This window comes from Pelophylax lessonae (assembly GCF_965119305.1).
Source record: "Pelophylax lessonae genome assembly, chromosome: 1".
NCBI classification, from domain to species: Eukaryota; Metazoa; Chordata; class Amphibia; order Anura; family Ranidae; genus Pelophylax; species Pelophylax lessonae.
The window spans coordinates 169,787,588-169,931,766 of NC_138768.1; the positions used below are offsets into that span (position 1 = coordinate 169,787,588).

The 144,179-nt window shown below is 42.7% G+C and overlaps 1 protein-coding gene across 1 annotated transcript; it reads right to left on the minus strand.

Moving 5' to 3' along the window:
- Nucleotides 1–3,808: 3,808 nt before the first annotated feature.
- Nucleotides 3,809–106,120, minus strand: LOC309557836 (uncharacterized protein). Its single transcript, XM_082260615.1, has 13 exons — nt 106,064–106,120; nt 90,876–93,284; nt 78,928–79,122; nt 51,785–51,952; nt 43,414–43,515; nt 36,213–36,323; nt 33,774–33,887; nt 25,892–26,070; nt 9,631–9,788; nt 8,295–8,337; nt 7,364–7,550; nt 6,561–6,696; nt 3,809–4,658 (listed from the first exon to the last, which is right to left on the minus strand). The coding sequence occupies exons 1-13, from the start codon at nt 106,116–106,118 to the stop codon at nt 4,559–4,561; spliced, it is 3,957 nt and encodes a 1,318-aa protein (XP_082116741.1). The 5' UTR covers nt 106,119–106,120; the 3' UTR covers nt 3,809–4,558.
- Between the last annotated feature and the right edge of the window lie 38,059 nt (nt 106,121–144,179).

Sequence of the window (144,179 nt, forward strand, 5' to 3'; positions counted from 1 at the left end):
CCATAACTTGTTCATGCGGACCATCCAGGCTTCAGGCCGGGCAGGAACTATACCCATAGAGGCTGTGAGTCCAAGTATAACAAAATCTGGGATAGGTGGGTTCAGGCCCGGAGACGTGTGTGTCACCTTGATAAAGCTGATTGTTTGCCTTTTCCATATACTCTGGGTGCTGCAGCTGCCCCTCTTTGCAGGGGCAGCGCTGCACGTTGCGTTACCTGCAGAATGTAATTCATGTCAGATGTGTGTATTTGCTGTACTCCTCCGCGTATTTTCATTGATTATCATGAGCTGTATGACCAAGTGTGTCCCCCTCCTATTTTATTTACATTTCGATGGATTGTGGACTTTTTTGTACTGATTGCTTATTTATTTTACAAATTTCAGTGCAGTGCTATATTTTATTTTTCTCTATAAATCGAGCATGCCCACTTATTTTGGCCCTCAACATGCATTCTTAGACCAAAAAGCATACCTGCCTTTTTTCAATGTGCCACAGGGCAACACGCACGCTTAATTGGCTACTTTTTGGTGTGCTAAGGGATAGGTGTGTTTTTTTTTGGCCGTCTATGCATGCTGACATTGAAACCGCACATTAACATGCATGATAATATAAGTTAACGCACACAACAAGCTTCATGTATAAGTGTGAATGCTGTCACAATTGTGCCAGAGGCTTTTCCCAAAAATACCCACGCTTCTTCCTCCAAAGAGTGCTGGCAATGCCCAATAGATTTCTATGTGTAGCGATCTGCCATCTTCTACTGTCAGCCGCTAGTATTACATTATTAAAATCTGATGTTAAGCCTGCACCTGGGAAGACATCACCTATGACGAAATGCATTGGAATTGGCTGTTACTGAAGACATCATGCTTGCTTAGCCGTCACTCATGGCGTTCCTTTCTCAAGAGCTGACAGTCTGCTGGTTTTTTACTTGTTTGTGCCTGCTTACAACTCTTCAAAGCTGCTGCAGCAGACATCACTTTTCTCAGATGCCGGGGTATTTTGTGCTTTTATGACTATCGTAATTTATGGTCTATGCTATCTGTTAGGAAGTATGCTAAGTGTTGGTGCCTGGTGGTGGATTTCATCAATCAACCTTACTTATACACTTTTTTGCACTCTATGGACACTCTTGTCTATTATTGAAAAGGGCTTTTCATTAAAAAGGACTTTTTTATGTTCCCCAAAAACTGGATTTTGCACTTATTTCACTTTATTACATATTTTCTTGAGAGAGCTCTTTGCTTTTACCCATCATGAGATGTTTCTTGTGTGATACCTTGGTAATGAGACACCTTTTTATAGGCCATCAGTCAAGACTGAACCAGCTGATTAATTTGCACTGACAAGGGGCAAGGATTGCTTTCTAATTACTAATAGATTTCAGCTTTCCAGGCCTTTTTGCACCTCCCTTTCTTCATGTGTTCAATACTTTTCCCTGCATCATTCCATTTTATTACATACAACTTTGTTTCTGAACGTATTTGTTTTGGATTCTTTGTATATATGGATTGCATGGGTTGTTACCGACATATTGTGAAATTTCATGCAAATAGCACCTTTAGATATATATTTACCTAGAAAAATAGTGATGTATTCAATATTTTACAATCATTTTACACTGAAATGTAATACTAGCATAAATAAAACAGGAAAAAATCTGGGCTAGGTTCAATACTTATTTTGCCCGCTGTATGTCACTTCCTAACTTGGGGGTTGTTGGAAAAAGATCCTGGAAGGAGGAAGTGGAGAGAGAGAAGATCTAAGTCACATGACCTGTCCATGCTACAAATACCAGATCCTCATCACCACAGATCTTGTTTTCAGGCCTCCTACACAAAGATGATGATGATGCTGCATTATCCTCAGGAGACCTTGCAATGGAACTTTGCTACAACATTTATCTGGGGGTATCTTTATAAATAACTATATATACAGTACCTGGGTATATGTGAACAATTCAACCATGCTTCCTATCATGCCCTTTGCTGATATTACCTATTTGTACATTGAATGTGTGTACTGTTATGAATGTTTTCCTATATAAAGTTTGTATTATTTCTACATTGTTGGACATCTGTATGCTTATGGTTAATGTTATATGCTGGTTGCAGTAGTTGCTCTGCTTCCAATTACTGGAAATAGATTACTGGTTAATTTCCCAAGAAGGAAATACCCTCTGTTTACAGAGGCCCTATTCTTGATAAAGATATTGCCAACTCAATCCCCACGCTTTCATTTAGCAAAGGTTCTGGTTACTCAGCTTAACATGGTTTACTCAACTTAACATCATCTTTCACACTATACAAAAAATTGGGCTAACTTTACTGTTTTATTTTTTTAATTCATGAAAGTGTTTTTTTTTTTTTTTTTTTCAAAACAAATTGCGTTTGAAAAATTTCTGCGCAAATACCCTGTGACATAAAAAATTGCAATGACTGCCATTTTATTCCCTATGGTCTCTGCTAAAAAAAATAATTAAAAAAAAAAAATATATATATATATGCATATATATATAAAATATAATGTTTGGGGGTTCTGAGTTATTTTCTAGCAAAAATGTATGTTTTATACATGTCAGAGAGGAATGCCGGAATTCGCCCAGTATGGAAGCGGTTAAATAAACAATATTGAGATATGATATCTCCAATGGTTTTGCTTTTTCTCTGAATTGGATCCAGCGATGTGGTCTCCATACCTCCAGGTGCTACAATATTACTCAGAAGCCTTGTAGACCTGCCTAGATGTAAACCCAGTGGGTCGACACTTGCAGGTAAGTGCACACTCTGGTGCAGCTTGCACGGGGATTTGCAGTGATATATTTTTGCATGTGCACCTTAAGGCCCCTTTCACACTATCCGTCCGTTGGACGGATTCCCTTTTTCTCAGTGGGGGATCGAGCCGCTAATCCCCCGCTGAGCAGCAGGATGACAGCTCTGTCTTTGCGCTGTGTGCGGAGACACAGCTGTCAGTTCCCCATGCATCTCTATTGGGGAAATCAGATGGGAACGGACCGTCGGTCCGTTCTCATGCGATCCCATCCGATCCGATCCGCTGGACAGATGGAAAATAGGGTTTCCATCCATCCAGATTTGACGGATCGGATCGGATGTCAGCGAACATGTCTCCGCTGACATCCGATCCCCCATAGAGATGCATGGGGGGACCGTTCAGATCCACCAAAAAAACGGACAGGCGGATCTGAACGGTCCGCCTGTGTGAAAGGGGCCTTATATGGAATTTCCTTGGATCTTATAAATAGATCTTATGAATAGACTTTTTCTTCCTTTTTGCTGATGGTTTTCATTGTACTTTATTAAGTCGCCTATTTAAGAACAACCACTTTTTTATGCACTAGAAAGCACTTTATGTTTGCATACAGTGCACAATTGGATTACATTTTTTGCCTTTATTGTATATGTACACGTTCATGCACTATTAGCACTTTTAAAATATAGATATACTTATGGTACAGGCAATAGGGTAGCGCAGCTTACATACTAAGTTCCTGCTGTCATGGTTTACACATGCCATTTAGATGCAGCAACCCAGTTTTTTCTTTTTTTTCTTTTTCTTGTAATTACATTTTTTTGGTTTTGACACTTGAATGAATATTTAAATTTTGGATATAAATGATACTCACACTAGAGTTGCTAATACATTGAAGGGAGTATGCACTGGGATTGTACAGAAAACCAAAAATAAGGAAAGAAATTTGTGCCTGTATCAACCCGTTAAACATTTTATACCAAACAAACATTATATATATTTATTAGTGGTATTTTTGTGCGCATGGTTCAGATTTTCCTTTCAAAAATAATTTTGCTAATCACAATTTGCATACAGACTTGCTATATTACATAGCTACAACATAATATTACAGAAACTCCAGTCCTATACATATGCAGAAAAAATAAAAATACATATGCAGAGAAATAGAAACAATAGCATGTAGCCACTGTGTGAGTGGCAGAGGGGCAGACATAGAGCATGGCTCCCACTAACTCGCAATTCCCATAAAGCAAGGCATGTATTGGCAATTAAAAATATTGGGCGTCTGGGCTAAACCATCAAGTAAGATATAAAATAGCAGCTTTCTCTGTCCCAAAAACAGAAATAAAATCAATAATATGTTATATGCAATATGCTATTAACTAGATGTCTTATTTAACTTAGAATTCTCTTTTGAATAAAAATAATTAAACATCTCTGTGACTTAGTGTATGCAATTTACTAAAACACGCTTGAACAGAAAAGTCTTATGTTTTATTTGGACTAAAGGTCACTTTACAGAGATGCTTTGAGACATACAAACTTTGGTCTATGATGCATAGGAGAATTCTTCCTCTAGTCCTGAATTCCTTTGGTTCCTCTTGTGGATACACCTCATCATACCAGTGTGATGACTGCAGTTGCATGTATGTTCCTCCCGAGCTATTAATGATGTAAGGTTGTTGGTACAGAAATAATTCACATTCAGGATGTTTTTCTGTGATGAAGCTTTAGAGTTGCTGTAATTTCTAAGAACCTGTTACCATACATAGCAACTTAGATCGATCACATCCTGGTCTCCTCTAGAGGCCTGCTCATAAAATCCTGGATAGCTTGATGAAGGGGTAGCCATTTGTTTATTGATGTCTTCAGAGCTGTGATCCATCTGTTGAAATAATACATGTCAATTTTCAATTCCAACAACTGTGTTATTTAAAGTTTAGCTGTATATATTATAAAAAAATAATCTGGCAATGTTGTCAGTGTCACATGGGTGACCTCCGTTCTGTCTCAGCAGGGCATCCCGGTTTGATATCCTGCTGTGTTGGATCAGAACGGAAATTAATATTACATTGTGACATGCATGAGTGTTCCAAATTTTCCTCCATCTCGTGATGGAGGACAAAAAGACTCTTGAAATTCCTATGCAAAAAGAGAGGGTTGGGACTTTAAATGAGAGTCATGAAGGGCCAACAGGGAAGGTAAAATACATTTATTGGTACATATCAAATGAATGACAAACATGATAAATAAATATTTATTGCACAAATAATAACAAGCTGGTAAGACATCTCCTAATTCATGAACTTGACAGACAACAGAACTGATTCCAGAAAATCATACAATATTTCGATATGTTCACATCATGTAAGGTTCAGATTCCAAGTAATTGAGTATTTGGGTGTGTAATAAGCATCATAGCCTCAACGCGTTTCGTGGACGCACATTGCCACTTCATCAGGAGTAGATGTTTATAAAAAAATCTAGAAAAAATATATGAATAAGGAAAAAGACCATGTTGATGAATGCCAATTTTGAATGAGGGGAAGAGAGGGGGAACAGGGGAAAGAGACCCCCATTGCTCCCCAACACTTACATGACAGCTCTGAATAGATGGCACTGAAGCTGTATAGGCTCTGAATGTCCCCCACGGGAGCTGAGGGCGCACTGGCAGGCGGATAGAAGGAACACGTCGCCAATGTGGTGAGTATGGGCTGGGACATGTGAGGTGACAGACCATGAGTAAATGAACGTATACAATATCTGTAGAAAAGGGATATAATATATATATATATATATATATATATATATATATATATATATATATATGAGTAAATTTGTAAAAATATGAATCATTGTATACAAATTGGAGTATCATGGTACTCCTAAGCGGAGTGTGATAAAAGATGAAGAGTGGGTGGGGGTGGGAGACATTCAGAGCCTATACAGCTTCAGTGCATTCATCAACTTGGTCTTTTTCCTTATTCATATATTTTTTCTAGATTTTTTTCTAAACATCTACTCCTGATGAAGTGGCAATGTGCGTCCACGAAACGCGTTGAGGCTATGATGTTTATTACTCACCCAAATACTCAATTACTTGGAATCTGAACCTTACATGATGTGAACATATCGAAATATTGTATAATTTTCTGGAATCAGTTCTGTTGTCTGTCAAGTTCATGAATTAGGAGATGTCTTACCAGCTTGTTATTATTTGTGCAATACATATTTATTTATCATGTTTGTCATTCATTTGATATGAACCAATATATGTATTTTACCTTCCCTGTCGGCCCTTCATGACTCTCATTTAAAGTCCCAACCCTCTCTTTTTTGCATATTGATTAGGGATGGAGGGGCACGCAAATCCCACCGTGCTCCTCATATAAAGTCCCAACCCCCCTCTTGTTGAAATTCCTATGGGTAGCTAGGTGTTGAAAGAAATGTAAACAAATGTGTCCATCTATATTTGCCCACATGCTGCCAGGTCAGTAAAAGCAGACTTGGACACAATCTTATTGCGTTTTCTTATGAAACGGACCCATATGTGGGCAAATAAAGGGACACACATGCCTGCTTATTTCTGGCCACCCACAGCGATACTTTGCAGTCCATTTTTGATTTGTCAAGCAAAGACTGCCAGAATGCCCATGTGAAGAGAGCTAAGAAAAAACTGTTACACACAGGCCTCAGATGCCGGCATCCAGTGCATTGGCAGTGTTTAGCCGGACTTCTTTGGATATGAAATCTGCTCAGCTCTACACATAACGGAAACAATCCCTACCGCTTGTTTTCAGCTGCACTTCCTGCACTCAGGTAGAAAGTTTTAAATTCTTCAGATGGGGGTCTGAGCTCAATTATGCAACGTCTTGAGTTGTGTGTCTGTTCAAAAACAGTGTATCCTTGTAGGTAGATGCCACCTGAAATTAGCAAAAGAGCTCATTAGTTTAGATGAATAACAGCTAGAAAATGCCATGCTTCTCCTACAGTGATAGAGTCTAACACTAGTTCAGATGGGTCAAATCTGAACTAGTAAGGCTAACATCTGGTTTTGTGCTGATCAGGATTGTCTTGAAACACAGTCATAAGGCATTATGGATGATTTACTAAAGAAGTTGAGTATCTTGACACAATAAATGGTTTGAGTTTTCACTTCAAATATCAATCATCATCCTGTATACTTAACATAAATGTGTGGATATTCTCAACTCCTTTTTTTAAATCAGCTTGACTGCGTCAACCTGAACTTCCAGAGAACATTCAAAAACTTTCAACCATCTTCTGAAAAAACACTTTTAAGGACAATCTTGAACAAGACCTAAAGCAAGTATAGCAATAAGCAATTCTCTTCTTTCTCTGACCTTCTGTATGCTTCTTTTAGTTTGTGACTCAAAAATGTTGAAATCAGACACAGAGAGACAACTAGCCTTTTTGGAGAAAGGTGAGCCATTGGAGCCTTCACATATCCGTCACGACAGGTGTAATTCACCTTTTCATGGTCTGCTAAATTGGTTCAAACTTCTGGAACCCAAGAATAACTTTTTTTTTCTTCCTAAATATTTAATCATTGAGGAATTTAAAACTCACCAAGAGAACTGTTTGAACGGATACTTGCATAGAAGTACAAGCAGCCATCTTTTAATATGCAGTAGTGCTGGACCCACACATCCTTATTTCTGTCCAACTGGTGAAGGAGACCCAAGCATTCTGGGTTTTTGATTGCTAATGGAGGAAGACTGATATTGTGCATGGTCACATCCACCCACACATGGTTCTATATGGAAACAAAAAGTGTTGTGAATTTGCATTATTTGATGCAAAGTGCACATTAATATTGTAATTAAAGGACACAGTACTTTTAGTTAAATTACTTCCCCACTGTGCCCAAACCAAAAAAAATATATACAGTATATTTTGGCTATAGCTGGTCTAATGAGGAAAGAGAGAAATACTGCAATAATAACTGCTATAATCTGCACACTACACTTTCTCTTTAAAGTCTTATGTCCTGTATATCATCAAGTGGAACTTTAACTCATTGGCTCACAAACTCCCAATTCTTCTACAGATCTCTCCATAGCATTTGGCTGTAGAAGAACATGACTTTAATAATGATCTATTGCTGGGGATGGGCAGAGGGAGCCACAGCAAGCAGCTCCAGCTTTCTTGCTTTCTATGTTGTGTTATGTACAGACACAAAACAAAGAACAGAGCAGATTATTCTTAATTACCAAATGGGTATGCGCCCTTATATAATTAAAAGCAGAATCTGCTCAGTTCCTCAGTTTACAAAAGTGGTGCAGGCTTTATGCCTGCACCACTCCTTGGCAATACCTTCCAATATGCAAGACTGGAACACTACCAAAATGAACAAATGCTCTACAACTCAAGAGGATTTAGGAGGATAAAGGTCTGGGGCTCAAGTGGGTATTAAACAATGTATTGTTATACGACTCTACTCAGTAACAGTCCTGTAAATAAACTAAAAACAATTGAAAAATACTACAAACCCTTTTACCTGGTTTAGAGGATGAATGGCTTTATCCATTGCCTCCAGCCACCTAAAATACAGGATAAATACCTGAGTACAGGAAAACATTTATTTCAGAAAATACATGTACATATCTCATACCAAAGTTTAGTGTTTAAATAATCTATGGAGGACACCTTTAATTATGTGTAATATTTATGTCCTGTGTTTAAAAGTATTATACATTTTTCTAAAGACATAAGGGCTGCACATAATCTTATATATATATATATATATATATATATATATATATATATATATATATATATATATATATATATATATAATTTGCTGTTGTACTGGAGCAGTAAAAGTAATGATACTGTAGGAACTCTGAGGGCCTGTTCACATGAAGCTGGTGTCACATGCTTTGGTCCACTGCAGTGCCATTTGTTGTCAATGACACTCCAATGCACCTCCAAAATGCAAGTGTGTTACAACGCACTTCAGAGCCATGCAACACACAGGCAAATAGACTGTGCACTTTGCAATTGCAGTTCCTCCAGAACTTAGTAAATGAGGAATTTCGCTGCTGGCTCCCGCAATCCAATCATGTGTAAGCAAAAATGCTGTTTTTTTTTTTTTTTGTTTTTATTTTACTTTCCTTTCACATGTTTGGATATTCTTTGTAAAGTATGTCTTTACCTCATTTACTAATCTCTGGAGAAACTGCACTTGTAGAGTGCACATTCTGTTTTCCTTTAGTAAATCTACCCCACAGTGTCCTGTGCATTACACTGTGACACAATGCAAACAGCACCTATTTTGTCATGCACTGAAGAGTGTTGCAGACATTTTATGTTGAACGGCTGCTAAACACAGCCCACTGTAACATACATGAAATCACAAAACACATATGATTCATTGCACTGTGCTGTGAATAGGCCCTAAGTAGTTTATACACCAACAGATGTGTGTACAAATACATACATATTAGATTAGTAATAGTTTTTTTTATTATTTTGATTTCATTTAGTAATTTTAGGTGCTATATATCATCTGTTGTGATGTTTAGTATAAAAATGTAGAAATGTAACATAAAATCCACCCCACTGCATCTTTAGGATAAGGACACTATTCTGGCCTTGAACAAACCATGCAGAACTAAGATGGATTAGCCTGGATCTGTGGTCTGCACGTATGTGAGGAAACTGAAGAACGGGGGCTGGATTATGGGATATGTAAAACCGCAATTAGTGTTTAAGTCATGTTGCATATCATAGAATGTACCACTTTGTGAAAATGGTAATATTCAGTGAATGAATAGAAATCAGGCATTGTTACTTGACTTTCATCATTGCTGCTCACCAAGGCAACACATTACCTTTTCATCTCTTGGTTAGATGTTGCACAGAAGTAGAATATGCGGCTTCCAGACTGTGGTACACATCTAAATACGAATGGTTTCCCCAGTGTTGTATCCACACCAATTTCAGAGCCTTCCAGTTTTGTCACCTCTAGTGGCCGACACTTTCCTTCATCCTGCAAAGAGAACCCAGATAAATATGAAGCTTGTAGAAAAACCATCAATTCTATTCTAAATTGCTTACTTTTTTTTGTGCATACAGGTGACACCAATATGATATGATAGATGATTATGATAGACAGATTATATAGATGGATAGATAGATAAACCATAAGGAAACGTTTTCAAATGTTGCTGTTTTCACTGGGAATATTGATAAGGCCTGCCATGTTTTGCGACCTAGATAAGGGGGTTATTTCCTCAGCTGGCTCCGGCATTATCTAAGAGAGTGTATGTATCTGAGAGTATGTTGTTTGAGATATGTTGGGATGCCTGAACTCAGTATAAATTCAATAACCACAACAGCGAGGCCCAAAACTGCACAGTTCATGGCCGTTGAGTGGTGCTTTAAAAACATGTCATGTAAAACAGGTCATGTAGCGCCAGTCTACAGCGCTGACATAAGAGGAGCGGCTGCATGAAACTGGCGTTCAGTTTTCACTGTCTTTGCTGCCATTCCTCCTCGAGCAGACAGAGGGACAAGCACAGCTGTGAAGATGAGACTGTTATTACAGTGCTTTGTGTAGCCTGTTTAAGCCTTCCCACCACAAACCCAAATAGAATGAGGACTGCTTGGATGTCTGTGAATGTTGGGAGGAATTGAGAATTGTGGGAGAGATAGTTCTATACAGTACAAGCCTACTTTGTGGACTGGGTGAAGGAAATAAATGTTCCAGGTTCACTGGAGCTCTGTGGGTAGATAAAAAGAAAGATTTGTTCCTGGGCTCAGTGGGATGTAATGGATATATTCTGAGAGGCAAATGGATCTCAGGCTGCTTACCACCATATATAGGTCAGAGAGGTGTAGCAGCAGGCATTTCCTGGTACCGGAGAACACTGCTGACACTGACTGAGAACACTGTCTGAATAAGGGGAGATTGCAGCTGTGGATGCTGATTTTGTTGTGTAGCCACCCTGTATGTTAGTGAGTGTTTAAATGTATCTTTCCTGGGTAAGGTTCCTAACCTTGGACAATTGCTAGCTGCTGATTTGTTTTCTCCCTTATATTTCAGAGTTACTGGGGCACCCTACTGTCACCACTAGGTGTCACTTACACCTAGGGCTATTGGTATAGGGCTCAGCAAGTCTTTTGCTATTCAGCCTTTATGTCTGTTCTGGCTACCACTAGTAGACTTCCTACAGTGGTGCATGCTGGGGGAGGTTAAAAAAAGCTCCGGGAGTGGCTTGGTGAGCTCTTTCTCCCACAGGCCTTAGCCTGGGGAGGACGTGTTCAGAGTTTGTGCTTTGTAGGCCTGAGCCCTATGGGCCCAACACAGGTTTAGCTGAGCAGCCCTGCATTGCCAAGGAGGGTATGTATTGGTAGAAGAGAGCCTGATGGATGAAGCTCAGAGAATCCTGGCCCTGTCATGAGGTAATGGAATCTGTAAGGCTGGTTGCAACTGGAGACTTAAACCTAACCCTCTCTCCCCTTGTGAGCCGTAGCAATAAAACTTCAAAAATCCTAAAGTGACTGGCGCCCTTCCTTGTCATGTAAAGCTTTCTGACCATGGATCCACCACGAGGTAATGCTAGCCTTCTCCTTGCTAGAGGTTAGTCCTCTCCCTCTCCAAATGGAGTAGGTGTGCTACAGGTGTGCTGCTAATGGGTAATGGAAAAAGATCAGCTATCAGCTGCCATTACACAGGAGTCACAGGAGAGGTCACTAACCAATCCCACTGTGCCCTGATAAAGAGAAACAGTGCTGCTTTTACCAGTGTTTGGAGGAACTTTATCCTGACTGCTCCAACATCATATTTGGGCCCCAACATGCTGGCCAGTATGGAACCATGTTTAATATAGATCGACGGACTATTATTGTGGTACCAGCCCCTAGTATAGGGTTTAGGGGCTACTCTTTGTTCCACTTGTTTGTTACCAACTGCATATTTCGTTTTCCATTGTTTTACATATTTGTTGTGCAATTTTGCTTTTTCTATTTTTTTACAGTGTTGGGGTGCTGTGTAAATTTGCAATACTTATTTCCTCTTCAGCCCAGGTGTGTCGCAGTGCTACTTTTAGAGTTGTGGGAACTGAGAACAGGGGACCTAAGAAAACAGTTCCTTCAGGGGTAAGGGCTAAAAACAATTGCTTTGTTGGACTTGTAACAGCTTGTCATATAAACAAGTGTGACCTGAATAGTTTTTTTTGCCAGGGCTGCTTCCTGTCTAGCACTGGTGACCTAGGCATGTTGTTTCTGTACTTGCAGAGGATTCTGACACCCTTTATTAAAGGAAGTTATCATTAACCTTAGCACAAACAATAGTAAGATTGTACCGATGCAAATGAGTAAAAAACTCATAACCCTTCCACAAATTGTTACTGACATTTTTATTCCATCTAATTTAGAGCTTCTTTACCCCACAGTTGCTTCTCTTTTGTGCATTCACAGATTTTCTGTGTGTTTTCTGTAAAGACATTTAAAAATGAATATTTATTTATGGGACCTGCATGTTTTTTGGCTAATCACTTGCTACAGTCAGTATGTTTCTTAATATTTGTACTCAGTGGCGGCTGGTGCTCAAAATTTGGGGGGGGGGGCGCAAACAGAAAAATGTAATAGGCATTGCTTTGTGGCAAAAAACGCTGTAAAAAATTGTGTGACTTTGAGGTTGCAAAAGTGTGAAAGGGGCCTTCAGTAATTAACCACTTGCCTTCTGTGCACTTAAACACCCTTCCCATCCAGGCCAATTTTCAGCTTTCAGCGCTCTCACACTTTGAATGACAATTGCGCGGTCATGCTACACTGTACCCATATGAAATTTTTATCATTTTTTTCACACAAACAGAGCTTTCTTTTGGTGGTATTTAATCATCTCTGGGTTTTTTATTTTTTACAAAAAAAAAGAAAAAAGACAGAAAATTTTGAAAAAAAAAAAAAGTTTTTCTTATTTTCTGCGAGTAAATTTTGAAAATAAATTTTTCTCCCTCACTGATGTGCGCTGATGAGGCGGCACTGATGGGCACTGATAGGCTGCACTTATGGGCACTGATAGGCTGCACTTATGGGCACTGATGAGGTGGCACTTATGGGCACTGATGAGGTGGCACTTATGGGCACTGATGAGGAGGTACTAATATGTCGCACTGATGAGCACTGATAGGTGGCATTGATAGGCGGCACTGATAGGCGGCACTGATAGGCGGTACTGATAGGCGGCACTGCTGGGCACTGAGAGGTGGCACTGCTGGGTACTGAGAGGTGGCACTGCTGGGCACTGAGAGGTGGCACTGACGGGCGGCACTGATGGGCACTGATAGGCGGCACTGATGGACACTGATAGGTGGCACTGATGGACACTGACGGGTGGCACTGATGAGCACTGATGGGCGGAACTGATGAGCACTGATGGGCAGCACCATCAGTGCCCACACTCAGTGCCCATAGTGCTGCCAGTCAGTGCTCATCAGTGCCTAGATGAGCAGGCACTAATGGGCACTGACTGGCAGCACTATGGGCACTAATGGCGGGCACTGTGGGCACTGATGGGGGGGCAATGTGTGTGGTTTTTTTACCTTCAGTAATCAGGGCACTGGTGATCAGTGCCCTGATTACATGTCTCTGTGTCCCCAGCGGCTGTCGGCTCCCCCTCCTTCCTCACACTGCAGTGTCTGTGTGAGGAAGGAGCGCCGGCGATGAGAGATGATCTCATATGTTTACATATGAGATCATCTCTCATTGGACGGCTTGATCACGTGGTGAATGGCCGCTGTGATTGGCCATTCACCACGATCTGTGATTCATTCACCACGATCTGTGATCTGGGACACAGATTCTCCCCGATGCACGCTCGCAGGAGCGCGCGGGGGGGCGTGTCACTGGAGGCTGTTTAAAAACGGCCTCCCGAAAATTCGAGTCTGCGCTGCAGCCGTATATAGGCTGTAGCGCGGATGGGAGGGGGTTAAGGTATAGTGTGCCCCCTTTCAATGCAGAGAGACCAGCGTGCCCCCTTTCAATGCAGAGAGACCAGCGTGCCCCCTTTCAATGCAGAGAAACCAGCGTGCCCCCTTTCAATGCAGTGTCCAGCGTACATGCCCCCTTCAATGCAGTGACCAGCGTACATGCCCCCTTCAATGCAGTGACCAGCGTACATGCCCCCTTCAATGCAGAGACCAGCGTACATGCCCCCTTCAATGCATAGACCAGCGTACATGCCCCCTTCAATGCAGAGACCAGCATACATGCCCCCTTCAATGCAGGGACCAGCGTACATGCCCCCTTCAATGCAGAGACCAGCGTGCATGCCCCCTTCAATGCAGAGACCAGCGTACATGCCCCCTTCAATGCAGTGACCAGCATACATGTCCCCTTCAATGCAGTGACCAGCGCACATGCCCCCTTCAATGCAGTGACCAGCGCACATGCCCCCTTCAATGCAGTGACCAAGGTACATGCCCCCTTCAATGCAGTGACCAGCGTACATGCCCCCTTCAATGCAGTGACCAGCGTACATGCCCCCTTCAATGCAGTGACCAGCGTACATGCCCGCTTCAATGCAGTGACCAGCGTACATGCCCCCTTTTCAATGCAGTGACCAGCGTACATGCCCACTTCAATGCAGTGACCAGCGTACATGCCCCCTTCAATGCAGTGACCAGTGTACATGCCCCCTTTTCAATGCAGGGACCAGCGTACATGCCCCCTTCAATGCAGTGACCAGCGCGCATGCCCCCTTCAATGCAGTGACCAGCGCGCATGCCCTCTTCAATGCAGTGACCAGCGTACATGCCCCCTTCAATGCAGTGACCAGCGTACATGCCCCCTTCAATGCAGTGACCAGCGTACATGCCCCCTTCAATGCAGTGACCAGCGTACATGCCCCCTTCAATGCAGTGACCAGCGTACATGACCCCTTCAATGCAGTGACCAGCGTACATGCCCCCTTCAATGCAGTGACCAGCGTACATGCCCCCTTCAATGCAGTGACCAGCGTACATGCCCCCTTTTCAATGCAGTGACCAGCGTGCATGCCCCCTTCAATGCAGTGACCAGCGTGCATGCCCCCTTCAATGCAGTGACCAGCGCACACGCCCCCTTCAATGTAGTAACCAGCGTACATGCCCCCTTCAATGCAGTGACCAGCATACATGCCCCTTCAATGCAGTGACCAGCATACATGCCCTCTTTTCAATGCAGTTACCAGCGTGCGTGCCCCCTTCAATGCAGTGACCAGCATACTTGCCCCCTTCAATGCAGTGACCAGCGTACATGCCCCCTTCAATGCAGTGACCAGCGTACATGCCCCCTTCAATGCAGTGACCAGTGTACGTGCCCCCTTCAATGCAGTGACCAGCGTGCGTGCCCCCTTCAATGCAGTGTGGCCCAGAGACCAGTGCACTTACCGGGATCAGCAGCAGCGGCGGCGGCGCGGCTTCTTCTTAGTCCCCCGCTGCGTCTCCTTGAGTCCTCCCGCTCCCGCCTCCTCCTCAGCCAATGGCATGGGGTTTGCCTTGCAGGCCAATCAGGAATCAGGTATTAGACTCGCTCCCTGATTGGCCAGGAGTAGGATCCGTGTGACAATAGCAAATTTTCATTCGCTTTTGCCACACAATGGGTGGAGTCGGGGCGCACTGCTCTGCGCCCCGGGACCACCCATTACATCACCCTATTAGAGCCTCTGGCTCTAATCAGGTGATGCAAAAAAAAAAAAGCCCCATTGAACTCCATGCGTCCGGCGCCCCTGCATGCAGATTAGGGGGCCAGATGCATGGATAGGGGGGGCGGCGCCCCTGCGCCCCCAACACACCCGCCGCCACTGTTTGTACTCCTGTGTGCATTTCATTTATCCAGTTATGTCATGGGAAAATTGATCTCGCTCAAAGGGAATGTTAAGTCTATTAAATATTTTTTATTACTATATATAAATGCTGGATGGCTAAGCTTGCGTATTGCTTACTCCAAGTCTATAAGTTGACTAACTCAGTGAAATCATTGGTAAACATTGTTAAAGCGGACGTATACCCAATATGTTTCTAGCACCCTCCTAGATAGGTGCTAGGCAAGAAGAATAGTTTGCTCTGCCTGCTTAACAGGGGAGCAGCAGATAAAACATAGTCTGCTCTCTCTGCTTATCAGGGGAGCCTGATCGATAGTTCGGCCTGCTCATTGTGCTCAGTGTGTATTCATCTGGTCTGAGGGAGTGTCCCCACTGTATCCAATAGGGGGGGCTGTTGGACAGTGGAGGAAACCTGGCCAATGATACACAGGCTTTTGTAACTGTCCCAGTGGGTTGGTACACAGAGAGGTGCATCATGGGATAGGGTATAAAATCCGAGAGCACATGAGGCAGGGGGTCTTTGGGCAGGAAGCCAAGTCCCAGAAGTAGAGTACGGCTGTTTCTCCTTCTGCAGCTGGGAAAGGTGGTCACAGGCAGTCGGTCTGGTGACTCTGAAAGTGTTGCTGAATGCAGAGGTCCAGTGGATGCTGACAATTGGAGTTTGGAGGCAAAGGGGACTCTGGAAAAACAGTGTCCATGAGTACAGAGGAACTTGCCCAGGGGTCTGTCAGGAAGGGGACCACTCCAGAAGCTAGGGTCAGGCCTTAGCACACTGGTGTTGAGAGGAAAGGGGGTTCCAGTTACAGAACCCTGAAGAGAATCACTAAAACAGGAACCTTTAAAACTATCTTCCCTTCATTGGCAAGGTGAAGCAGCGACCTTGTCGCACACTACAGCTAGTTGTCCTCAAGATTGTGCATAGTTCTTAGATGGAGTATCCCACTCATCCCTTCTCCTATCCCAGTTCTCAATAAAAACAAAAAAACCAACATCCCCTGGATTTATTATTGACTGAGCCAAGGACTTTCATGGCTGTTTGTCTGCTATCAGTTGCTAAGGGTAACCCAGGGGAATCCAGAAAGCGTAATTCTCAGCAATGGTCTAGGGGGCAGTGCTACATGTTTTTTTTTACTAATTTTAGGGAAATTTAATTTTATGCCCCCACTGGGGCAATCCAACCTTTCCACTTGCCATGGTGAGCATAGCCAGCAGGACAGAAAACGAGGAGCTATCCAAAATGTTAAAGTTGTCTCTAGAACAGGAGGTAAGTGAAACCAACAGATGGGGGTACCTGTTCCAGTGGCAACTGTCCAAGAGAAAGAAATCTCCACAACAACACTAAATTAAAAGAGGTTTACCTTTCCTCTACTTTATTCATTCAAAATTCAAAAAAAACAGTTTTGACTATACAAACACTCACTTAAGCTGGGTACACATCCACTGAATGTCGGGGAGACATTTTCTGTTTAAAAAAAAAAAAACAGCCGTCATTCGGCCTGTGTGTATGTCGGTCTGTCCAGCAGAAGCCGGCAATGCATGCTGGAAAACCAGCAGCCGATCGACTCCTGATCAGCACTCTCAGCCAATGGCAGAGAGCAGATATTGGAGTTTTCTGGCGGGGGGGGGGGGCCATCTCCTTGTCAGAACACAATCGCTCAGTAGGGGAGATCGCTATACTATCTTTGCATAGTTAGTATAGCGGTTTCAACTGGAGCTGACAGTTTTTTTTCGTTTAACCCGCTGGGTTGAATGGAAAAAAACTAATAGTGTGTACCAGGCTTTGGCTGAGTCATTGTAGTAGGCAATCTATCTAATTTTTAGTGGCATATCTTTCTATTTTTAATACAATAACAAAAGTATAGGGAAGAAAGCATGCAAAAGTGTAAAGCTTGAATTAACCTAACTCAGCAAAATGGATTAAAAATGTAATTCAGAATTTCAAAATCAAACGAAAACATGCTTTTTAAAAAGTGTAACCCTTTAGGTAGGCTAAATATCTTGTCTCTAGAACTTTGGACATTACTGAATATGGATATTTGCAAACCTATTATATTTGTATTTAACCGTAACCTCTAAATAGCAGACAATAGGAAGGGACAAAACAAATGCATATTTGTGAATATCATCAGCAAATCCTCTCAATTTACGAGCTCTGTTATCCCTATAATGTCTTACTATGATGCAGCTTTACTACAGGTTTGCATTCATAAAATGTTCCAAATTACTGAAGATTACTTCCTGAAGAAATTGTTTTGTTTTGAAACTAGGAGTATTTAATTTGAGCACGTGCTGCTGTAGCCGTCCTGCTGCTGTAGAGATTAGGACTTGTTTCAGTAATGGCTGTTGTTTGAAAACGAAGGCATGTGGCTTGTACACAACCAGCGGTTTAAATATAAGCCTATTGCTTCACTAAGCTGTTTACATAAAAAGCTAAGGCTTATGCCCCAGAACTTGAAAACAAGAGCAGGACTAGATATTATACATTTACATTAGAAAAAAAAAAGATTAATGGTTTGTGCATCCAGCTGTTTTAAAAGTTGACAATAAATTGAACCCGTGCTTTGCCTAGAACAGGTTCTCTTTAAAGCTGGCCACTGCTGCAGGTCATACTTATGTTCCTTAATTCTTCAAGCTCCAAATTGAGCAGAAGGGATCATTATTCTGTTGTTTTAGCTTTGTTAATGGAGCCTTGTGTCTGATTTTTTATAAATCAATTGAATAAATATTTCTGTTTCTAAAAAGATGTGACAGTATAAGCCTTAAAAGTTATGGTGATTTGGGGCTAACAGAAGCAAAAAGCCCCTCAATGTAAGCAGTGCCTAGCACAGTAAAACCTTAGAACAGAAAAATTCATATTTTTCCATCACATATTCCAAAAGTAGGAGCATTATTTTTCATTGGGGACAGCAGGCAGAGCCATGCAAACCATTTCTTTATGTCCCATCAGCCAGATGCACATTCAGAACCACTGGTGTCGTGCAAATATAACCTAATGTTATAGAACCATTTATTCCAAACTACATACAGCTGTTTCAGGGCAAATTCACACATAATGCGGTGACAGGAGTTTTACTGCATTGTAAAATGCCTGTCACAGCAAGGACACACAGGAAACAATTGTGAGTAAGGCTTGAGACCGAATGAGACACTATAACCATACATGTTGTGGTGAGAAAGGACCAAAGAAATTAAAAAGCCGTCCAACCGAATAAATGTGTAACTGTCAGGAGAGTGTAAATGCTCCTGTTCTTTGACAGCTGTTGGTCTCATTCCAGCATCTTGGTTTTGGCTATGGTGCATTACTGTCTGTCTGTCCACCTGCAAGGTGATTGATGTGGCCAGTCTCTGGGTGGAGACCAAACCTGATTTAAGCCAGCCAAACGTGATTTAAGCCAGCCAAACCTGCAGTCTCATTCTTGTGATAGCGCTGGTTATATGTCCTCAAGCTGCCTGTTTGTCTGTCCTGCTCTGCTGTTTGGGTTCCCTTGTTAATGACCTCTGATCAGATATCGGATTACTCTCTGAATTTTGCCTGCCTTTTGACTACTTTTTGACCCTGACTATTTTGAACCTTGCCTGCCTTATACCTGGACTGTCATTTAAACCACTGTGTGGTGGACAGGCATTACATCATTGTGTATAAATCCTGGGGGCAACCGAGTACCTGTAGGCCTGCTTGCCTAATGGGAAAGGGAGCTGCTATAGGTGAAGAACACAGAAGCTAGCTATTGTAGCTATAGTGTCTGACCACCTGCATAAGGGGTAAGCATGACAGTAACACAGTAAAGCCTTCTTAAGGCCCGTACACAGAAAAAGAAAATCGGAAAGTAACATTTAGTGAGATTAACGATCGGCCGTTTATCTGATTGTTAGTTTTTGTGCTTTTGACAGCCGATTTTGACTTTTTGGACGACAAAACTTGAAGGTGCAGGCTATAAAATTGTTATCGTAAGTGAACACAGCGTCCAATTTTCGTTGAATTAGTACAGTTTTCATCCGAAAAAAAAAATCGCAAGAGCAAGACTACGCATGCTCTGAAACAAAAGAATACATTACAAAACAATTCAACACATTACATTACTTCTGAAGTTGTATTCTGTCGTGCAAAATTTTCGTACTTTCGACATGATACTAGCATGCAACAAAAAACGAACGATTATTCATCCGATAATCTCATTGTGTGTACCAGGCTTGAGAATAGAATGTATTCAAGCAGGGGCGTAACTACAGGGGTTGCAGGGGTTGCAATCGCTACCGGGCCCCATGCTCCAGGGGGCCCGGTAGCAAACCAGTGGGTGAACTTAAAGGATCGCAAAGGTCACACTTGCGACCGGGCCCTGGCTTTGCACCACTGTGGGGAGGCCCCAAGATTGCAGGAAGGGGGCCCACTGCAGAACTTGTGAAAGGATCCTGCTGCGGGACCGTAATAAAAGGCCATGCAACGAGTGTAAAGAGCCCCAGGATTAGTGGGAAGAGCCCTGGGCTTGAAGGGAAGGGCCCCGGCCAGGGGTCTGGGGGGCCCTTCATGGTTTCTTGCATCAGGGCCCTGAAGGTTCTAGTTACGCCTCTGTATTCAAGTGTCTTATTTCATCTGATATCCCAAAGAAAATAGCAATATTGCTAATTTCATTGCAAGATGTACATAAACTTCTTTCCACCAATTCTTGTCCAATTAAATATTTTACATGAATGCATTCAGTGCTGGCCTGTTATATAAAGAAGTGCAAAAATTACAGATGACTTACAGTGAGTGTTGTTACTAGGCACAAGCAAATTGATTAGCACTCAAGTCAGAACTCACAATGAACATAGCCACAAAATAGTAATGTGCTCCACCAGTGTGCTCAATTTTTCTGCAAGCTGAAAAAGTGGTTTGAAGAACCACTTAATTATTCAAATATTTTTTCTATTCACTTCCGAAATAGGAAGCCCTTGGGTGACTAAATACACCAGAAAATTGAATACATTCCTAGTGGAGAGAATAGCGGGGGTTGGCTATATTAATATCAAAAGGATTTCCCATTATTCATTCATGATTAGTAGTTGTAGAGAACAACCAGTCAGATATCTCTAAGATATTCACACTGCCTTTAAAATCATATCTCATTTGCTAGTAATAATACATTGGGGTTTATTTACTAAAACTGGAGAGTGCAAAATCAGATGCAGCTCTGCATGATAGCCAATCAGCTTCTAACTTCAACTTGTTCAATTATGCTTTGATTAAAAAAACTGGAAGCTGATTGGTTTCTATACAGAGGTGCACCAGATTTGCGCTTTCCAGTTTTAGTAAATCAACCTCATTATCTTGTGGTACACATACAAGTGGCACATAAAATGACAACTTTTATATTCTTTTGAAGCCCTCCTTGCACTCCCCTCTCTAACTAACTGCTGGTATGAAAAAATAAATGAAACCTTTCCAAATGCCAATTTTACTTAACGTGGAACTTTAAGTCCTGATGGATCACGTCATGCTGACCCCTTTTGCAGCTATAGCTATGTAAAACCTTACTTGGAAAAGAAAAAAACTTGACACTATAGCACTAGGAACCTCCAACGAAGCTGGACACAGTATTTTTAAAATATAATGACCACTGTGCAACCAGGACTGGATGATTTAAGTGTTGCAGCCCTCTTAAGATCAGGGAATCTTGTAACTGTGCAAACAGCAAAAAGCAAAAGGGAGAAAATGCCTAGTGCATTATCTACAGAACTTTATTAAAGGGTAAGAGATATAAATTATACTCACAAACCCAGTAAGAGTGATAGCGTATCATAAAATCCAGAGACCAGAAGCCAGCCCTCAAACCCCATAGGTCGAAATGGATGATGCTACTAGCTGACTGGCTTCGGGGACAAACCCCCTTCCGTACAGCAAAACCTTTTTTTTGTTTTGCTCTGAGGAAGGGGGTTTGTTCCCCGAAAACGCATCATCTGATAACATCAACCATTTCGACCTATGGCGTTCGAGGGGTGGCTTCTGGTTTCTGGATTTATGATATGCTATCACTCCTATTGGGTTTGTGAGTATAATTTGTATCTTCTACAATTTATTAAAGTGCTATAGATAATGCACTAGGTTTTTGCACCCTTTTGTTTTCTATTGTTTGCATAAAAAAAAAAATGTCTGCTCTGTTTAAAATCCAGTAAGGCAATGTCTCAACGCGTACAAAAAAGGAATTCTGTGAATGTGATGGAAACAAGGTTGCCTCCAGAACATTCACAGGGCAAGGGTGATCAGATATAGGCGCCAAAAAGGACACTAGTGGTGACTGAGTAGTGGTGAAAATTAAACAATAAGTTTATTAAGGCACTTATGCCTGGTGAATGAACAAAGAACAGGACTGGACACAAATACAATTTAAAACATTAAAATCATGTACATACAATCGATTGCATCACCACAGACCTGAATACAAAAATTGTTTCAATATTGGAGTGGTTCAAATAGGGACCAGGGATAATGTATCCAACCGGGAAGTGAGGATATATATGATCTACAGGGTAGCTGACATCAGTCACAGGTATGCCTGTGTAGCGGAAAAAGGGTCGTTAGAAAACACCCATAGCTCAAGCCTGTAGAAAGATAAAGGGTTCCAGTTACTCAAAATCCGGTGTCAGATGGAGAATTTAAGGATAATGATGTAAATGTGGCTATTGTGAAGATAGTCCAAAATAGATAAAATAGGCTCCAAAAGACAGTATAAGCCCTGAAAAAAAGAAGAACCAGACAAAGTGCAGGTATAATTTCCTCCTTGAAGATGTCATGGGCACTGTGTATGGAGTTAAGTCCATTCAGGGATTGCTCATCATGACCGAATGGAGGTGGGGGAAGAGAGCAGGAAGGTCCTCCGTGCTCAACGTGCTCTGCACAAACTCAGTTGTCCTTTATTCTGGACACTGTGCTGATAATCAGTGAGTCACTAGAGGCAGATTTGGTGACAGCCTAAAGATTTACTGCTGCTGATGGGGGAGGAAGCAACAGGAATAACACGGACTGTGCTGAGGAAGGACAGATTAGGGAGAGAGAAAAGAAAAGCAGGAAAGGTGACAGGGCAAACTCTGCTGCCAGGGAGACACAAAGGAGTTAAACTTAAAAGGATAGTGCTATATCTTATCCTAATGATATTCCCTCCTTTCTCTCGCAGCAGCGCTATGATCTTTAGCACTGTGATGCTTCTGTCAGCCTTTCTCTCTAGCTGAGCCAAGACATACAATCAAATGTTAATCACGTGTTAATTACAGAACGTGACATATAGTTTTTGAGATTAAGGAGAGAGGGAGAGTTTTCAGTACAGATGTGACTGCTCTGGGCTTCAACAAAATGGCGGCCTTCAGCAAGAAGAAACAGGAGCAACGCTGGAGGCAATTTACAGTACACACTAATTTTGGTAGCATAATTAATAATGTGGAATGTATGTTCCTTTGTTAAAGAACATTAATTGTTAATAAACTGTTATGGATAAAGTTCTGCTTTAACTGAAGCCATGGTCACATAATGATACGTCTCTTTTCTTCTATTTTCCTCCTAGGGTCCTTATTCAGGTGTCCACATCATTGCCTGCTTGATGTGGACGCATCCTATTGGTGGAGGCTGCAGTTCCAGTTGCTGGGTCCTCTCTCATAGACTCCAGAGGCAGAAGAACTCAAAGAGGGTCGAGGAAACGGGTGCCTAAAAAGCCAACAAGCAGGGAAAAATGTCTGGTCCCCAGGGCAGGAATTATCTTTGCTCATAAAGGAAATTGTGCCTTGAAATCATTATACTGCAGAATGGATTAGGAAGAGGTATTTCGATTCAAGACCGGGGAGTAAGTTCATTAATGCACAATGCACTATTTATATATATATATTTTTTCCTGGAGACGGACTTCAACAAAAACAGTGTGCCAAGATGTTTGGTACAACAATTACTACAATGCAACATGATGCTCAATTACTACAATAGAACATGATGTTTTGTTTGGAGGAATATTATGTGCAGTTAACATTATGACTTCCAAGTAACACATGCCACCATGTGGACATGCTCTGCAATGAATAACCCCACAGTTTTTTTAAAAAAAGAGTACACATTCAAAAATAGAAGAATGTATCATAAGCAGATGTGTTTACTTTACATCAAATTGTTCAGCAATGTCAGAGTAGGTTGCTAAAAAAAATACTGTTTTAGGCAACACATCAAATGGTTTGGATCGAGTTATTTATTTAAAAAAGTTCAGTAACTTCTCCAGTAACTTCTCTGAACTTCAATGATTTCAAGCAAAATGAAAGCTTGAAAACTAGTGTAGCACCCTCCTAGTCAGGTGCTAGATAGAATATACAGTTTGGCATTTCCTGCTTAACAGGAAAGCAGCAGGAAAACTATAATTGCTTCATCTGCTAATCAGAGGAGCAGCTTGATCTTTAGTTAGGTCTGCTCAGTGTGCTCAGTGTGTATTCATCTGGTCTGAGGGAGTGTCCCCACTGTGTCAAATAGGGAGGCCTGTTGGACGGTGGGGGAAACCTGGCCAATGATACACAGGCTTTTGTAACTGTCCCAGTGGGTTTGCACTTGGAGAGTTGTGTCATGGGATTGTAAATAAAAGCTGAGAGGCAGAGTGTCTTTTGGCTGGAGCATCAGTTCCAGGAGGTGGTGACAGCTGTCTCTCCTTCTGTCAGTGTGAAGGGGGGGGTCCAGGCAGTGGGCCTAGGGACCGGCGGTTGAGCTGGGCTGCAGGGGATCATGAGAGTGCTGACCGAGTGGAGCTGCTGGGCAGAGATCTTCAGGAAAAACAGTGTCGTGAGTACTCAAGATCTGCCCAGGGGTCTGCCTAGGAGAGGGGACCACTCCAGAAGGTCAAGGGGGATCCAGGAGCCAGCTAACCAGGAGTGTACAGTAAAGGGGGTGCTAGTTTTCAAGCCCTGAAGAATAGGGAGTAAAAGGGGGTGCCAGGAAGGGCTCTGAAGTGTTCAGCAATACAGTTTATGTCAGGCTACAGCTTGCCTCAGGAGACAGATTACCTCAGGAAGCTTAGCATCCTATTTCACATTCAAAAGGCAAAGTAAAGTTAGCGGCCTAGCCATGACCAGCTCAAGTCAGCGTTAACCGCAGCTTTGGCCAGCGTTAACCAGTGTCAAACAGTGATTTTCAGAGTCTCTGCCAAATTGTGCATAGTTCAGTTGCAGGAGTATCCCACTCATCCCTTCTCCCATCCAAGTTCCTAAATAAATTAAAAAAACAAAGATACTAGACTGGTTTTTGTCTCAGTGCTCACACATGGAGAAATGGGTTTAAAGGTACTTTTTCTTGTTAGTGGTGACCCGGGGGGGGGGGGGGGGTCACATCCAGCAAAATGGCTGGGAATTGTGTTACACTAGGATTGTACAAGTTTGATGTTGGTCTAAAGGCTAATGCTAAGAGGTAGAGTTGCCATCATTCTACCACAGTAATTTTGAGGCGCACAGCTGGATTATCATATACAAACAACACCAAGCAGCACACCGTAACATAATAAGCTCCTGCTCTAATGAGCTTTGGGTTTGTGGCAATGATTTAGTTTGACAGCATTTAGGCCCGATTCACACTAGATGCAGTGCGAATTCACTGAAAATTTGCACTGCATCAAAATCACAAATTGTTCATGCAAACTGATTGCGAAGTGTATGTTAAGTTAACGACACCCCGCAATCAGTGTGAACAGCCATGCAATCTGATTCTGGTGCAAACAAAAAAAGGGTCCTGCACGAGTTTGGTCCGAATGTGATGCAAATTCAGCCATACAGTCTGTATGGCTGAATTCACATCCCACAGACATCGCATGTGATCTTCACAGCAATGCAGTGCGAATCACATGCGATGTCTGCCATTGCACTAGAGTAAACCGGCCCTTACAGACACATCTGAGATCATTCTGAATAAATTAAAAGTTGCATTTTACCTTCACCTGACCCCCTTTCTGACCTGCTTCAAGCAAGGTTTGCATTCCCATTGACTTGTATGGGAATGCAAAACCAATATGTTGTAAACTAAAGCTCGTCTTTCTGACCTGCAAGGGTTCGACAAAGGGCCACCAGAGTCAACCTACTATAATCATAATAAAGGTATAGAACAAACTTATTGGTTCTTATTGCTTAAGTTAAGCTTGACGTGTGTTTATTATTTTAACACACCCACACTGGAATTTTAATGTTGGGTGTAACTTTGATTTGATCATAATATAGTTACAAATACTACTGCAATAAAAGCTTTATTAACATTACAGCTGTATCATCAGAAATATGAATTTACACATTTGCTAATTTACCTTTTTTTGCTTGTAGTAGTGAAGAGTCCCATCATGTTTGAGCACAAACCATCTTTTCCTCCATCCTTTTAGTAATCCTGAATGTGTACGCTTATGAAGATAGCCACGACATGTCGGCCGTGGGGTATTGGGGAAGCGGCTGATGTCTGATCCAACAACCAGAGTCAACACATCTGGACCTGAAGTATAATAATTAGTAAAAATGCTTTACATCAGTTTTTTTCCTGTTTGGCACTATAATGATCTCTTCATTACATATTACTACACCTTTATAATAGTAGAATGTAGAGCACATGTGTCAAACACAAGACCTGGGGTACAAATTTGGCCTGCCAGGCCATTTCATGTGGCCCTCACACCTCTCCTGCAGCTGTAGCACCCCTCTCGTCTCCACTCCTCCCCGTCTCAACAGTTGGCAGCAGAGAGGAGGACTAAACTCCTCCTACAGATCCTGTGCCTGTCTATGCAGCCACAGCATCCCCTCATCTCTGCTTTCCCTGGTCTTAGCATTTAGCAGATTCTGGCAACTGATAACAGCCCTCCCCTGGTCCTCCTCAAGGCCATGCGCTTACTGCTTCCCAGCTCTGCCCTCAGCACAAGGTAAGGGGGGATGCACTGTGATTTAAGGGAGGGTGGGGGACTCTTGACTTCTGATGGTAAGGGGGCTCTTGACATCTAATGTAAGGAGGGTGGGTGCTCTGGACATCTGCTTATAATTATTATGAGAATAATACAATTCTATGCCAGTTAAAAAGGATTGTCTCACACCGCTGGTATCATCCACATTAAACATAATTGGAGACTGCTCAGGCAGTACACTGAGGCAGTACCATTTTCTGTCTGAGCAGTCTCCAATAAAGTTTAAATGATACCAGCAGAGTGCGACCCTCCATTTCAGACTCGCATCATCTGCTACAGTGTAAGTGGGCTCCATGTTGGTCCACACCTGCCCCTTCAAAGCTTAAGTCTTAAGTTAACCAGTCCTTTGAGGGCAACCATAATGCTGCTGTGGCCCCCAATTAAATTGAGTTTGACACCCCTGATGTAGAGCATATTGTGTGTTGATGACTTTGAGGCTTAGTTCAGCTGAACGCCTAAATATCGGTAACATTTTAAAGGTTTTCTAAAATGTAGTTTTAATAAAATGTTTAAAAATATATTTTATTTGAAAGATTCAAATAAAATGAAAGGTTAGAAGAACTTAGCTTTTGTAGTTTCAAACACAGTCACCCAGGCACATTGGCATACACCATTTTCAAGAGAACATCCTGATGTTTGCTGTTCTATTGCATGTTAGCATGTTGCAGGATGGTTCTTATTTACCTGATGTAGAAAAGCAAGCTGTCATGCACATAGAGTATGTGGGTTAACGCAGGGCCGGACTGGCCTACCGGGATACCGGGAAATTTCCCGGTAGGCTGCCGACCCTGGGGCCGCTTTGAGATGTGGCTGCACTCAGCCACAACACAGGAAAATAGCGGCCCGCTGGGTCAGAAGCGGCATATGATGACATGACGTCATATCCGGCGGCTGCGCGGCGACAGTTCTACTGACTGGCTGCAAGTGCACAGCATGGCGGTGGCATCTATTCCCTCCTAACACAGACACTGGCATCGCTGAGCTGCCCTGGGGGGGAAGTCAGCATTGTATTGGGGGAGGGGGATCAGCATTGTATTGGAGGGAGGAGGGATGAGCATTGTATTAGGGCCCCTAATACAATGCTGCTTCCCCCCCAATACAATGCTAATCTCCTCTCCCCCAATACAATTCTGATCTCCCCCCTCCCCCTAATATAATGCTTTCCCCCGGCTCCCTCCCTCTAATACAATGCTGACCCCCCTCCCCCTAATTAAAAAAAAAAGGGGGGGATCAGCATCGTATTAGTGGGAGGGGGCCAGGGGGGAACAGCATTGTATGAGGGGGTCAGCATTGTATTAGGGGAAGGGGCCGGGGGGGATCAGCATTGTATTAGGGAGAGGGGGCCGGGGGGCAGCATTTTATTAGGGAGTGGGGAGGGATCAGCATTCTTTTGGGGGGGATTGTATTGGGGGTCAGCATTGTATTGGGGGTCAGCATTGTATTAGGGGGAGGGGGCCGGGGGGATTAGCATTGTATTAGGGGGAGGGGGCCGGGGGACATTATTAGGTATTACTGATCCCCCCCCAAATACAATGTCGATCCCCCCTACCCCTAATACAATGCTGACCCCCCTGCCCCTAATACAATGCTGTCCCCCCCGGACCCCTCCCCCTAATACAATGTTGACCCCCCTCCCCCTAATTTAAAAAGAGGGGGGATCATCATTGTTTTAGGGGGAGGGGGCCGGGGGTAACAGCATTGTATTAGGGGGAGGGAGAGGGGGCCGGGGTGATCAGCATTGTATTAGAGGGAGGGGGGAGATCAGCATTGTATTAGGGGGCCAGGGGGGGGGCGATTAGCAGTGTATTAGGGGGTGGGAAGGGGTCAGCAGTGTATTAGGGGGTCAGCAGTGTATTGGGAGGGGGGGTCAGCAGTGTATTAGGGAAAGGGGGTTAGCAGTGTAATACGGGAAGGGGGAAGGTCAGCAGTGTATTAGAGAGGTCAGCAGTGTATTAGGGGGAGGGGGTCAGCAGTGTATTAGAAGGGGGAGGAGGTCAGCAGTGTTAATACTGCTAATTTGTAGTGTATTGGGTTAAGGGGGGATCAGCAGTGTATTAGGGGAAGGGGGTGGGTTAGCAGTGTATTAGATAGGGGAAGGGGGGCAAGATGTATATTAGATAGGGGGAGGGGGGGCAGACATGTATTAGATAGGGGGATGGGAGTCAGCAGTGTATTAGATAGTGGGGAGGGGGGCCAGCAGTGTATTAGATAGTGGGGGGGCAGCAGTATATTCGATAGTGGGGGGTCTGCAGTGTATTAGATAGTATGGGGGGGTCAGCAGCGTATAAGATAGTGGGGAGGGGGGCCAGCAGTGTGTTAGATAGCAGACAGCGGGGGGGGGGGGGGGGGGTGAGCAGTGTATTTGATAGTGGGGGGGGGGGTCAGCAGTGTATTAGATAGTGGGGAGGGGGGTCAGCAGTGTATTAGAAAGCGGGGAGGGGGATCTGCAGTGTATTAGAGGGGAGGGAGGTCAGCAGTGTATTAAATAGCGGGGAGGGGGGGGGCAGCAATGTATTAGATAGTGGGAAGGGGGGGTGAGCAGTGTATTAGTGGGGAGGGGGGTCAGCGGTGTATTAGATAACAGGGAGGGGGGTCAACAGTGTATTAGTGTATTACATAGCGGGGAGGGGGGCCAGTTGGGCTGTTCCTAGAGCCTGTGGCCTCCCAGCTGGGCTTTCCCTGAAGCCTGCGCCGCTCTTCCAGCCCCCCCCCCCCCGACAAGGAGTAAGAGAAGGAATAAAAAGAGAATACATGGAAGAGAGAGGAAAAGTGGGGGATGAACAAAGAAAAGGGGAGAGAAAGAATAAGAGAAAGAAGCCAGATAGAGAGAGAGAGAGATGGAGAAAAATAAGAAATTAGGATAGAGAGAGATAAAAGGGAAAGAAAGGAGAACAAAGCGAAGGAGTGGTAAATCCTAAAATGTTCCATAAGGGGTTTTAATTCTGTATGAGTGGTAGGAACTCAGAGAGCGCTAAATGTCCACTGGTTCGGGGCGCAAATTACTTGCCTTGCCTTGGGTGCTGACAACCCACGCTACGCCACTGGGGCTGCTATGAAATTAATTCCAGGGCCCTGGGTTAGCCCCGGTATTGACCTGTACTGCATACAACATGCAAGAACCATGGAAGTGGTGGGAAATGTTTTGCACATTAGGGCTATAAAATATTTAATATTTCTTATGGTTTGGGTATTTCCTTAGTAACTGAATTCTTAGAAGTAACCTAATTAATATATAAATACCTACCTACAGAGCTGTGAGTTGCAAATGTAGGATAAGCAGGTTTACATATCCAGAAAGGGATCGTAAATTGGAACTTTGTCTAAAAAACTCTTGCAGAAAGGCTTTTTTATTGGAGAACCATTATACCATGAATATGGTAATACGCTAAAGAAGCGTCTTATCTGCCGGTTTACAAACTTCCATCGAATGTTCACTGACTTTCACATTCCTTGGTGCTGGGATGAATTAACTCCTGTGCACCTGGGTGAGAGTTACTTCATCCAAGTGGGCCAAAAAAGATGGCCAAAGATGCCAAACTTAGCAGAAATGGACAGCTTATGGATGTCATATCGCTAGAGGGAATGTGAATATATTGAAATTTAGTTCCACTTTAACAAAAACAATTGTTAGTCTGTGATTTGCTCCATGGCAGATATGGAAATAAAAAAAATTACAATTTTACAAATTGACTGGAAGCTTGCTTTACAAGTACAGTATTTGCAAAAAAATGTTTTTACCAGTACAGTAATCATAGTCATAATTACTGTATATTTGGAAAATGTGTGAAGGTTTAGCTTTACAGAGAGAAAAACAACAACACACAAAAACCAAAAAAAAAAAAAAAACTCAAACCAATATTTTTGGCATCCCATTACCCAAACAGATGTGTCAGAAGTGACGCAGCACATGGATAAATTATTATTTACTATTAAGTGGTATTTTCAGTAAACCTACTAAAAGAAAGGCATCCACTTTGTATTTCAGCTAACATGTATACTAATATTTTAGGAGCTTTAACTACATATTATTCCAACCTACACTAACATTTTTTTAACTCTTAAACTAAAATCTTCAAAGCATTTTAGGGCTCTTTGCTGCCAAGTCTCACCAATATGGACAGGACTGGGTAAAATTAATTTTAAAGTGACACAAGGAAATATTAGTATTTCAAGACTTCACAACATCTCTGTCACATGTTTACAGCTGATCTCCGTGTTTTATTTAACTTTAGGTAGTTAATTTGGACCAAGCTGGTCCAAACAAACTATTAACTTCACTAATAGTTGCAGCGGCTGTTTGTGCTGTATAAACTGTATGGGGCCTCAGCTACATACAGTATAGAGCGCAGTGTTGCTGGAGCAGGACGAGAACTTCCTGACTCCCGAAAACAAAGTCGAGGTGGGCTGAACATTCTTTTTCGAGGGAAAAAATTGTTCTTAGTAGCAATGTTCTACTACTAAAAGAAAATGATGGTTGGGGTCCTTTTTTTTTTTTTTTTGGGACCAGCGTAGCAGTGATCTGTGTAGTCTTGCAAATTTGGAAGGAGGACATAAAAGATTATGATAGTGCCCACTTGTGAATTTTGTAGGGAATGAAATTCTGCCAGGTCGGAAGGCAGGAAAGATGTCTTGTTGCCTTGTGATGGCTTCTAGTATTGTGGAAAAGTGGCAACGAGGTCCCCTCTTGTGAAATAAAAGTCCATCTTTTTATATACTGTATATCATAGGAGCTATAGGGCATTGCTTTATGGAAGGGTTCGGTTTCATTCTCTTAGAAAAGGGAAAGAGAAACCTAAAGTTTTAAATCAGTACTGAATCCACGTGACAAGTCTTACATCACCATCTCTCTCCAGATTCTCTCTCTTTTTTTATTAGCAAATCAAGCACAGTGTCTAGCACTGGTACTCTCCTTCACAGCAAAATTCCAGATATCCCATTATTCTCTCAAAATTCCCCTCCTCCAAGTGTGAATAATGCATAGGTAATCTCATATTGAATGTAAAACAGCAACTTCTTTGTGTTGTGTAAAAAAAAGAATGATGATTAGCAGCTACTGTAGATCATTCTTAGAATAGAAGGTATTTGCATGTCCCACTTCCATCACAAACCCAAAAATATAAGGGTTTATTCATCATTGACAGTGAATGGAGCAATGCAAATCATTATATTCTGACCCTGGGCCAGCAACACCGGTTTACAGCACAGATACAGCTTATAAAGTAATTTCTTCCAAACAGCATACAGCTGTTTCAGGCTTATGGGCCATCATCAGCGCATTGTATGGAAGACATGTGGGGTAGGGCTTGCAGCCTATGAGAAAGTATTACCAGCACATTAAATTAAAAAAAAAAAAGCCCTCCCCTTTTTGGTTACTTTTAAATCCCCCTCACCCTAATCTGTGTGGGTATAGTTACCTAAAGTGATTGTAAACCTTTGAAATGGAAAATTAACAAAGCATATACTTCTATAGTGTGTACTAGCCTTGATCTAAAGTACCTACTCTGATTTCTGTCTGTTGTGTCATTCCACTGGTATCTGCATGAGTCACTTCTGAAAGCATATGTCGACACCAGTTAATCCTAGGAGATGGCCCTGCTCCCATCCAGCACTCAGCTCTGCTGTTCATATTCCCCTATGAGACTGTGTAGGTGGTGGTGTGTCCTTTCTCGGCAGCTGCAGATAAACCTGTACAACTTATGTAGTCTCTGTGTATCACCTGAGGCTAGACACTTAACTGGGTATATGTGAGGGTTTACAACCACTTTAAATAAGGATAATTCAGACTCTTCTGTTTCCCTGTGGATGAACCACTGAGATCACTGACCTTATCGTGTAATCAATAAGCAGTGTTCCTAGTTACAGTATATCAAGAAGAGTGAGCGCTAAGGGTTCAAGAGCTGTGTATGTTTAGTATTCTTAGCTAACTGATGATCAGCATTTTAGGAGCAGAAATTACTCCATATGTTACCGGCCAATGGGTGCTGTTACATGTCTAGCTCAAGCAACTATATTTCATATGGTGGGATAAAACACCTGACAGTTTACTTTGACTGTCAATGATTCTACAGCCCATTATCTCCATCCTGGATAATACTTTCAGTGCAGCCATTAAAAAGCCAAATATTGTGTCATACTTAACCCTCTAGATCACATGTGTCAAAAAGAAGGCCCGTGGGCCAAATCCGGCCCGTCAGGCCATTTCATGGGGCCCTCAAACCTCTCCTGCAGCTGCGGCAACCCCCTCGTCCCCACTTCCCCCTGTCTCAGCAGTTGGCAGAGGGGAGAAGGACAGAACTAATAATAAGAATAATAAAATAAGCTTAAGCCTTAAGTTAACCCGCCCTTTTAGGGCAACCATAATGCTGCTGTGGCCCACAATGAAATTGAGTTTGACACCCCTGCTCTGGATACCCTGTGCTGTTAAAGGAGAATTCCAGAAGAGGTAGGATAACATAATTGTAATGGTCATGGTTGGGGACCGGAGACAGGAAATGAAGCATTGAGAATATTTCTCACAGCTGAAACAGAAGAATAGTGTGTCCATGCCATTGCTCAAAACTGACAGGTTGGTTTTGGGTGGTCTGGGACTTACATAGTATAAATATGTAAAATAGATTTTTGCTCTCAAGGGCATGCAGTGCTGAATGCAATACAACTTCAGTTATTAGGCTCCAACATGACATACATTTTTTCAGCTTGTTTACATGACATAAAAAATAGCAGGGTATTTTTAACTCAGCTTCTGGCCATTTAAGTTTTACACAATGGCATACTTCTTATATGTATGTGTTGCCTATTTGCAATGGTTACATTCAAGCAAAAAATGTGCTTATCATCCAATGTCACTTTAAAACGGATATACTTTTTTAACTTTAAACTGCTACAGCTAAACCACAAATATTTTTCTAAAATACATGAAGCATTGGGATCGTCTTTTCACCCTGCATTTGTTAATTAACCTATTGAGTTAAATAGACCTTATTTTCTGTAATTTAACATCCAACATTGAGCACTGCATCCCCTCCTACTTAGGCAAAAATACATTAATGTATTTTTGCTGTATGCAACTCTACTAAATATCTACTGCATACATTTGTGGGATGCCATGTTTTGGTATTTATACACTAAGCTAGATCGGATCAGAGGAATATAGGATGTACTCTAGGTAGCTTTGAAAAGCTGACACTTGGAGGAGAGGAGTTTGGATTGTGAGAATACAAACCAAGGAACTCACAGGTCTTACCATGATTAATGTCGAAAGTAAAGAACTGATGTATGTTTCCTATTTTTGGACCATACAGGGGGGAAACTCTTTTTGTAAGCTCAGCCAGCACAGTTCTGTAGCTGCAGCTTTTGTCTGATGAAAAAAATGAATGTATTAATGACATTGCTAGCCTAAATATTTTTTTCTGATAACGCCTGTGCTGTAAATGAACAATATGGACATGGGTCAGCAAACTTAAAACTTTCATAGGCTAACCTCTAATTCTTCTATGTAGCAAAATGATGGATTGCCCCCCCCCCCCCCCCCCCGGCTAATGCTGGTTCCCCAATGAGAACCCATCATGGTGTTTATATAAGAATCAACAAGTCACAATATTCTAAATTTTTTTGGAAATGGCACCAATGAGACCTTACATCAGCCTTTCTCAACTTTTTCAACACAGAGGAACCCTTGAAATAAATGTTCTGGTCTCGGGGAACCCCTGTTATAAATCTACAACTCATGACACATTAGTGTGACAGTCAGTGGGAAGAATGCTCCTTATTCTTGTCATCATTGGAAAGAATTTCCCCCCTTACAGATAGCTAAAAGGAACAATGGTGTCATTGGAAACTTATCTGAGAGGCAGAAATTGCCCATTGCTCAAGGAACCCCTAGTAACCTCAGGAGGAACCCTAAGGTTTCACGGAACCCTGGTTGAGAAACCCTGCCTTAGACTGTAACTCCAGCATTTGGCAATACCAGGTAGCTAGTAGTAGGGTAAAGCCCTCACTGATACTAAATGTGGGTGGGTCACAATCGTAAACATTTATCTCAAGCACAATTTTAACCCTCGTTAACAGTAAGCGGTTTTTCTAAGGATAATCTGAAAATGACCTTAACATACAGTATATTGGATGTCCAGAGAAGACAGTTGAGAAATGTACTGATTAAAAATAAATGTGTTACCAAGTTAAGAAATTGCAGATAAAAGCACAGAAAAATAAAGTATTTTAAAAGCTCACTTGCATTGTCTTTTCTTGCCACAAATTATTTTTTATTTACTTGTAATGTTTCTTTGATCTTTTTTGCTAGAGTATTTGACTACTTTAACACAGTCAATTCCCTGGCACAAGCCCATTCCCTCTTTGCATGAAATAGAAATAGCTCTTTCCTCTCCTGGGAGTGTTTAACTGATGTCTGTGCTGATCCAGCATCCTCCCCTCACCTCCCTACATAAACCCCAGGGCTTTTGGATGTTGTCTACACCAAGGAGGCTATTCCAGTTAATAGCATGCATAAGACACGCTAAATACTCATCATAATTTATAATGTTATGGGAAGATTTTTGGTGAAATGAATGTTCTGGTAACAGGGTCTGTTTAAGTAGATTCAGATGACATTTAGTTTTCAGTTTACAATAGTAAGTCATGGAAAGTAGTCTCAGTAGTAGTTTTGCCATAATATGGCTATGACTGGCTGTAAATGGGCAGATCAGCTATGAGATAGTCACATCCTCAAAGAGTTTAAATAAACATCAATTGCATTAGTAATGTCTGAATGTTGGTGTTAGACAAGAGTTATGCTATTTGGGCCAGCTTTTGTGTAAACTCTGGAGGAAGGAGGTAGGCATAGTGGACAGTGCCTGGGGCAAGATTTGTGTGAAACAATATTGATCAGGAAAGAATTTCTATTGGACCTGATCACTTAGTCTTCCAAAAACAGGTATTTAAGAATGTCAGGGGTAGTCAAATTGATGTTGGATTCTTAACTGATCGTATTAAAAATGGTTGAGGTGAGGTACTATCCTCCACTGGCTTATTTAGAATGGGTAATCATTAGGACTTACCCACTGATCTGTGTGGTTAAGATAAATCAATGATGCCTCTGTTCACTATACAAATTTTAATGAATGCAGGTTAGTTTCCTATTTTGTAAGAAAAAAAAAAAATTCCCCAGCTCTTGATTGGGTGTTTGAAAGTCAATTTGCCTCAAACATTATTAAAACCTTTTCCATCCCAGGATACAATATTCAAAAACACAAACAGCTATTTTTGTAAGAAAACAATAAAAAATGTAGGAATAAGGGATAATTAATGAAACACTGAACAGTAAAAAGTGAAAAATTAGGGACTTATGTATACAACAAGGTAACAAAAAGAAAGTTCTTGTAATTTGTGCAATACAAAGTCGAAAGTAAAACTAGGACTACAATTTTGACATTAGTACACTGTTTGCGCATCAGTCCCAATTACAAGAAATAATACAAAAACAGGACATCTTAAAATTATGTCACATTTTAGTCCATATCTAAGAACTAATTTATTTATTACATAGCTACCTACAATAACCGAGACAACTAGGCAAAACTAATTAATTGTAATGTGCCAGCTATACTTTTTTAGACATATAGTATATGTAGTATATACCATAGGTACTATGCACAGTGTAGCTCATTACGTTAAGATGGGTTCTTACCTTGTCTAGCTAAGCATGCAGCTTCTGAATGGGGTATACTGGTGACATCAGTTCCATTAACAGCCGTTACTATGTCTCCCACCTGAAGTCCTGCTTCTTCAGCTGCTCCATCTGTTAACATAACATGTACATGATGCATTTAAAGTGGCGTGGAATCTAAAAACCTTACGAAGTTGGACTGTATAAAGAAATAACAGTCTGACTATTGAGAATTGCATATTTTCTCACTAAAATATTTGAGAAATTACAAAAACAAAATTTCTAAAGGAATAGTTACTTTGATTTTAAAATAAACAAATGTGTTTCCATAAGTGTAGCTTGTGAAATATGTTGATTTGCAATTATTGGGGATGATAGACTATTCATGTTGCAAGGGAAATTGCAATTAGAGAATTTTCCCCTAAGCTTCGTGACAGCGATGAAATTTCAGCTTGCGGAAAATATTCAATCATATGCAAGAAAAAATAAATAAAAACACATTTTTGATTGCACTTGATTGGATGATGGAAGTTATCATAGCCTCAACAAATTCAGTAAGGTCTGGGGAAAATCCCAGCATAGTGCAACTTACCTTGCAAAGTGAACGGTCTATTTGCCTTTATTAAGTCAATACCATTGTGTCTACTTAAACAGAAAAGCAGAATAATTTGCTGTGAACTTTGGAAGTATAACTTTCTCCTTCAGTGGAGATACCTGCTCAATTTACTTATAGACGGACATTGATTACAGGACCCAACTATATTCCACAGCACATCCTGTACACTACTTGAGAATTTATGTGTTTTGTTTATAGGCAATCAGTGGCCAGATAATACCTGTGCACTATTTGCAGCTACATTGGCTGCATAACATAACATAACTATAGAAAATGGAATAAATTATGTGTTGATAGACTCTAGGAGAGAACTCCACCAGATTGAACAAGACTACACTCACTATTCACAACCTCTAGCATGGACCACATATTTGTCCCTTCCCACATTTTGCTTCAGCTTGACTCCTGCGACATAGCAGCAACCCCATGGTCAGATCACAACGCCATTATATTAACTTATTGCAAAAACACATGATGGTGGATAGTTGCTGAATGATTTTGAAGTCTTTAGGTGGTCCACAAAAATACAATTTCACTAACTGAATTATATACCTTAAGTTTGACCCCAGACATTACTCCAAAAAACCCTAGAATGCACATAAGTTAATGCTCGGAGGCAGTCTAATACAATTTATTCTCAGTTTAAAAAAACAAGGAACTTCTAAGCTTAAACAACTTAAAAAGTAGTTCTTGACAGTTACTGCCCAATATAAATAAAATCCCCCTTTAGATCTTAGAAAAGGACAGTCTGCTATTCAAGCAGGAGGAAAAACAAATGTGATGGACTAAGAATACATTTACATACATTGCAACCAACCTAGTATCCTTCTAGCTAATAGATTACACAGACCAGATCCACTCCAGAAACCTTTACACTTATGGCACTTTTCCACTGCAAGTACCGGCTAGTACCGGCTCGGCTCTACTCGGCCCTGCTTGGCCTGGTTTGCTTTTCCACTGCTGGTACCGCATGGTATAGGGTCGGAACGGTTCGGTACGGTACGGTATAGGTTTGCTTTTCCACTAAAGCAGTACTAAAGTTAAGTGGGTGGGATAACAACGGGGTGGGTGGGATTCTCTGACCAATCAGTGGCTAGTAGTGACTGCATGCAAAGGATTGTGGGATATGGTACCAGTTTGGTACCTGTTGGAACCACAATCGAGTAGGTACTGTTTTTTCAGGGCCGTACCGTACCGTACCGTTCGGTTCCATGCAGTGGAAAAGCAAACCTATACCGTACCGTACCGAACCATTCCGACCCTATACCATGCGGTACCAGCAGTGGAAAAGCACAAAAGGGTGCCGAACCGGTACGGTTCCATGCAGTGGAAAAGCGCCATTAAAGACAAATAATTCAGAATTCATCAGTAACAGTGTTAATATACTATGACTGTACCATAAACATTTAAACAAAGAATATCCAAGCCCATCTATTTTCAACAAATCAGCTGCTGAAGTGTTCCTTTCTGAATTATTTTTCCTATTTCTGAGGATCTCCTGCAAGTGCTAGAGACCTTAATCTATCTTATAGAAGTCTTGTCAATGACCAAATTGCTTAAAATTAAAAAAAGCTACCAGGTCCGGATGGCTTTAGTGCACTTTATTATAAAAGTGGGGGACTCTCCCTGTTGTCAGAATACAAAGACACAGACAACAACATGATTGATCATAGATTTACATCAGGGGAAGTTATTTACATTGTATATATGTATATATATATATATATATATATATATATATATATATACAGTATATATATATTTAAATAAGGGACTTTTTTCTGTGTTGGTGTGTTTTAATTACATTTTACTTTTTTTTTTAATGAGTAAAAACAGCTTAAAATGCACCTCTATGTTTGATATAAAGAGGGCTTCCAGACTCCTAAAAGTCTGCCCCTAGAAACCCCCACACTCTATTTGAATAACTGGATGTTGGCAAGAGGCCCTTGTCCCTCAATAATGGGACAAGGGGACATGCATAGGGAAGGCAACATTGAGACAGGGTGCCTTTCAGGTACCCCCCCACTATTTAAAGAACGCTTTCATGCGAGCCAAATTAAATTGCTCAATGGAGCAGGCTTTTCAGACAGAGAGCACCTTGCTAATGGAACGGTTTTCACATAGGGGTTAACAAATGCATGACCTTAAAAGATCATATCATAAGGTAAAGGAAAGTCTATTGGTTGACAAATGGAAGAAAAGGGACACACAGGCAGGTCTTCAAATCCTTGGTTCATATTTTAATCAGTCAGGTCAGATCTTCAATGTCATAAAACGAACGATATTGGAATATCTTACATGACGACAAACACCTGCATGGTTTCTTCCCCCAGAATCCATTGATCCCATATAGGAGTGGGAAAAATCTAAGAGATAGGCAAGTACATAGCCATCTTGACAGGATTCCAGTACAACCATCCACTTCCACTTGGCTACCGCGACAACCTATTGAATGCTTTAAATGAGGCCATTGTAAAGCATGCACATACATCCCGACAACAAATGAATTGGTAAACCCAAAGAATGACATAATGATGCAATTGAAATCTTTTTTTTAATTGCAGCGAAAAAGGAGTGATCTATGCAGCTAAGTGTCCGTGCCCTAAGTTATATGTGGGCAACACCAGTGACCAGTTTCGGTGACAGGTTTTGGTGCACATTGGGGATATAACACTAAAAAAAAATAGAACTTTGGCCAGACATATGCAACAGGTGCATAGTAAGGAACCATACCAACTGAGGTTCTGGGCCATTGAACAACCAAAACTGGGTGCAAGAAAGGGAAACCTGAAAAAATATTTATTAAAAACAGGCAAGGTGGATTTTTTGGCTAAACTTGCGTGCGCCATCAGGCTTGAATGAGGGATTCACCTATTATCCTTTCGTCAAGAAATAATTTGATCTTGCAGGGTAGATCTTCCATTTTAAATGGAATATAAGACCACAAAAATGTTCTAGACTGTAAAAAATGATTATAGAATGTAAAGAAGGTTTCTTCAGAGATATATATAGGAACATACATTTGTCCTCATTAAATTGCCTCAATTACATTTATCCTTCTTATATGTACATTTAAAGATGTCTCTTGGGGATTTGGGTGCCTTTTTGACATTTCCTGGGCCACAGGGCAGTATTCCAACATGATAACGGCACCAAACACACCTTCAAGAGGACCACTGCCTTGCTAAAGAAGCTGAGGGTAAAGGTGATGGACTTGCCAAGCATGTCTCCAGACCTAAACCCTATTGAGCATCTGTGGGGCATCCTCAAACGGAAGGTGGAGGAGCACAAGGTCTCTAACATCCACCAGCTCCGTGATGTTGTCATGGAGGAGTGGAAGAGGACTCCAGTGGCAACCTGTGAGTCTCTGGTGAACTCCATGCCCAAGAGGGTTAAGGCAGTACTGGAAAATAATTGTGGCCACACAAATATTGATACTTAGGGCCCAATTTGGAAATTTGCACATAGGGGTGTACTCACTTTTGTTGCCAGTGGTTTAGACATTAATGGCTGTGTGTTGAGTTATTTAGAGGGGACAGAAAATTTACACTGTTATACAAGCTGTACACTCACTACTTTACATTGTAGCAAAGTGTCATTTCTTCAGTGTTGTTAAATGAAAAGATATAATAAAATATTTAAAACAATTTGAGGGGTGTACTCACTTTTGTGAGATACTGCATGAGCTCTAGTGGATAGCTTTGCTAGGAGAGAAGATACTCAGGACCTTCTCAGACTTGAGTCAGAGAGACAGAACTTTAAAGTTTTTAATGCAATCTTATAGGAAGGCTTGATGAGCAAGAGGAGCCAGCAAAATGAGTGGTGTGCAGCTATCTACAGACCATATTTTTGAGATAGGCTTTATAAGAGATTTTATTAGAGAGTGCTTTGTTATGATGCAGGCTTGAATAGCTTTTTCAGCCTTTAGGTTGATTCAGACTAGGCAGTTGAATATTTGTTAGTCCAACTGCCAGACAGCCACCAAGCTCTATGAACAGTGTATATAAATATATTAGCTCCAGTGGATAGCTTTGCTATAGGAGAAGATACTTAGGATCCTTTCAGATATGAGTCAGAGAGATAGAGCCCTATAACTTCTAATGCTACTTATTAGTAAGAGGAGCAAGCAAAATTAGTGGTGTGTGGCTACCTAGATTTCTACAAACCATTTTGTTCAGACAGGAATTCAATGAGATTCCATGAGAGAGAGCCTTGAGTGTGTCCTGATTAGACTAGATGTGTGAGCTAGTTGGGACCTTTCATATGTAGGACTACAGATGACAGGTGAGAGGGCCTGGAAGTGTCAGAGGTAAAAGGTTTTGCCCCTCTGATCTTGTCTAGGAGCGCTCCTACAGAATATCCCTTATGTCCAGTGGCCTAGTTGTCTCCTCTTTCCTCATTATTGTTTCTTTTGCGTTGATCACTTATTATTGTGTGCACTAATCACCAGTATATTATTGACCAACCAATAACCTCACCCTCCCTTTTTGTACATATATACAGTCCAGACAATGTTTTATAGGAAATTATTCAAAGTTACATTTTAATACCTATGGCTTATGGTGCGTAGGGAATGCACTGTTCCTTCAGTGTAGATTCAACACAGGTTCCTTGCAAGGTAAGAGATGCTTTGCCCTTCTTGTAAGGTACCCCTCAATGTTGAAAGGCATGTGACCTGGTATGGCATAGGACCACACACTGTTTGCCCTTCCTTTCCTGTTATATAACAGCACATGCAGCTTTAAGACATGCCTCAAACATGTTATTTAAAGGGTTGAATTGTCCTTAAGCTGCAAACAAAGACCCTCTTCCCAAAGGATGGTATTTATTTATTTTTTTTACATTGGTACATGTTCCCCATGGCAGCACCCTGCTACACGTGCCCTTTTTTTAACAATAGCTTGCCTATTGGCTTGAAAAGAGCCGGGAAAGAAAATATTATTTGGCTCTCAAAGACTTCAATGGGGTTTGGCACTAGGTTTGGGGGTGCAGACTTTCCACTGGGTTTGCTAAACCTGGCTCGAACCAAACACACACAGTTTTGCTCGTCGGTAGTTATTACAGCTGTAGGCCAACTCGGCACAGGTAAGAAACTTTCAGGGTGTCACACTAGCAGCTTGCGTGTTTTTCTAGTTCTGCAGTAAAATAAGAAAAATGTGCTAACTGTTTTTTTTTTTTTTTTTTATTTAAATAGTACCTAACTGTAAACACTATTCTGATTTCTGATGTATATTATAAGAAGGAAATAACTTAAATGTGTGTATTTTGACAACTTTGATCATTTGTAAGGAGATGAAATAGTCCATCATTATCTTTAAAAAAATCAACTTCCAGGAAAATGGTCAATAAGGTTTTAATTTACTGGCTGCACATGTTGGCTGCAGATCTATCCAGTTACTGACCACAGCACCTGGGGAGCCCAAAAACATACTACAATACTTTACCTTTAAGGTAAAAAGATATAAAATAAGCCTGCCACTACATGCCATAACATGCCTGCTCTTACCTCTGCCTTGCTCCCTGCCAACAGAGCCACCAAATTTCCAACTAACTTGGGCCTTGTACAGAGCTAGTACAGAGCTGTTTGTTCTCCCTGCCCAATATATACAGACATTGAGTTACCAATTGTACATTCAAGCAGGCAAGAGATATAGTATGTACACACATGTACAGAAATATGCAGAAATATCAGGTATTGTTGGGTTTCCTCACTATAAATCCTGGTAGTACCCTCCAACACCTCACAACTGGCTAGTGATTCTGCCTCTGACCATGAATCCAGAGGCACATGAGGCAGTAAAAAACTGCAACCTCCTAGTTAGTTTGTATTTGCACATTAGTGTGCCCTGATTTCTAGGGTTGCTGAGGCGATCTAAAAAGGAATAGTACATGTACTATTGGGTGCTTGCTTGCATTAACATGCTGCTCAGTATACACAGTAAGCGGTAAGTGCAGAGTCATTTAAAATTACAGACTGGTTTATCTTTATCATTTATTTTTGGGCTTTGTGTCTTGTTTTATTGTTTTTTTTTATTTTATAGAATATTAAAACTAACGGAATTGTGTAATTGCTATTTTCAGATGTATTTATCATGGCAATATAAGGTATGTAACCTAAGCTAAATAGCCTCCCTCACACCTTTATGTATAGTTTTATAGAATGCCATAACAAGTTTACAACATTTCAGTGATTATCATTAGGATAGCTTATGTGGATTTGTGTATAGCTATTGCTCTAATGAGTTTAAAATAATCATGCAGCTCTTGTCAAGCCTGTAAAATTCCCAGAAAACATATATGCATGCATTTATTTATTGAACAATGATTCCAGCAAATACAAATTTTACTAAATTTTACAATTTCTTTTTTTTTTTAAAGCAGATCATTCTTTGAAAGCAATTTTTAATTCATGAAACATTCTGACCCTTCAGATCACAAATATTTAAAGTTTTTAGAAAGGATTATTTTCTTGAAGAATATGATTGAAATCCATTTGGATAAAATGTAAAAGAACAGCTAAATGCTAAGATATTTTTCATAACACCAGGAACAGGCCTGTTTTCTCACAATTCACTGTTCCAGGCTTTCAATAAATAATTCACTTACTTGTATCGACTTCAGTAACCAGAATTGGTTTTGAAAACTGGATCCGGAATCCCCATGGGTAGTCTCCCGTACCTTTTGTAATTCTGACTGTACGTTCTCGAACTGTTCAAAAGGGAATGTTTATTCAGAATTTATTACCTCTGCTACTACATCTGAGAATGAAAGGCAATTTAAATTCTAAGAGCATTTAACTTATACGGGTTAATATCAGAAATCTGAGTAGGCTTGATTTACAATAATTAAACAGAACGTACAGTATGTAGGTTTATTCAATAAGGTAAGGCAAACAGAAAGACAACAAGCAATATGCATTTACATACTATATGTTACAGTCAACTATAACAGCTAACTTGCACATTATAACCAATCAGAAATGTTCTCTTCTCTGATTTGGGTGTTATTTGTAACTGTGTTGTTAACATCATATTTGCTATTTCAGCTGCCTTATTTAATAAGCATGATATATTGGAAAATGGCAAAGTAAAAGTGGAGCTTTCTCTGCTCTCACCTCCCTTATATGCATATCTTTCAATAGGAATTGGGGAAATTTGCTCAGCAGTGATGTAGGTTATTGCTGCAGGATTATGTGTTATGCCCAGAGACTACAGTAGGCAAGGCCTGAATCTTCTTTAAACTGTTAGTATTGTTCTCTGCTGCTAGTCACATACATTGCAATAGTTTTATCTATCTTGAAAGATCAGCACAGTTTTGCATTTTACATGACACTAAATTCACCATCATGACAGAGGAGTAGCCATATTAATTCAACATTTCTGGATATGATGTCTGGAAGCAAAAAAAAAAAAAAAAACTGGTGCTACAGTGTTATCAGGTGAAGAGGATGACTTTGAACCTGTATGACACCTTTTTTTTTTAATTCCTTTATTCCTTGGGGGGATGAAACTGTGCATAGGTGCTATTAGTACCCAGCACCCGGGCTTCATTCCCTGGGTCACCTGCTGGTGCTCTGGGTCTAGTAACACTTTGCCATGCAGGCAGCATTGAGTTAAGTGTTATCCCCCCTGGGGGTGCCTGCCTAAGTCTAGTGCAACCCTCACCAGGGGTTAGTGGTGCCAGACCTGTGCAGCTTCTCTCTCAGGTAAGTAACTACTGATTTCACTGAGCTACCACTGACCTCTAAGTTTTAAGAGAGAACTCAATTAACAACAAACATTTGGGCTGAATCTACTTTTTTTTGAGTTTCATCATAAAATGATAAAGCAAAAATAGTAAATTCATTTGATTCTGGATACAGAAAAGAAGAAAAGGGGGAGGGAATTAAAAACAATAAATGGAGATTTCCAACAAAATCCAAACATGTGCATAGGTAGTGGAACATTAGGGGCCCTACACAAAGGGCCCAATATTAAATCTACATTTAGAGATAATAGAAATAAAATGTAAGACAATTGAGAGAGGAAAGAAAGAAAGAAAAGGCATAGTAGGGTAACCTTATGTATCTAGATAAGTTAGTATGGTGTAAATCACAGGTACTATCTGTATCTAGATTGTTGGTCTAAGGCAGGGGTCCTTAAACTACGGCCCTCCAGCTGTTGTGGAACTACACATCCCATGAGGCATTGTAAAACTCTGACATTCACAGCCATGACTAGGCATGATGGGAACTGTAGTTCCTGAACAACTGGAGGGCCATAGTTTGAAGACCCCTGGTCTAAGGCAAAAGGGCAGTAAGGGATCCTGTTGAGCAGCAATAGTGATGTACATGGAGAACATATTTATTCAGGTCATAAAATGCTTATGAAAGTTATCCATAATAGAATAATGTATCCATATGTACCATAATTTTGTGTACTTTTCCCAGGTGTTGTTTTCTCTGGCTTGTTTCTCCTCCATTAGCATATAATTATTCATAGGGTCAACCCACATAGTGCAGGGGGGAGAGACAGAAGATTTCCAAAATCAGGGGAGTAGCTGTCTGGCCGCTGATAAAAAAAAAATGGAGAAGGCTAGACTTTTGTGATTTAATGGACCCCGGGAGAATAGACAGAAGTGCTATCTTATGTGAGGGAGAGAGTGATTCATCATGTACCTCATTATATATGTGGACGATATGCTTCCAAAAAGGCCGGATGCGGTCACACTTCCACCATATATGCATGTAGGTGCCTCTTGCCCTGTGGCAGCACCAACATGAATCCGATGAGTTAGGAAATATCCGATTTAGTGCAAATGGGTTTCAGTACCATCTAGATAATACTTTGACATTTTTCTCCTGGGTATAAGAGGATACCGAGGATTTATGTGTAAACGTGAACACTGTATGCCATTCCTCAGGGGATATCTCCATCTCCAGTTCCCTTTCCCACACCTTGGTATATATAGGCAATGAGCCATGAGTGTGAGACATGATCTCTTTATAGACTGTGCATAAAGTATGGCGAGGAACCCTTGGAAGTATACACAGTCTCTCTAACGAGGTCAAGGACCTATGTGTTTGTCCTGAAGCATGTAAAGTGGTTCAGTATTTTGTCAGACTCATATTGGTGAGCCAGTCGATGGGAACTAATTGTAAGGACGTATGTGACTGAAATAGGCCAGAGGTAGGGTGCACAAATTTTCCTGCAGTAGCCTGCGAAGTCCTCTCATTTGAGGCATAGATTGGAGTATGTTTACTATCTGGTAACACTAGGTTCTTAAAAAGAGGGGTTAAGGGGCTGGACTCCGTGGACAGAAAAAAAAGAGTCTCGGCGTTGGTGATATACCCATAGAGCCACATGGGTCAACGGTGATAGCGAGGACATAGATCTGTAGGAGGCAGGATGTCCCCATCAGAGGGCTTGTAGATATACTGGGGACATATCCTGTTCTATTGCTATGTATTCGAAGGCTTTCACCATAATTGGGGCTAGTAAGGGTGCAAATGTTTAAGAAAAGTGGGGGTTAAACCATCAGGGCCATGGCTCTTCCTGTTTTGAAGACCCTTGATTGTCTGTAAGAACTCAACTTCTTTGAGTGGGGATTCTAAGTCCTCCACTTCACTTTCAGGTATGGTAGGTAGGGCTTTTTCTTGAATATACTGTAGGTAGGGAGGTCTATTACCTCTCGATTGGGTGTGTTGATAGAGTTCGAGGGGAACGGAAGGTTATAAAGTGTAGAATCAAAAAGGCTAAACTCCAAGACTATCTCCAAACTCTTATGTATTTTGTGGTTAGAAGATGTGTTAAGATATGACATCTTCTGTCTCAGATGTAGGATCCGTGAAGGGTGTCCACCACATTTGTTGGCCTGCATGTAATGTATATGTCTCATTCTATCTCTCGCAATAAGGGACCGATCAGCAAATAGACGAAGCAGGTTGCGACATGCGTTCGAGAGGCGTGTAAATACTGTGGAATCTAGTGTTCATTTGTGGGTGGCTTCTAAAGATGAAACAAGAGTGAGCAGATTGTGGATATCTGTTGTGCGTTTTCGCTTCAATCTAGAACCGTGCTGCATGAACACTCTGTCGATAACCCACTGTGTCATGGGATGTGTCTGGTCACCTATGTGATTGTGGACAAAGTCCCTAATGGTCTGAGAGACAGAGCTTCTGCAAGCTACATCAAACAAAAGAATATCATTTAGCCTCCATGCCCGTTCTTTAGAAGTTCTAGGAAAACGATTGAGCGATAAGTGTACTGGTGCGTAATCGGACCATAACCGTAAGTTGTCAGATCAGAGTCCAAGAGGGATTGAGATATGAATATGTAGTCGATCCTGCTATATGAGTTATGGGCTGCAGAGAAAAAGGTGTAGTGTCGTTCTGTAGGGTGAAGCACTCGCCATATGTCTACCAAGTTTAAATGTGTGAGAAGGGAACCTATTTTAGTTAGAGTGGATGGAGTGAGGGATGACTTACCCGCTGAGGAATCCATTCTGGGGATTAATGGCACATTGAGATTGCCCCCTAAAGATAAAGTTTGTGGTATCGAAGGACGTGCCACAGATGAGAGGAAATGCAGTTGTTCCTAGTTGGGAGAGCAAACGTTAGTCACAGTAATGATTGTGTGCATATATTTTAGCTTTACAAATATGTAACGACCTGAAGGGTCAATAAAAGATTCAAGCACTTTGGGGGGTGAAGGAGCAGTGAAAGGCAATTGACACTCCTTTGGATCTGGCTCTCAGATTGGTGCCATAAAACCATTTGTTAAAATATTTGTGGGGTATAAATGGGACAGTGTCTGAGCGGAAATGCGTTTCCTGCAATAATAAGATCTGAGTCTTAGACTTATGAAAGTGGTATAAAGTTTGTCTCCTTTTGTCAGCAGTGTTAAACCACCTATAATTTAGGGAGGCTATTCTCAATTCTAAGTAGGACGCCATACTGAATGGGGCAGAGATATGCAAGCCAGAGCAATCATTGTTACACTGTGAAGAGGTATAAGTTGAGCAGAGAAGAAGGGCCATAGAAGGAAAGAGAAAGTGAAAAGAAACAAAGAAAAGAAAAAAGATGAGGGAGTACATAGACATGTGGGTAAATACAAATGATCTGTAACCAGGGCCAGACCTGGAGAACGTATGACTAGGATAGAAATACTAGGTCGGGCACAAAAAGGGTGCAGGTCAGTGACAATATAACATAGTCGTTGGTATCGCCCAGCAGAATTAAAAAACGAACAAAAACATAAAAAAACATAAAATATAAAAATTGAGAGCAACCATTCCCATTATTGCCTTGGATAGGGGATTTAGGAAGCTCATCTAGCAAAACTATGTTAAACATAACCCAGAGCCATTAATACCTCTGTATAACCTAAGGTGGAAAACATGGAAGGCACACAGAGCCCCGACCCCAATTGTCAGGAAAAGAAAAAAGGAAAACCCTCCTTTGGGAAAAAGAAAAAAACATAATGATAACATATCGGACAGTCACAGGAGAGGCACCTGCGGACCAAGACGATCAAACGTCTGATCCACTGGCACCCCCCCGGCGGACAGCCAAGAGAAGACCTAAATGACCACTGAACAGTAGACAGCATTATAACAATGGTAACTTAGTGAGCGTAGCACCACACTGGCACAGGAAGACGACAGGCATCAAAAGGAACCAATGGTCCTAAGGAACAGTGGAATGAGTTCTCAGCCTGCCGGGAATTTGGAAACATTAGAACGTGGACGTATCTCTTTGGAGAGTTTCTTCCAGCCAGTAGTTAGAGGAAGACCGAGTGTTGCAGATTTGCAATCGCCAATCTGGGATGGCGATTTGAGGGAGTTCAAAAGTCCCTAAAAAGTTAGCCAGGTCACCAAGGGTATGAAAGGTTGCAGATTTGCCATCATGGGATGCAGAGAGCTGAAATGGAAAGCCCCAGTGGTATTTGACTAGTTTGGTTTGCAATGCCTCTGTCACAGGTCTGAGAGCTCTAGGCATCACCAAGGTTTGCTTGGAGAGATCAGATAGCAACATAACTGGTATATCATTAAACAAGATAGCGTCCTGTGAGCGAGCAGCCTGCATGATATAAGATTTCATTTTTCTGTTGCAGCGACTTCTGTTTTCTCGATCATCCAGGTTGTAATATAAATGCTGTATTTGTATTGTGTGGTCTTGCAGAATTGCCTCATGATCATAAGGCTTTGCAATAGACTCTTCCAGTACTTGCTCTACCTCCTCAACTCTGTGGCCCAAGTCTTTACGGAGGTCTGAAAGCTCCTGCTTATATGTATGTTTTAGCCTGGTAACATAGGCCTCTATGTCATGGCATGTAGGTAAGGCCTTGATGTAATATTCCATGTCCCAGCTTCCCCTGGGAGCCTTGGGATCTCAGTGAGGGGGCTCTGGGATTGGGTAGACCTGTGGTCTGAGTCCCGTGAGGACCGGGAGCGTTGTCTTGTGCTCACCTGTGCGGGGTCTGGAGATCCTGTGGAATGGGTCGGTGCCATCTTGGAAGTTGGGGAGCTTCTCATGTTCGGGCCCGAACGGGCGAAAAAACTTCAGATTTCTCCCTCTTTGTGGTTGCTGGGAGCACGGCGACCCTCACTGCAGCTGCAGCCATCCATCTGTGTTGGTGTGGCGGCATTAGTGTGGTGGTAAAGCCGGTGGTTGTCACTGACAGAGTGGCAGCTACAGAGAACAGGATCCTATTGCGCCATGCCCAACAACAAACATTTAAAGGGAGCAGTCACTACTGACCACCAAGGTTTCGGTGGCATTTAAAGGCTAACCACTAACATTTAGGGGAACATTTATCACTGACCACTAAGGTTTGAGGAGACATTCATCACTGACTATCAATGTTTAAGGGAGAACTTACCACTTACAGGTTCTATTTAATAATCCTCGTTTAAGCATTTCCCACTGTGTGGCCTGACCTGGCCTAGCCCATTATAGGCTGTTTGCTGCAAAATGAATCTACTCATTTGGTTAATTAACTCACCAAAGTTTAATAGGCTGTTCACTATGCAAGTGAAGTTGCACTTTGCTTTTGGATTATGCCCAAAGCTTAGTGAATGTGGTGAAAATATACTTTGTAAAAACAACCCAATCATATGTAAGAAAACCAAAAAAGGCAAAATTTTTGCTTGAACATTATTGGAAGTCAGCAGAGCTTCACCTCTTTCACTAAGCTCTGGGAAAATTCCCATGCAAAGTGCAGCCTAACTTGCAAAGTGAACAGTCTGTTTGACATTAGTAAATCAACCATACTTTGTCAAAGTGCCACTGCAATACCTCTAAAGCTTTTTATGTGAGACCCAATTTCAATACCATGGGTGAACTGAGGCAGTGTTCTATGCAAAATAGATAATACAGATGTATGACAACAATATACAGTTCTGCTATCAGGGCTGTATTCACTTGTATCTGGTTTACTGCAGTATCAAAAAGAACTGTCAAGATGCATTGTATGTTCAGGTCTAATTTTTTTGTAAACATCTGATCGGTAACTAACATGGACAGAGGGAGGTAAAATAGTTCCCCCTCAGTAACCATCAGAATGCACTGCAGCTAGGATAGAACTGGAACATGAGTCACAGCAAAAAAACACAAGATGACATCCTCCTGGGGAGAAGTCAAATTGACCACGAACAGTCAATAACTTTGCAAGTTATAGATGCTGGACTGCACTATACATATTGGCTATGGCTTTATATAAGTATGATAGACAGGAGTTTGCTTGGTCTATGTGACCAACATAAAAAAAAAAAATCCAGAAGATGAAATGGTTGGAAATAAGTCCTGAGTGCAAAAACAACTACTCACTCAATTTTTATTTTTTTAAATAGCCAGGATTTTAACAAGGAAAACCCAAGAGACAGTTACAGTGAAGAAAGGACTTTTTTTTTGTAAAGGCAAAAATGTATAAAAAAGTTAAATAGAGTAGGGGAATGTTAGACCCTCTATCTGGTTTTATTGCAGTGTGTGTGACTGTTGGGGAGATGTAACCCTCTATTTGTCCTAGTGTTCACTGTCAGTAAGACAGTAAGACCCCATTCACACTACTGCGACTTGTCAGGCGACTAGTCAGCCTGACAAGTCGCGGTCCATGCAGTGCTACGGGAACCGTTCTAATAGGAGCGACTCAAGTCGCTCCGACTTAGAAAAAGATTCCTGTACTACTTCGGGGTGACATCGGAGCGACTTGCATAGACATTCATTATATGAAGTCCGTGCAAGTCGCGCCGAAGTCGCGGTGCACGCGACTTCACAGGTCGCCCCCGAAGTCGTGCCGCGTTAGTGTGAACCAGCACTTAATGAGGGGAAATGCAAAAAGTTTGAGTTTTTATTAAAACAAGAGGTGAGGGAAAATCGTCCAATGGGGGACACCTGTTCCTGTGACAACTCTCTAAGATGGGAATTCTGTTTAATATTTGGAAAAATCTCAACAGATTTGAAACTATTTTCAAAAATCGACCCAGCAGGACAGAGAACGCAAAAAAATAACCTGATAGGGGTTGTAACCCTTCCCTACTATATCCAAAAACAAAAGAAAAATGTTTTGTCTTGACATAAACTTTAGTTGAGAGGAAATTTAAAACTTAATGGGAGGACATGAGGATTTAAAATGTTGTTCTAGTTGTGGTGGGTTCCCTTGATCTATCAATTTATTTTTGACACTGAAAGCTTGTTGAAAATGATTGAAAACTGCCAAGGGCCAGCATAAGAGATTGAAAGTTCACCCAGTAAATCAGCATGCACAGGATAGTAATCTTCAATCGTGGCCTTTAAGATTTAAGTCTTGTCCGAAAAAGACCATTAGTAACAGAAGAGCGGTTTGTTACTTATAACACTGCATCTGTCAGCTTCCTAGTTAGTTGGAATTAGTGTTGAGATTGTGTTATGTACACTGTGGTGGAGAGTTCACACAGTACATGTTGGATGGGTCTGACTCATTGGAAGTATCAGAAAGAATGGTTATATTAACCCACTTACTTGCTACAGATCGGGGCCTTTTGCTGAGACATCTTGGGCTATTATCTGGACTGCAGTCATCACCTCTAAATATCCACGACGCTGAATGAAAGCTTTCAGTATATAATCCTTTATCCTTGCTGTCAGTTCGTGATGCTAGATCTACTGAACGTGTTTCTTCTGAGTTTCCTGAAAAATATGTTCACAGAGCAGGAGGAATTTTAGTATTCATAAATAACAGAGGTGGATATTAATAATTACTATTTTACCAGCTACTATAGCAATGGCAGTGCTAGTCACATTAATAAAAATGTCTCTGTGCATATTTTACATTCTTAAAGTAAACCTATCATGAGAGGGGGGATCAGAAAAACCAAGGTGTATCTGGAAGATGCAAAGAAATTGTGATATGCCAATCAAATCTGTTCAAGTGCAAGAGACAGTATGGCAGCACTATATATATATATATATATACAGTGGGTACGGAAAGTATTCAGACCCCCTTAAATTTTTCACTCTTTGTTATATTGCAGCCATTTGCTAAAATCATTTAAGTTCATTCTTCTTCCTCATGAATGTACACATAGCACCCCATACTGACAGAAAAACACAGAATTGTTGACATTGTTGCAGATTTATTAAAAAAGAAAAACTGAAATATCACATGGTCCTAAGTATTCAGACCCTTTGCTCAGTATTTAGTAGAAGCCCCCTTTTGATCTAATACAGCCAGGAGTCTTTTTGGGAAAGATGCAACAAGTCTTTCACACCTGGATTTGGGGATCCTCTGCCATTCCTCCTTGCAGATCCTCTCCAGTTCTGTCAGGTTGGATGGTAAACGTTGGTGGACAGCCATTTTTAGGTCTCTCCAGAGATGCTCAATTGGGTTTAAGTCAGGGCTCTGGCTGGGACATTCAAGAACAGTCACGGAGTTGTTGTGAAGCCACTCCTTAGTTGATTTAGCTGTGTGCTTAGGGTCATTGTCTTGTTGGAAGGTAAACCTTCGGCCCAGTCTGAGGTCCAGAGCACTCTGGAGAAGGTTTTTGTCCAGGATATCCCTGTACTTGGCCGCATTCATCTTTCCCTCAATTGCAGCCAGTCGTCCTGTCCCTGCAGCTGAAAAACACCACACAGCATGATGCTGCCACCACCATGCTTCACTGTTGGGACTGTATTGGAAAGGTGATGAGCAGTGCCTGGTTTTCTCCACACATACCGCTTAGAATTAAGGCCAAAAAGTTCTATTTTGGTCTCATCAGACCAGAGAATCTTATTTCTCACCATCTTGGAGTCCTTCAGGTGTTTTTTTAGCAAACTCCATGCGGGCTTTCATGTGTCTTACACTGAGGAGAGGCTTCCGTCGGGCCACTCTGCCATAAAGCACCAACTGGTGGAGGGCTGCAGTGATGGTTGACTTTCTACAACTTTCTCCCATCTCCTGACTGCATCTCTGGAGCTCAGCCACAGTGATCTTTGGGTTCTACTTTACCTCTCTCACCAAGGCTCTTCTCCCCCGATAGCTCAGTTTGGCAGGACGGCCAGCTCTAGGAAGGGTTCTGGTCGTCCCAAACGTCTTCCATTTGAGGATTATGGAGGCCACTGTGCTCTTAGGAACCTTAAGTGCAGCAGAAATCTTTTTGTAACCTTGGCCAGATCTGTGCCTTGCCACAATTCTGTCTCTGAGCTCTTCAGGCAGTTCCTTTGACCTCATGATTCTCATTTGCTCTGACATGCATTGTGATCTGGAAGGTCTTATATAGACAGGTGTGTGGCTTTCCTAATCAAGTCCAATCAGTATAATCAAACACAGCTGGACTCAAATGAAGGTGTAGAACCATCTCAAGGATGATCAGAAAAAATGGAAAGCACCTGAGTTAAATATATGAGTGTCACAGCAAAGGGTCTGAATACTTAGGACCATGTGATATTTCAGTTTTTCTTTTTTAATAAATCTGCAACAATGTCAACAATTCTGTGTTTTTCTGTCAGTATGGGGTGCTATGTGTACATTCATGAGGAAGAAGAATGAACTTAAATGATTTTAGCAAATGGCTGCAATATAACAAAGAGTGAAAAATTTAAGGGGGTCTGAATACTTTCCGTACCCACTGTATATATATATAATATACAAAATAATTGTTTAACAGAGCACATAAATCAGCTTTATGAAGCACCTAAAAATCGAGTTTACAACACAATGCTTATAAGCAGATGGTTACATAAGCAGCAAAGATGTGTGAAACAGCCAAGACATTCATTATAATAAGTGTCTCATCTATGCATGCGAAGCAGTAATTTTCAGCAATTAGTTACTGCAAAATAGAAGTAGGCCTGTGCTATTTATATGTAACCAATGTGTGGTAAAATTAATCTGGATGAATTAGCCAAATCCAAGCAATGGAGTAAACATAAAAGTCTGGAAAGTAAAAGCCTAGTTTAGTTATTACAGTAGCATGTATCATATACATGTATGTCAAAAGCAGGGGTCTGGACACCATCCCTCATTCTGGCTGGAGTGCTCTCCAACACGTGCGGCTGAAAATGTGACTGAGCAGTAAGTGATTATTTTACTACTTTAATACTGGGCACTTTCTCCCCATTCCTGCCCAGGCCAATTTTTAACTTGCAGTGCTGTACCCAAATTATTTTTTTATCATTTTCTTCACACAAATAGAGCTTTATTTTGGTGGTATTTAATCACTGCTGGGTTTTTTATTTTTTTAAAAATGAAAAAAGACCAAAAATTTAAAAAAAAAAATTTTTTCTTCGTTTCTGTCTCAAATGTTTTAAATAAGTAATTTTTCTCCTACTCTAATGTGCGCTGATGAGGCTGCACTAATGGGCACTGATAGGTGGCACTGATGAGGCGGCACTAAAGGGCACTGATGAGGAGGCACTAATATGCAGCACTGATGGGCACTGATAAGTGCCACTGATATGCAGCACTGATGAACACTGATAGGTGGCACTGATGGGCACTGATAGGCGGCACTTATGGACAATGATAGGTGGCACTGATGGGCACTGCAAGGCAGCACTGATTGGCATAACTTATGGGCACTGATCGGTGGCACTTATAGGCAATGCTATGTGGCACTGATGGGCGCAGAGTGGCATCACTGAGTGGGTACTGTTGGAGTGGCATTGTAATCAGGGCACTGATGATCAGTGCCCTGATTACCTTTACAAGTCTTCCCTGAGGAGATGCTGCTTATCAGCTCTCCTTACCTCACATTCTGTCAGTGTGAGAGAGGAAAAGCCGATAAACAGCACTTCCTTGTTCACATGTGATCGGCTGTGATTGGACACAACCAACCACATGTTTGCCAAGATCGGGGTCGCACCATGTCCCAGGAACACTGCACACCTGTAATCACTGTGCTGCGCGCCCTCGGGGGCGCGTGATCGCGACTAAACTGGGTGCCGTCATATGACATTGTCCCAGAACGAGAGCTGCACTGCTTCGCTGTCATTTGACGGTGGGCGGGCGGGAAGTAGTTAAGACTGAATGTTGTTCAGTTGAAAAGCATGTTATATTAAAAGTCCATTTCCTGGCAAAAAAAATAAAAATATTCTTCCCTGCCTAGCTAATCTGTGTTTATTAAAAAATAAATGCTTTTAAACCTCCAAACTATTCACCTGCATCCACAAGCATGTGAAACTCCACAGCACCTCTTCCGGAGGTGATGTTTGTTGGCTGTTCCTTGCTGCTGGTCTTGTTGCCACCCATTTGTGCTGTAACAACACTTCCCATTCAGTACTAAAGAACCTAGTGGGAGCCCCTGGAGTGGACACTTTCACCAGCCAATGGACAGTGTCCAAGTCATCAGAAAGCTATATGAGCTCTGCAAGATAGACCCTCCCATACTGCAGATCAAAAAAAAGGAAGAATCACACCTATCCCGTGACCAGAGCTTTTTTGCTTTTTTTAACCAAAAATTGTGATTAGCTGGAAAGGATTGGAGTATGAGGGAATAACTGCCCAGAGTGGAGCTATAAAGAACATAGCAGTGTCGCCTCCCTGTCCCCAACCTGCTAACTGAACAGTGGAAGACCATTAGCACACTGTTGAAGTTATTAATTCAGCGAAAGCTGCTGAATATTTAAATTTAATAAGACACGTGTGATATAAGACTATAATGTTGTAAAGCAAATTAAGACAATGCAGAAATTATTTTCACTCTACATTCTTGCTGCTATTGCTGAATAAGTAGCAATTATTCTAAATCCGTATAAAAGCTTCCCAGAGTCAGAGCTCTTGTGCTCTGTACATGGATCCGGCTGACAAAAATTCAACATGGCTATGCCAGGACTGAATTTTTTATGACATTGTAACAATAACCTGAAAACAGATATAATGAAGGGATGTTTTGTTACTGGACTGCTGTACATGAAAGGAATTTTTTCTTGGTGGCTGGTTCCTTTACAGTTTATTAATTTGCTTTGGATTACTGTGCGCTTTTACTGTTAGCATTGCTTTAATAAAAAAATACAAGCAGGCCGGCAATACCAAGACAGTGAAAATCTACAACGATGCCCTCATTGGCAGAATGGCAGCACATAGAACGTCTCTTACCCATTAACACGGACAACCTAGATAAATTCTACAACATATGCATCACTTGGATCATCTATATGGAATCCCCCCAAGTCAGAGACATCGTTCCCCTTCCCTCCTGAAACATCTTTCTAGGCCCTTGACAGAATTGTTGATATAGACTTGGTTTATTCTGCTATGTTACAACCATATTTTCTCTATAAGAGATGCAGTCAAGCAGGACATGATCCTCCCAAGGTTCTCCCCCTTCCTCTCCCCATTTCTTCAAAACACCTTCCCTTCTGCCATCCCTTCCTACAATGAGTCCTCTCCCATTTCTTTACACCTCTTTCACCCCACCTACACTAGTTCAAGTTTTAAATATACAGTAGGTACATTTTACATGGGGTTTAGGACAATTATTAAGGGTATTTAGATCATAAATTAAACTTATTGTATTATCTTTTGTTGATGTAATGATATTTCTCCGGTCTTTGATTTTCATCTTAAACTATATCATTTAAAAATTGCTGTTAAATTATACTGTTTGCAAGCATTCTGTACCCAACATGTTGTTGAGCAATACTTCAATAAAAAAACTATTTGAAAGAATGAAAAGAAAGGGGTGCTTCTATAGCCCCCATTTCTTTATGGGACGGCGGCAAGGGGAAGAGAAATGTGGAAATGTTATGGAGTGTTAATTTCAGTCAGTATAGGCCTAGTCAGCTGGCCTGTCATGTATTTGAGCTGGGACAGCTGAACTTTTGGGGTGGTAGCTAGGCAGATTTGAAAGTCTAGTGTCTGTTCCCGCTTTTTTATCAGCTGTAACTGGGCAGTTTTGCGCGTGGAGCTTCGCTCCCGCTCAAATATCCTGCCGTTTTTCTCAAAATCTGGTTCTGTCCAGCTCTAGAGGGGCTTATTTAAACAAGTGGCCACGGGGCTCCGGGTCACTTTTCACCCCAAGAGCTTGAAATTCGTTCCCCCACCCTCCCATCCCCTTTTCTTTGGTCGTCGCGGCCAGTTATTAGTTGTTGGCTCATACTGTCGCCTTAGCATGGTGCTTCGGTGGACTTTCTTTTTTATTCAGTGTATTTTTAATAAAGTGAAGTTGGGTAATGTTTTGGAAGTTTAATTTATATTTGTCAACCTGAGCCGTAGTGGCTAGGTTGTGTTTATGTGATGAAGTTTTTATGTGTAAATAAAGTCGAAAGTATTTTTTTTGTAATGTTTTAAAGCCAATAATTAAAGCAGCTGCGGCCTTTTTATGTCCAAGCTATGTCTGTGGTCTATTTATTTATTTAGATAAGGCTTTAGTTTAAGGGTATTTCAATTAATTTAATCTTTTACAAATCTTTACATCCTGCCTGCCATTCCCATAAATAAACACAAAAATTACTGTATGTTCCCTGCTTTTAAATTGCAACTATCCTTGCAAAGTGTACAGTCCATTGTGTCTTTGTAAATCAACCCTATAGTGGCCAAAAAGTGGAACATCGTACATTGGGTGACCAAACAAGAGACACAAAAAGAATCAGAGAGTTCTGTGTGGGAACCCAGTAGATTGAGATTCCCAGAAGTGTTGGCTTAGGCCCCTTTCACACTTATGTGACGCGATTTTACCGTGATTTTGACGCGACTTTGCCACGATTTTGAAAGCTATGGCTATGGCTCAAAACGCAATCAAATCGTGGCAAAGTAGTGCAGGAACTACTTTGAAGTCGGTGCGACTTCAAAACGCACTGATATGAATGGGGCTCACTGAAAATAATTGAAAACGACTTGTCATGCGATCTTGCGGTCCAAAATGGCGGGACAAGTCACACTAGTGTGAAAGGGGCCTTATAAGTACAAGGAAGAGGACCATTTCACAGCAGCAGTATGGTGTTCATCTGTGCAGGTGGCTAAATTCTATTTATTTTTTTGTTTGTTTTTTTACAGGTATGGTTGAGCCTTTTTTGATATGTGACAAAAAAATGGTCAATTCAAACTGAGTACATAAATGTACAATCAGGGTTTGCTTTCAGTGAAATTCTTATGTCAAAACAATCAGTAGATCCAGAGACATATGAAGTTTACTGTGTGGCATAACTGTGTTGAGGCTATTTTCATAGTCTTAACAAGCTGTAAATAAGCTTTGAAACAAGTCTTCTCTGCCCTCTGTCTTCTCTGCACTGTGGAGGAATCAATCCACAAAGATCACAGCTGACGTTCTGTTGATTCAACTTGTTGATTCTCTCAGCAGCTCAGCTACCCCAGTTTCTTCCTCCCAGCACCGATAGGCTTTCAGCCTTCTAATGTCCAATGTATGCACAGAACAGAAAGTGCCTGCAGCTACAGAGGTCGGTAAAAGCTTGTTTCCAATCTCACTTACTGCTTGAAAAGAAATACTTCAATACCATATCTCACAAAAGTGAGTACACCCCTCACATTTTTGTAAATATTTTATTATATCTTTTCATGTGACAACACTGAAGAAATGTCACTTTGCTACAATGTAAAGTAGTGAGTGTACAGCTTGTATAACAGTGTCAATTTGCTGTCCCCCTTCAAAACAACTCAACACACAGCCATAAATGTCCACATCGCTGGCAACAAAAGTGAGTAGACCCCTAAGTGGAAATGTCGAAATTGGCCCCAAAGCGTCAATATTTTGGCCAGTGTGAGTGGCCACAATTATTTTCCAGCACTGCCTTAACCCTCTTGGGCATGGAGTTCACCAGAGCTTCACAGGTTGGCATTTGAGTCCCCTTCCACTCCTCCATGGCAACATCAGATTTGGTGGATATTAGAGACCTTGCGCTCCTCTACCTTCTATTTGAGGATGCCCCACAGATGCTCAATAGGGTATAGGTCTAGAGACATGCTTGGCCAGTTCATCACCTTTAACCTCAGCTTCTTTAGCAAGGCAATGGTCGCCTTGGAGGTGTGTTTGGGGTCGTTATCATGTTTGAATACTGACCTGCGGTCCAGTCTCCGAAGGGAGGGGATCATGCTCTGCTTCAGTACGTCACAGTACATGTTGGCATTCATGGTTCCCTCAATGAACGGTAACTTCCCAGTGCCGGCAGCACTCATGCAGCCCCAGGCCATGACACTCTCACCACTATGCTTGACTGTAGGCAAGACACACTTGTCTTTGTACTCCTCACCTGGCTGCCGCCACACACGCTTGACACCATCTGAACCAAATAAGTTTATCTTGGTCTCATCAGACCACAGGACATGGTTCAGACCAATTTGATGCAGTGTGCGGCGTATGGTCTGAACATTGACAGGCTGATACCCCCCCACCCCTTCAACCTCTGCAGCAATGCTGGCTGCACTCATGCATCTATTTCCCGAAGACATCTGGATGTGACGCTGAGCACATGCACTCAACTTCTTTGGTCGACCATGGCAAGGCCTGTTCTGAGTGGAACCTGAACTGTTAAACTGATATATGGTCCTGGCTACTGTGCTGCAGCGCAGTTTCAGGGTCTTGGCACACTTCTTATAGCCTAGGCCATCTTTATGTAGAGCAACAATTCTTTTTTTCAGATCCTCAGACAGAGGTGTACCTAGGGTCTCCAGCGCTCTTGGCGAGAAGCTGTATCGGCGCCCCCCCCATAATTAAAGAGTTAGATATTCTGTTGTTTATCTTTTTACATCAATTTCTATTAATTTTAATCGTCTGCGTATCCATTAAAGATAATGTTTAGGTTATACAGTACTTTTTTAATTGTTTTGACTCAGAAACAGATATTGCATATAAGCATAGTAGTCAGATGAGATTTAGGCTAAACATGTGGTATCACATTCAGAAGAAATATAAAACCCTAATCTGATATAGCTAATTTCACATTTTTAAAGGTGCTATGCTATAATAAAAGATAAGAATCTGTATTCAAATTATATGAAAACAATATTATTAATTAATTTATATATATATATATATGATATATACGCACAGGATATGGCATCCTCTATTATTATACTGCACTATATATATATATATATATATATATATATATATATATATATATACTTAGATAGTGTGTGTGTGTATGTATATATATATATGTATGTGTGTATATAAAATACATACGCACAGGATATGGCATCCTCTATTATTATACTGTACTATATATATATATATATATATATATATATATATATATATATATATATATATATATATACATATACTGTGTATGTATATATATATATATATATATACATATATACTTTATATATATAATATATATGCACAGGATATGGCATCCTCTATTATTATACTGCACTATATATATATATATATACATATATACGCACACACACACATACACACAGGATGTGGCCTCCTCTATAATATATATATATATATATATATATATATATATATATATATATATATAGTGCAGTATAATAATAGAGGATGCCATATCCTGTGCGTATATATATATATATATATATATATATATATATATATATATATACAGTATATATGTATATATATATAAATAGTGCAGTATAGAGGAAGCCATATCCTGTGTTTATATATTATATATATATACAGTATACATTAAATTTTGTAATATTTCTTCTTTTTTAAGTTCAAGTATAGTACAAGTCAAGTCAGTATAGTATAGTACCTGGGACTCTGGGAGCCTAAGCTTCCGTCACTCACTGTCACTGAGTCACTGGCACTCTGAGTGTGTGCAGAATTCTTTATTCACCCCCGGCAGCCTGCTGAGCCTTAGCCTGGAGCTGCCTTGCCTAGGAGCCTGCTGATGACGAGATCGGCATCGGATCATCATGTGGGCGGAGCGGAGCCCTGTGATGCGGGATGCCGCCGGCCCGCCCATCACACATCCGACACACACAGTCACAGTGTACACACACAGGAGCTCCGGGGGAGCGGCTTCCGGGATTGGAGCGGGGGGGGGGGGGGGGGCGAACGCAGGTCCCGGGGGGCGCAGGCTGAACAGAGGACCGGCAGGAGCGGTAAGTCACTGCTTTTGCACTACACTGCCACTGTTTTTCCGCCCCCCCTCGGCCTGCGCCCCTGGCGGGCGCCGTTCTGGCCTACCCCACGGTACGCCCCTGTCCTCAGAAAGTTCTTTGCCATGAGGTGCCATGTTGAACTTCCAGTGACCAGTATGAGAGAGTGATAGCACCAAATTTAACACACCTGCTCCCCATTCACACCTGAGACCTTGAAACACTAATGAGTCACATGACACCGGGGAGGGAAAATGGCTAATTGGGCCCAATTTGGACATGTTCACTTAGGGGTGTACTCACTTTTGTTGCCAGCAGTTTAGATATTAATGTTGAGTTATTTTAAGGGGACAGCAAATTCACACTGTTATACAAGCTGTACACTCACTACTTTACATTGTAGCAAAGTGTCATTTCTTCAGTGTTGTCACATGAAAAGATAAAATATTTACAAAAATGTGAGGCGTGTACTCACTTTTGTGAGATACTGTATAAAGTGCTGCCCCTGGTTTACTATTATATAACATGTTTAACTTTACCTGTCAGTCAAGTTTAGCTTTGCCCAACTCCTGAATTGGTACCTCACTGGCAGTATGTTACCAACTCCTACCTGTTTTTGACCTTGAACTTGATCCTGACCCTGCACACCTATTTGTCTGGCTGCTGTTTAACATAGCTTGTGACCTGACTTCATACTACCACTGGAAGGGCTGGGGCTGTGTATCCAAGCTTTAGTTAAATACTCCAGCTTCCTGCCACCTGCGCCCTTCCACTACCCTAGCAATCATTGTCTCCACTACCAGGGGTGCTTGAACGGGAATTGCGCAAGAGACCACCCTTATCATCTCGGGCTCCACAGTCAGGTATGGGACACCAGCTTTTAGAGGAAAGGTTGAGATTTGCCTTTGAGTTTTCCCTAAAGGCAATCTATGATTATGTTTAGCTAAATCAGGTCTAAAAGCTCTTAAAAAAAATACCAGGAGGTAGACTTTTTTCAGCAAAAACATGCAACATTTCTTTTAACAAAAAAAAAAAAAAAGGTTTCTGTCTCTGTATGCCATGTAATGTACAGCATTCTGAAAATAGAACCAATTGCCAAAGACAATGTAACTTCTGCCCACGTGTGCATATGCTGTGAATACATGCAGATTATGGCAAAAGCTCATCCACACCAATAAGTTTAATTTCCCTTTAATTATTTTCTAAGTCTTTCTACCCAGTTTAGTGACAGGTTCGCTTTAAAGCAGATTTAAAGTCATCCTGGCAGTAGAAGCTTAATCTAAAAGATTCTAAGCCGGACCTGTAAGAACAATCCTAAATTTGGATGCCTAAATTAAATTTTCCTTAGGCATACAGTATTTTAGTGACATGTGCCTGTTTGACGTAGTTTAGCTTAAGCTTCAACTGCATACTTAAGCCAAGGGTGTGTAGTTCACATCTACATAGTAGGATTAAAGAACTAATGTCACTTTACTGGAAGATTAGAAAGCATTATTACTGTGCACATGAGAAGCACAAATAGAATTAAAAACTCCTCTTATGTTTGAAAATGCAGAAAATACTTTGCACTGGTCAACAAATATATTTTTCTAATAGCATATATTGTAGGTGTTTGCTTAATTTCTATGAGAATGCCATAAAAGCTGTAAAACTGTTAGAAGTTTTTGGGAAAACAACACATTCTCAAACATTCATGCTGGACTTTCACCTCCTGTAGCTGGTGGCCCTTCAAACTACCTCTGTATTATTTTAAATGGAGGCCTCTATCTTCACTATTTTAGCCACCATCCTCTGTTTGAGACTACGATCCCTCCTCCCACACACACTATTGCTTGGATGGAGATCCACAAATGCACGTGACAAGAGACGACAGTCTCCAGCTGTACACCTAAAAAAGCTTGTTTGATATGACTGCATTAGATATTTTTTTAATTATGATAAAATATCTTTATTGTACAAATAAACATTTGATATGGGTTGCTTCTATGACAGCTTGTTTGCATATCATTCTGGGCTTTCCAACAGGAAATCCCAGCATTGTCTTCAAACTTGTTGACTGCGTCTATCTATCTGAAAATGTACAGACGGTCCCCGGGTTACAAACATCCGACTTACAAACATCCGACTTACAAATGGAGGGAGACAACAGGAAGTGAGGAGGAATCTAGCCCTAGGAAGGGAAATTCACTCCTGTAAGAGCTTTATCGCCAATCCTTGTTTCCACAACACATTTTCAAAATCCAGTTGTCATAGGGACAGAAAGTGAGGTGGAATCTTCTGAACAGGGGTACAGACAGCAAAAGAAATGGTATGCTATCCCTATGCTATCCAAAAAAACGTAAAAATTATTCTTTTGGCTGGGTCTACACTTAAAAAACTGTACCTGTTCCGACTTACAAACAAATTAGACTTAATAACAAACCTACAGTCCCTATCTTGTTTGTATCCCGGGACCCCCTGTACTGTATATGGGTCTCTATGAGTTAACTAAAAAAGGAAATATGTTTCTCCCTCTGACTTTTTAAAACCGAATTACTGTCTTGAATTACTGTGTTCCTGGAGTTAGAACTCTTGATAATAAATTAATACATTTTTGAGTGTGCTAAAGAGGGAGGGGGGGGGGGGGGCAATTGTGTTTAAAAAGCTAATTGGTAGATGTTGAGAGTGGATATGGAAAAAGACAATAGGTACATGTGAAAAAGATAACTTTACATTTCAGAAAGTTGGTGGCAAAAAAAAAAAAATATATATATAAAAAAAAAAAAATAAAGAAATAAAAAGATTCAAGTGTCCTAGAATGTTACCATTCTGTTGCAATAATAGAGTTGGGAAGTGCTCTAATTCCAGACACAGGATGTATTCATGGCATGGGTAATGCCCCATACACACGTGCAGATTATCTGCAGACTTTTGTCTGCAGACTTACCTTTTCTATGTAGTGCAAGGGCCTGTCGGATTGCATAAAAATTGAAAGTGTTTAGGTTTGACCTCATATTATATGGTTTTGGTAAGTCTGCAGACAAAAGTCTGCAGATAATCTGCACGTGTGTATGGGGCATAAGATGGTCTTCTGATGCAATGCATTGTAGGGATAGAACACCTAGTCTTGTGTTGATCTGTAGTGAGTGTGGAAGTTTCTGCTGAAAGTGTACCCTGATATTAGCCCACAACATTTTATTGGCAGACTAAATGACCTGTGCTTAGGAATTTCTATATTTTGTCTGGTCTGACTGACTTCATTAAAGTGATTGTACAGTATTGTTCTTAAAATAACAAACATGTTATACCTACCTGCTTTGTGCAGTTGGTTTTGCACAGAGCAGCCTGGATCCTCCTCTTTATGGGTCCCTCTTTGCAGCTCCTGGCCCCTCCCTCCTGTTGAGTGCCCCCATAGCAAGCACCATGCTATAGGGGGCACCCAAGCCAAGTCACAGCTCCCTGTGTCCATTCAGACACGGAACCCTGACCCGGCCCCACCCCCCTCTCTCTCCTGAAGGGCTGACTGCCTTTGAATGAGAGAAGTGGGAGCCAATCATGCCGTGCTGCTGTTTCAGCCAATCGGGAGGGGAGTCCAGGGCAGCTAAGACACTCCTGCAACATCGCTTGATAGAGAAAAGCTTAGGCATGTATTCTTGGGGCTGAGGGGGGCTGCTGCACACCAGTGGCGTACCAATAGGGGGGGCGGGGGGGCGGTCCGCCCCGGGTGCCACACATTAGGGGGGTGTCAGGGAAGATCAGGGTGACACCGGGGCCGGCCGCCAGACTGCTTCCACCGCGGAGGAGGAGGAACTGTTTAAAGCAGAGAGGATGTGAGAGAGACTCACTGTCACTCCCGAGCCCTGAATACACAGCGATCGGCGTTGCCGCAGTTTACTGTGCTGGTTAATGAGAAGGTGATTGGTTGCTAGGACCGCCTATTAACCAATCACCTCACCTGCTCATTAACCAGCATAGTAACTTCTGCAGTTCCCGCCGAGGCGCCGATCGCTGTGTATTCAGGGCTCGGAGTGACAGTGAGTCTCTCACATCCTCTCTGCTTTAAACAGTTCCTCCTCCTCCGCTCTCCTCCTAAAAAGGTAGGGGGGGGCCTTGTATTGTAAAGGGGTTATTTTGAGGGGGGGTGGCTTTGTATTGTAAAGGGATTATTTTGAGGGGGTGACTTTGTATTGTAAAGGGGTTATTTTGAGGGGGGGGGGGTGACTTTGTATTGTAAAGGGGTTTTTTGGAGGGGGGTGACTTTGTATTGTAAAGGGGTTATTTTGAGGGGGGGTGACTTTGTATTGTAAAGGGGTTCTTTGGAGGGGGGGGGGTGACTTTGTATTGTAAAGGGGTTCTTTGGAGGGGGGGCTTTGTATTGTAAAGGGGTTCTTCTGGGGAGGGTGGCTTTGTATTGTAAAGGGGTTCTTTTTTTGGGGGGGTGGCTTTGTATTGTATAGGGGTTCTATGGGGGGATTTATTGTAGAGGGGTTCTATTGGTGGGGGCTTTGTATTGTAAACGGGTTATATTGGGGGGCTGTGTAATTTAAAGGGTTGTATGGGGGATGGGGCTGTGTAATGTAAAGGGTTCCAATGGGGGCTGTGTAATGTAAAGGGGTCCAGGGGTTCGGGGGCTGTGTAATGTAAAGGGGTCCAGGGGTACGGGGGCTGTGTAATGTAAAGGGGTCCAGGGGTAAGGGGGCTGTGTAATGTAAAGGGGTCCAGGGGTACGGGGGCTGTGTAATGTAAAGGGGTCCAGGGGTACAGGGGCTGTGTAATGTAAAGGGGTCCAGGGGTATGGGGGCTGTGTAATGTAAAAGGTGGTCTCCATACATTTTACACGTGACACGTCAATGTTCGTCGTCTGGGGGGGGGGGTGCCAGATATAGGATCCGCCCCGGGTGCCAAACAAATGCTCTAGGTACGCCCCTGCTGCACACAGAAGGTTTTTTTTTTTTAACTTAATGCTTAGAATGCATTAAGATTAAAAAACCTTCTGCCTTTACAATCCCTTTAAGTCTCACTTTTTTGGGCTTTATATCTGCTTTAACACCCCAAACACTAACACATGTTATCCAAGGGCAAATAACCGTAAGAGTAAATTTGAATAATTAAAAAAATAAATAAATATATATATATACAACTGTATATGTGGAGAAAAAATTGTGCACACTGACCCATCTTTTCAGATTGTCACGCAAATGTTGTAGGAGAGGTTTGACTATGTTCTCAGTGTACAGTTGAGTTGTAAAATTCTTTGCTAAGAAATAAAAATGTATACGTTGTATCTGAATCGCATCTGTAAAAAATGTAGGCAAGTCACAGTTATTGAAATACTAAGTGTCACATTTGTAGATAAATAGAGGGTAAAATGGCAGCAAATTGGAATACTTTTCCTTAAGTATCTAATGAGTTACTACCCGTGTTGCCACCAGTAACCTTGGCACTATTCAAAGCCATCTGAAGCAACCAATTAGTGGGAGACCAACTAATTAGGCTTCAGAATGTAGACACCTTTATTAACTATCCTAATAATTTAACAGCAGGTGGTTTGATTGAAATATCTTACTTCTCCCTGAAGCAAGGTTGTTTCGGAGATAGTAAAAGGGTGAACTGTGGGTGCTATACTAAGCAGTTTTATTAAATATTAATTTTTTTAAAAAGTAAATCGATAAACCCGAATTTATTTTAAATTATGTGCAAGTGTGAACATTTTTTTTATAGTGTTTTGTAAATGTAAAAGTAATGTTATTTTTCTGACTGTCTGTTTCCTATGTCCTAAAATGTAACTATAGGCAAAACTTTTTTTTTTTAGTTTTGGATAGAGGGATTGGAACACCTGTCAGTTTTTATTGCTGTCTGTGCCCCTGTTAGAAAGATTCGCCCCCTTTATTTCTCTTGTTTGCTGTTATCATCGAAAGGGATCGTATAAGAAAATTCTAAATTTTGGGTTGACATAAAAACATTAATAGAGGGGAAATCCTTCAATTGGGGCACAAGCTCTAAAGACCCTGGTGCCACCCCAGGATATTCCCTCACTTTGGAGGGATTTCCTCTCACTTCCTGGTTTGCTTATGGAACATGAAGTAAAGGGAAATCTCCCCAATGGGACACAGATGGCAAAAACCTGACAGAGGTCATAACCATCCCTATCTAAAATGAAAAAAAGATTTGCCCTTAGTTACACTTTAAAGAATATGTTACCCACATTTCATATTCCTGATATGCGTCTGTTGTACTATGTACTTGCGTTAAAAAGTATCCTCTTATCCTTGTATTACTTCCTTTGTGAGAAAAGTTGGTTTTCCTGGCAGTCCCTCTGCTTTCGTATTTCAAATTGATCACATTAGGCAGAGAATCACATCCATTCCAGCGTGATCTGTTTTCTAGCTGTGCTGGGAGCGCAGCCTGCCTTTCTTCCAATGGCCAAGACATGTGCTGATATTGCCCCCCTGTCATTCACTGGGTAGATCAGTGTGCTGCTGTTTCTCCACCCCCACATCTCTAAACTCAGCAGAAAACAGAGATTATGTGTTCATTAAAAATATATTTACATATATTTTATTTTTTTACAAGAAAAAAAATCTAAATCAAATCAAATTTTGGTTTGACACCAATTCTCACATTTGCACACTTTGTACACTTTCACAAAGTCAGGGATTTTGTAAGATTAGAGTAAGGTGTATGATTAAGCAATTATAGCAATTAAGTGCTAAAGATCATCAATTTCATATGTAGGTTAAAACACAGCCATTACTGTAACAGAAACAGCGGTGTAGGAGGCTTAAAACTTGACAAGGAATGGCCAAACTCTGCTAATAACGTTAGGCTGTGGAAGGTAGTTTCATGTCACATGTCATACATGGCAAGATTGAGCACAGCAACAAGACACAAGGTAGTTATACTGCTTCAGCAATGTCTCTTTCAGACAAAGATTTCAAATGAGACTAGGATTTTAAGATGTGCTGTTCAAGTTCTTTTTAAGAAGCACAAAGAAGCGGGCAACGTTGAGGATGGTAGACATAGTGGTTGGCCATAGAAACTTAATGCAGCAGATGAAAGACACATAATGCGCACTTTCCTTCGATGTTGGAAGATGTTCAGCAGTGCCATCAGCACAGAACAGTGGGACCCAGGTACATCCATCTACTTTCTAGGGAAATTTGGTCAGAAGTGGTCTTCGTGGAAGAATTGCAGTCAAAAAGCCACATCTCCAATGTAGAAACAAGGGTAAGCAACTCAACTATACACAAAAACATAGCAACTGGCATGCGGAAAAGGGGCAGCAGGTGCTCTGGACTGACGAGTCAAAATCTAAAATATATGGCTGTAGCAGGAAGCAGTTTGCCTGCCAAAGGGCTGGGGGGCAGTACAATAATGAGTGTCTGCAGGCAACAATGAAGCATTGTGGAGGTCCCTTGAAAGTTTGGCTGTATTTGTACTGAGCTGCAGCTGTGAAGTACTTGACTAGCCCCATGTTAAGGCGTCTTGCCCTTTATCTGCATACAAGCATTCACAGTTTGCTGAGGTGGGAAAGCCTGGTGTGCTGGGGAATGAGTAGGGGATCATCTTGAGATATGGTAGGCACAGTGTACTCACATTGGTTGAGAGATACACCTGCCGGAGCTAAGAGCTAAAGGTCTACCGAGACATCTATGGTAAGCATCTTTAACACCTGTCACTGCAGCAGTTAGAAGAGTTAGAAATATGGGGCATTGGGACCCAACATTTCCCTTTGACACCTCCGTAGCCAGAAAGACAGAAACGCTTGACACGCTGCCTGTGGTCTATCCTCACCCACCAAGGGCATACAAGAGTTTCCTGACCGGTGAAGTTGCCGGCTCGGATGTTGCTTGGGAAAGTAAATCTGGCCACCCCAGACTCACCATCAGATTTGGTGGGGGGGCGAAGAAAAATATCCCTGTTGAGGAGTCCTACCAGAAGAACACTCCACTTTCACCTGAATAGAAGGGAAGAGCCAAGACTCAGCTCCTGAGATAGCAAGCTGCATTCTCTAAGTGTGAGTTTGATGGGATGTGCAAAAAGCGCTCAACACCGGATTTGCCTTCAAGAAGATAAGCCATTTATGGCTGGCAGAACTGAAGAGAGCAGGTATTATCCGAGAGTCCAGGAGTCCATATGCTTCCCCGATAGTGGTGGTGCGGAAGAAGAATGGTTCCCTGAGGTTAGGCATTGACTATCGGACGCTGAACCAAAGGACCATCCCTGACCAATATACCACCCAAGGATAGAAGATGCCCTGAAGACTGGGAGAAGACAACTTTCATTAACCAAGTAGGGTTCTTTGAGTTTGACTGGATGCCTCAAGGCCCGTTTGGCGCTCCAGCCACAGTTCCAGAGGCTGATGGAGAAGACAATGGGTGACATGCACATGATTGAGGTGGTGTTGTACCTAGACAATATCATTGTCTTAAAAAAGACCCTAGAAGAACATGAAGAGTGTCTCAAGAAGGTCCTGAAGAGATGAGGGGTTGAAGCTGTCCCTGGAGAAATTGCAGTTTTACCAACCTTCGGTTAACTACCTTTGCCATATCGTGTCTGCTGAAGGAGTTCCCACCGACCCCAAGAAGCTGGAAGCCATCACTTCCTGTCCGAGGCCTACCAATGTGACCGAGCTTGGGTCATTTTTGGGATTCTGCTCCTACTACAGGAGATTAGTCAAGGGATTCACTAGAACAGCTCGCACACTTAATGAGCTATTCAAGAGCGAAGATGAAGATGATGACCCAGTCCTAACCAACTCTGTCACGCCATCCGGAGGGCCTAGGAGTTGAGTCAAGAGCAGTGGACTGACCAGAGGCCTTTCGGCAGCTGAAGTGGAGCCTACCAGTTGCCCCGGTCCTGGCCTATGCAGATCCAACCAGGCCATATGAACTGCACGTTAATGCCAGCTGAGATGGGTTAGGCAGGGGGCTATATCAAGAACATGATGGGCACCTGCGGCCTGTTGCCTATTTGAGCCGAAGCCTGGCCCCCACCGAAAAGTACTATCCCACGCACAAACTAGAGTTTCTGGCTCTGGTGTGGGCAATGGTGGATACATTGAGGGATTACCTTACAGTTCAGGCTTCATGATCAAAACTGATAACAATCCATTTACATACATCCTCACCAAAGGGTCACAAGTGGTTGGCTGCCCTATCGGGGCTCACCTTCAGACTTAAGTACCATCCGGGGTCGGGAACAAAAATGCGAATGCTCTGTCAAGAAGACCCCATGGTTCAGCCACCTAGGGCCCAAGAAGATATTCACTTTAGTGAGGGACTGGTTCTACTGGGCCCTGCATGGTGGCTGAAGTTGAGGGCTACTGCCATTCCTGCATGAGGTGCATACAGAGGAAGACTTTGCTCCACCAAGCTGGCTCAATGGGCCATCTTCAGAGTTAAGAACCTTTGGAGCTAGTGTGCATTGACTTTCTGGGCTTGGAGCCTGACTTGAGTGGACAGGGAAATATCCTGGTGGTAACTGACCACTTTACTAGTTATGCCCAGGCATTTCCCATAGAAGACCAGCAAGTATCCACTGTGGTCAAGATCTTAGTGGAAATGTTCTTCGTACATTATGGTCTGCCTCAGCATATCCACTCCGATCAAGGGGGAGACTTTGAAAGTACCCTTATCAAGAGGCTTCTGGGCATTTAAGGCTCTAAAAAGTCCAGAACTACTCCTGATCACTCTCAGAGGCACCCTTAGCCAGAGAGGTTCAGTTGTACTCTTTTAGATATGCTTGGAACTCTCACCTCTGAGGAAAAACAACACTGGAGTAAGCATATCGTGCTTATTGTGCATGCCTACAACAGCACTGCAAACAATGCCAATGGCTACTTTCCTTAACGGCTGTTCAGACGGGAGGCTTGACTCCCAGTTGACTTGGCTTATGAGAATTTCCATGACCATACCTCAACAGCGTCTTACAGAGGATTTGTGGATTGCCTGAGGAGAAATCTGAAGACAGCATAAGAGAAGGCTCAGGCTGTCTCAGATGCCCGAGGGCAGCGGAACAAGAAAAACTTCGACCTCAGAGTGTGAATACATGATCTGCAGCCTGGTGACAGAGTGCTTCTGAGGAACTTGGGTGTCCCTGGAAATCACAAGTTGTCTGATCGCTGGAATTTGCAGCCCTATATTATCTGTAAGCAGCTGCTAGGGCTGCCAGTGTATCAGATCTGACCAGAGGGAAGCACAGGTTTACTAAAGACCTGGCACCGCAATCACCTGCTACCCCTGTCAGAAGCAGTTTGTGTGCCGCAACAGCCAGACTCACAGCCTACCCAAACAACATCATGAAGATCCTATCCAGTGACTAGGTCCCAATCTGTACCCCTAAACACAGATGAGGAAGACAGTGAGGATGAAGAGATGGGCATAGACTGGCTGTGGTGATCTCAAATGTCGAAGACTGCCACCACTTCTTCTCCTCCTAAGCAGACAGACACTGGAATCCTCAGGCCGGAGACTCCAGAGTTTGTACCTCAAAGCCCATCTCTGGAAGACCCTTAAGCTTTTCTGATGGCAGGATATTTCACTCCTCCATACAGGAAGAAGAACCAGTTGTGGAAGAGGAAGAATCAGCTGTACAGGAAGAAGTTGCTGAACATGCAGAAGAGGCAGGTGAGCCTACAACGCCTGAGCCCAGAGAAGAGTTACAGTATTCGCCCACCCAAGAGACTGACTTATGATGCTTTGGGTGAAAGTTCTGAAGAAGTCATTCTCTCCTCTCGAAGAACTCTTGACATGCCCAACCTTCCCACTACACATTTGGTGGAGGGAGACACCAACTCACCCCCTGGCACATCTAGGTGGGCCATCCCAATATTGGTAGCTTGTGGACAGAACAACCTCCCTCCTGATGGCAATTGGTGGGAGATTCCTCTGTCAACTCTGTGTCATGATATGAGTTGTTCAAGCCTAAGTTCTAGTTAAAAAAAGGTTCCTGGTTTTACACATATATAAATGTCATGCTGTGCATTAACCTGTTTTTCTCCCTCTGTATTTCGAAAGCACGTAACAGGGCATTGACTTTTTTTTACCTCCTTTGGGGGACCAAAGGTTCTTTGGGGAGGGGAGTGTGTAGCGGGTGTCAACTCCCCCCCTTGCACACCCCACACTGCCACCAGACACAGAGCCTGTCACAGCTACGGGGGATTTCTCCCCTCCCTTTTCTCCCCGTATTGCTAACTGGAGGCGAGCAGCGCTCATATGCACACTGTCATCCTCTCTGGTCCTTCCCCTGCTTCCCCACTGGCAGGGGAAGAGGACAAATGACTGGACAGGATTGCTGCAGCAAAGCATCTTGGGACATGTAGCCCTGGCCACCAGCAGACCCATAATGTTTCTTTTTGGGCAAACTACAGCCCCTAGCATGCCAGAAGCGAAAAAGCGCAAGTGAGAACACCAGGAGGCTGCCAGGGAAGTGGGGGAAGTGGGAGAGACCATGAGGCAATGGAGAAGATCAGACATAAGGGAGGAGTCTGCTGCTTCACTGTCAGCATGACCTCTTCACCGCCAATAGTTCCAAGGTCGGACGTAGCCCCATCGCCTCAGGTACCCCATTGGTTGTGTGGGTGCTTGGACAGACGTCTCTGGGGGCTCCAGTCGCCAGGTAGCCAGTTGGGTAACCTGCAAGAGCTTGTTCCAGGACATCTCCCCGTTGGGCCTTCAGTCGCAGGATTGGTGAGTGGGCACTAGCCCATCTTCTCATAATAAAGCACACTGTATGCAGACAGTTATCTTGTCACTTTAACTAAGCTTGGGAGAGACCTTGTGCTACACTTACACTTTGCTGAGCAGCGATAGGGTACCTCCTACTTGCCAGAACTCCACAAACATACTTCACATCACCCTGCTGGACAAGACACCTTAAACACACTTTGTTCCACCCTGCTATTCAGACTACCTAAAGTGCACCACCAAAGAGCTAGCTTAAGATACTGGACATATCTACTGTGCAGACTTCCACGTCTCTTCTTTATTTAGCAAAAACTCAGTGTCACACTTATATTTACTAAGGAGGAACTCTAACTTCTATTTTAAAGCTGATATTTTTTTTTGCACATAGTACCATGCTTATACAGTCAGGGCCAGTGATTTCAGGATTTTGGGGGGACAGACTGGCCTGCAACATGTCACCTCTGTTCCCCCTTTATGCCTAAGCACATAGGTCTCACTTGAGCCATATGAGTTGGTTGAACTGTGCTATTTATACCTGTATGTGTCTTTGAGATATGCTGTTTTATAGCTTTACTAGTCTTTACTACTCGGTTAAATTATTACTGCTGCTTTATGACAAAATCCTCATAGTTAAAATACTTTCTGGTTTACTACCGTTGTATCTATCTACTATTATGTCTGCAGTAATATTGTTTACTAGGGGTGCCAGAGGGGTTGAGAATGTTCTTGGGGTTGAGAAGCAGAACAAAGAACCTAATATACTTAAGCGGCTCCTTCGGGGATGGCACTACATTTATAAAAGAAAATAATTAAATGCGTGTTTAGTCTAGTATAAGTACCGAACTCTGGCCTGATATATGTCAGTAGTAATCCTCCACACAGAAACTCTTTGGGAGACTGGCAGAGGGAGTTTTTAAGACTCTTTTGCTTTCCACAGTACTGTCAGTCAAACATAGGAACAAGCTTAAAGGAAGGGAATACACATGAAAGATGTGATCAGTATGTTACTGCTTCTTTATCGCCCAGTGATAGGCTCTGGTGGGCTCCGGTTTAAACTAACTGTATTAATTCTTTCATCTGCAGGAGGTTCAGGATCTACTTGTACAGCTTAACAACAGTCAGTCTTGACCGCAATGGATGGAGTGCCTGACCCATTGATAAAAGAGTCCAAATAAATGTATTGGTTTACACTAAAAAGAAAAACAGGCAACCTGTTTGGGGGGGTCAGAAATCAAGTTCTTATCTTGATTGCTCACGCAGATGCTGCTGTCTAATGACTCTCCTAGTACAGCAATTAGAAATGGAAATCTGGACCATGCCCATCTCTGGGTTGCCACCATTGTCGCCAACCCAAATGTACCCTGGTACCATATAGGTACCACTTCCTATCCTGTACTTTATAACTGCTGTTAACACTATAAGAAAAAATGCGCATATATGATATGCTCGTATATTATTAATGTATTATTTTCTGCAAAAGTATGATTTTTATATACAAAGAAGATTTTGACTTGATGCAAATGTTCAGTCACTCCATGCTATGCTAAACCTCCAGTCTCGATTGCACCCGGCACGGTAAGCCCCGTTGTTTGGGGCAAAGTTGGAGCCTAAGGACGGTGTCAGCACCTCCTGCTATCCATTACCATCTGGGATAGCAAGGACTCCCTAGGATCGTGTCGGCGGCCTACGTGACACGACCGGACGCCCAAAAGGGATGCACATCTGCCTCTGCGCGTGCGCACCTCGGACAGCCTACGTCACGGGTTGGTCACGCGGCGTCACACAGCGCCATTGTGCGCATGCGCGACGCACATAAAAAGACCAGGGGAACACTCTCAGCCTTCAGTCCAGCTCCACCAGAGGGAGAGGACAGAACTGAGAGAGACGCTGCCGCAGCCCATCTGGATGTTACCTTCGGACATTTGATTTCCTGCAAACAGTGAGTTCTACAAGAGACTTCATTACAAGTCTCCACATGGATCCTTAAAATATGGATCTAAAACCCTAATGGACACCTTTTTGCCTTAGAAATGTCCTAACATTTTACATAGTAAAACACATTTTTTCACCACCTGCCAACCTGTCTTCTACCTATCAGACATCCACAATACAAAATTTATGATCTTTTCAGACTCCCAGCCCGCAAACCCTCTCCGGGATTCAAAATCTGCGGGAACGCACTTCTTGGACTATACCATCACAGTTAAATGCTAACTGTTTGGCAAAAGTAAATATATATCATATATATTCTTTAAAGTGAATGACTGGCTTCTCTGTGTCAATATGGTAACTAACATATGATGTATGTCTGATAGCCTTGAAAACCATATATCTTTTTCCTCCTATTAGGAGGTCTGAGAATAAACCTGTATTACATCATCTACATGGGAAGCAGCGAAAGTTCCTGTTGCAATCTAGAACACTGGAAAAGGCATACGTATATGCATGGAACAGACTTAAAATAAGATGTATGTAACACATCAATACTTATATATTATATTTAAATTAATATTGAGTCTACGCATTAATACTATTCTCATTATTGTCATTCATAGAATTGGTGACTAATCCTTGAGAAAGGCCATACCTGGCCGAAACGCATAGGATAACCTTACAGACATTTTTCTGAACATAGTTCCAACTCCACGGAACAACAGAGAAAAAAAAGTCTGACCAAAGTCACTTTTCTTCACCTGTCACAAACTTCTATACATTTTTTCACCTCTCACACAATGGGTCTTCACCTATTTCACTGAAATCTTCATATAATGGGTTGCTACCCATGTTACTTGTAATTTTGTACTATATTGTAAATAGTTAATAAAGTGTTTATTTTACCATAAGAATTGATTTACTCTTGCCCATAAAGTCCCAACCATTGGGTTTGAGGCACCCAACAAACCCTAACCTTGTACAGCTTAACAATAGTCAGTCTTGACCACAATGGATGGAGTGCCTGACCCATTGATAAAAGAGTCCAAATAAATGTATTGGTTTACACTAAAAAGAAAAACAGGCAACCTGTTTGGGGGGGGGGGTCAGAAATCAAGTTCTTATCTTAATTGCTCACGTAGATGCTGCTGGCTAATGACTCTCCTAGTACAGCAATTAGCTTCACTACATACTATAGATTAATAGGAAAGTCCTATTTTGAGTCCTTTGAAGGTTCCCTTTTTTAAGTGGAGCCCTAAAAAAGGGGTTTTCTTCTGGACCCAAAACACATTGGCTGTTTTTAGTGTAAACCAATAAATTAATTTGGATTCTTAGAATTTGGTCTGGTGCTGCTTCCATTGGTGCAGGTTTTTTTCTGGTAGCCTACTGGATACCCACTTGAGTTTAACCCTGTATATTGTGAGTGGCCTAACCTGGACCAATGAGCTCTGCAAATGTTATTGTTTTCTCATTATCTTGTAGGATCTCACATCAAAGTCCCAGCACCTCTTAGATGCTTTTTTTCATTGGAGTCCTAATCACAAGACTGGCTAAAAAAGAGCAAATGTATGTACTGTACTTCAACTGTGTATTTAGTTGTTGCTTGGAGTTCTTTTTAAATTATTCAGAGTCCATTAGACTATTGTGTTATGGTAATGCACATTAAAATGTGCATTACTGCAAAGCATAGTAACAAATAAGTTGAACACTGCAACACAAGGATGTGAACAAGATTGTACAAGATGTTAAAATATGCGTTTATATGTGTTGGCAGCCCACTCTGAATAATTGGACTGCCTTAAAGCAGACCTTCACCCATTAAAATAACCTGTTTTGTGCTCCTGTTTCCTTTATTTAAAAAGGGCTTTTATCTTTTTTGTGCTGCAGCCCGGCACTTCCTTCTATCTTGCTTAAGTGAGAATGACATAGGGACCCCTCTGCTCCCTCCTGGTATGTCCGTGTCACAAGATCCAATAGATAAATCCAACAAAGAGCCGGCGGCTCTCTGCTTCTTCTTAAAAGATCCTTTATTAATGCACAACAGTAGAAACAATGTCAATGTCCATTGATGCTAACGCCTTTTTGGCCACAGCCTTCCTCATAGTATGCATGCTATGAGTAAGGCTGAGGCTGAAACGTGTTAGAATCAATGGATATTGTATCTGCTGTTGTCCATTAATAAAGGATCGTTTAAGAAGAAGCACCGAGTCGCTGGCTCTTTGTTGGATTTACCTATTTTGGACTAGTTGGCCTGAGCTCCGGCATTCTGTCTTAACATCATTCACATAGCAGTAGAGCTTGGGTGAGTTATGTATATATTCACACGACTTAATAGTCAGTTTTACTGATGGGCATGTAGCCGGTATCGGACTACTACAATATATATACATTTATATGTCTAACATTGCTGTTGGAGTTGTCTGTGTACCTCTTTAAGATTGCTTTCAGCGGAGATCGGCCTCTCACAGGAAGAACTGGATTGTGGGAGATATAGTTCTGAATCAAGAGCAGACTGTTATCTGGATTGCTGAGGGAACTATTCTCTTAGGGAGCGCACTCTTGCTTCTGGGACCAGTGAGCGCGGATCAGCCTCTGGTGTAAGTACAGGACTGGTGGTGGCTGAGGCCTAGTACACGAGGCCTGACCCACATGCGGAGCTCGCCCTTAGGATGCTGATAGCAACGCTGTGTATGCTGTCACAGTATAGCTGAAGAGGAAGTGAGAGAAGGCGAGACGGACAGCCTGAGGAAGCAGAGTATCGCTCACTCCCAGACGCCAGAGCGTGGGAGAGCTCATCGCCTGTCTTATAAGACCCTCACGAAAGGACATCCGAGAGACAGAGGGTGCCCGTGTGGAATCCTGATCGCAAGTATAACCTTTCTCATCAACACACTGACCGCAGACACTATTGCACACATTACATCCATTGGGATTACAAATTATCACTTTGGACAGTATTAAGAGCTCCAACTGCCGGTGAAGATTAGCAAGGCCTTTCTAGGAGAGGGGTGGTGACACCTGCTACATCTTAAAGGGGACACACTTAAATTGTTTACAGCATTGCTAGTTAGAACATTAATAACACTAGGATAGCTCTACGTTTTCCTTTAAGTTGAAAATCAAAGTATTATTATAAAGGTCATCAGTCACTATTGCAAATCTTAGAGTATAGTTCTACCACTGTTCTTTGATATTGTACTTCTTTATTTGTTATTCCTTTACATCAGTCTTGCTGAACCCTGTTGGTTTAGGTGGGATTTGGCTGACTGACAGAGTTATACCTGTTTATCCTTTAAGTAAACAGAAAAACCTTATTTACCTTGTGTCAGTGTCCTTAAAGGTATACAAATAATGTCGGAACCTAGAGTGTCAGGTGGGTTGGACGGTTCACAGGGTCACAAGACTGCTGAGGAACACCCATCAACCTCAAGGGGGCATTGCTACTGGCACATGCCTGCCACACCATTCTGCACATGTGCAGACATGATGCTGCTCTCTGCCAGGCAACTGGCAGAGATTTATATCATGCCTATGAACGTGCCAGAGTTCCAGAGCATGCGCAAGCATAGCACAGATATCTACAAGGTGCAAGAAAGCAGAAGCCAGTGCCATGTGCAAGCCCAGGGTTCCCACATGCTTGCGCTGCAAGTCTCTGCTAAGTCTTTGGTACCTGCAGCACTCCTGCATATGCGCAGGATATTTGAACATGGCAACATGGAAAAGAAGCACAGGGACAAAAGCATTGCAGAAGTGAAGTTCATTTTTAACGTAATGTACATTAATGTGCAAAACACCACACATTAGCATTGGTGCAGTAGGCACTGCACAGCATCAGGGCAGCCTAGTTGTGTATGTTGAAAGTTGGGTGCTAAGCCTTGCCTTCCATCCTCCTTTTATTATTTTAATCCACTCCCCTTCACAGATGCATATTAGCAGAAAGCTCCAGAGTTAGGTTGTAGAAAAGTGTAATGTTCCTTTTTTTGTATTTGCTACTATATAACACATGCACCTCAAGGCAGTCTTAAGCGATATATTAAATATTGACTAACCAGACTCCTCAGTAATGTTGCTGGTTACTGAACTGCCTCCAGCTGAATTGTAGTTCCTTGTCTCTTTAAACTGCTTCCTTTTCTTAGCCCAGCGGTCTGAAACTTCTTCTTGAGGACTTTCACAGCTTTGCGATTCCTTTAGCACTGAATCCTTAGGTAGCTTCAGGTGTTTGCTGAATATGTCTGATTTTGAATCTGATTAGGAAAAAAACAAAATACTATTAACTTGATTTTTCACTTCCTCTTGCTTCTCACATGCAGAGTGAAATACTTTAAATGTGGAAATGTACACCTCTGAGAAATAACTCAAAGTAGGTTAATTACATCTTAGCCCGGTAACATCTAGTAATATCAGACTAAGCTTAGTCTTAAAGGAAAAGTGGACGTCTGAGTATTCTGGTATATTGAGGCTATAACTTTTTGGTAAACAGTTTTATCTGTTCGGAAGATATATAGACAAGATGAAGTTGTGAAACTGTGATTTATATCAAGCTGGAATAAATGTTCCTTAACTCAGTCCTCTATATGGCCAATGTTTGATGAGTGATGTATTTTCATATCATGTTATACATGTGAAAATTATATGTGATTAGAGATGGGAAAGCCAGGGAAAAAAAGGGAAAAATACAGTTTTTTTTTAATTATTTTATTTTAAAGTTGTTTAATTTTTATTTTCAGAAAATTTGAAAAAAAAAAAGTAGAAGCATGGAATATGTTATTTTATAATGATAAATAATATAATGTATCTATGACTTGGTACTCAAACTTGCAAACAAGCAAACCCTGGAGTACAATTCAAGTAACACTGTATTTCTCAGTGCAGTTCTCACAGGATAAATATGCATTTCTGCCACTAGAGGGCACTACAGGGGATAGTTTCTGACCTCTCATGCCTTAATTGACAGGTAGGATGGTAATTTTGTCTGACAAATTAGTTTATCTTTTTTAACCTTTAAATGATTCTCCAACTTCACAGCATAATCTTTACCTACAGTATAGTCTGCTCAGTAAATAGTTTTATTCTTTTTCTCCTCTGAAGTAAAATGGTGAGAACAAAAATACAGAGTTTGGAAACATTCCACAGATTCTCCTACTGAGACTAAAGCTACAATTCTGAAATATTATTTTCCAAATGCTACAAGGATGACAAAACACATCATGGCATGCCAGAGGTACCCTAAAGACATACAAAATAATTTACAGAATTAAATATGAGGACCATAATGAAAGTGCAAGTAACTTTTCCCTCTTTCTGCTGCTTGTGGACCATCACAGAGTGTTTCTTCACAAGCAGAATCAAGTAAGGAAGTGTTACAAACCGCTGCCTCACAAAAATACACAATTCCTTAATTTATAGATAAAATGACACCTGGAAAATCAGGATAAAATTGATGAAACACTTGCAAGAGCAATATATGCTTCTGAATCAGCATTGTCAATAACTAAAAATGCATTTTTGCAGGAAAATTCTAAATCATTATGAGGGAAAGGTGGTCGGTTACCTGATCTCCTGTATAGCAGAAATGTTCTTAACATACACAGTCCTTGTTATTCCATTTATACTACAAAATACAATTTTAAAAATCAAGTGTAGCGCGGCCCCCCCCCCAACCTCCAGAGGCCTGGTGGTGGCCCTCAGAGTCAGGGAGAGCTGACATTCCTCCTCAGACAACCCCCAGTCTATGGCCCCACCACTGCCTCTCCCCTCTGGCTCACCTGAAGATCTTCCTGCACTGGCTCCTTCAAGTTGCAGTTGACAGGGTGTTTGGGTACAGCCAGCCTTCCATGAACATCTTCTGGCTCCTACTGGACAGCACTGACAGGTACCAGTTCTTTGGCTGGGCTACAGGCTGAGGAGGACTTCCAGCCTTTATTATATGTGTTGCCTGTCTTCACTGGGGAGTCTCCATGCGTAGACTGAACCCCACCTTCAGTGGTTGCTCTCTGGCCCATTCCAGCCCTCTGGGACTTCTGTGGCTGTTTGGTACAGAAACTGCAGGTCTACACCGTATGCGAGCAGCTCCTGCTCACTCTGAGTCAGTCTTGTAAGTGGCTCGTTGCAGTGCCCACACCTGATCCAGGCACTGACCCGAGTGGTGGGTCTCCTGCAGGCAGGACACAGTAGACACAGCCTCTCTGTCCCCTCAGTCAATCCAAGGGCAAATCCCCCTCCATGCTCCAGCCACACCATAGCATCACCTCCTGAAACTCAGGCAACCAAGTCGGCACAAGGTACACTTGTGCACCATCTGCTATTTTGCTCCTCTTTCTTCTTACATGCAGGATACCCTGGGTCTCCTCCAGGGTGTGGTTCCGCCCCCAAGCTTACAGACTGGCCGACGCCAACAGTTCTGATAAGCAGGCTTGTTCCCACATGAACTGAAGTTCGCAGGCACAGAACGTATACTGACACGTGCAGAACTTGATGGAACATACCACTCAGCACCTATCGTGCCCTAGCAACTGAAGGCAGACAAAAGTTCACTGTAGCTGCCACGAGCAACAGCAAAGTATAACACAGATCACACTGTTTAGCAGGTTCAGGACAGTCTTTAACTAGCCACAGGTGGACAACTGATAGACACCCTCCTGCAGGACCTCACCAACTCCCTCCAGTTTCCACGGGTAACAGCATATATTACCGGGCAGATTTTACTGTTCTCAGCAGGCCCTTGTAACACACAGTCACTTTTCCCAGCTTTATGCAGTCCACTGGGCACTTTGTAATCCTCTGCCCCGATTGTCCACTGTGTTTGCTATGGGTGACTGCACATAATACAGTTCTCACAGATCAAAGTAGGTCTTGACAAAGACACAAGTAGCCAGCTCAGCCGCAGTTGGGGGCAAGTGGGCATGCAGTGTAGTACCCACTTGACAGAAACTCCCACTGGTTGCTATGGACAATGTCACTGGGTTCACACAACAACAGTCACAGTTTGGCAATGCATATCCTTCTTGTTTCACCCCATTTGTTGTCTCAGCAGCAAAGCACAGTCCTCTGGCACGATGAACTTCCGCTTCTAGGGGCTACGACCATGCAGGTTACATAGGAAATATCCCAGATGAACCCCCAAATGTAGCACATCCCATGCAGAAGCTGCAGATCCCTCCACTCCTGCACAGCCAGGCACACCAAATCTTCACAGGACTCAAAGTCAGAAAACAGTCCGTAGCTTTGTTTTTGTTGTTTTATTAGGGGGGTTAACAACTTGGATGAACATTTATGAAATCCCCACTTGATGGTAACAACAACTTCAGGGACAACTTTCTATATACAGACTCCTCTTCAGCTTTCCTCCTGCACACACTTCTGCTGATCCACTCCTGTTGGAACTGACAGACTCCTTGTCAGTTCAGTAACAGCTTCTTACAGACAAGAACTCAAAGCTCCTTGAAATAGCACATGTGGAGTGAAACAATGTTTAACCTTTCCTTCTGCTTCCTCTGTGGCCACTGATACCAGCACCACTTCTTCAGGCAATGCCAGCCCACCTGGGTGCAGCTGCCTCTTCCATCAACCATCCTGGCTGTCTCTCTCTACACCAGTCCGCCTGACTGACTCTTCACCAGCCCAGATGGCTGTCTCTCTGGAGATCTCTCAGGGAAAAGGTAGAAGGCTTAAGCCCACCACTGTCCCAAGGCAGGACAAATCCCCCCTAACTAGAGGGCACCCCTCAGGGCTACTGCCAGCCTCCTCCCCACTGCATCTCACACCCGACTGCCCCTGCTGATATGGCCCATGTCTATTTATGAGGGTATCTCAGTCCCCTGCCAGCCCACTACTGGGGATTGGCTGAGGCCTCATAAACATGCATGGCAGCTACTCCTAACCCCTGCCCTCTAATTCTTGAAGGTTCTCCAACCTTCCAAACATCAGGGGGAGGCACCAGAGAGCTAGCTGCCAAGATGAGTCATCCAGCCCTGAACTACAAAAATCCTGATCCAAATATAGACCTACAGCAAGAGTCAGGATATGGTTTGCATACCCTACTTATATCACACACTAGATGGGCTAAGTATACACTTGTAACGCTCCTGCGTTTCATGTATGGTGTGGATTTTCAGCTGCAGAAATATTCCACTTCAGTAGTCATGTAAGAGAGATGCTGAGATACCATTCCCAACCTCAATGACTCATCATGTGTGGAAGGTCTTAATTCAGCTAGTAAATACACACACTCAACAAGCTGGTTCCTAGAGTGACTTTATGTATGTAGTAACACAGTGATGAAGATTTAAGAGACAGGTTGAGTGGAGGTGGTAGGTGACAGACACTTGAAGGTAAGACAGTAGCAGATGGATGCAGGTAGGTTTAGCAATCATGTATGGTAGCAGATGACAGAGTAGCAGGTGGACATACAAGAGTGATCAACCCAGTGCAGGAATAAGTAGCAGCAGTCTTAAGAGCTAGCAATCTAGATATGCAGATGTGATAAATAGTCTTTACTATGCAGAGCTAGATAGTGTAAGCTTAGTATAAGTTTATAGAGGGTTCCCCTGCGGGGTACTTAGCACTAATAGCAATACAGCCGAAGGTTGGTTCAGGAGGAGCGGATGAAGCACGAAAGCTTCAAGCCAAGTTAGCATCCAGGTAAGGGTGTTTGAACGAACACATGTGAGTGAGAACCGGCGCTTTAAATAGCCATCTAGTCCGGCGCTGAGTGGTGACAGCTTCAGTCTTAAAGGTGTATGCGCACCTTTCCAAAAGAGAATGGTGGGGCGCATACACTTGTGAAAAGAGTAATTTAGGGTACCAAAGGTACCAGAACATTACAATACCCCCCCCCCCTTAAGGCCGGCTCCTGAAGGCCTCTGGAGCTGGTTTGTCTGGGTATCTCACATGAAAATTGCGGATTAATCTAGGGGCATGTATTTCAGAGGTGTTTAGCCAGGTGTCGTCTTGGGGCCCATAGTTCTTCCATCTAACCAAGTACTGAAGTCTTCTTCTGTAGATACGAGAATCCAGAATCTCTTTTATCTCGTATTCTTCTCCACCTTCAACTTGTACAGGAGGCGGAGGTGGAATATTAGGCCTTATTCCGTGGTCCGGAACATGGGGCTTCAGTAGCGACATGGAAAATGGGATGGATTTTTAGGTCTATTGGCAATGTAAGCTGTACTGCAGCTTTTCCAATAAGTTTTTTGATTGGGAAAGGTCCCAGGAACAGAGGTCCAAGCTTTTTGCTAGGGATCTTCAGTCTTAAATTTTTTGTTGAGAGCCAAACGAGGTCCCCAATAGTGTACTGTGGAGAAGGTCTTCTGCGAAGATCATAGTACTTCTTTTGTTGACTGTGAGCGTGTGCAATGGTAGTATTTAATAAACCCAGAGAATCCTTTATTTGGGTAAGATAGTCTGAGGCTACTGGGTTGTTTGAAGGAAGGATGCGTGGTGGAAGAATAGAGGGATGAAACCCATAGTTCAAGTAGAACGGACTCTGCTTGGTTGTACTGTGGGTTGCGTTGTTGTAGGCAAATTCTGCCAGAGGGAGAAGATCCACCCAATCATCCTGTTGGTAAGAAGTGTAACAACGTAAATACTGCTCGATGCATTGGTTGACTCTTTCAGTCTGTCCGTTGGTCTGCGGATGGTAAGGAGAAGTAAGCTTCCGCTCGATCCGTAGTATGTGACATAGTTCTTGCCAGAACTTAGAAATAAATTGGGATCCACGGTCAGACAGAAGAGTTTTTGGGATACCATGTAATCTAAAGACATGTTTCATCAGGAGTTCTGCCGTTTGTTTGGACGAAGGTAGTCTGCGAATAGCAATGAAATGTGCCATCTTTGTCAGATGGTCCACTGACACCAAGATGGTATTAAATCCTTTGGAAAGAGGCAATTCTACGATGAAGTCCAAGGACAAAACTTCCCATGGAGTTTGGGGTATTGGTAGACTGCATAGTAGACCGGATGGTCTCGTAGTGTCAATTTTGGACCTGGCACAGACATTGCATGAAGAGACGAATTTTTGTATAGATGTTTTCATGTCAGGCCACCAGAATTGCCGGGAAATCAAATTAAGAGTCTTTGTCATTCCCATATGTCCTGCCATAGGCACATCATGAGATAATTCCAAGATCTTGGTGCGTAGGGTAGGTGGTATGTAAAGTTTGTCGTTGTAGTAGAGGAAGCCTTCTGCATCAGTATTTAGTTGTGGTGGGGGTGAATCCAAACTTATACCATGCAAAACCTCTTCCTTCAGGGAACGGACAACTCCAATAATGCGTTTGTGAGGTATTATAGGAACGGAAGGGATTTCAAAGTAGTTTTCTTCAGTTAGTCGTGATAGTGCATCCGCCTTTTTGTTCTTATCTGCAGGTGTGTAAGTCACTAGGAAGTTAAACCTTAGAAAGAATAGTGACCATCGTACCTGTCGGTGCGAGAGAGTTTTGCTAGTCTGAAGATATTGGAGGTTTTTATGGTCCGTGTATATAATTATTGGTAATTGGGTGCCTTCGAGTAAATGTCGCCAATTCTCCAGAGCCAATTTTATAGCAAGCAGTTCCTTTTCACCCACGGGGTAATTTATCTCGGGACTGCTTAGGGATTTAGAAAAAAAGGCGACTGGATGAAGTGGTGAAGTATGGGTTGGTCGTTGGGAGAGTATTGCTCCTACTGCCATGTTTGACGCATCTACCTCCAGAATGTATTGGAGGGATGGGTCTGGATGGCGTAATATGGGAGCGGAAGTAAACCTTGTCCTTAACAAGTGAAAAGCTTTATTGGCTTCTTCTGACCATTTGAATGGTTTTTTTATGCTAGTGAGCTGTGTGAGGGGTCTCACAATAGCAGAAAAGTTTTTAATGAACTTCCTGTAGAAATTTAAAAATCCCAGGAATCGCTGTAGCGCCTTGCGTGTGGTTGGTGTAGGCCAATCCTGAATGCAGGATATTTTACTCATGTCCATCTCGATTCCTGTTTTGGATATGATGTAGCCTAGAAAGAGTACCTCGTCTTTATGAAACAAGCATTTCTTCAGTTTCACATAAAGGTTATGTGCAAGCAATCTCGATAGTACAAGTCTTACATGTCTTATGTGTTCAGACAGGGATCGTGAATATATAAGTATATCGTCCAGATATACCACAACACAGACATCTAGTAAGTCTTTAAAAATATCGTTTATAAATCGTTGGAAAACTGCAGGGGCGTTGCATAGCCCGAATGGCATCACAAGATATTCGAACAATCCGTATCTGGTTCTGAATGCAGTCTTCCACTCGTCTCCATCACGGATTCGAATGAGATTGTATGCTCCTTTCAGGTCCAATTTTGAAAAATAGGTAGCTCCACGCACCTGCTCAATGAGCTCAGGGATAAGCGGTAGAGGATAGCGATCTTTTATTGTGATAGCATTCAATTTCCTGTAGTCGAGGATAGGTCTGAGACTTGAGTCCTTATTGCGAACAAAAAAGAGTCCTGCTGCTGTGGAAGAAGTGGAAGGTCTAATAAAACCTTTTTCCAAATTCTCATCCAAATAAGTTTTGAGATGGGAAAGTTCATCCTGTGAAAGAGGATAAACATGACCGAACGGCAATTTGCTATTTGGGAGTAGATCAATGCTACAATCATAGTCTTGATGAGGAGGTAATGCTTGAGCATTTTTCTCAAGAAAAACCTCAGAAAGATCCTGATAACATAGTGGTGCAATCTCATCTGTCACCATAGACAGAATCTTCCCGGAAGACGGGAGGTTACACGTATCCTCGCAATAGCAAGAGAGGAAGGCCAAGGACCGTTCCTTCCAATCTATGGTTGGTTGGTGTGTGTGTAACCAGGGAAGTCCCAACACAATGGGAAAGTGGGGTGAAGGTATTAAATCGAAGGTAGTAGTCTCCCTATGAGACTCGTTAATAGTGACTAGAAGTGCTTGTGTCTGATCGGTGATTGGACCAGAGGATAACGGAACACCGGTAATAAGACTTACTGAGACAGGTTTAAGTTTAGAAATAATAGGAATTTTATTTGAAGCAGCAAAACCTATATCAATATAATTTCCACAAGATCCTGTGTCAATCAGGGCCTTAGTAGTAATCCTGTTCTGGTCCCACTGTAATGTCAAACAAACAAAAATGTAAGGGTTAGTGAATGAAGTTGTCAATCCCCCTAGGAGGACATGTGAACACTCACCCTTCTTTTTGTTGACTAGGGGACAGACATTTATCTTGTGATCGGGTGATGCACAGTACAAGCAGAGATTTTCATATCGTCTTTTGGCTTTTTCCATAGTTGATAGCGGTGGGCGTATGGTTCCTACCTCCATAGGAACGGGGTTAACGGCCGGAATCCGAGAGGAAACGGATAATGGCATTCCCATTTTCTCAGCCTTTCTTTCTCGTAGTCTTCTATCTATGGTAATACTGAGTTGTATTAATGTATCCAGGGTTTTTGGTAGATCCGCTCGGGCGAGCTCGTCCTTAACGGCTTCTGATAGGCCAAGCCTAAATTGGGTTTTCAGAGATGCATCATTCCATTCTGAATCAAGGGTCCATCTCTTGAATTCCGCGACAAAGTCTTCTACAGGCCTCCTTCCTTGTTTCAAGGATCTTAATTGAAGATCGGCAGTACTCTGCCTATTGGGGTCATCATATAGGCTAGTGAGTTCTGCTAGGAACAAGGCATAGGAGTTGAGAAGCTGGTCGTTTTTCTCAAAAAGAGAGTCTGCCCAGGTTCGAGGATCGCCTGTTAGGTAAGAAATAATAGTACAAACCTTAATGTGATCAGTAAGGTAGGTACGAGGTTTTAGCAAAAAAAGTAACTCACATGCGTTTTTAAATTCGCGAAATTTTTTGCGATCGCCTGTAAATACCAAAGGGGGATTTATCTTGGGTTCAGGGGACTGAGCAGAGGTAAGTTGTGTCAGTCTAATTACCTGCTGCGACAGAGCCTGATTGTCTTCTTTTAATTCAGCAAGTGCGTGTATTAACGCAGTTACTTGCTGTTTTAATTGTGTCACCTGAGTGGTTATTTCTGCTGAATCCATTTGTAGGTTCGTTCAATCTGTAACGCTCCTGCATTTCATGTATGGTGTGGATTTTCAGCTGCAGAAATATTCCACTTCAGTAGTCATGTAAGAGAGATGCTGAGATACCATTCCCAACCTCAATGACTCATCATGTGTGGAAGGTCTTAATTCAGCTAGTAAATACACACACTCAGCAAGCTGGTTCCTAGAGTGACTTTATGTATGTAGTAACACAGTGATGAAGATTTAAGAGACAGGTTGAGTGGAGGTGGTAGGTGACAGACACTTGAAGGTAAGACAGTAGCAGATGGATGCAGGTAGGTTTAGCAATCATGTATGGTAGCAGATGACAGAGTAGCAGGTGGACATACAAGAGTGATCAACCCAGTGCAGGAATAAGTAGCAGCAGTCTTAAGAGCTAGCAATCTAGATATGCAGATGTGATAAATAGTCTTTACTATGCAGAGCTAGATAGTGTAAGCTTAGTATAAGTTTATAGAGGGTTCCCCTGCGGGGTACTTAGCACTAATAGCAATACAGCCGAAGGTTGGTTCAGGAGGAGCGGATGATCCGGAAGCGGGATGCAGGGATCAGCGCAGCGAGGTTCCGTCAGCGAGGTATGCTTGCAAGCACGAAAGCTTCAAGCCAAGTTAGCATCCAGGTAAGGGTGTTTGAACGAACACATGTGAGTGAGAACCGGCGCTTTAAATAGCCATCTAGTCCGGCGCTGAGTGATGACAGCTTCAGTCTTAAAGGTGTATGCGCACCTTTCCAAAAGAGAATGGTGGGGCGCATACACTTGTGAAAAGAGTAATTTAGGGTACCAAAGGTACCGGAACATTACAACACTGCATTTAACATTCCCAGTGTAACAAAATTACTTTCAATTTGTAAAACTACTCTACTATTCTACTGTATTTTTGTTTTTTTAATTTTCTCTAAATTTCCATTTTTTTCTGGAAAAAAACAGGGGGAAAATGTAATTTTTATTATGGCTTCAACATTTCTGTAAATTTTACATCTCTATATGTGATAGAATAAACAGTACAGAAAAACACACCTTTTCTATGCAGCTTATATATCTAATAAGCGGAGAGGAAGAAGTGGAGTGTAAAGTTGATGTCAGAAAGGCAATATCACAGGAAGAGTATTTTTATTGAGAAAAACTCTACATTTTTATTCCATTCTAAATGTCAAGAGTGAATCTGTAAATGGCAAAGCAGAGCGTAATGCATGCCACAAATGCCACATTTTTTGTGTTTTTAATAGTGCTTATGTAAGAGTGAGAAAGAAATTCTTATTCAAGGCTATTCTGAACTGATGTCAATAGACATAAGAATGGTGATCAGAATTCCCGACTACCAAATAATCATTCTGCAAACGATCAATACATTTTAGTATTATAAACTGTGTATAGTTATGTAATTGGGAAGAAGGTCTAGAGTTCTCCTTGTGGAGCATTCCTTTAGCGTCTATTCACATATTTGAAGTGTGTTGCTTTTTTTTCACACATTACTGTGAGTTGCATTAGGGCAGCTACATTGCCTCAGGGCATTGGAGTGACATTTAAAATGAATGTCATAGGAACACGTAGTTCGCTTTAATGGACTGCACCACAAAGGTGTATATGGACCCTAAGCAAGCATTTGCCTTGAAAACTAAAGTGGGCCTTGGGGGCTAGCACAGTGTATATGCAATGTATATTCAGGAGGCAATTAAGGCCAGGTTACAAGTTTGCGGTACTGTAATGTGTACTATTACCATACCGTATATTACCATACATTATCACGTACCTGGAGGTGAGCCTGAACGGTGAGGAAGGCCTCTCTTACGCCTCTGACTCGGAACCCCTGATAGTGCAGACAGGAGGCGCCGAGTATAGAGTAGCACGAGTGCCTGATGTAGCTGGAAGCAGGCTGATGTCCACAGTCAGGGATAGCCGGGTAGGTCCAAGCAGGTATGCAGGCAACTAGTGCTGGTGGCAGGAGCGTAGTGAGACAAGCCGGGTCAAAAACCAAACGGTCATACAGGAGACAGAAGGAGCAGACTGGAGCGGAGGTCAAGGGACAAGCCGAGGTCGGTGCAGGCGGATAGCAGAGGGTAGTCAGGACAAGCCGGGTCTGGTACTGGTAAACAGGATACAGGTTAGCAGGTTCAGGTCAACAAGGCTGAAGACAAAGCAGCACTGGAGCTGAGCAAGGGCTGGGTTTAAATAGTCCATTTGTCGCCAGCATCTGTCACGTTGTGTGTTTGCGTGCCCGCGTGCTTGCGTGCGCGCGTTCGCGCATTTGCCAAGTCCCGGCGGGATTGAACAGAAACAGAACTCTGAACAGCAAACCTCTTCTTACATACATGCAGTAATGCTGTGCCATTGACAGGCAACCTAATGCAATGAGGCAAAGCAGACCTTTATGTTAAGACCTATGACAGATTTGTTCAACTGTAAGCCTAGTAGCAGTTTGTGCATTTTCTAGCTACCGAATGCCTGTGCCTCAGAGAACAGTTTCTGTTAGAGACTCAGATGCTGCTTCCGTAATAGCTCATCCACCTCTATCTTCAGTTTTTGGTAGTATGTAGTCTCTACGTGAATTAATTTCTTGTGTTTGACTTTCTGCAGGAAAAGGGGAAGAGATGCTACATTTTGTGTGTGGCATTTCCACTTGAGGGCTATTTGACCGCTAGAAACTATACAGGCTGGTAACGACTGCACCAATGCTATCTGGTTACATTTATATATTGACAAGATAATCCTGCCACTGGACTTAGCTCAACATGAGAATACCAATATCAGCTCCTCTCCCAACACTGGGTAGCCAGGATGTCCTGCGGTCATAACAAACTCCCCCTATACATACAATTTATCCCCCTTTTGCCATTATAGTTAGAAAAACTAGCCAACAGTCCTCTCATGTCTATGTACATCTCTGGAAAATCTAATTTGTGTTGGTTACAAAAGTAAAGAAATAAAATGCCTATGAAAATTACCTCTTTTGATCATTTTCAGAGTTGACATTTCTGTTTTTTCTAAAGGATCATCAGCTTTTTCTTCAATTTTGGCATTATTGTCTTCAGAATCAGATTTTGGCAAGCAAGGAATGTGACATGTTATTGACTCAAATGAAGTTCCTGGGATAGCACTGTCAGAACTGTTTCTTGGTGATGTGTTGTTGCTTTCCTCAGGTTCAGGACACAAGTTCCTATCAATTTCATTTACACATGTATCCTCTGATACATTGCTTTGGTTTTCCATCAATAGGAAAGCTTCAAATGTCTCAGAAGTTTGTGAAGAAATATCCTTACATGTCAATGGTGTCTTGTCCTCAAAGGAACTATGAACTTTATTTTCTCCATCTGGTTCTTCAACATCTGATACAGGTGTCAATACTGAGTCCCTATGAACCATATAATACTTAAAGTCTTTTAGAGATTCTTTTTGAACCCTAGAGGTTGTTGCATCATTGTCACCTTGAATTAGAACCCTTTGGTCTAAGTCTCCAGTCACAAGTGTTATGACAGATCCTCTTCTCTTTTTGAATGTACTTTCTGCATCTGGACCCTGGTTTAATTCTTTTGCTTGTTGATCTAATTGGGGAAGACATTCAGCAGGTATACGACTATTACTGTTTTTACCTAGAATGTAGTCCCTTGAAGTACTTCGGGATGGCGGAGTAACTTGAATTAAAACATTTTTGGTTTGTAAATCAGACAGATCATGAACCTCCATAAGATTGTCGCTATCTAACATGTCTTCATCAAATCCACTCTCAGTAAGCTCTATGTGTTCATCAACATTTTTTATTAGATCCTCTAGGTCTTCCTCATCCACCTGATTGTTGTCAGCTTCTACATGCTGAAAAGAATACAAGGAACACCCATCTGAGTTCTCAGTTGTATCTGGAATATCTGTTTGGCTGCTGTTAACATCTCGTTGTGCAAAATAGGAGATCTTATTTTCAAAGGGGATTAGGTTACTGTCTAACTGATCTTTTTGACCATCAACACAGTCTTTAAATGGTAAAGGCATTACAGACTGCACAAGCTCTTCTTTACTAATATGTTTTTGACTTTCACGCTCTACTGATTGTGGCATTCTCAAAGCTGAATGTTTTTCTGTGTCATAAAAAGGGTATCTTAGGCGACTGAAATTTACGAATGGATCATAGTACATTTCTGGCAGTGTTCTCCGTCTCATTACTTTGGTTTCGACAGGACAATTGCTCATTCTCCATTGACAGAAGTTGGATGGATTCAACTTTAGCTCTTTGTTGGAGAAAAATGGAATGTAACTGCAATTAGTTTTATTTGGCCTAACTGGTTCCTTAGAGCATTTCTTCCAGTTTCTCAAGTATTGCAAAGGGTGATTTTCACCTGGCTTAGCTACACTTTCTCCTCCACAAACCTCATTCTTTAACTGCCCTGGCTCAGCTTCCAACTCAGAACAAGATGACGATATTGGAGAATAAGGTTTTTTAATGAAATCTTTGAGAAGTAAGGCCTCATCTTCTGCATTCATGTTTGGGAAAACTTCCTCTTCATCAGCAAACTCTGCAGGAGGTGGAACATGAACACACCATTCAGAGCATCTATAATTTGTGCAAAATCCTTTCCTTTCATTGACACTAAAATCTGAAACAGGGTATGAACTACATGAGCCTATGGTTGACCTGTAATCTGTGGTTTGCGTAAAGTCACTTCCAAATACATCTTCTGTTTGCTTTTTTGCTTTATCAGATTCTATGTGAACCATTAGACTCTGGCGGACAGCTTTATAGCGGACTTCAATACCTTCCCCAATTATTTCTAATTTTATCAAAGGCTTATCACATGTCTGTTCTGTCGGTGATGAAATATTGGCATCTTTTCCATAATCAGCATCAAAATCCCATATGTGATCAGCATGGAGTTGGCTCTGTTGATGTTGCCTATCATGATAACTTCGGCTTTTCTTAAGACATTTTCCATCGGTTATAACCACGTGAGTCCTGCTATTTGGTGCTAGTAGTTTGTTTATTTCTACATTCAAGTGAACACCTTTTGAAGTCACTTGTGCTGTAAATTCTCCACCTTCGGTGTCCGCTTGTTCCCCAGGATCACAGTGGAATTCATTTCTCTCACGTTGTGATAATGTAGAGTTATCTTCCAATATAACTTTAACAAAGTTCTCTGATTTATCTAAGGGTTTTTCTGTAGGACTTGATGGTGTTTTAGTGTATTCTGAGTTGTACTTAACATCCCGATCGTTCCCTTCATAGATCTGTGGATGTGTTTCATTAAGTGAGGTACATGAATTTGAATAATCATTTAATTGGTCCAATTTTCCATCTTTAGGAGCCATATCTGTTTTCTGATCAGATGATTTTCTTTCGCAATGGCAAACAAATGAAAACTGTTCATCTATGAAACAAAATTAAATAAGACCTTATTTATTGAGAAAACACAGATTAGGTTTATGCCTATTTACATGTACTACAATATTAAGTAATATTAAAGATATTTATAAAATGTACTCATAATGCAATTAAAATTTATAAATCTTCTTGCACGTATGTATTACATCAGCAGCAAGAGGTACATACTCTCACTACAGACAGATCGTCAAAAAGACAAGGAGAATGGACAAAAAGTGATTTGTTTTGTTAATCTTAACCTATGATTAACTTCCTCACTTAACATTAACCAAGGGGGTATATGTCAACATTACAAAATCACATGATCATTGCAAATAAAATATAGCTCTTATTAAACATGCATACTATGCATACTATACATAACTATTGCTTCTGACCTATATTTGAGCTAAAGCCTAAGCAGCCTAAATCACATAGACTCTGGCAGGGGCAATGTGGGAATTAAAAATGACATAGTGCGTATTGCTTTTAATCAATCAAAAACATATACAACCTATATAAATATACAAATTTTTTAATACTAAAGTATATTTAAAAAAGGTTAGTTATGGGGCGGCATCTCCTCCATGCGCACTGACAGGGACCGGATCCGGATCACTGAGGTATGGCTCCGAGGGGGATCTGTCCCCAGACCATAACCCTGACCCCTCTGTCAGTCCTTCCTTGACTGCTCCTGAGCCCTCGGATGAGCATCTGCTGGACAGTCTATCTCAACCATTTTCCCCGTGTCTTGCAGGGCTTTCAACATCTGCTCCCATTCAATCAGCCCAATCTTCTCCCCCTTGGGAATCCTCATCTCCTGACTAGGACCCCGATCCAATCCCTTCCCCTACGCTCTCACACATTGAGGGGATAGTCCCCATCAGTCACCCCACGCCAGGAGAGTTCCCCCTGCACCTTGCACCTAGCAGGCTACCATGGGTCGGATTCTCATTCCAGTTGCCCACCTGGTTAATCCAAAAAAACAGACAGACAGACATAGCAAATTAAGGCACCCTGCCAGCTTCCTCAGGGTCACCAGGCCTCCTATGCCTTCCACCTGTCTACAGCAGCAGGTGCCCAGGTAGAAACCATGATAGACTCTGACAATGATCATGAAGCCTATACTACTTGGCAAGATTATGCACGCCGTATGCCTACAAAGCAAGATTTCTGATTACCTATCCAGGAGGTACGTGAGACATGTAGATCTGAAATCAATATGCTTCGCTCTGATCCTCGTCAACTGTGTACCAGAGTCACAACTCTAGAGAAAGATGTCCATGACACTAAGCAAGAACTCTCATAAATTCACAATCACCTTGCCTCGCAGGCCTCTACTCTCCGTGACTTTCAGTGTCATCTTGAGGACCTGGACAACAGAGGCATGCACAACAATATCAGGGTCCTGGGCTATTTTCAATAATGTATTGCATTGCCCGACTCACCGGAAAGTCAAATTGGACAGTGCCCACTGTGCTGTTTGTCCTTGTGGCCCAGCATCTAGACCACAGGATGTGATCTGCAGGGTCGATAACTACGCTTTCAAAGAAGAGATCATGCAAAAGGCATGGTTTATGCTCTCTAAAGAATTTGATGGTGCCTCCTTACAGCTCTTTCCTGACCTGTCATGGATCATGCTCCAGCAATGCCGCTCTCTACAGCCACTTCTCACTACGCTACGGGACCATGACTTCCGATACCATTGGTGATTTCCTTTTAGTCTGACAGCTAAAAGAGATGGAAGATCTGTTACATTATGATATCCGGTCCGGAGGACCTCCAGTCCTTCTGCAGAGATCTGGACATTCCTGTTCCAGCCACCCCAGGCCGGGAACCTCTCCCGGTCCCTACTCTGCGCGCGGAGCCCTGGATTTAAGTCATTGGGAGGAAGCGCCCATCTGCTGATGGTTGATGGTGACTGGTGCCATTTTTTTCTACCCAACGTTTACCATCTGATCCTATTTCCTGAACTCTCTCAGGAACATTGTCTCAGGCTCTCACCATCCAAGGGCTATATCTTTAGTTATAGCCTCATAAACTTTCCAGATGTCTCTACTATATGAAAATTATCCATTTGATAATGATGTGTTTTTTTTTTTTTTGATTAATGCTTGTTGCTACTTTCCAATTCCACTAACCTCCCCCCCTGATGTTGTTTGGATACCAGTGGCGGGGGCGTACTTGTGTTCTAGCCCCCTGGATTATGAGCTTCCCCTATTTCATTTTCAGTTGAGCAATGTGTTATGTTTTTATTGGGCTACAGCTAGTTGAAAATTGCAGGTTTATTATTAGCTACTCTAATAGGCAGGCCTTGAAGTGGTATTAGCGCACCCACCCTTGGTCTAACTGCCCTCTTTTTATGAGGTTCTCCAAAGGGTTTTCTTTTATTTTTTGTCCTCCCCCTTGACTGAAGGGATTTCTCTTTTTTTTTCTTTTTGTTTTCTCATACCCCAGTTGGGAGGGACCACCCAACCCGCCATTTTATTCAAGCAGGTTATATTGTGAAATGTTGAATGTCTTTGGTACTTTTTTGTTGTCGCTGGTTACGATTTTTTTTCTCTTTCTTCTCCTCCTTTACTCTGGCTTTTCTCCTTCCCTTCCTTTTTCCCTCACATGCCACCTGGACACCCACCACCCTCTGAGTTCTCCGCCTACCTAAATGACTCTGGTTAACCGGCTCAGGGCCTATCTTGGGACTTCCACTGACCACCCCCGGCATATCTGCACTACTTCTGGACTGTTAGGTATGCTACTGTATTTTCTCTTTCTGTGTCCACCGTGATTGCGATACTGTCCTTAAATGTGAAAGGTCTCAATTCTAATGTTAAGCGTAGCCTGGCCCTTCACGACTTCTCCTCATCAATATTTGGTGGTTGGGGGATACTTATTTTTCTCCACTAGCCCAGTTAAACACACTTTGGGTCGTGGACGACCCTCTCTGGCCCTAGACAGACAATCTACTCGTTTATGCCAACTGACCAAACGGTATGCTCTATTTGATGCATGGAGCACCACCTATCCATCAGCTAAGCAATTCACATTCTACTCCCACCCCGATAAATCTCATTCACAAATAGACTATTTCTTTGTAAATGCTCCCACTCTTAGAGCCTGCAACAGCTCTGATGTTCAAGCGATACCCTGGTCTGATCTTACCCCGATCACGCTCTCTCTAGAGCTTGTCACTGGCGCTTAAATAAGTTTCTGCTTAAACATACTCCTTCCAGAGTGGAGTTGGAGAACACTTGAAATTATACTTTGTGGAAAACAGTTTCCCAGACATTTACCACGCCTCCTTATTAGAGGGTCATAAAGCGACCTTTCCTGGTCAATGTATATTACTGTCTACCGCCCTAAAGCGAAATGCTGGAGTGACTCCTCAGCTGCTGGATGCTAAACTCCAACAGTTGAAAGCACGACTGCTGTCACCCCCCTCGTTATCCATCCCAGTGGTGTATTTTGGTTTTGTGCTGCCCTAGGCAAGACTAAAATTGCCCCCCCCTCCCCCTCCTATTTAAAATTTGCCCCACCCCTTCCTGAGTGATGCACCTACCTCCTGCCTGTCCTCATCTTTTGGGCCCTCGGTCAGCCTGTTGATGTCCCAGCTGGGAGCAGAGAGGAGGTTTGAGAAGGAGTGCAGGCTCTGGGAGGCACCAGGGATGCTGCACTCGCTGCTGCTTAGGACAGGATGGCGCCGTGGCAGTTGAGGTCTTCTCCCTCGCAGGCTCTCAATTCTAGCCAGCTTCCAGGGTCGGCCGGCTGCCCGGTGGCTGTGTGAAGACGTCGCAGCTCAGCAGCAGCAGCTGCTGTCGGCGGTGGATTGGTGAATTTTGCTTTATTGCCCTGCACCCCACTGTCACGGGACCAGCAGGACTCTTTGGGCCCCACAAGCACTAGGTGTGGAGGAGGAGGAAGTTAAATCCTCCTCCACTTTGAATCATGCCCAGGGCCAGGGTGTCACGGCCGTGACGTCACTGGTTGGCTCTAGCAAATAGTGGCCAATAGACTCTCAGGTGGAGGTGGGGGCAGCTATTTTGCTGCCCCCCTGCAAAGTGCCGCCCTAGGCCTGGGCCTAGTTGGCCTAGGCCAAAATACAGCACTGATCCATCCTCAGGGATATAATCAGCACCAGAATGGTTCTACGGGATATTGACCTTGGGAAAGTTGAGAAAGCCCTTCTTCGACTCCGACAAACCTATTATGATAAAGCCAACAAACCACACACATTAGTGGCCAGGCAACTCAGCGAGCGTACGCCACTACCTCACCCACTTTTCTTAACCTCCCTGGTGGTATGATTCTTTCCGATTTTAGGTGCTGAAAGCGTAACCATTATTTTGCATGTAATTCTTAAGAACGAGCAGCCAAAACCAACTATTTACACATGATTTTTTTTTTACTGTGCGTCCTTCTTTATAGCATCTCGGGTATGATAAAGTTTGAAACACAAAATATATATATCTATGTGTGTGTGTGTGTATATATATATATATATATATATATGTATATATATACGTGTATATCTATATATATATATATATATATATATGTATATATATATATACAGTGGGGATCGAAAGTTTGGGCACCCCAGGTAAAAATTTGTATTAATGTGCATAAAGAAGCTAAGGAAAGATGGAAAAATCTCCGAAAGGCATCAAATTACAGATTAGACATTCTTATAATATGTCAACAAAAGTTAGATTTTATTTCCATCATTTACACTTTCAAAATAACAGGAAAACAAAAAAATGGCGTCTGCAAAAGTTTGGGCACCCTGCAGAGTTAATATCTTTTACTGCCCCCTTTGGCAAGTATCACAAAGCTTGTAAACGCTTTTTGTAGCCAGCCAAGAGTTTTTCAATTCTTGTTTGAGGTATTTTTGCCCATTCTTCCTTACAAAAGTCTTCCAGTTCTTTGAGATTTCTGGGCTGTCTGTCACGCACTGCTCTTTTAAGGTCTATCCATAGATTTTAAATTATGTTAAGGTCAGGAGATTGTGAAGGCCATGGCAAAACCTTCAGTTTACGCCTCTTGATGTAATCCCCCGTGGATTTCGAGGTGTATTTAGGATCATTATCCATTTGTAGAAGCCATCCTCTCTTTAACTTCAGCTTTTTCACAGATGGCATCAAGTTACCATCCAAAATTTGCTGAAACTTTATTGAATCCATTTTTCCTTCTACTCGTGAGATGTTCCCTGTGCCACTGGCTGCAATACAACCCCAAAGCATGATTTATCCACCCCCATGCTTAACAGTTGGACAGAGGTTCTTTTTATTAAATTCTGTGCCCCTTCTTCTCCAAACGTACCTTTGCTCATTCCGGCCAAAAAGTTAAATTATAACCTCATGGGTCCACAGAACTTGTTTCCAAAATGCATCAGGCTTGTCTATATGTTCATTTGCAAAGTTCAAACGCTGATTTTTGTGGTGATGTAGAAGAGGTTTTCTTCTGATGACTCTTCCATGAAGATCATATTTGTACAAGTATCTCTTTATAGTGGAATAATGTACCACAACTCCAGTGTCTGCCAGATCTTTCTGGAGGGATCGTGCAGTCAAACGTGGGTTTTGAATTGTTTTTCTCACAATCCTGCAAGCTGTCCTGTCTGATTTTTTTCTTGGTCTTTCAGATCTTGCTTTAACTTCCACTGTTCCTGATGACTGCCATTTCTTAATTATATTCCGAACAGAGGATATTGACATCTAAAAATGCTTTGCTATCTTCTTATAGCCTTCTCCAGTCTGGGCATTTAAAACCTTTGAGATTGACATCACCTGGTCTTGCCAGACGATGATTGAGAACAATCCATGACACTGGCAGGTCTCAGCCTTGCAAAGGGGGCAGTGCATGCTATAAATTCTGCAGGGTGCCCAAACTTTTGCAGATGCCATTTTTTTGTTTTCTGTAATTTTGAAAGTGTCAATGATGGAATTAAAATCTAACTTTTGTTGACATACTATAAGAATATAGAAAAAAGATAACACTATACTAGTGTATCTCCCCGCGCCTCGGAAAAGGTTTTGTTTAAATATAAGATAAAAATATAAAAATGTGTGTAATTAGTGAGATATAAATATACAAATATATATTGTGTGGCAGCAGCTGTAGATTTAAAATGGATGATAGAAAAATAGCCTAGGCTATATACAGCGCTTGCCGCAGAAAAATAATTAACTTAATGTATGTGAACAATGTTGAAAACTTATCTTTACAGTATAAGTGAAAACACAAATCAATTAAACACATGAAAATTCATAAAAAGTTCCAAGGAATTGATAAATAGATAAGTAAGTCTTTTCCAGTGGTGATCAATATATGTGAATAAAATAAATGTAAAATTCAATAAATAAAGTCTTTTCAAGTGGTGATCAGGTGCAAAGTGCTTCGTGCTCAAAAAATAAAAGTTTGTGACTTTCGTGACGTGGATTCCTCTTTTCCTGTGGCTTGTGGTAGAAATAAATGACTTACCAGACTTACCCTACCTTTTGAAAACGTCACAGGAAGTGACTAAACGCGTCAAGGTTGTGGAACGTACGTCAGCACGCTACGCACCACGTGGAACGCAAGCCGGAACACCCCGCTCGCCACTCTGCTAGGAGGTGTTTGTAAGCGGTTTCTTTACCTGCAAACTTGGAGTTTGAGTCTTTCTTCGCTCCGATTTTTATGAATATGTGATGAATAAACTTTTAAAACGATAATACACTATCTGGAGCCTTTCTTTTAACCCCATATTCTGAGGATCGAGATCGGGTAAGGAGGAACCTAACCTGTATCCCACCATATTATAAGAATGTCTAATATGTAATTTGATGCCTTTTGGAGATTTTTCTATCTTTCCTTGGCTTCTTTATGCACATTAATACAAATTTTTAACTGGGGTGCCCAAACTTTTGATTCCCACTGTATATATACTGCAGAGATCCATGTTTATTCATTCAGAGAGGAGAAATGTGCAGGCAAGAAGTGGTGTGAGTGTGTCTGTCTATATATATATATATATATATATATATATATATATATGTATATATGTGTGTGTGTGTCTGTATAAACAGTATCTCACAAAAGTGAGTAAACCCCTCACATTTTTGTAAATATTTTATTTATATTTTCATGTGACATCACCGAAGAAATTACACTTTGCTACAATGTAAAGTAGTAAGTGTAAAGCTTGTATAACAGTGTAAATTTGCTGTCCCCTCAAAATAACTCAAAACACAGCCATTAATGTCTAAAAACCGCTGGCAGCAAAAGTGAGTACACCACCAAGTGAAAATGTCCAAATTGGGCCTAAAGTGTCAATATTTTGAGTGGCCACCAATATTTTCCAGCACTGCCTTAACCCTCTTGGGCATAGAGTTCACCAGAGCTTCACCGGTTCCACTAGCTTCCACTAGAGTCCTCTTCCACTCCTCCATGATGACATCACGGAGCTGGTGGATGTTAGAGACCTTGCGCTCCTCCACCTTCCATTTGAGGATGCCCTACAGATGCTCAATAGGGTTTAGGATTGGAAACATGCTTGGCCAGTCCCTCACCTTTAGCCTTAGCTTCTTTATCAAGACAGTGGTTGTCTTGGAGGTGTCTTGGAGTCATTATTTTGGAATACTGCTCTGCGACCCAGTCTCCGCAGGGAGGGATCATGCTCTGCTTCATGGTTCCCTCAATGAACTGTAGCTCCCCAGTGCTGGCAGCACTCATACAGCCTCAGACCATGACGCTCCCACCACCATGCTTGACTGTAGACAAGACACACTTGTCTTTGTACTCCTTACCTGGTTGCCGCCACACACGCTTGACACCATCTGAACCAAATAAGTTTATCTTGGTCTGATCAGACCACAGGACATGGTTCCAGTAATTCATGTCCTTAGGCTGCTTGTCTTCAGCAAACTGTTTGCGGGCTTTCTTGTGCATCCTCTTTAGAAGAGGCTTCCTTCTGGCACAACAGTCATGCAGACCAATTTGATGCAGTGTGTGGTGTATGGTCTGATCACTGACAGGCTGACCCCCCACCCCTTAAATCTCTGCAGCAATGCTGGCAGCCCTCATACATCAATTTCCCAAAGACAACCTTTGGATATGACACTGAGCACGTGCACTCAACTCCTTTGGTCAACTATGGCAAGGCCTGTTCTGAGTGAAACCCCTCCTGTTAAGCCGCTGCATGCTCTTGGTCACTGTGCTGCAGCTCAGTTATAGCTTTAGCCTAGGCCATCTTTATGTAGAGCAACAATTCATTTTTCAGATCCTCAGAGAGTTCTTTGCCATGAGGTGCCATGTTGAACTTCCAGTGACCAGTATGAGAAAGTGAGAGCAATAACACCAAATTTATCACACCTGCTCTTCATTCACCTTAGACTCTGTAACACTAATGAGTCACGTGACACCGGGAAGGGAAAATGGCTAATTGGGCCCAGTTTGGACATTTTCACTTAGGGGTGTATTTACTTTTGTTGCCAGGGGTTTAGACATTAATGGCTGTGTGTTGAGTGTTTTTGAGGGGACAGCAAATTTACACTGTTATACAAGCTGTACACTCACTACTTTACATTGTAGCAAAGTGTCATTTCTTCAGTGTTGTCACATGAAAAGATATAATAAAATGTTTACAAAAATGTGAGGGGTGTACTCACTTTTGTGAGATACTGTATGTGTATGTGTGTGTGCCTCTGTATAAATCCAGAGGGTGAACAGGCAGCAGCTTTAGCTGCCCACAGTTAAAATGGTTGCAGCCAGACTCAAAGAGGAAGTAAACTCAGCTATGAAAATCAAACTTTTACAATGTATTAAACGTACATGCAATATAATTACATTACACATTAAATATTCACATCATAACCCTCTAGAAATACCTTTATTTTAAAGTTTATCTTTTTCCTCTTTCCTGGTCTCGGCCGCGCCATATCTACTCCTGTTTTATGCTCCCTCTGCTGCCGTCATTTCCGCCCTTACTGTAGTTGTAATGCAGTCTCTCTGTGTAAGACGTGCTCTCAGTCTCTCACTCTCTACTGCGCATGTGCACCAGGGACAGCCGTTGGGACTGGGGGCGGGTTGGGGGCGGGCACTGACCTGTGTAGGCTAGGGGAGCTCCTCGGTGTCGGAGGCCGGGTATTGGGGGGTCACCCCCGATAATGGTGCGGTGTGACGGCCGTTGTACTGCCGATAGCTTCAGTAACCACTGTTCCGAGTTCCGTATGTGCTGGGGAGGCGGGAGGCGGAGTTCCGATCACTTGCCTTAGATTTAAAAATTGCGCCACCCGGCGCCAACATATCACTGCGCATGTGCCGCTGCTCGGTAAAAGCCGTACACGTTTCCGGACATAGCCGAACGTATTCGAGCTTTCCCGAGTGGCGGCGCATACGCAAAGACGTGTTGGCGCCGGGTGGCGCCATTTTTAAATCCAAGGCAAGCGATCGGAACTCCGCCTCCCGCCTCCCCAGCACATACGAATTTAGAACAGTGGCTGAAACTATCGGCAGTACAATGGCCCTCACACCGCACCATTATCGGGGGTGACCCCCCAATACCGGGACCCGGCCTCCGACACTGAGGAGCTCCCCCATCCTCCCCAGCACACATCAGGAACAGGTAAGTGAGACTCCACTACCGCACTGCCTGCCATTATGCGGGGCTGCAGGCATACTACAAGAGATGCAGTGCTGCAGGCATGGTACTCCTGTACCATGCCCGCAGCACCGCATCTCCTGCAGTATGCCTGCATTCCCCTGCACCATGCGCGCAGCCCCGCATTCCCCTGCACCATGCGCGCAGCCCCGCATTCCCCTGCACCATGCGTGCATTCCCCTGCACCATGCGCACATTCCCCTGCACCATGCGCGCAGCCCCCTGCACCATGCGCGCAGCCCTCTGCACCATGCGTGCAGCCCCGCATTCCCCTGCACCATGCCCGCATTCCCCTGCACCATGCGTGCAGCCCCCTGCACCATGCGCGCAGCCCCGCATTCCCCCCTGCACCATGCGCGCAGCCCGTATTCCCCCTGCACCATGCGCGCAGCCCCGTATTCCCCCTGCACCATGCGCGCAGCCCCGCATTCCCCCCTGCACCATGCGCGCAGCCCCGCATTCCCCTGCACCATGCGTGCAGCCCCGCATTCCCCTGCACCATGCGTGCAGCCCCGCATTCCCCTGCACCATGCACGCAGCCCCTCATTCCCCTGCACAATGCGCGCACCCCCTCATTCCACTGCACCATGCGCGCAGCCCTCATTCTCCTGCACCATGCGTGCAGCCCCTCATTCTCCTGAACCATGCGCGCAGCCCAGCAGCATTCTCCTGCACCATGCCCGCAGCATTCTCCTGCACCATGCCCGCAGCATTCTCCAGCACCATGCCCGCAGCATTATCCTGCACCATGCCCGCAGCATTCTCCTGCACCATGCGTGCAGCATTCTCCTGCACCATGCCCGCAGCATTCTCCTGCACCATGCGCGCAGCCCCGCAGCATTCTCCTGCACCATGCGCACAGCCCCGCAGCATTCTCCTGCACCATGCCCGCAGCATTCTCCTGCACCATGCCCGCAGCCCCGCAGCATTCTCCTGCACCATGCCCGCAGCATTCTCCTGCACCATGCGCGCAGCCCCGCAGCATTCTCCTGCACCATGCGCGCAGCCCCGCAGCATTCCCCTGCACCATTCGCGCAGCCCCGCAGCATTCCCCTGCACCATGCGCGCAGCCCCGCAGCATTCCCCTGCACCATGCGCGCAGCCCCGCATTCTCCTGTATGCGCTCGCACACAAGAACCGCTCCGTCAGCTCTGCACGTGTCTCTTGCTAGGGCAACAGGGACGCTATGTGCAGAGCTGGCTATGTCATGCGGCTCTCGCGTTGTTAGAAAAAAAAAAGAGATAAGCGAGAGCCGCTCAGTCAGCCATATGTTCTAGCGCCCATTAATTTAACGGGCTTAATGTCTAGTATAAAATAATATGCAAAGTGGTTGGAGGGAAGCTCCAGAATGGCAAATATGTTTTTTTTTTGCAAATTATGTGAGCAGACTGCAGTTCCTCTTTAAATATAAAAGATAACTGTATATTGGACACCAGATTTAGATTTCATATAAAAAAAAAAAAAAAAAACAGAACAGAACTGTTCCACAAGACATTTTATATACAAAGTAGTTACAATGTAACATTCAATTCTGATTTGTTCTCATTTTGGAATTTAACTACTAAGTCTGAAGACCTCGGCGCGACTTGCAGGGACTTCATATAATTTAAGTCAATGCAAGTCGCCTCCAGGTCGCCCCAAAGTAGTACAGGACCCTTTTTCTAAGTCGGAGCGACTTGTGTCGCTCCTATTAGAACGGGTCCTGTACTATTCAATGGCGAGCGACCGACTGAGACTTGTCAGGTGACCAAGTCGCCTGACAAGTCGCGCTAGTGTGAATGGACCCTTAGTGTTTGAAAGCAAACAACTACAATTTGTAGTAAAAAAATAGGACTACATCCTCACCCTGCGCCTAAAGGATTCTAATTTTGCAATAATAAAGTGATTTGGGCCACATTCCCCTTGCTTAGAATATATTTAAAGCTAAAACATTTAAACTGATTTTAGATTGAGTAGGGAAAAGTGAACACCGCTGTCAGTTTTTCTTTTTTTTCCACTTGTCGACGCCAAGACAAATTAAAAAGTGAATATTGGGGGAGGTGAAATAGATAATAAAAATAAAGCTGGTCAGGGATTAACTCCTTGCCATCCTATTTAAAAAAATAAATAAAAATAAAGGTTTTGGTTTTAGATACACTTCAAAAATGAGTCATTAGTCTGACTGGCTGTGTATGTTAAACTCTAAAGTAGTCTGATGTATTAACTCGTGTTCCGCACGTTTGCCAATACGCGACTGAACAGAAGGACAGCTCACATATCCACTTTACAGGAATAACAAAACTAGACCTGGCACCTGGTATGCAAAATATACACAAAAACCTTTGCCCCCAAGAAGGATAACAAAAAAGATAAAAAAAAAAAAAAAAAAAAAAAAAACATGAATATATAAATGAAAAAAAAAAGGAAACAATAAAATTGCAACGGTGTGTATCACAGCTGCCCCAACTATGTGTTTGTATACACTGCCACCTAGTGTAACCAATTAAAGTGAAAAAAATAAAATAAACAGCAATATGAATAAAATGTTTTGTGCGACCTTCCCCAAATATCTGTGGTAACACATACTTCAACAAACAACCATACTCATTTTCATCTATATGCATTCAATCAATAAAACATGGACACTAGAAGTACGTGGTTTTTTTTTTTTTTTAAGTTTGTATTTCCGCAGATATTTAGGGAACGTCACACAGAACATTTTTTCATAGCGCTGTTCGTTTTTTCCACTTTACCCGCTTTGCAAACAAAGATGGAGGGGCTGTACACTGATTATCTCACTCAATTCATGTTTTATTGTACCTGCCTGGCTAGATGACAGTCCCAGTCTGTGGCCAAACCCCTCTAATGTTTTTCACTCCAATGGGTTTAAATATGGCTCTTCTTTTTTTTTTTCCTTTATTTGCTGGGCAGTATGGTGCCAGGATGAGCCCCTGGAGGCCAGAGGAGGGGCAGCATGGGCACCTGGTTTCTTACTCAGACTTATACCCATCAATAAAACAGATGTTATATCAGAAAAAGCAGATGTAGAGTAGGGAAATGTAAATACAAAGGAATAACTTAGTTTTGGCATTTGATATTCTTTTACCCTACCAGGATATACAGTACAGCACATACAGTACTTCAATGTAGTTATGCATTTTGCTATTACTTACAGTCTTCACTGTCTGAACCTTTTCTGTTCTTGTTTTTCCTTTTTTTTCGGCTCATCCTGTCTTTGCGAAAAGTTGCACCTGCGTGACAAATAAAGGCTTTAGGATAACAAGTAAGAAAACAAAAAGGAGCACAGAAACGATGAAGGAGAGAAAAATGGAATTCCTATATCCTCTATGGTCTCAAATGGTCTAATGTATACAAGCTGGGGTTCAAAGATCTGGTGAATTTCCATTCTCAGTGCATCCCCTCCTCTTTCACGTATAGTAGTCAATATACTCATAGATCTCAACATCTTACAAAAATAATTATGTCATGATAATGAAGGAAGGGCATTCTGTTTTCCACTTTTTGTTTGTCCTCTTGAGAGAAACCATACCTTTCCCTTTTTATATTTCTTTATTTATGTACAAATGGTATGAAAAGCGAGGTCTAATATGTTGCATATCTAATTATAATTGAAATCATGATGTAACTTTGTGCTCATTGCCCACTACCCAGCTCATTATATTTCTCTTTTATCATGACAGGCAGCATATGTAGTAAACACAATGGGGTTGATTATCTAAAGACATACAGTATCTCACAAAAGTGAGTACACTCCTCACATTTTTGTTAATAGTTTATTATGTCACACACAGCACAGCTCATACAGAAGGACTGAATGTGGTCTGAGACCTGGATGGAGGGAATGGACACCCCCCCCCCCCTGCACAGCTGAGGCTGTCAATCACCTGTTGTGTGCTGGAGCTCTCTTCCCCTGTCCTCCTTGGTTATTTGGACTTGTCAGAAATTACTCAAGCAAATTGGAGAAGAACGGAGCAGCAGACAGAATTTACACTAGGGGCTTTTGATTAAGGGAAGTACATACTGTAGAAGGATATGCTTTGTTCATTTTCCATGCCATGTGTAAAGACATTGATCCCATTAAATCCCTTTAATGAGCTCTTTCTTCTTGCTGTAGGTCAATTTCTAATTATTTAAATTGCTAAAGAAAATTGGAATTATTATGCATTTATACAATATCAAAGTATTGGGGATTTGATAGTTAACAAATGGAATTTTGGACCCTCAGAAAAAACATTCTTCACTCAAGACACCCCCAATTTTTTTGTACTATGAGGCAAAAATGGGGATATTGAGAGCATTTAGGTGGGTTCAATGCTGTGAAGTGCGTCTCCTGTATGCATAGAATATCTGCTTGTTTGTTAACAGCGTCTTTCCAAAGAGTGCCACAAAGTCACGCCAGGTGATAAAGAAGTGCACGGTGCACCAACAAATGGTTTGCTGATGAAATAAAAATAAAAAGAATAATAAGACAACAAAAAAGGGGATCTTCCAGCGGCCCATTGTACAGGTGAATCCTATACGCATCTCTAAGGGGTTAAGATCAATAGTCCAGCCGGACGGGATCTGTCAATTTAGGAGGGGAAAAGCAACTCAAGGGAGTACGGTCAGGTAGGGGCCCAGAGAGCTCGGTGTAATAATTCCAAGGTGGAAGAACCACAGCGTAGTGTGGTAGGAGGGTCAGCGACCCGAATTTCCCGCTGGAGGGGTTGGTCCGCGATGTCTTCATCATCCTCTGGGGGGAGTAGTCCCCATTTTCTCATTAAGAGGAGGCCATCATCCAGGTCAGAAATCCAAAAGGTTCTGTTGTTCCAATCAATTTCAAGTTTAGTCGGGAACTTCCACCTGTACTTGATGTTATTGTTGCGCAGGATTTTTGTGATGGTGTTAAGATTTTTCCTGGCAGCTACAGTGGCTTGAGAAAGATCTGTGTAGAGTGAGATACCTGCATATGCTTCAGGCAAGGAGGCAAGTTGTCTTGCATATTGCATTAAGCGATCTTTCACACGAAAGAAATGTATTTTTGCAATGACGTCTCTAGGTACTCTCTCAGGCAAAAAGGACGGCTTAGGGAGCCTATGAACCCTGTCAATTTTCAAATCCTGACCTTGCACATCAGGGAGGAGTTCAGCTATCTAAAATCTATCCCTCCTCCAGTGCGTTGTGTTGGAGACGGTGCAATAAGGTAGGAACACTGTATCATATCCTTTGGGATTGCACCTTTGTTCAACCCTTTTGGAAGGAAGTGGAGGTTTTGCTTGGAGTTTTTCTGGGCACGACCTTCTCTATCTGGCCGGCTTTGGCACTTTTGAACTTGGGAATAGATCTGATCCCTCCGAAGTACCAGACTATAGTACTCCACATCTTGTTTGCTACTAGATTGACCATCACTCGCCATTGGAAATCACCTGAGTCACCAAAAATTCAGGAACTTACTTCACGGGTAAACACACAAAGACATTTTGAGAAGTTAATAGCTGTTAAAGATCATAGAATGCCTACCTTTAGCAAACAATGGATTCCCTGGTTAAAGCATCCTAATGCCGCTCCTGGTCTCAAGCCCAATTAGCCTGCTTTGATTTACTACCAAAGAGTATTCCCTTTACTTTACCTTTCATGTATTCTCTGTTAGTGTCACAAATAACACCTTGTAGAACTATGTACATGTCAGTCTAATATATGGTGGTCCGCGGATGTTTAACTGTCGGAGGGTCTACCCCCCCCCCCAACTGGACACAGTGTGTACCCATTTGGGGTGCTCAGGGGGGTTGGGGGTGGCCCTATTCGAGAATGGCCATCAGCGACCTCATCTTATAAGTATTAATGCTATTTGTATATTTGGATTGCTTAATGCTGTAATGGCTTATCTACATGGGCATGAAGTTAGATTACATAACTGCACCTATGTGCTACTGGCCATAATAGCAAAGTTTTATGAGTTTGCTTTCCTCAGTTATTATTATGATTTATTTTCCCTGTTTGTTACTATTTGAAATAATCTTAATAAAAACGATTTAACAAGACAAAAAAATGGGGATATTGAATTCATACAATTGGCCTGTACTCTGTCTGCTAGATACAAATTTAAAGTGGTTCTAAACGCTAGACATTTCTACTTTAATGTATTCCCTGCATTAAGGTGAACATTTTCCACTAGTTGTATTGCCTCCACATTTACCATTATGCTTACTTAAGTCCTATCTGATTCCAGCACTTGGCCCATCTGCAATGCTGCTGGTCTCTCTCTCTCTCCCACCAGACTCAGAGACAGCAGTGGGAGCCATTGGCCCCTGCTGCTGTCAATCAAATTCTGTCAGGAGGGAGAGGGGGGCACACAGCACAGCTCAGCAGTGAGTCCGCAGGTGTGCCTCCTTGAGAAGTGGCTTCTTATGATAGCACATAGAGAAGAGAAGGAGCCAAGAGCACCGGCGGGAGCAGGTTCTGGGTTGCTCTGTGTAGGTTTTCATGGAAATTATCCAGAACCACGTTTGCAGTCAAATTTGAGAAAAAAAAAAACCCCCTATATATAAGAAAATATTTATTACCTTTTAGATGTTTCTTGGGAGAAGGCCTCATGGCTGACTTCAAGCATTTCTGAACAATGTCAGAATCAGTCTGTCCCAATAGAAAGGCTTAGGGCAGGCTGAGTCTCCTCTCATTAGCACACAATACAAGAAGCCCAGCCTCTAAATGTTTACCCTCTGTTAGTACAGACTAGAGATCGACCGATTATTGGCAAAGCCGATATATCGAGGGCCGATATGCACTTTCTCCGATATATCGGAATCGGCCCCGGCGGTTACCAATATTGCAGATATTGCCGTGACGTCATCGCGTATGTTGCGACACGCTCCTCTGCGCACTCTGGGACAGCTTCTGCCTCTTAGGCCACCTCCCTCAGCTTCGTCTAGACTGTGGAGTCGACTTGGGATGCATGCATGCACAACACCAGTGTGTTTGTTTAACAGCTGCCACGGACACCAGCCACTGGAGTCTCTGTAGTACTGTAGTCAGGGCTGCTGCCAGAAATCCCGGGGCCCCGTACAGACTACCTGGCAGGGCCCCCCCAAGAAAATATTAAAGATATATTTAGTTAAAATTACAACAAAATCACTATTAGCAGACACAAATATAACATAACTCGCATAATTCCTGCTAAATCTAAAAAAAAAAAAACTATGTTTAATAAAAAAGATGAGATGAGAAAAATATACAGGCTGGGCAAGTTGGAGCTCAGTGATCAGAGAGACAGAGAGAGAGAGAGAAACAAAGTTACAATTTACAAATAAACTCCTGAGCAGAGATAAGTGCTGGGAGAGGGGCCCCCACATGGGAGGGGGATTAGTGAGGGACAACTGTCTCTTTCTCAACAGATACAAGCTGATAGCAGGGAGAGGGACAGATCAGATTCAGGTGCTGGAGGAAGATTTCTGTATTTGTTGTCCATCACTAATCCCCCTCTCTGTGTGGGCCCCCCTGTGTGCTCGGGCCCCCTACAAGAGGGCTGGTGGTCCCCCCTATCAGCGACCCTGACTGTAGTACTGTACTGGAGTCGGCACAGTGAGTGTCAGACAGTGATTCAATTGCTCATTCAGTGACAGTCACACAGTGCACACAGTTTAACATAGCCACCGCAGCCACATACAGGCCTGTACCAGCCAGCCAGCCACAGGCCCTGCCTGACTGTACCAGCTAGCCAGCCACAGGCCCTGGTCCTGTACCAGCTAGCCACCCACCACACAGGGTGCCAGCCAGCCACCCACTACAGGGTGCCAGCCAGCCACCCACATGACCACAGGGTGCCAGCCAACCATCCACTACACCGCAGGGTGCCAGCCAGCCAGCCACCCACCACAGGGTGCCAGCCAGCCACCCACTACAGGCCAGGATGCCAGCCAGCCACCAAAGGGTGCCAGCCAGCAACCCACCACAGGGTGCCAGCCAGTAACCCAGCACAGGGTGCCAGCCAGCCAGCCACCAAAGGATGCCAGCCACCGACCACAGCGTGCCAACCAGCCAAACAGGGTGCCAGCCAGCCAGCTACCAAAGGGTGCCAGCCACCCACCACAGGGTGCCAGCCAGCCACAAAAGGTTGGCAGCCATACAGCACAGAGTAAATAGTGGTATGGTAATCCCGCGCAAATAGAAAAAAATGCTAAAGGAAAGATAAAAATATATAATCCTGAAGTCTGCAGCCTCCCTAAAATACTTCTCACCCAGGTGTGAAGTATGAAACTGAAATAATAATGGTAAAGGGTATGGGCGCTACTTCTAATATGTGTTGACATATTTGACACTGGTATGCGATGATATATCTGTTATAGATAAATATATAGTGCTAATGGTGTGACATATGGTAAACACATACCAACACACTTATGCATACACGGCATACAATATATTATAGCTGTAAAGTGCTCTCGTGCTCAGTGTCACAATGATATGATAAATAAATAAAGTGATATCAAAACCTGTGAAATGGTGAATTCCTTCTTTGGTACAAGAATATAATAAATAAATAAAGTGCTGCAGTGTCAAACCTGTGACAACGTGAATTCCTACTATACTGTAGTATAATAAATACAAAGGTATAATAAATAAATAAAGTGCTGCAATGTTATATGTGAAAAATAGTGATAGATATTTTAGTAAATAAATGAATAAATAAATAAGTTCTCCAGATCAAATATAAATCCAAAGTCCCAATATTATGTGCTGAGATGGGCTTTCAGCCACATCACTCTTTGAAGGTGCTGTAGTGCCAGACAATCCAAAAATAAATCTAAGTGCTAACAGTTCGTGGTCATTTTTGGTGCTTGTGGTATTACCAAGTATATAAGAAGCCTAAAAGAAGGTAGGTGAGATGGTGGTTCTGTGCTTATCTCTTACTTGGCTGTGCTCTGTGCGGTGATGCAGTGCCCCTATAAGAATTGCACTCACCGCAATGCTTTCCCCTGTGAAGGGGTAGCAAGCTCTGCACAGCAGTATAGGTAATCCAGGAGATCCTGCGGTTATCCCTCTACAGACTCCAGCCGGTCTATGGTTCTGGTGCTGGTCCTGGTGTATATGGATATCTCCACGCTAACACTCAAACCCTTCCCGATGTTTCTAAATTATGGGCTGATATTCATCTTTACAACTCTGCCCTCTTGCAAGTCTGATTCTGATGTGAAATATATCAACACATATTAGAAGTAGCGCCCATACCCTTTACCATTATTATTACACACCACAGGGTGCCAGCCAGCCAGCCACCCACCACAGGGTGCCAGCCAGCCACCAAAGGGTACCAGCCAGCCACCAAAGGTTGCCAGCCAGCCACCCACCACAGGGTGCCAGCCAGCCACCCACCCACCACAGGGTGCTAGCCAGCCAGCCACCAAAGGGTGCCAGCCAGCCACCCACCCACCAACCACAGGGTGACAGCCAGCCAGCCACCAAAGTGTGCCAGCCAGCCACCCACCCACCCACCCAGCACAGGGTGCCAGACAGCCACCCGCATCAGGGTGCCAGCCAGCCAGCCCCCCACCACAGGGTGCCAGCCACAGCCAGCCAGCCACCCACCCACCAAGCCTAATATTTAATTTCAGTAGTAGTGTCTTTCAAATGTCAATGGAGATGGATGAAGATCGAAAAATTAAAAGTGTGGTGTGGGACTATTTCTCATCTCCATCTCCAGGAAAATCAGCAGCACTGTGCAACACGTGCAAAAACAATGTAAGCATGGGATCAATAACTGCATAAACAATAAATACGTCAAATCTTTGGGCCCATCTAAGAATTCATCATGTTGAACTGTTTCATGCAAGACAGAAAAAACAAAATTAATCACAAGGTAAAACATCACTATCCCAGGCAACAATATCCAATATTTTTCAGAAAAAAAAAAAAAAACAGGTGGCTAAAATCAGGTGGAAGATCCCAACTGCTGGACAGAGTAATCACAGAGATGATGGTCACTGATAACCAGCCATTTACAATGGTGTCTGACTCTGGATTAAGGTGGTTGATGTCCATAGTTGAGCCAAGGTACACACTGAAGAGTGACAAGTTTTATCGAACCGAAATGCTGGAAAAGATTCTCAAAAGGTCATTGAGAAAGTAAAGGCTATGCTGAAACCAGAGAATGCTGGCAACTCACTCTCATTCACAACTGACTGCAGGTCAGGACAAACAGAATCACTAATGAGTCTTACATGCCACTCCATTGAAAGCGGATGGACAAGAAGGCATGTGGTGTTGAATAAAAAAGTGATACAAGGATCCCACACTGGGGAGTACATAAAATAAATGTTTCTAGGCATGCTAGAAGAATAGGGAATCACCAAAGACCGAGTGATGCTTGTGCTTTGAGACAGCGGAGCGAACAAGGTGAAAGGAATGAGACTTGCTGAAGCACACACCCTCTAACTTGTGGTAAATGATGGTCTGTCAAACCAGAAATCTTTGCTTGACATAATTAGCATGCTGAAGAAGTGTAATGAATCCTTGCCAAGCAGCAACTGAGGTGCATTCAGGAAGACCTCGGTCTACCCAAAAACAACTTGATACAGGCTGTTCCAACATGATGGAAATCAACGCTACACATGCTGCAAAGGATGCTGGAGCCGAAGCGAGCTCTTACCATATATTACAGTGAATATGGACTTGGAGGATATTCTTGTCCTACTGCTGATCAGTGGAACATTGTAGCCAATGTCATTGAGACCCTCCTCCCCATAGAGGAAGTGACACTAGAGGTGAGTCATTACGACTCATCTGTGTCAACTGTCATCCCATGTGTGAGAGTGCTGAAGATGCTTCTTCAATGGGAAGGACCCAACACACGTGGCACAAAAACATGTAGATAGCCCATGAGGGACAGCCTCGCCAAATGTTTTGAGAAGCATGAAGAGAATAAAAATGTTGTGCTTGCATGTCTTTTGGATCCTCGATACAAGAACCATTCTTTCTCTTCTGATGATGTATCGGCCAAGGCAAAACAATGGCTGACAGAAGATATTCAACAGGAGGTGTAGGAGGTTCCTGCCAAAAAGAAAAGTCAAGAAGAGCAGGTTTCTAATGTGGAAGAGCAGGATGCTAAAGGAGAAAAATGTCCAAAAAGACAACGGACAGAAGAAGAGAAACTTCATTGTGGTAAAATAGATGACATGTTCAGTGTTATGTTGGGGTCTCATGCAGGGGATTCTTCTCAATCTGCAATAATGAGCCTGGATGATGAACCTCATCTCTATTTGAAGGAACGAGTAATTGACAGAAAAAGTAGTGATCTTCTTCAGTGGTGGAAAGAAAATGAGGCATGCTACAAATGACTAGCTTCTCATGCTAGATGATACCTTTCTGCTCCTCCTTCCTCAGTGCCAAGTGAGCGTGTTTTTAGTGAAGTGGCAGCAATTTATGAAAAGAAAAGAAGCAATTTAACTGGTGAACATGCTGAAATGTTATGCTTTCTGCACTATAATATTGTTCTACTTAACTGGGAGTATTGAAGTGTAGTAGTAGTGTCTGTCCAGTCCACTGAGTCCACTCCAATCCACTGTCTAGCTTTTATCTAGCTTTTTTTCTAGCAGTTTTGCACTGACTGTGCTGCACTGCAGTCAGTGCAAAAGTGCTAGAAAAAAGCTAGAGAGTGGATTGGAGTAAGTGGACTACTGCTGCAGTAGTGCGCTACTCACTGCTGCAATAATTTTTTATTTTTTTTGAAAATCTTTTTTATTGGTATATTGAATAAACAAGAACAATAAAACAACAACAACAAAGGTGGTGCAGTAGACTCAGTGTACAGAGGCACATGTAAAACAATCGAAATGCTGTTGCCCACAGGGCAAATGATAGAGCGGAAATAAGCACATTAGACCTAAACGCAATGGATAGGATTAACAGTACATACACAATAATGCCAGCAAATCCCAGGTGACCGGGATGACAGACTGGGGGCCACCAAACCACGACAATCATGCAAGCAAGGCAGCCGAAGAGCCTCGTCCAAACACAGTCATGCTTTTTAGGGCAGCCTCTGTGAAACTAGGTATCTCGATATATGGGTATGACCGAGTCCACCAGGTCCCTCCACTGCAGAAGCGTGGGGGGAGCCCGCTGGCGCCAGTGAAGGGCAATATTCTTTCTGGCATAAAACAACAGGAGGCCCAGGAGGGTACGGTCTGCCACCCTGGGCACCAGCTCATCCAGTAGCCCCAAGAGGCCAAACCTGGGAGAGAGGTCCATGGTGATTTGTAGTAGAGTGGAGGACACCTCAAATACCTGGGACCAGTAAGCGGCAAGCTCCGGGCACGTCCAAAAAATGTGGAAAAAATCACCCAGAGCCCGTCCACAGCGCCAGCACTCCGGAGATTGAGTAGGATAAATTTTATGCAATCGGTGAGGGGTGAGATACGCCCTATGAACAATCTTATATTGAATCAAGCGATCCCTCATGGAGACCAATATTTTAAAAGGCGAATCCCAGATGTGCAGCCAGGCCGAGTCCAGATCCGGAACATCCTGGGCCCAACGAGAGTGTAGGCCAGAGAGCTCCGGGGAGGAGACCCGGAGGAGATGGCTGTGCAGCACCTAGACCACCCAGCTAGAGCAGTCATGGTGCAAGACACGTTCCAGATCCGGCTGCACCAGCTGTGAAACATTGGTTGGGAACTGGGCTCTGAAGGCGTGGGACAATTGTAAGTAGTGAAAGAAGAGTGAGGGTGGAATATTACGTTCAGCAACTAGGTGGGTGAAAGACGGAAGAGACAGATCCGTCCTGAGGTCTGAAACTCTCTTAATATTATATTTGGCCCAGAGTAAAGGGTCGGGCAAGCGGTATAAATGAGGATTAATCCACAAAGGGGTACTTGGGGAGGACGCTGTGCTCGGGTACGCCTCCAGGATCAGCCCCTGGCGCCACGCCCAGAGCGTTGTCTTCATGGAGGTAGTCAAGGCATAGGGAGCCCGTGGCCCCCTAAACAGGAGGAGGGATAGTGCCTCCATCAACCCCAGCACCGCAGCCTCCACCACCACTGCAGAGTTAGAAGCCTCTGGGGCCAACCACCAGACAGCCGTGACCAATTGGAACGCCAAAAAATATTTGTGACAGTCAGGGAAGGCCAGACCTCCCTGAGATAGGGGGCGCATGAGGGTAGAAAGTTTATACCTAGGAGGGCGAGGACCCCATAAGAAGCCAGAAAAGCTTGTTAAAGTTAGAAAAAAAGGATTTTGGAATCCACTGGGGTGAATGGCGAGTTGCATTTTTATCAAATTAACTCTGCCTAACAGAGAAAGTGGGAGATTTCCCACGCCTTCAGTTTGGCCCTAATCACCGAGACTACCGGATCCAGATTCAAGGCGATAAAGTCAGAGGGCTCCCGTGACACCCGCACCCCGAGATAGGTAAAGCTATCCACCCACTGAAGGGAAACAACAGACTAGCCCCCGCCCCTGGCCCCAGGATCAATCACCAGCAACAGTGACTTGGACCAATTGACCCGAAGACCCGTCACCTCTGAGAAAGCGTTGAGTATCTGAAGGGCACCCTCAAGGGATGGGCCAGCATCATTTAGGAACAACAGGAGGTCGTCCGCATACAGGGCCACCCTCTCCTCCAGCCAGGCCACCTGTAAGCCCTTAATATGCGGAGAGACCCGCAGGGCCTCCGCCAGTGGCTCCATGGCGATGGCAAAAAGGGCCGGAGAGAGAGGGCATCCCTGCCGCGTACCCCAAGACAAAGTAAACATGGGTGACTACCTCCAAGACAGATGGCATAGGGGAGGTGTAAATAGTCTGCAGCCATCTAATAAACAGGAGCGGGAAGCCCATCCGCCTGAGTATTTCCCACAGGAAGAGCCTTTCCACCGAGTCAAACGCCTTCTTGATGTCGAGAGAGGCGATGACTCTGGATCCTGAGTTAGCATGTTGCACCTGTAAATTAGTGTAGAGCCTGCGGAGATTGATATCAGTGGATCTTTGGGCCATAAAGCCGGTCTGGTCCTGGTCAATAACAGAGGGTAGTAGAGGCTGTAGTCTGTCTGCCAGCAATTTAGTGAGGATTTTTAGATCGTTATTATGTAGGGCAATGGGACGAAAGGAGGCATACAATTTAGGGCCTTTAGAATATTTGTGAATCAGGATTATATGCGCCTGCGCCATGGAAGGGGGTATAGCCCCCTCTGCCAAGCAATTGTTGAACAGCGCAGCAAGCAAGGGGGCCAGGAGGCCCAAATGGGCCCGATAAAATTCAATTGGCAGCCCATCTGGGCCAGGAGCCTTCCCCTTAGGGATAGAGCGGATCACCGCCCCACCTCTTCCTCAGTAACCGGGTGGACCAGACCGGATCTCTCATGATCGGACAGCCAACCCAGAGCAATCAGATCCAGAAGGGGGTACAGATCCTCCGGGAGAAGGTCCGATGGGAGAGTGGTGGTATACAAATGGGAGTAAAAGGCACAGAATTCGGACAGAATCTCGTCAGGTGAAGTGATTGCCCTCCCCGTGGGAGATGCGAGCTCAGGTATCAAAGTCAGAGGGGCATCATGATGGGAGAGCTGGGCCAGCATCCTACCATTATGATCACCCTGCTCGAAAAATCGCTGCCGCGACTGGTAGAGGGACAATCTGGTAATCTCAGAGAGGTAAAGCTGGAGGTCTCGCCTGAACGCCTGGAGGCCCTCAAAGTTAGGGGCTGAGGGGTCCAGACCATATCGGACAGAGGCCTCCTCGACCGCCTTTTCCAAGGCCACCCTATCGGCGGACTGCTGCAGGCGAACAGCTTTAATAGTGGAGATATAGTGGCCCCTGGTAAAGGCCTTAAATGCGTCCCACACCATGGCAGGAGAGGACGTAGAACCGGAGGGGTCTGTGTCAAGATGTCCGGGTGGTCAATCCACTGGGCACCCAGGCGCCACATGGAGCCGCTGCGGGCATAGCCAGAACACACCGTGACCAGCAAGGGACCATGGTCGGACAGACCGCTCGGAAGGTAAGCCACAGCCTCCACCTCCGACAGGACGGACGGGCTAGCAAATGCAAAGTCAATCCTGGAGGAGGTTTTGTGTGTAGCAAAGACAAGAGTAAACTTTCCGCGTAGGGTGTTTCCAACGCCAGGCCTCCCGGACCCCAGCCGCCTCCGCCCAGTCGAGTAAATCTCTCGAGAACACCCTGGGAAGTGCGGGCCTAGTTAAGGCCACGGACGTTCCAGGAGAAAACAGTGAAAGTGTGGGGGTTAAGTGACGCCATGACTGGTTGCAAGAGTCAGGCTTAAGCTAATGGGATCACGGTCAAATGGGAGCATCTGGTGAGCAACAGTGCAGCAGGAATCCATGCACCAAACATTCAAAAAACAAAGAGGAAAACAAAAAAACATACACTGAATAAACATATCAAAACACCCAGAGCCAAGAAGGCTCGCCCTATCGTTCCCTGAGCACCCCATAAAAACGCAGGGGAAGCCAGGGGACGATCTGTACACAAAACAAAAGAACCAAAAAATTAGACCGCTAGCGGTACAGCTTGCGGCTGAACACTACGGCCGAGAAGCAGTGGCGACGGCCACAGTTCCAAACTCAGGGGGGGGGGGGGGACCAGTCCAGCAGTGCAGGCCGGGGAAGTCCAAGTGCAGATGAGGGGTAACTGGAGCACGGTTGGGAATAGCTCCAGTGAAGGAGGGCATCCAACAGAACAGGCTGGTAGGCAGGGGACAGGTGTAGCAGGGGGAAGATGGGGGACTAAGCAAGTAGAGTGGGCCAGGAAGTCCTCGGGCGCCGTGACAGTCTGCGGTGAGACCCGTGCACAGGCGGAATGGATGGGGGGGGGGACACCATAGAACCAAAGGTACAGCGGGGGAACGACCCAGCCCCAATACTTGCGGTAGCCCAGTGGTAGGAACATTGTGCGGGAAGAACAGCCAGTGAGGAGTGGCTTCCTCTGGGGTGTCGAAAAACTGGGTGCGATCTCCATCTATTACCCGGAATCTGCTGGGGTAAAGAAGGCTGTACTTCAGCCCCTTGTCATCAGCCACTTCCTGATGTCGGTAAACAAGCGCCGCTTGTGCTGTACCTTCGGCGAATAGTCCTGGAAGAACAGGAGCTTAGCGTTGTCATAGCGGATCTCCTACTTGGCCCTAGCTGCAGCGAGTAGGTGATCTCGGTCCCTGTAATGGAGATAATTGAGGAGGCGGAGAAGGAACGGCCTGGGAGGTGCGCCTGGTACCGGAGGAGTCGGGGGGAACTCTGTGCGCCCTCTCGACCATGAAGGTGACCGGCATGTCAGGGAGGCCTAGCAAGGGGGGCAGGAAGGTCTCAGCAAACTCTGCCGGCCTGGAGCCCTCCGCCTGCTCCGGTAGGCCCAGGAAGCAGATGTTGTTGCAGCGGAGCCGATTTTCAGTATCGATCGCTTTTTGTTGAAGGGCCGTGACCTGGAGCTGGAGGGCATAGAGATCTCTGGAGTCCGTACGAGTGGAGTCTTTCAGCTAGGAGATGCGCTCCTCGGCCTCCGACACCCGAGAGCGGAATTTGTCGAGGTCGTGCCAGATCAGGCTGATGTCGGTTGCTAGATAGTCCATCTTCACGGTAAGTGTATCTTTACATGCCTTGATGGCCTCTAGGATGTCAGCTGGGGAAGGATCCGAGGAGCTGCCAGGGCTCTGAGCAGTTTGGGTGGCGGCAAACATTCTAGCAGGAGGAGGCCTCGTGTCCAAGATGGCCGCCGCGGGACCTGAAGGCCGAGAAGAGCCCCCGGATGATTTGGAGGACCGCAGCTTCCCCGGTGAGAGCGGAGAAGCCCGCGACGTGCCGCCCGTCCTCCTGGACCCCAGGATGCCGATGGAGAAGATAGGATAAGGTCAGGATCGGAGCTAGAGCCCTGTGCGTCTGCTCAGCTTCACATCCCGGCCACGCCCCACTGCTGCAGTCACTGCAGTACTGATTTAAAATTATTGCAGTGAGTGAGTGCCCTACTGCTGAGGTAGTCCACTGACTCCAGTCCAATCCACTGTGTTGCTGTTGCCTAGCTTTTTTTTAGCAGTTTTGCACTGACTGCAGTAGTTTCAGTGAGTGCCCTACTGCAGTGGTAGTCCACTGACTCCAGTCCAATCCACTGTGTAGCTGTTCCCTAGCTTTTTTTCGAGCAGTTTTGCACTGACTGCAGTAGTTGCAATGAGTGCTCTACTGCAGCGGTAGGCCACTGACTCTAGTCCTATCCACTGTGTAGCTGTTGCCTAGCTTTTTTACTAGCAGTATTGCACTGACTGCAGTAGTTGCTGTGAGTGCCATACTGCAGCAGTAGTCCGCTCCACTAACTCCAGTCCAATCCACTGTGTAGCTGTGGCCTACCTTTTTTCTAGCAGTTTTGCACTGACTGCACTGCAGTAGTGATTTAAATTATTGCAGTGAGTGAGTGCACTACTACAGCAGTTTATTATGCGTCAATGCACAATCAGAATGATGTGAAACTAAATGTCCCTGCTATTGAAGTTTTCCTATCAGTTCTCATGCAGTTATGGTGTGAAGAACGATCCCTTAATGTTAAAAATGTTAATAAATAAAGTTTTACATGTTCAGTAACAGATTTGTGTCAAAATTTGTGTTTATTTTGCAAAATTTTTAATGTACAAAAATATCGGCCAATATCGGCCGATACCGATATGCGATCGCCAAAGTTTCGGTATCGGCAACGAAGAAACGATATCCGTCAATCACTAGTACAGACAGTGTTCCGATTTAGTTTACAAGTGATCATGAAGTGTTATCCCAATAGGCTGCAAAAGTAGAAATACACTTTAAGGTCAAATCATTTTTTTTTAATTACAAGGTTGAGAAGTGGGACAAATCCTTTGTATTCAGAGGGGACCTACACAAATGGGAAGAACATACAAGCTAGCAGTTCTAAACACTGGAGTCATTTACTAAAGAATTGAGCTATTCACTTAGTAGAGCGAACCAAGTGAAAGTTGGTAAATAAGGTTTGAACAGCCAAACTTGTGCAAAGAAAATGGAAAAACAGGATTGTGCTAGCACCTAAATTGAGTTATTAAGGTGAACGTTTAACATATCAACCCCACTGAGTAACCATGCTGCTACATAATACACAAACACACACATACACATACAGTGTATATATATATATATATACATATATATATATATATATACATATATATATATATATATATATATATATATATATATATATATATATATATATATATATATATATATATACATATACATATATATATATATACATATATATATATATATATATATATATATATATATATATATATATATATATATATATATATATATATATATATAAAATCTGTATTTATACATTAAAATATTTTAGGGTAACACCTATTGGGTCTTGTTAAATTACAATTACAGAGTGCAAATGAAAAGTGTACACTATATAAAAATATACAGTAATTCTTTTGGGATACAAAACAAGGACAACATAGAAGAAAACACACAAGAAGAAATATAAGGAGAACTTACTAATCACAAGACGTACAAATTAAAGATGATCACATTCTTGCCTTAAATTAACTTTGCTCATAAAGTTCTGATTTCTCATAAGAACCAGCTTAAAATGGACTTGGTTACATATGATTAAGTACTCTGTCCCAACCTATGGTCAATATTATGTTACCATCCATCTGCATAATTTAGGAGCAATAGTCACATAATTGTTTTACTGTCCTAATTTGTCCTATCTATAAATTATAGTTATCTTTATAATTTAGCTGATTTTATATTGTAATCTTCCTATCAAAGTGAAATAACTTTTAGACCTGTATACAGTTGTTAAGTCATTAGGTAATCTGACTACATCAAATAATTAATTTAAAAATTAAACATTTGAACAATGTGAACCATGCTAATGGAAAAACAATGTACAACTATCTCCAATACAATATACAGGTAATATTATTTAATAATACTAATCTTACTCAATAATTATAATGATTTAGTTGAATAAAGAAACATGGCAAATACAAACTCACCTAGATGATTAGTTATTCTCTTAAAAATTTTCAGATAAAATTGCCAAATCACAAAAGAGAAACCCAGTACATGTCCAATGTCCAGCTTTGTATTGCTTCTATGCAGATCTATTTCTGTCGCCTAAGCTCAGAATCTGATTACCACCTTTAATCCGAAGTAGAACAAAGATGGTCTCCTTTCTTTAATCAGCCTAGTGCTATCAAGCTTCCTTAGTGTACCTGGATAAACACATGATAGCAGAAGCACTGGTAGCAATATTGTTAATGTTTTGTATGCTGTATTAATGTTACAAAAACAAAACACTCATTAAGATAGACAATCTATTTTTGTTCTCAGATAAGTATACATTTTCAAGTTTTCTGAAATACATTAGAAGTTATGCAAACTGGCTGTGTAATGCTTAACCACTTAAGCCCCAGAAGATTTTACCCCCTTCCTGACCAGGGGGTATTTTGCGATTCGGCACTGCGTGACTTTATCGGACAATTGCGCGGTCGTGTACCTAAACAAATTTGACGTCCTTTTTTTCCCACAAACAGAGCTTTCTTTTGGTGGTATTTGATCACCTGTGCGATTTTTTGATCATGTGCTATAAACAAAAAAAGAGCGTCAATTTTGCAAAAATAGCAATATTTTTCACATTTTTTTATATGAAATTCCCCCCCAAAAAATGTAAAAATCAAAATTTTTTAACATTTTCGGTCAATTTGTTTTATGCTACATATGTTTGGTAAAAAAAAATCGCAAAAAGCGTATTTTGATTGATTTGCGCAAAAGTTATCGCGTTTACTAACAAAGGGACAGATTTTTGTCATTTTTGTTGTTTTTTTTTAACGCGTAATGGCGGCGATCTGCAATTTTTTTTGCGGGACTACGACATTGGGGCGGACAGATCGGACCCTTGACTGACATTTTTGACACTTTTGGGGTTACCAGTGACATTTCTACAGTAATCAGTGCTATACATATGCAATGTTACTGTAAAATTACACTGGCAGTGAAGGGGTTAACTTTTTTTGAGAGGGAGGGGCTGTGTGTGTCCCTAGGGGCGTGATTCTAACTGTGATTGGCTGTGGCTTGGGCTGTAGGAACAATGTGATCATTGTTTCTACACAGGGGAGAATGACAGGTGACTTGTTTACACTAGCCGCCTGACTTTCTCCCTCTGCAGCAGCGATCGCAGAGTGACCGGCGGACATCTGGTGACAATTGTGATCAGGACAATTAGAATACTATCTATCTATCTATCTATCTATCTATCTATCTATCTATCTATCTATCTATCTATCTATCTATCTATCTATCTATCTATCTATCTATCTATCTATCTATCTATCTATCTATTATTATTATTATTCATGCTAGGGAGAAATTCTGCCATCTTTATTGCTCACATTCTCCTGGCCTGAGCTCCACCTTAGCTGTGCGAAGTTGCTGAATATTGGCAGGACCTGGAACACGCTGTCGTATACGCCAATCCAAGCATCCCAAACATGACATGTCTGGTGAATATGCTGGCCATGCAAGAACTGGGATGTTTTCAGCTTCCAGGAATTGTGTACATATCCTTGCAACATGGGGCTGTGCATTAGCATGTTGCAACATTAGGTGATGGTCGTGGATGAATGACATAACAATGGGCCTCAGGATCTTGTCAAGGTATCTCTGTGCATTCAAAAGGCCATCAATAAAATGCACCTGTGTTCGTTGTCCATAAAATATGCCTGCATATACCATAACCCCACCGCCACCATGGGCCACTCGATCCACAACGTTGACATCAGCAAACCGCTCACCCACATGATGCCATACACGCTGTCTGCCATCTGCCCTGTACATTGAAAAACGGGACTCTTCTGTGAAGAGAACACCTCTCCAAAGTGCCAGATGCCATTGAATGTGAGCATTTGCTCACTCAAGTCAGTTACGATGATGAACTGCAGTCAGGTTGAGACCCCGATGAGGACAATGAGCATGCAGATGAGCTTCCCTGAGATGGTTTCTGACAGTTTGTGCAGAAATTCTTTGGTTATGCAAACAAATTGTTGCAGCAGCTGTCCTGGTATGTGGTCTCAGATGATCTTGGAGGTGAAGATGCTAGATGTGGAAGTCCTGGGCTGGTGTGGTTACTCATGGTCTGAGATTGTGAGGCCGGTTGGATGTACTGCCAAATTCTATGAAATGCTTTTGGAGAAGGCTCATGGTAGAGAAATGAACATTCAATTCATGGGCTACAGCTCTGGTGGACATTCCTGCAGTCAGCATGTCAATTGCATGCTCCCTCAAAACTTGCAACATCTGTGGCATATATTTACAAATAATAAAAAAAAGGGCAAAAATATATATTTCTATACACCATATAATACACAATATAATACAAGGTAGGTACATTCGAGGCAATGCACCCCCCACCAAGCAAAGCCTGCTCTGGTGAGTGACTAAGTAGACCTGACTGTCTACCTCTAGGACTGTATTACCTGCAAAGAGAAAGGAAAAAAGGGTTAAACATCTCATTAGCACATGGCGACAGTTGCTACCTGAACTCATACATTGACGAGAAGACCCTCCCCGCGCGGGCGATCTTCTCATCCTATGTCCCTGACTGTAGTAGCCAGCTTCACTGTAGTTCTTGGCATGGGAATCAGTCCACTCCTCCAAAGTGGTCCTGAACCTACCACTAACAACCTACAACAGTTAATAACAGTCCTCCTTCAGGGGGGGGAGGGTGGTCACTGGAGCCTGGGTGACCCACACAACCCCAAGGAGGGAAAAATAGTCTCTTCAGGGGATCCCTAACGACTTCAGGGCACCCCCCACCAAACTCTTGGCGGGCTGCCTGTCTCTTCCTGGGCAACCGCTAACACAATTTGAGACCTGGTCCACTGGTCCAAGTAGTCCTTCTGTAACTTTAAAGCAGAATCTTGAAACTTGACCTTCTTTCTCAGTCTTGTTTCCTTTGTAATCCATGACCCTGGCCCGATGGCACAGAAGGTCTGCGGAACAACAAATAAAATTGTTCCAAACAAACTTTGGAGATAGATGGCCCTCTGGTTTGTGTCCTGCTGATAGTGACTCAGTTCCTACCAACCTCTTCTGCAAGGATAGAAGGGGAAGGGGTAGTGGAAAGGGGACATACGCCCCAACAGCAACAAACTTGAACTGGATTTTAGCTTAGTCTTGAACATAGGCTAGCCAGCAAATTTTTATTTGTTTGAAGATGATCTTCTTCTTGGAGAATCCTATTTAGATGTAGTAAACGGGATGGAGAATTCTCACTAACTTCCCATCCTGATCTCTGACATGGACCGACCAAGCCTGGCCCGATCCATCTGACCTTCACTCGGTCCAGGTAGATGGACTACACATAATTCCACTGAGTTTTGACGGCTAAGAAATTCTTCCAGAGGTCTGCCCTGGTGGAGTTCCTGTAGGGTTTGGGGACGAACAGGAAGTCCCATATGACCTCATCACACCAAGACTCTCTCTTTTCTTCAATTTCCAGCATGACCTCCCCTGAAGCATAAGGGTAATCATACCTGTATTCCATGGAAACCTTTCTCTGTAGCCATCGCTGCATTCTTGAGAAACTGTGAAGGGTTTTCCGGTTCTCTCTCCCAGCTGGAGAAAATGGGGTCTCTTCATGCCTGATCAGAGAGTTGTAGGCCTCATTTTGATCCCGATCTCGGGCATAGTTCTTGGGTGGGGTTAAATCTGGGACCCAACTGGCATAGGCCTCACAGAACTCCAGACTCTGGGCAAGCTCCCCTCTTACCACAGAGTCCCTAGTTTCTTCATTACGCGTCTCTACTGCGTCAGGACATGGTGGACTGTTCCGCTCCTCAGATCCCCAGTCCCATTCAGTCTCATCCTCTGTCTTCCAGACGCCAATCCCCTCTTCTAGGGATCCAAGCCGATTCTGGAAACTTGGAGACCCCACATCGATGGCCCGGCCTTTTCCTCACTGCTCACACTTTCTTTAGCAGCCCCGGTTGCCGCGGACCTTCTTTTCTCCTCAATGTTTATGGGAGTAGATGTTACTTCTGCTGCTGCAGTTTTCAGTACATCAGGTGGCCACTTGCCGGGCCGCACTACCTGCATGCACTCTTTCTCTGGCATTTGGGTCTCCTTTGATGAGCATACTGGACCACTGCCAGGTTGCATGGCCTCCAGCTGCTTCACCACTGTAAACATTCCTCTCCCGCAACCCTGGAAAGGTCCAGATTCCAAAGCCGACAAGGCCAGAGTGACTCAAGTCTCCCATGACACACACAACTTCTTGGGCTGACCTTCACTCTTCTCCAGCAGCAGATAACCGCAATGCCCACACTGGCTCCATGCTTGCACCCACAAAGTCACTCAAACTCAAACACTGGGGAAATACCAGGCCTAAGTGCTCCACGCCTCCTCCGGTGCATAACGCCAGTCTTCCATCGGGCACCATCCGCACTCCTGTATCCCACAGGATGGATGTCTTTGGCTCTCCGGTCTGCTCCCAGTCTGCCCAGCAGGTTCTCCTCCAACAGGTGGAATGATCGCTGATGTGCTCTGTCTCACTCCGACACTCTCCATGTTGCTTCTCCGCACATGTGTCTCCTTCTCAGCCACACCCGAAGGAGGAAGTGATTTATGGACTTCCCTTGTCACTACTGATTGGCTGGGCGCGAGCGGCGTCTTCACTCACATCTCCTTTTTGGCAGTGGCTCCTCCTGCTAGGCAGAACTTTTCAGCCTGCGCTCCAATGCCGCTCTCTCTCAACTGAGCTGACATGGAAGTCAGTGCAAAGCGGACCATGCCCCTCACCAGACACGCATCCACTCTTCTTGCTTGTAGCAGGGCCCCAGCTGCGCCTCCATCACCTTGAGCCAGCTGTCCCTCTTTGCCAGTTCAGAGAATTGTCCCACTGTCATATGCACGGTCAACAGTCCTCCTCCCAGCACATGTACAAGCATGGCCAACAGCTTTCTTCACAGTATTGACACTGCCACTGTATAGAATAAATGTCCCGCTGTCGTATGCACAGTCAACATTTTTCCATATAGTCGTGGCACTCACCATCGTGGCCCGTTATTATCGTTATTATCCTTATAACTTTTATTGCTGATACTCAAAGATGCACTTACAGTTAAGACAATATAATAAGATGTGTTGGATAGATGTGTATTTAAAAGGCGGAAGTGACGGTGCGGACATCCCTCCTGTCTCAGTAGAAGTCCGCTCGGAGGAAACGCGTCAGAGAGGAGGCACGCCGTCACTAACTACATCCGCGGTCCACACTGCAGGCGGCCACGGATCTACAGGGTTCCAGCAAGCTTATTATATCGTCTTAACTGTAAGTGCATCTTTGAGTATCAGCAATAAAAGTCATAAGGATAATGCACTATTAGTCCCCCCTTGTTTATTTTTGGGAAATCACCTGTGAACACCTGGATGAAGTTTCACCTCCAAGGGACAACAGGGAGCCGCAAGCTTGGGGGACGGTCATTACAATTGGGCTGAAAGATATACAGAAGTTCTCCATACACCTTAACTTTTATGTCATCTGGTAAGAGTCTTATCTACTCTCAAACCGGCCACGAGGTGGGTAGAGCTGGGCTATCCATATCACTGCACGCATCTTTTCGTTTTGAGATATATTGCACCTTATTTTTCACCCGTCTGGTAAGGGGAATGCATGCACTTTAAACAAGCACCTTGAAACACCTTTCCCTCATTTGTTTTCATTGAAATCACTTGTTTGGTATTGGGATCTCTTCATTCAAGGACTTATGTGAACTGTTGCATATATGGACCTTTTATGAACTTTATGGACTTTTATGTTTTAGATCTCATCCTATTTATTTATGATATTGGTGTCACTATTGTTTACATATTTATGTTTATAAGTTTCACAGAATTAGCGCACTACACATTTTAATCAATTCTAAAACATATATATGGTAATTTTGGTGATCAAAAACGAGTAGATAAAACAATAGCTATTTAATGCCGCCTCCTAGGCCAGTATGCCGCCTGCTAATAAAGCCCACCTTTCTTTCTGCTGCAGATTTGTTTAGTCAGATTTATGCTGTCAGCAACGGGTTGAACAAATGATAACAAGAAAGGGAGGAAACCTGATAGAAATTAGCACTAGTGATTAGATAAGGAAGACAGCTAAGACATTATGGTGTTAAAAATCTTTGAGGGCCACTGTCTGCAAGTAGAAAATCCTACATGATTCTCTCTGTAATAATAACTGATTTCTGTCAATGGCTAGAGGGTAAGACACGGTCAATCATCGTACCTCTAAACTTATGGGTTTGATGTTGAGCTTCTGCAAAATGTGCTGTAACTGGTTTCTAGGTTTTTGCATTTGGTGAAACTCAAGGGCAAACCTAAAGTCACTTCTGTGTTTCTGGAAACAACATTTAAAGTCATTTGTGGTATTGTCTAAGTGAAAGAAAGAATATAGTAGATTTTCCCTAAATGGGGGACTTATGTTACCACATCCCAAACTTTCTAAATTAGAACAAAAAACTACGTATTATTGGACTTTTAGGTGTCCGTTATATATAATAATACATACATGTTCAATACCTATGTAGCACTGCCCTTGTAGGGCCTGCTGTAAGATGACTTCTCAGGCCTCCTACCAGCACACAGTCACTTGAGGTACATTTCACACATCCCTCCTTACTCCGGATGGCTTGTCACACAATAAACAGTCAAGGGATATTGATTTTTTGTGTTTATTTTGGAACTTGGATGGGAGAAGGGAATAGTGGGATAGTCCAATTGTAACTATTCACAATGGATAAGGACAACTCTCACTTTGACTCACCAGGTTGTTTGTGGAAGTAGCTGCACTGCTTAATCCATACTGCCACATGTATGGAAAGGGTTATGTCTCCTTGCTCTTTTCTCTCCAGCAATAGACTTGGTAAACCTACATTATCTTTGGGACACTCACTAGCATCCCCTTTAGTGACACTGACTGTTCTAGCTTCACGGGGTGGGGGGGGGGGGGGGCTCAGGTCAGGCCCCTTGACACAGATCTGTACTCACTGTACTGCAGAATAAGATTCTCCAGTGTCTCCCCTCTCAGTCAGCTTACGTGGACTTCTGGGTTCAGCTCCTCACTGGCACTCTCTAGGCCCTCAGGTCAATCACCTGAGGCCTCACGACCCTCTACAAAGGAGGAGGCATCCGCCCCCTCCCTCCAGGACTCTGCTATCCAGCCGAAAGACCACAAGCACATGTACGCCTGGCTTTTATATAGTATCCCAGCATGCACCGAGGCACTTTCCCACCCAAATCACCAGGGCTGTATCAAAAGCCTGTGCACTCATTTGTCAGGTTTCCTCCCACTGTCCAATATGCCTCCCTAATGAATCAGTGTGAAACATTCTGCAGACAGAACGGGTTGAACCTGAACACAATGAGCCGACCTCACTAATAGATCCTGCTCTCTGGTAAGCAGAGAACAATATATATTTACCTGCAGTCCTTCTAATAAGCAGACAGGACCCAAAACTATACTTTCTCTCTAGCACCTACCTAGGAGGGTGCTACAAAGTTTTTAGACTTCTCTGTAAAAGAGAAGTCTACCATAATGCTACCATAATTGGGCGACCATGATAGTTTTTAGATATGGAACAGATTCTTTATAGTTATATATATATTTTTTATTTTATACAACTGTTCCATTGATGTCCTATTATGGTGTAGCTCTCCTTCATGCATATTGGGATCTGCGACTTAACCTTAGAACAATAGTATCCATTTAATCTAGATAGAGGATATTTATGATAACACCTGGGCATTGAATTTGAGATGTCCTTATTAACAATTGTTTGGTTATTTGTTGTTTTCTCCCGATCTGATATCTATTTACATATCCCTTTGTGCATGAGGTGAGCCATATTATATACACTATATACCACACATTATGAATGTGAAATATATTATGTGTACCATGTGTATTTTGTTTATCATAAACCTTTTTTGTATGTTTTCATTTATATTTGTGTTTGTTTTTTGGTATGCAATCAGATTGTAGATAGCTCATATTTTTTTCAGCATTTTTCTTGGTTTTCTTTTTATTTTATTTGTATTTTCCCCTTTTTTCCTTTTTATGGATGTTATTATTATTTTATATCATTCCTGGATTTTGTGAGATTATGCTTGTTATACAAATGTTTTTATTAGGGGTATGGAATGGTCATGCATTAGCCAGCAATCAAACACAGGTGATATGAGGTGCAGTCTCTCTTTGAACTTACACTTTAAATAGCATGTGTTTTTGTCAACAAGCACGGTATGTTCGTGTGAAACGCGTCAACTTGTCCCTTGTCTGTCTGACCTGGCGCTGAATAAAGAAATTTAACAAGCACTATTTCAGCTGTTGTATGCGGCCATATTTCTCTCTGGTATCCTCCCCATATATAGAACAAGATAGTGCCATTTTGAATATTCTTCAGACTTTTTTGCCAGCAATGAATCAGGTTTTTGATTATCTCAACCGCTGTGCTACTGCCAAAGCAAAGCTACATACTCTGAGGCAGGGTAAACACTCTGTCGCTGAGTACACAGCAGAATTTAGATGTTGGGTCGCAGATACTACTTGGAACCCTGCAGTTCCAAGTAAGGGTGGCATGCTTTTCTCTGCTACTCCATTTGTTCAGCAGGAATTCAAAGTTTCCCAGGATTCTAATACTCCTGAGCCAGTGCAGGTAGATGCTATTAAGAGATCCATTTCCATTCAGGAAAAAGAAAGAAGAAGTTCTGATAACCTATGTCTTTACTGTGGAGATTCTGGTCATTACGCAGTTAACTGTCCTAACAAAATTAGAAGAACAATTTGATCATTTGATGTGATCATGCCTGAACAAGTAAACTCCATTAGCCAGTCTATCTCCCCATTGGTTCGGAAGAAAATTCTTCACTATCCCATTTTGTCTTCCCTAATAACATTTTCTCTGAGGGCATTGAAATCCCTTGCTCTGCTATGCTGGACTCTGGTGCAGGGGAGAAGTTTGTGGACATGGAATTTGCCAACAACAATAATTTGCAAACAAGAAATAATTCTGCCCCCATCCATATGGAAATGGTGGATGGTTCACCCTTAACTTTAGGACCTATTACCCACGAAACAGTCCCTCTGCTACTCCCATTTGAGGCTGACCATCGTGGGACCATCAGTTTTCAGCTAATTATGTCACCTAAATTTCCTGTTATCATGGGCATCCCTTGGTTTTCCACCCATAATCCCTCCTTTAATTGGGAAGCACAGATTATAAATTTTACATCCCCCCACTCCCATTGCGAGGAATACTGTAGAGAACCTTGTTAAACAAATTCTCCCCCCCGGATCAAGGAGTCACAGGTGGATCTAGGTACCACACAGTCATATGACAACCTGCCTCCACAATATCATGAGTTTCGGGATGTCTGTGATAAGAATGCTGACCAGTTACCTCCTCATCGCCCATATGATTGCCCCATTGAGCTGCTCCCAGGGGCAGAAATACCTTTTGTCCACCTTTTCAATCTGTCAGAGCCTAAATTAAAGCTGCTCAGGGAATGGCTTCATGAAAATTTGGAGAAAGGGTTTATTAAAGACTCCACCTTGCGTCCATTCATTGATTACAGGCACATGAATAAAATCACTATTAAACCGTTATCCTCCCCTATTGATCTCTGAAATGTTAGAAAGGCTTCGTTCTGCCAACATTTTTACAAAACTTGACTTACGGGGGTGGGGGGCATATAACCTTGTTCGTACTCGTCAAGGAGATGAAGGGAACACCGCCTTTAGAACCAGATATGGACATTTCAAGTCTTTGGTTATGCCTTTTGGTCTTTGCAATGCCCCTGCACCTTTTCAACACTTTATCAATGATGTTCTCTGAGATGTGTTGGACCAGTTTGTAATTGCTGATCTGGATGACATTCTCATTTTTTTCCGATAAACTGGAGGAGCATCGCAAGCATGTTTGCACTGTCTATGAAAGATCAAGGCAGAATCGACTTTACATCAAATTGGAGAAATGATAGTTTGAACAAACCCAGATCCAGTTTCTGGGGTATATTATTTCTCCAGATGAAGTAAGCACGGATCCTGAGAAGATTAAAGCAGTGGTAAATTGGTCTGTCCCTGGAAATGTTAAGAAAATTCAACGATTTGTAGGATTTTCCACCAACTTATACAGGAAGTTCATAAGAAACTTCTCTAAGGTGATAGCTGCGATTACACAGCTAACAAAGAAAGGGGTGCACTTCGTGTGGTCGCCTGATGCACAGGCTGCCTTTTCCAAGTTAAAGTCTCTTTTCACTTCTGCACCAGTATTGGTACATCTAGATCCTAAGCTACCTTTTGTAGTGGAAGTGAATGCTTCTGACTCTGCTGTGGGAGCTATCCTTTCTCAATGAAGTGGTAAAAAGATGCAGCTTCATCCTTGTGCTTTCTTCTCTTGTTCAATGTCTTCAGCTGAGAGGAATTACAACATAGGGAATAAAGAGTTACTGGCAATTAAGGAAGCCTTTTCTGAATGGAGACATCTGCTGGAAGTTACTAAGCATCCTGTGACCGTTCTCATTGATCACAAAAATCTAGAATTAATTTGTTCTGCCAAAAGATTGTCTTCTAGACAAGCATGTTATTTGCTGTTCTTTTTTTGATTTAATTTTATTATCTCGTATCGACCTGGGTCAAAAAATGGTAACAACGATCCCCTTGATCCTGAAGGGGCAGCAAGACCACAAGCTTTGTCCACTCAGGTTTGAAGTATCTCTCTTCCCTCCGGCCTATGTTATACTCGAGCGCAGGAGAATTTTTCTACTACTCAAAAAATGGTAAGACTGATGCCTTATCATGGATGTTGTCAGGGCTTTTCCAGGAAAACAACTCTGAATGTACAATCTTGCCTCAAAATAACTTCCTAGGGGCCAAAAGTTCTAGTGCATTCTGGAGTCTCCTCAAAGAAGGGTACGAGAATGACCCGCTCCTCAATAATCCTCCTACAGACATCAACCTTGAGTCCAAAAATGTTTTTCGGACTCAAGTACATTGCCTCTATGTACCTGAATCTGCTCCGGTTGAAGTCCTCCGGTTGATTCATGACTGCAAACTTGCTGGGCATTTTGGAGCTTCTAAAGCAGAGGAATTTTTATCATGTTCCTTTTGGTGGCCTGGGTACAAGAAAGATGTCAAAAGTTATGTAGCCTTGTGCCTGAATGCAATAAGGCCCCCCCGAGCTTCTCCTTTGGGATTGCTCCAGTCACTCCCTGTTCCATCAAGACCATGGGGGTCAATTTCGATGGACTTTGTGGGCGATTTACCCCCCTCAAAAGGAATGACCACTATCCTGGTAGTCGTTAGCCACCTCACCAAGATGGCTTATTTTATACCTGTAAAGGGGGTACCCTCTTCTGAACAAACTGCAGAGTTAATGGTTAGAGAAGTCTTTAGACTACATGGAATTCCTGAAGACCTTGTGTCAGACAGAGGAGTAAAGTTTACTTCCAAATTTTGGAAAAGCTTTTGCCCAGATTTAGTTGTAGCAATTAATCTATCTTCTGCTTTTCATCCTCAGTCCTAATGGTCAGACCGAGAGGACCAATTAAACTTTAGAGCTGTACCTTCAATGTTTTGTTAGTTATCTTCAGGATGACTGGGTGGGCTATGTTCCTATGGCAGAATTTTCTTATACTAATTCTAGACATAGCTCAACCTCTCAAAGCCCATTTTTCCTAAACAATGGGTATCATCCAGTTTTTATGCCTGATCTCCCTATCTTATCTCCAATTCCTGCTGTTACCAACAGATTAACTGTTGCAGGAGATTCGGGAGAAATTGATTGAGACTTTGAGGGAGGCTCAGGAATGTTCCAAGAAGGCTGCTGATAGACATCTCAGATCACTTCCTACCTTTCATGTGGGTGACAAAGTTTGGCTATCAACCAAAAACTTGAAGGTCCATGTTTCATCTGAAAAGTTGAAACAAAAGTTTGTGGGACCTTTCCAGATTTCTGCTCAGATCAACCCAGTCACCTTTCGTTTAAAACTTCCTGACAGTATGAGAAATCACCCTGTTTTTCACATATCGCTACTCCAACCATTTAATGAAAATCCTTTTTCTGGAAGAACTCTTCCACCTCCTCCATCTCACAGTATGCACAGGATCAAACAGGTACCAGCATACCTGGTACGCTGTATAACCTGAATGGTGCTGTGCTAGGACCTCTTAAGAAACTCTCATGAATCCTGGTTCTGGTAGGCCTATGAGAATGATGAACACAATATTATATCCGTGGATGAATATATACTGGTGAGGCAACTGAGGTAGGAAATAAAGCCTGTGAATGTAAGGCCGGGGGGATATGCTGTAGATAACCACCTGATAGTCCGTAAACCAAGAAATGTAGGTTGCATCAATATTAATGAGTGCACTACAGTGGTAGAACAGTGGTCACGGTGAGATATAAACAGACCTCGTGGGTATCAGCTTCCCAAACCGTTTAAGTGATCCCAGGAATCAGTCCGCCAGAAAAGGGCCGTATGAGACTCAAAATAAGGCAGACGCGTCACTGAATTAGTGAATGGTTGGCCGATCCTTTACCTGCTAGTTGCTGGCTGAGTGGCAATATAGGGATCACATCCGAGAGAGAGGCTGTGAGACGGTGTGAGGCGACGGTGACTTCGTTGGACCAGATGGTCAGGTTCCACGCTGCCGTCCTCCGGGCGTTCTACCCATGCCTGAGGCTGCACCGGTGGCTAGAGGATTGACTTCCGGATCGGAGGTAGCCGCCGGACGTCGCTTCCGGTTTAGCAATCAGCCGGGCGCCTATAGGGGAACAGCCTGGAATGTTATGGACGGGGGGTCCCGTGTAGAGGGTCGGTCACCATTAGTGCATGGAGGTAGGATGCTGGACGCTGACGCGTTTCACCAACTACTACGTTGGTTTCCTCAGAGCTCAAGGTCCTCGCACAGCACCATTCAGGTTATACAGCGTACCAGGTATGCTGGTACCTGTTTGATCCTGTGCATACTGTGAGATGGTTTCATTGCTATCAATTGTGCATGTATGATCATTTTATGTATTTTAATATTTGTGTTGTTATGTAGTGTCCGGTTTGCCACACTGATTTTTCTGTTTGATCACTAATATTACTAAGGCATACGTGCCTAATAAAATTTTGATAATTTTTCAAACCTCTGTCTGGAGTGCCCTTAGTTGGTATTTGGGGTTGTGCTTGACAGACCTTGATCGGCCCATCAATCACTCCCCCTTCCCCTTTTTTCCTTATTAGATGTCAGGGACTAGATTGTAGACCTACACAAGGCTGGAATGGGCTACAAGATTAACGCCAAGCTGCTTGGTGAGAGGGTGACAACAGTTGGTGCAATTATTCACAGATAGAAGAAACACAAAATAACTATCAATCTCCCTCGTTCTGGGGCTCCATGCAAGATCTCACCTCGTGGAGTTTCAATGATCACGAGAACAGTGAAGAATCAGCCCAGAACTACACAGGAGAATCTTGTCAATGATCTCAAGGCAGCTGGGACCATAGTCACCAAGAAAACAATTGGCAACACACTATGTCTTGAAGGACTGAAATCCTGCAGCACTGAGAGAGAAGAACAGTCAGCTGTTCTAAACACAGCTGACCGTTCTTCTCTCTAAAATGATCACAGAGCGCCTGTGATCCTTCTATATAGGATCACAGGTCTCTATGATAATTTCACAAGCCCCCCCCCCCACAATTAGTAAACACGCACCTAGGCTCACATTTAACCCTTTGATCACCCACTAGGTTAACCCCTTCCCTGCCAGTGTCATTATTACAGTAACAGTGCAAATTTTTTGCACTGATTACTGTAGTAATGTCACTGGTCCCCCCAAAAGTGTCAAAAAGGTCAGTTAGGGTCTGATCTGTCCGTGGCAATGTCGCAGTCCTGCTAAAAATCGCAGATCACCGCCATTACTAGTAAAAATAAATAAATAAATAAAAATTACATAAATCTTTCCCCTAGTTTGTAGATGCGATAACCAATCAAAATACGCCTCATTTTTTATTTTTTGGGAATGTTATATAGCAGAATGTGAAAAATATTGTTTTTTTTTTTGTTCAGAATTGTCGCTCTTTTTTTGTTTATAGCGCAAAAAATAAAAATCGCACAGGTGATCAAATACCACCAAAAGAAAGCTCTATTTGTGGGGAAAAAAAGACATACATTTTATTTCAGTACAGTGAGGCACAACCACAGAATTTTCTATTAAAATAACGCAGTGCTGAATCACAAAAAATGGCCTGGTCATTAAGGGGGCAAATCCTTCCGGTCCAGAACTGGTTAATGTATTACCTTTCAATGTGGCTTGCTATGGTTTCTGTTTTAAAACCAATAAAAAAAAGTTGAATTTTAAGTCCAGGAAAAATAAAAACCCTCACGCTCATTTAGGTCTAGGGGACAGGAAAAACAGTTTGCTGCAGCGTGGAATGTTTCTCAGTATCTTGACATCCCGTGCATGAACCCTTCATCAGTCTTGATGATGTGAGGGGCATCTGACTGAATGGGGCAGAACAGGGTACGGGGACAGGTCTAGCAGAGCAGAAAAGCCTGTGGAAGTGGTTGATCAGGTAAGTAAAACTGCTTTTTGTGACCCCCTAGATGTAAGCGAACATTTAACCCTTGCTATGCAGGGACAGCCCCACTGCTAGGGTGGAGTTTTACTTTTTACTGGAGTTTAGCTTAAAATTCTTAGTAGCAAACTGTGCTAGGCGCACTGAATGTTTTTATGTTTGGATTTTCAAAGGTTGGCAGGTAGGCATTTTATTCTGATTACACGCACAATAGTACTGCTAATAGACAGGGTAAACAAGTCTTTACGTCTACATCTATTCACCATATCAGCCCTTGCATTAGCAGCCAGGGTATGTGCCAACTTCATTTGGCAGCCAAATTAATTAGTGAATGTCGAGGCAGCACTAATTATGCTTTAGATGCTATTGAGTTATACAGCTTAATGCATTACAGCCTGAAGCCCAACAACACGTTTGTACTGCAAAACACAATAGCTTCAGAAGAATTAGCATGGTTCATGAGCTATTACAACCAAGTTTCTATGGAAGTGAATAAAACTTGGAACATGATTATATATTTATATATTTGGCACGCCAGATTTTATTACTGCTTACATTATTCACTAATTGAACTTATCACAGTTATTTGAATTTGGAAGGAGTTTTACTGCTACAGCATCCTTAAGAAACAAGTTCTTGGACTAAAGCACACATACTTTATATAGAATTGAATATAAATGCACAGTTTTACCACAATGAAGCATTACAAGTTCCGGGTATATGCCACCGAAGGGTGGCCCGGCTGCGCAAAATCAATTATATGCACGTGATGCGCGAGCACCCACCGTTCCTGTAGTAACCTGATTTGGTTCAGAACCGATCAGTCATCAGGTCCAGGCCAATGATTTATGGCCTGGACCTGTTGATCGGTTCTGACCAATTGCAGAACGTCCTGCAATGTAAACACTGGCACAGGAAATGATGCAATCTTCTCTCCTGGAGCTCTTTTCGGTTTAAGCGTGAGAGCATCACAGTGAGTACACAAGCACTACACTGACACCAGTACACATAGGCACACATTTAACCCTCTGATTACCCCCCAGACCAGCCCCCAGTTAACCCTTTAACTCCCTGTCACAGTGTCACTATATACAGTAAATAGATAATTTACTGATCACTGTATTAGTGTCACTGGTGACGCAAGTTAGCGCCAGCAGAAGTCCCAGATAGGTTTAGGGTAGCCGCCATATATCCCCTAATAAAGGTTTTATCCCCTTGATCACCCCCAGTTAACTCCTTCACTGCCCTGTCACAGTGTCACTATATCGAGTATACAGATAAGTTACTGAGAACTGTATTAGTGTCACGGGTGACGCTAGTTAGCGTCAGTGTCAGTCTTATGCCCCATACACACGTGCAGATTATCTGCAGACTTTTGTCTGCAGACTTACCTTTTCTATGTAGTGCAAGGGCCTGCCGGATTGCATACAAATTGAAAGTGTTTAGGTTTGACCTCATATTATATGGTTTTGGTAAGTCTGCAGACAAAAGTCTGCAGATAATCTGCACGTGTGTATGGGGCATTAGTATAGAGTCAGGTTTCTGCCACATTTTCTAATAAAGATATAACCCCCTGATCACCCCCCCCCAGTTAACCCTTCCACTCCCTGTCACAGTGTCACTAGTAAAGTGTACAGGTCTTTTTTCTTATCACTGTATTAGGGTCATGGATGACACCAGTTAGTTAGCGTCAGCATTAGCGTCAGTTAGGGTCAATCCCAGATAGTGTCAGATTTTAACCTTTTGATTGCCAGTAACACTAATACACACACACTACGTACCTCCATTACTAGTATAGTGTCCGAACGGAACAATATCTTTGATCTGATCAGAACTATACCAGCATTTCCAATAGTTTAGTGTTCTCAAAACATGATGTTAGCAGGATCAGCCCTGACACCTGCCAGCACCTGTGTTTACCCCCCCCCCCCCAAAAGTGCAGTATTAATAAATCACTGTCACTTCCAAAACACAGCACACAAAACTGCAGCGTTAGCAGAGTCAGGCATGATCTCTGCTAGTGGCAGCAGTTATTTTTTTTCATAGTGGCTCGAACAGCCCTCGACAACCAGGTGCTTTTTTACCCGTGAGTCACAATAGGTACCCGTAAATTTATTGGCCAAAATGTCAAACGAAAGGTACACTAGTGAAGAGGCCTACAGGATACTGAGCATGACATATGAGAGCAATGGATAGTCCTCACTGTCAGAATCAGGGCTTGGTCTTGAGTGGTTAGAAAAGTGGGTGATGTTTGGCATAAGTTTCTAATATTTGGCATAAAATGCTAGAACAGTTCAACCCCCCCCCCCTCCCAAATGACCCCTTTTTGGAAAGTAGACACCTCAAGCTATTTGCTGTGAGGAAAGTTGAGTCCATGGACTATTTTATATTTTGCCACAAGTTTCGGGAAATTTATACTTTTTTTTAACACAATGTTGTCTCTAAATGATATGTTGCTCACACATGCCATGCGTATATGTAGAACTACACCCCAAAACACATTATGCTGCTTCTCCTGAGTACGGGGATACCACATGTGTGAGACTTTTTGGCAGTCTAGCCACGTACAGGACCCTGAAAACCAATCACTGCTTTCAGGCTTTCTAAGGGCGTAAATTGTTGATTTCACTCCACACTACCTATTACAGTTTCGGAGGCCATAAATGCCAAGACAGCACAACCCCCTTCTCTCCCAAGTAGACACCCCAAGGTATTTTCTAAGAGGCATGGTGAGTATTTTGCATTTTACTTTTGGTAAAAAAACATTTTTTTTGTCATTTTTCAGTTACTTGTGACAAAAAAATGAAATATTCAATAGGATCAACATGTCTCTTAGCAAATTCCATGGGCTGTCTATCTTATAAAAAGGGGATTTTTTTTTGGGGGGGGGGGGGGGGTTGTACTGCTCTGACATTTATGCACCTCAAGAAATGAGATAGGCAGTCAAACTAAAAGCTGCGTAAATTCAAGTAAATGTACCATAGTTTGTAGGCGCTATAACTTTTGCACAAACCGATAAATATACGCTTTTTGACATGTGGCTGAATACATTTTGGCCTAAAATGTATGACAAAAATTGAGTTCAATGGATTTTTTTTTATAACAAAAAGTAGAAAATATTTTTTTTTAATAAATTCAGACTTTTTTTGTTTAAATTGCAAAAAATAAAAATCTCAGTGGTGATCAAATACCACCAAAAGAAAGCTATATTTGTGGAAAAAAAAAGGACGTACATTTTGTTTGAGTACAGCGTTGCATGACCGCGCAATTACCAGTTAAAGCAGCTCAAATTGCAAAAAGTGCTCTGGTCAGGAAGGAGGTAAAACCTTCCAGAGCTGAGGTGGTTAAAGACAATTAGAATTGAACTGCCTTAAGTCGGCATGCTGTTTTTTTTCTATCAGGCCTGCTAAATATTTCAGATGTGTATTTCCCAAAGGTTAGTGGCTTATTAGTTAACTATTGTTACACGGAAATCATTGCAGCAATGTTTGCAGAATGGCATCTGTGTGCAACTTGGTTGAACAATCACTAAGCAATGAAGCCTCTTTGCCATCTGTTGGCCGCAGCTGATTATTGCATGATGGTTTCCCACACAGATCACATGTACGAGATGTACGAGATAATGCATTATAAATGTATTATTAAAATTGGAGTCAAAATGAATAATAACTGAATAAATATTTGAATGGACCTAAAATGGAAATAAACCCACCAATTTAACAGCTTCCTAAAACAGTTACCTTGAATGCATGCCATGAACATTATCTGTCACAAGTTGCTTTAGCTCTCATTTGAACTGTCAAGCCAATAAATGGTTGGAATATTTTATATATTCCTGCACTTGTTTATGTTATTCATACCCCAGCTGCTGTACAAAAGATATCTCAGACAACAGGCAACTACTATATAACTAAAAATACAATGCTCTTTTTTCACTACTATCAATATATAATTTAAAACCTATGAACTATCATAAATAAAGTGCTGGCTTAATGTGCTTATAATATATTAAATATATCCCATTCACACCCATTAGACCCACTCAGCACAGAGGAACAATCAATGATTTCTTCAGAATAATAAAAGGTAGGAATCTGCAACAAAGTTTGTTAAAATCCTTGTAATGTACATAGATCATCCAGAGGGGAATGTTTTTTTTTTTTCAACAAAAGTGGAGTTACGCTTTAAGCCAACATTTTATTTATGATGGTAACAGAGGATTTGCACTATATACTGACAATAGTAAATAAAGTGCTGCATTTTTAATTATGTATTAAAGGGTTGGAGTCAAAGCTGATCACATATAGAGCACCATGGCAACTGCAGATCAAACAGAAGCAAAGATGGCAGCTTCCTTGGCTGTAAAGGATAGAAGGATTTTGTTTTGCTTTAAGACCAACTGAACTTTCAGTCAGCTAAATGCATTCTGTATGCATAAAAACAAAAAGGTGTGCCAAGGTATAGCAAAGTTATCTCTACAGAGGTCCAACACTTCCTCTGCTGAGTCAGTTCTGTAGTTCTTCAATCAGAAAAGTTCATAATCCCTGCTGATTAGAATGTTTTAGCTATGACTTCTGCAGAGAGGCCACTGTTTCCACACAGAGAGCAAGGCTCCCACTTTGCAGCATACTGACTTTTCTGTTCATGGTTCGGCTGCTTTATAAAGAAACTAAACTGTAGGACTAGCACACATTTTATTTTGATACACCTGGAAGGCATTTCGCTGATTTAAACTGAAACTTTATTTGGGCTTGGTAAAATAAATTATAACTCTCCTGTCCATTTAAGCTGCAGTTTAAAATTGAAATGATTAGAATTAGCCTCAGGTGTCTACTGATTAATAATGAAGAGTGGGATATAAATCAGATTACTGTTCATTGCAGGAATTTGATCAGGACATTACAAGATATTTGATATAAACACAGGAAATTTTGTGTGGATCTCCTTTATGTGCAAAAAACACACCTAACAAGATTCACATACAGATGTGCCTATACATGTAGAATAGTAGCGTATTGGTAATTAGTGCTGAATTGCACAACGCAATTGCCATGCTCACAAACTTTCTCAATGAGAGACCCACCTGGCAATTAAAGACACAACCTCGCCACACTCTAATCATACTTGCATCATACTGGATAAGTGGATAACCTATACTTATACACTAAAATTATTGTATAAACACTTAGGGACATCTATAATGGTAAGTATTAATTAAAGAGGTATATGTTAACACACTAGGGACCAGGGAAAAAAAAAAAAAATTCTATTCTTATTGTCCCCTGTGATCACATTTTATCATGACTTCTGGGAGTAAGAGAGCACAAAACTTTTTTAACTGCTGATGGCAACATACCTACTTTTCCTTTATACTAGTAATTTAATTTAAGCCCTGCAAAACAATAATAAATTATTGCCATTGAAAAGACTTTTATCAGTACATTTATACATTTTTATATCACAGTTTGTTGGAGCCTGGGGGACACAGACACATGGAGGTAAGCTTTTTTTAGCTCAAAGTTCACTTAGCAATAATCTTATGCGAATACACTATTACACCAGTGACTGATGCCAGTTCTTCCTTTTTTTGGGCTATGTGTAATCCACTGTGCATCCCCCTACCTGTTTGTCCCTTTTCCAGTCCACTTATGCGCTTGCTTAGGCAATGACAGCGGTTGTCTCAACCTTGTGATCTTTGACATCATACATTCTCCTTGAATGGGCATGACACATTTTTGTCAAGTAGTAATTAATCGTGAAACGCGTTGAACAGACTACTTGTTACAATCCCATCAACAATTATATTTTGTCATGGCAAAGTTTTTTTTAAATGAGATTATCTGATGGTAAAGGTTGTCACAGACCTATGTACAAGGAATTTGTTACAAACATTTATGTACGCTAAAAATCGATTAATTTCAATTTTTAATGATTAAAATACATAGTAAATGTCTAAAAGAATATTTTTATTACAATATGTATCATTTAGTTGGCACCTCTAAAGTCCCTATATTTATAATTAGTTATTTCTATGTTTGTTGTATTGGGGATGTGGTGCCCAAGTGACTTCCAATCAAACTTTATATATCGATATTTCCAAAACAGGAATATCTGGGAGTTAAAGTGGTTGAAATCCTCAGACATGAAAAATAAACAAAGCAAACCCCACCAGTGTACTAACCTGAATCCAAAGCACTATTTGTTTCATCTCTGTGTTTCATCTGAGGCTAGTCACTTCACAGGACTTATATAACAGTTTACAATTACTTTATTTTTTTTTTTAAATTCTCTTTATTCATTTTCAAGAAAAGGTTTACAGTACAGCAAAAAGAACAGTAAGGTCTGCTAAAACCACGCAGGGTAAGCAGTCCCATAATAAAGAGCAACCACAAAGAAAGAAAAATACAATAAAAGAAAACAGTGCAATATACCAGACTCTGCCTATGACATTTGCAGCCATGATCCATGAGATACATACCCACATCCTGCTCAGGCATTAACCTTAACCCTTCAAGAAGACATTAACCTAACCCAGCCTTTTTCAACCAGGGTGCCCAGGCACCCTGGTGTGCCTTGAGGTTTCTTCAGGGGTGCCTCAGCAAAATGCCCCAAAAATTTACCAAAATTTGTATACAAGGCAGCGGGTGGATGAAGCCTGCCTTTTACGTTACACAAAGTCACAGGTTTTCATTGTGCACCGTTACAACCCTCTAGCTGCCAACCTGCTAACATCCTTGTTTGACTCTCCCCTGCTTCTCTCCATACGTTTTGGGGTCCTATTAGATGAGTGATGGAGAAAACTGAGGAAAAATAGAAACATTGGCATACTAGTCAGTACCAACTTGTACCTCTAACGTTGGGTGTCCTATGTGTGTATGTTGCTGCATTATGTAAAACTATTAGAATCGTTTTTACATTATAGGATGGGGTGCCTCAAGACTGTCCATAATTTTAAAGGGTGCCTCAAGACTGTCCATAATTTCTGGGGTGTGCCTCGACTGGAAAAAGGTTGAGAAACACTGACCTAACCAACCAGGGCCCATAAAGCTACAACCATAAACACACACAAAAAAAAAAAAAAAAAGAAAACAGCACTGATTTACACTAAAACTAGTCTGTGGCAGTGAGGGGAGAAGCCACCCCCCTCCCCCCAAATCTTATTAAATGTAGGCAGTGCCCCTCTGTTCAAGTATGTGGCCTTATAAAGAGGTTAGGTTCTGTTCACCGAGGCCTTCCAAAGTGCTACAGATGGGGAATTAGGTTTCTTACTATATAACTCTTAAAACTATAAGCTTCCTGGCATGGAAAAATAACAGGGTAAGTAGAGTCTGTATAGCTCTAGTAGGGGCCAATCATCTACCAAGCTAAGGAGACCATGCCTGATAGAGGGATTTAACGGCATAGTCGTCACCTCCTGTACACAATGAAAAACATCCTTCCAATATTGCTGGATGAGAGGACATTGCCAGAAGATATGCACAAAATCCACCCCCCTGCAGAACAACGCCAGCATGGAGAAGTGGCTGAGCCTAAGATCTTAGCTATCGTCATATAGATACAGTGCAAACATGTAGTGAATTAACTGGTCATGGGCTGAGATTAGTCTGGTAAAATGTGCGTCCCAGACGTCCTCCCAATCTCCCGTGTCCAGAACCAG

Excerpts from the sequence above, each read along its gene's own strand:
- LOC309557836 (XM_082260615.1), bottom strand. The coding sequence starts at position 106,118 with ATGAGCCGAAAAAAAAGGAAAAACAAGAACAGAAAAGGTTCAGACAGT. Across the intron at positions 6,697-7,363 it reads CCGTTCAAACAGTTCTCTTG|GTGGCATCTACCTACAAGGA; the intron begins GTGAGTTTTAAA and ends TGCTAATTTCAG. Across the intron at positions 4,659-6,560 it reads AGTGCAGCTGAAAACAAGCG|ATGGATCACAGCTCTGAAGA; the intron begins GTAGGGATTGTT and ends TTATTTCAACAG.